At 37.9% G+C, this 139,907-nt stretch overlaps 3 protein-coding genes across 5 annotated transcripts; 1 reads left to right on the forward strand and 2 right to left on the reverse strand.

The window, feature by feature from the left end:
• Positions 1-825: 825 nt before the first annotated feature.
• On the forward strand, positions 826-25,269 carry setx (senataxin). 3 transcript variants are annotated; one of them, XM_055179822.2, is made up of 26 exons: positions 826-1,013; positions 3,590-3,802; positions 6,596-6,806; positions 6,934-7,043; positions 7,136-7,355; positions 7,694-7,813; positions 7,930-8,104; positions 8,893-8,986; positions 9,080-12,637; positions 12,805-12,901; positions 13,054-13,227; positions 13,304-13,521; positions 14,099-14,251; positions 14,333-14,489; positions 14,591-14,692; positions 14,784-14,896; positions 16,771-16,842; positions 16,977-17,126; positions 18,714-18,821; positions 18,920-19,092; positions 19,216-19,308; positions 19,577-19,669; positions 19,750-19,911; positions 23,546-23,641; positions 23,757-23,844; positions 23,935-25,269. In XM_055179822.2, exons 2-26 carry the CDS (start codon positions 3,605-3,607, stop codon positions 24,445-24,447), a joined length of 7,248 nt encoding a protein of 2,415 aa, XP_055035797.2. In that variant the 5' UTR covers positions 826-1,013; positions 3,590-3,604; the 3' UTR covers positions 24,448-25,269. The 3 variants fall into 3 exon arrangements, with proteins under 3 accessions (XP_055035797.2, XP_055035798.2, XP_055035799.2); XM_055179823.2 differs by having other exon boundaries at positions 826-1,009; XM_055179824.2 differs by lacking the exon at positions 19,216-19,308 and having other exon boundaries at positions 827-1,013.
• An 8,102-nt stretch (positions 25,270-33,371) lies between these two features.
• ntng2b (netrin g2b) lies at positions 33,372-121,509 on the reverse strand. The gene is made up of 8 exons (XM_055180433.2): positions 121,150-121,509; positions 119,338-119,987; positions 103,592-104,235; positions 73,761-73,933; positions 69,126-69,161; positions 44,246-44,413; positions 41,163-41,297; positions 33,372-34,449 (listed from the first exon to the last, which is right to left on the reverse strand). The coding sequence occupies exons 2-8, from the start codon at positions 119,557-119,559 to the stop codon at positions 34,232-34,234; spliced, it is 1,596 nt and encodes a 531-aa protein (XP_055036408.1). The 5' UTR covers positions 119,560-119,987; positions 121,150-121,509; the 3' UTR covers positions 33,372-34,231.
• On the reverse strand, positions 48,731-55,803 carry LOC141366161 (uncharacterized). Its single transcript, XM_073871543.1, has 6 exons — positions 55,154-55,803; positions 51,881-51,985; positions 51,518-51,649; positions 50,859-51,443; positions 50,447-50,614; positions 48,731-48,805 (listed from the first exon to the last, which is right to left on the reverse strand). Exons 1-5 carry the CDS (start codon positions 55,212-55,214, stop codon positions 50,553-50,555), a joined length of 945 nt encoding a protein of 314 aa, XP_073727644.1. The 5' UTR covers positions 55,215-55,803; the 3' UTR covers positions 48,731-48,805; positions 50,447-50,552.
• Positions 121,510-139,907: the final 18,398 nt, after the last annotated feature.

The raw sequence follows: 139,907 nt of genomic DNA on the forward strand, positions 1-139,907 counted from the left end.
TTTGCCTTTATTTAAACAGTGATTTTACAAAGCAGGATTTTAATCTTGGTTGTATTTATACTATAAAGGAAACATTTAAATTTCAGATGCCCAATTGTATTGTACTGCAAAACTAGCCATTTATGTAACTAGGTGAAACCAAATTGAACAAAAATTAGATCAAAAATATCAGTTTTAAAAGATTGGTAAAACCATGACTTGTTATTGAGTTTAATTTAATAAATTGAGTACATTGAATATCTTTGAATTTATTTAATTGGTGCTGTGCTTATAGTTAATGATGCACTTTACACATGTATTTGTAATAGACTACATTTTACTGAAAACATGTGAAATCAGTAAGTGAATAAAACTTTACAACCAAATTATAAAGGGCTTATTTTTATATCGTATTTATTGTATTGTATTTAAATGTCATATTTATTGTATGTCATATATTTATTATTAACTATTAAATTATATAAAATTATTTGGGATTCACTCTCATATTAAAATTCACTGACAATAGTGTATATTTGTGCGTGTTGTGTTATTCCGCAACTTTTAACCCTCCTAATGTTTGTGCAAGCACAATTGAGTTTAATGCCGCTGCAATAACCAGCAAGCAGATGACATCAAAGTACCGCGAGAGCGATTCGATCAATCACAAACGAGTCTGCTTTCGAATCGCTCTCGCGGTACTTTGATGTCATTCGCCTGTCATTTCTTTTGGCGCCGCATGAAGCCGAACACACTTTTCCTGAACACACCTAATATCACGTGCTTTCCACTAATTGTCCAAAATAAGCTGCAAGGCGTCAGCGCGCTATAAATCACACCTGTCTTGTTGTGCAGCGCAGGCGCAATGGATGGACCCGCCTTCTCTGTGACGTCACCCCAGCGCGACTCGGCTGGAGGCGTGCTTTCGGTGGAAGCGAGAGTGAATGCAAAATATACTGAGGAGACTTTGGTGTTCACAACAGAGATGAAACAAAGCTGAAAGTTACGAGCTTTCCTCTTTTGGCGCTTTGTAGGTAATATGTTATGCAATGTGTTTATTATTTTATTTGTTGAGTTTTAAACGCATTTGACATTTAAGTATATTTTTGTTTACGTTTACACTCGTGTGTTTTGAGGAGCTAAAGTTAGCGTGTCGTGCACTTCAGTTATTTATGGCTTTGACAGACTTAAAGTTAAAAACTGTATTCATATTCATGTTTATATTCTCCCTATTTCTGTCAAAGTCTTAATGCTGTAAGTTATGTTTTTGTGCATGAATTAGCGTTAGTTGCTGAACTTGTGTTTTGCAGGACTATTTGCTTGTTGTCTGATGGGTTCGGCCCTTTAATGTTTGCCTGTTGTGGTTTCTGTGCGTCACGTCAAAACAGGACACCTTTGCATGGAAACTTAAGCTGAGTTTTTAATATGCCTTTTGTTTGAACAAGTTTGTGGATGAAGAGTCAAAAGTAACGTTATACTCGTATCTACTGCTGAAATGGAGCTGGATGCATGACCTCACTCTACTAGAATGCGTTTTTTTCCCTCAGGAAAACACTTAACTTTAATATGCCAAGTCCTACATCAGAATATTGATTTCTATTGTTGTAGAACACTTTATTAATAATACAAAACTATTTAAAAACAAATAATTTGGTAAGCTTTTGTTTAAGCTTTTTTTTAAAGGTGGTCTACTGGGCATTCTGCTGATCCCCAATCTCTTTTTTTCACACTGTTTCCAATACTTATCACTCCAGGTGGCTGTTTAATGGCTTTGGTTCCTTATCTTTTGTTACCTCCTTGACCTACATTTCTTAATGGTGTTGCAGAAATGGTCAGCTTGTTTTTCACATTCACTTAAAGCATGTTTTTTTATCATGCACCTGTATATACAACTCTGGAAAAATAGACCACTCAAATTTTGCATCTAGTAGTAGTCATGACTCATAATATTTACATGTATGGCAGTCATTCCACTTCAGTATCTGTTGTTTTACAACAAAGATAAATCTTTGTTGAAACCCTTATGAAAGACAGAGAGCATGATCGAAAGCTGTGGTTTTATAAACTCTAAAAATCAGCCCTATTTCAACGAAACAAAACAAAAAAAGCATACAAATTGAACATTTTGTAGCAGCGTGCTTTAACCCTGTGGTTAAACAAAACCTAAATACCTTTTCTTTTTGGAAAAACTAGTCGTTCACATCCTTAACTTAAATGCATGTAAAGCATAAGTATTGTGGTGTTTAAAAATTAATATGAACTTTTTTTTTATTTAAGGTCGGAAAACATTGTGATTTCAAAGTCAAATTTATTTATTTTTGCAACGTTGCATTGTTCTCAAAGCAGCTTTACATAAAAGAAGAAACAGAACCACACAATAGGAAAATAATTAAATGTACAGTATATACTGTAAAATGTAATCAGTTTGTCTATCTAGTTATAATTTTCTGCAATTTAAATTAATTTTATTTAGAATTTGAGAGGGCTGCACAATATATCATTTCAATAGTTACATCGCAGAACATTTTATTTCAAAAGGAAAATGATTTTGGATGCCTTTGCCAGTGTTATGCTATGATAACGGTTTAAAATATCAGAGAGAAATCCGTCAATTTTCTGTAAAAGAAAAAAGTATATAAGAAATGCAAGGCAGATGTGAAATCAATGATTTCAAAGCTTTTAATGTCATCTGCTGAAATGTCTCGCAATGTCAGCCAGCCCCCCATATCGTGCAGGACCAGTTCACAGAATGAAACAAAAAGCATAATTTATTTTTAGGCTTTAACATTTAATGATATGTGACTTGGATCACAAAACCAGTCATGAGTAGCAGATATATTTGAAGCAATAGCCAAAAGTACATACAGGGACTGTTTCCCGAAAAGGGATTAGACTAGTCCTAGACAAATAAATGTAAGAGCTGGCCAAACTGAAAACATCTTGCACTGACATATCTTAAAATACATGCCCTTTGTTTTGCCTTAAATTGACACAAGTAATGTTTTTAGTAAGGCACGGTTGTTCAAAAACTAGTTATATTTTCCTAATTAAACTAAGGTCTAGTCCTGGTTTAGCTAATCCCTGTCTGGGAAACCATCCCTATATGGTTCAAAATGATCGTATTCCTTATTTTCTTCCAGAAAAACAAATTTTTTTTGTGATCGTTGCGGGCAAAAATCCTTGATCTCGCAGCATGTTGTCTTAAAAAATTTGATGGAATATGCGGGATATTTATGCAAGATTATGCTATGAAATTTGCGGGAATTTGCAAAAACTGTTTGCAGCTTTTCATTAATGTTCACGTCACAATCGCGTCACTTCATAATAGGGGTGTAACGGTACAAATACACGTACCGGACCGTTTCGGTACAGGGCTTTCGGCACGGTGAACATGTGCACCGACTTGCGTGTAGCTAATTTTCTAAAATCTTTTACCTCAATTGTTACAAATGGCACCTTTAACAATGTTTTGACTGTGTGGGCACATCCTTGTCTTATCTGTAACTGGTTACATCCAGGACTTGAAAATAAGGACAAAAGATAAGGGTTAAGAACATCGAAAGACTTCTAAAACTTGAAATACTAATTAGTCCATGTCTGTGTTTTCAAGCATGCACGGAGGATTATGATGGAGAAGTGTATGTGGTGTACCACGTCGTTGGATGTGGAGGGAGATGAGGCCATCAGAACCCTGTTACGTCGCTACAGTTCAGGAAAACTTTCTGAACGTGAGATGGATTCTCTGAATGAAGACCTCAGCTGTTGTATGGAGTGTGTGGTGGAGTATCACAGATCAAGAGAAAAAGTCCCTGAACTACACAAGGTACGCAAATACAACAGACAAGAGTTGCACAAACACACCACTAGTATGACCGCTCTTTACTGTGGCCGGCTTGCAGAGGTGGGCTTGGTTCAAATGGAGAGATGTCAATTTCGCCTTTGTCTGCGATGATGTGCAGACCGATCTAATTATGAAGTCAAGCTGGTCTGTTGAGCAATCTGGACTCGCTTCCTCTGTCAAAATCGAGGGAACAAGGGTCTGTCCATGTAAAGTTCACTTGTCCACTTCACGAAGAGGAATACACTTTTACATGGCGGTGGGAATTTCCCCAAGAGGAAGTTTGCTACTTCATGTCTAAAAGGTGGAGTGGTTTAGGAAATGTGTTCCTTTAGGTCCTGTGGTAAAGCATTTTGTTGTGGGTTTGACTACCAAGGAACATGCATATTGATAAGATTGTATTGATTAAATTAACTAAAACTATTTGGATGAAAACCTTTGCCAAATGTATAAATGGAAATATAGATTTCACTTGATTGGTGTCATTTGACTGTATTCTTTCTTCTATAATACTGAAGGATTAAACATGGTTAAACTGGTTCAAAAATGGTTTTCTTAAAGGAACAATGTGATTTTTGCTGCTAGAGTCGCATGTTAGATGCTAAAAGTACTACTTCCATCTACAGCACTTTACATTGATAGTGAGCTTAAATGGCATACACATGTGTCAAGCGTGTGTTCAAGAGCTCATCAGCGCTTACACTTTTTAAGACGATTACGACTGTTCGGAGTGAGTAGCAATATAATGCTATTTTTTTATAGAGCATCAATAGAGTCCATTTTAAGATATGGTATTATTGCATGGTTCGGTAATCTAACTGTACAAATGAAAGCTCAAATAAATAACTTGGTGAAAGTAGCGGGAAAATTATGGGGATTAAGACACTCAGTTCCTTACCAGATATTTTTTAGATTTGTATGGTCCATCACGCTAATAAGATTCTACAGGACCCTTCACATGTCTTGCACTCCGGATATGCGTTGATGAACTCTGGCCGGAGATATAGGGTTCCATTGTGCAGGCATAATCGGTACAAACATTCGTTTGTCCCACTGTCAGTTAAACTGATTAACAAGCAACTGCAACAGAATGGGCCTTTTGAAATTAATGAGTTTTTGCAATGAGTATAGCCATTTATGCTGGTTGATAACCTGTTTGTGAACTGGGAGTTCTTGTTATGACACTAAACTATGGAGTTGCTTGTACAACTGGTTGCTTTTTTTTAGGGATGCACGATATATCGGCCGACATATCGTTATCGGTTGATAACCGCTTATTTTTAATATTATCGGTTATCGGTCTGATAGCAAAATTAGGCCGATAAATGAAAGCTGATAAATTATGGATTATTTTGGTTTGTTGTACCACTTCACTTGCTCATTGCTGGCCATGTGAAGTTTTGATTTGTTTTTGTGCCTTCTGTGACATAGCACGAAGATGGCACGTGTTGCGGGCTTAATAAAGAGTATGCTAGTCTAGCGCAAAAACAAGATGTCCGCGGTCTGCAAGTTTTTCACTGTGAAAATATGAATGTTTATCGGCCTATAGATATCGGTTAAGGGACCCCGAAATTGAAAGAGTTATTGGTTATCGGTATCGGCCAAAATTTCCATATCGGTGCATCCCTACTTTTTTTATATTTTTCCCAATTTTCTTTTTTTTTTTTAGATAACTTATTGTTGTATTGTGATGTCTGTTTGTTACTGTGTTGTGAGTATGCTGCAGCGGTTTTCTTGTCTGAGACAAATTTTTCCCAAGGGAGACAATAAAAACCTACCTTAATGTGAAACAATAACTATCGCAAACTATCATCATGAAATCCCGCTATTAGCCATATGACTGACTATCGTCGATACATGATAGTATCGTCTATTGGCACAACCCTAGTCTGCGCAGTACCACATAAAGTCAAACACATCGGTGGTTTCTATGGAAAAAAAGCAGAAACCAAGGAGAATCCGGACGTGTCAACCTTGATGATGAAGCCATGGGTGCTCGGTTTGGTTCAAGTCAATTTTATTTATATAGCGCTTTTCACAATTGTTAATTGTTTCAAAGCAGCTTTACATGAGTGGATTTAGGTGAAAACACAGAAAATCAATAGATAATTTATAGAAGTAGAATATAGCGGCTTAGAATAACATGTACAAGCGAGCGTAGTAATAATGTAACGTACAGTAAAGTGCTAAGTTAAGCCAAAGTTGGTTGACGAAAAAACACCTAGGAGAAAAACCCAGTGGGAAAACTCCTAGAAGAACAAAAACCCTTAGGAGAGATTAATAAAGCAATAAACCCCAAGAAGCAGTGGGTTACCAGTGCATTTTATAACAGCTAAGGGGCGTTGTTAGGCACGACGCGAAGCGGAGTGAAGGATGCTATTCTTAAGGATCTTTCAGGATTTTTTTTGCAGCCACTACAGACATGTGGTCCAGTACTAATATGACCTTCGTAGGATTGGTCTCTATTTAAGGCCTCTATTTATTTTTTTAGACAATTTATAGTGTTTATTTCTTAATTTTTCAGTTTTTGAAAGACAATAATTGTCATAATTGTCACAATTTATTAGGCAAATAACCATCAGCCAAATCTCATAACAATGACAGCCATAGTTGCAATTACAACTTGTGAGTTTTTTGCATTGCAAAAGAAAAATATTACTGCACGCTCGTGATGCAGGCACAGGACAGATTATATGGAGGAATGAGTTGTCAACACATGCAAAAAAAAAGTTGTTGTCTCATGCACTCATCCATTTTATAAAATATAATTTATTCCAGGTTTTGTGGGAAATGGAGAAAACTCGACTACTGCGTGTGTTAGGATCCGTGTTGGACCAGGAGCTGGAGGAGGATGATGATCTCTTTATCATTGAAGATGATGGTGTCGAACTCGTGTCAAAGATGTCACCTATAGAATTCCAGAACAGTCTTCGATTCCCGCTGTTTGAAGTTCTGAAATATCCGTACCTGCTTTGTTACCGTGAGCTGTGTAAGTCCTATTAACACAAAATGCTGAAAACTGATTTGATCCAAGGTCCAAAATGATAGTTTGCCATCTATATGGAAAATAATTGCTTCTACCTATTAATTTTTTTTCTCTGTGTCTCGCTCTACAGGTGACATGGCGGTGAAGGCTTTATGTATGCTACAGGACATGAATCATTCTTTGCCCGTGTTTGAGAAGTATCAGGGAACATATATGCTGCTTGTTCATCCCAATGAAAAGGTTATTCAGCCATAATGGCCCTTCGACCAAAGCTCCATCATGGATGTGTCCTTTTTGTTCATATCTGTAATGTTTTTTTCTTTTAATTCCAGGTGCGACGATGGGCAATCGATGCAGCAAAGACAATGAAGAGTGTGGACCGGGACGCCTACTATGATCTTCAAGAAATTTTCACTTGCATGTTTTATGTCATTGAGCTGGGATTTTGTGTGGATTTACCGGCTTCAGATCCTGATTCTTATGCAGGCGGTTCAGTGCCGAGACTGCCCTCTCACCTCTATGATTCACACAATAAGAAGAACTACTGGTTAGGTTAGAAACATAAGATTGACCCTACAATAAGATTGACAGTGTGACCCAACCAGGTGCAAGACAATTAAAAACTTTAATCTTTTACATTGTAATCTGAGGCATATGCAGCTTAATTATAACTCTCAACAGCCAATCAGAAGATACCTGATGGTTATGACCTCATGCAGTATAAAAGTATGGGAAAGTTACTTCATGTTGACGCATGTGGCATATGGTTAGGCCATGGTGTTAGGTTAACCTTGAGAAAGATATAATGTGTAGCTTGTACCATGCAGTTGGATCTTCTTTTGTAAGCTTGTAATTTTTTTTTTTTAAGTTTTAATATTTGGTCCCTTTAGGAATCTGTATGTTACTAACACAGCTCAGCGCCGAAGCAATGGACTCTCTGTTTATGGGGCAGTTCAATCAGTTCAATATCCCTCTCTGCATACTCAACACAATGGATGAGTTAAAACATGGTATGTCATTATGTACCAAACTACACCGAGTTTAATTTCTTCTTTCTTAAAGATTATTGGATAAGGCGTGAATGTGACCAGTATTAAAATTTTTATCCTACTTGTTCTCATGTCAGAGGATGACCCGGCGTCTGACCCGTTCTGGCCAGCCCTTCAGTGTTTTATGGTAATTCTGGACCGTCTTGGTTCTAAGATCTGGGGTCAGGTCGACCCCATTTTGGCTTTTCAGACCATAACTGGAGCAGCCAGCTATACTGCAGAAATAAGAAATATCCAGAAGAAAACCACAAGGTAAGAAAGTTCAAATTTCAAATCGAGAGATTAATGTAAATTACCTGTGAAACGCAGTTTCGCAATATAATATATTGGTTCAGGATAGGGCTGTGACGATGGCAGTATTTTACCACCACGAGGGTAATCCACCAATTCACCGCAGTTATTTTATTGTTAAAGAGTGTGTGTGTGTGCCGCACTCGCCCATTAATGCATATAGGCTTATATATAATTATAATTTTGAAATATAAAAATGTAAACGAAAATTAGATTTAAAAAAAGGAGCATGTTCATAGGCGCAGATTTCTTTTTCTGCCAGTGTGTGCTCATCAAGCAATACTCAGGGTACTTGGCAATGGCAGATGCTCTGGAGTACTCAAATGCTTTAAAAAAGAGGAAAGGGGGACGGCCATGTTTTCTGCGAAATGTGAAGCAATTGCGCATATGTGCATGTCCATTTCGGTGGGTGGTCGAGTCGAGCCCCGGAGCACCCACGGGATCTGTGCCTATATGCGCAGGGCGAGATTGTACTTCATGTTTTTCGTAGTTTGTGATGTGCACACCATCAGTGCAGTGGATATGATAACCGTCACAGCCCTATTTCAGTAGAAGCAGTTTGGCAAAATATAATTGTTTCAGCCATAACTCATTACCATATCTGGTGAACTTTGGCTGGACATGTGGTGATTAGCAGCCACTTGTTATTGAGTTTCTTTAATGCTTTTATTGCGTTTCTTGGCACAACTAAGTCCGTCTAATAATGGGTTAAAGGGGAAAGCTGAATTTTTATTCCTTTTTATGAGCAGGAGTAAGGTTAAGGTGGAGCTGGATTCTGATGACAATATGGTGACTTGCAGTCAGATGGTATATGACTGTTATGCCTCAGGGAAAAAAAGCCAAGTAAGTATCTACACCTTATTTAACAAACAACGCACTCTTTGTTTTCTTTGCTTTAGTACTTGTGTCTGATTGTCTCATGCTTTCACCTTATAGGCGTCCAGCTCATCTTCCAGCAGTTGTATTAGCAACAACTATGTGATCTATGAAGATATGCAGTCCCTAGTCAACGTGCTCGATTCAGAGATGGGTCAGAGCATGCGCGTCTATGGCAGCACTTTTCTGTGGTTCATTCCATTTGTTCGCTCCTTAATGGAACTTGCGGAGCTCAATGCCTCCTACATTAGTGAGGTCATTCACTACCTTTGTGATAAGATACAAATGAATCGACACATGCTGACTGGACAGGCAAACATGTGCGACAGAGTGACTGAATTTTTCACCCGCATCCTTATTCAGATTGTTGAGCTACATTTTAATGAAGGAAAAATGGGCAAACTTTATCGCTGTGCCCCCAAGTGGGTGGAAGTGATTGTCATGTGTAGTGTCCTGTCTGATGAAGCATTCAGTGCTGGACTACCAGACAGGATGGGTGGGATTCACAGAGTGAGTTCAACCTCAAACACTCTTGGTGTAGTTGGCAGACTGCCTGCATCTGGAGATGGTGTTGGTGCCATACTTGTGGGCTGCATCACTCTGATTCGACTTTTGCTGAAGGAAGGCATACGAACCGGATCTGACCCACGTTCTACACATTATTTGAATTTGCTTAATAAGCAGCTGCGCAGAGTTCCAAATTCACGTTGGGAACTCACAAAATCTGAATCAGATGAGCTTGAACGATGTTTAAAAAATATTGTTCGGTCAATGCCAGCAAGACCTGCTTCTCCAGCTACTTTTGTGTCCTCCCCATCTACTTCTGCTGTATCCTCCCCATCCATAGAGGCACCTACAAATGCTCCTCTTGTCAAAAATACAAACTTCCATAAACTGCAGCATGAAGACTCGGAAGCAGGTCCAAGCAAAGCAGGAGATGCATCTGCTCCTATCAAACAGGAGACACTTTATGATTGCTTGTCAGATGAGGATTTCTTCAGTGGTTTTGAGAGCCTTATAGAGGCTAAGAAGGAACCCTGTGATCCTGTGGTTTCAGATCCAAGACCTGCTGTTGAGTTGGCATGCATTAAACCAGACCTGGGAGTACTGCAGGAAATTCGATCCAGATTAAATAATAATAAAAATTTATCAAAGATTAAGGCTATAGCCCAAGGGAAGCCTGGTCTACCAGAGGTTGGACGAGTCGGGAGTGGCCAAAAAGAGCCTACGAGCTCTCATCCTTTAACCTTGCAACCTGTGACGACTTCAAAACAGGCAGAAACTACCAAGAAATGTGGTTTAAGATCTGAGGTTGTTGATGATGATAATGAACCTCTTGATATCAGAAGAGATCGTCTGAGAAAATCTTGGAAGCTTGAATCAAGTGATTCTGAAGTAGACTGTATGGATGATGGACAAAAGCATACCATGAGCACCTCAAAGGAAAGTTTCAGTACCATTATTATCTCTGATGATGAAACTTCTGAGAATGACGAAGAGCCAACAAAAAAGGTCTTGAGGTCAAATGAGGTCCAATCTCCAGTCTTACCCGAAAGTCCAGGCCGTGACTATGATGATCTCAGTGAATCACAGGTTTTTGAATTTGAGACCCAGCAATATGTGGCATCTGCTTGGGAGGATTTGGATATTGGAGCATCAAAGAAGCCTAAATTGAACTCTGAACTCAAACCACAAGTGGCTCCTGTTCCTGATGAAGGTTCTCCCTCGTGGAGTTCAGAGACTGAAGCAATTCAAGATGAGGACATTGAGAGGGCCTGTCAGCAAGCCGAAGAGAAGATCAGACAACAGCAGCAACTGCAAAAGCCTAGTGTTTCATGTGCATCTTCCTCATCCAGCAAAATCAGCTCTGTAGAGAACAGGGATCAATTCATCAAACCACAAATTCTGCCAGTTAAAAACCGGAAGACTGTACAGTCTGAAAAGAAAGACATTGTGCAGTCTAAAAAACCATTATTAATTGAGGCACTTGCTCAAAAAGTCAGGCGCCATTCCTTGAAGCGCAGCTTTTCATCTCCTGATGTTGAGGAACCACCTTCAACTTCTACATCCTCATCGGGGTTGTCATCTCCCTCAAAATCTTCCTCTCATATTTCAGACTCTACCTCACGTGGCATCCCTGCTGTGGTCCCCCCAAAGAAGGTTCGTAAAGCTGTTGAGCCCGAATCATCAGCTGAACGGTTGGGATTGAAGAAAAAAGAAAGGAAGGCTTTTGATCTTTCACAGCGGTCCCTGGACAGTGTCGCTAAACTACGGGGCCATGGCCAGAAAGTGCAGGTGGAGCCACAGCAGAAAAAAAGGCGAATTAGCAGCACTAAGTCCTCTCCACAGAAACGTTTAGGAAAAAGCAACAAGAAACTTTTGGCATCACAAGATATGCAATTCATCAGGCAAAGTCGTGATAAGCGTCAGAGGCCAGCAGGGGTATCCAACACATCGTTGGCTCCCAAACCTACAATGAGCAACCAACCTGGGGAAATGCACCTGTCAAAACCTACGGTTGCAGAACAAGAGGATTTCGATTTTCTTCCCTGCCCTAAGGAAGATCCTGACCATCAACAGAATAATAAAAGGCCGGCCACAGAAATGAAAACGAACCATACCAGTGAAAGCTGTAACGCTAGAGTTGATATTGATGGATGTAACGAGACTGAGTCAAAGTACTTCAGAAGCAGTGAGTTTGCTGATGTTGCGGTCAACACAGAGAGGAACACAGCCACTAAGGATGCAAAAGAAGAAGAGGAGGAGGAGGATGATGAATGGATGTTCCTCACTCAAATGGAACCCACCGACATGGAACTATGCTCTCAGATGGAGCAATTTGAAGGGAATGATGATCCTGTGGACATGGACCTGGATGATGCTGTTGGTGAACCAGAAACCCCGGTGCAGCTGGCACTCCCGACAAACAAACCTTTGCCCTCTTTGCAAGATCCAAACATTTTCAAACGTATTGATTCAAATAATGATAATTTGTTCCTAAAGCCTGGCATGTCCCCCATGTCACAGAAAAAGGCCAAGCCTTCTACCACAAAAATATATGCCCCCAGCTCACGCAGTGCCTCACTTGTCCTGGAAATGGAAAAAGGGGACAAGCCGCCTCCTGTGGTTAATGTTGCTAAAGCTAAGAATGCCCAACTGGCACCAGCGATGCCACCCCCAAAGATGACCCCTCCTGTGGTTCCTCCACAATTCGCACAGCCGTTGCCTTCTGTACAATTTGCACGCCCGTTGCCACCTTTACATTTCACACGGCCTTCAAAACCGATTCATAGACCACTGAGCCATGCCCCAAAGTCAGTCACTAGCACTACAATAAGCTCTACATCTGAACCGCCATCTTACAAAACATACCAGAGACCTGAGGCTCCAGTTAACAAACCAGTGCCCAAGTTGGATCCGAGCCAGAAGTTTGACGTTTCTGTGTTGACACAAGCTATTCTTAAATGGGAATTCAGCATGTTTGACAATTTCAAAACATTTGGCAGTCCAGATGATCTGTGCCAGCTGCCACTGAAGGAGGTGCCAGTTAAATTCACTAGCTACCTAGAGTACTTCAACACCCTGTACCCTCTGCTGCTGATAAATGCATTTGAGGAGGTGAGACTACGTCTATAATTCTTAAATCTTTGCACAGTTTCTATGCTGTGCATGACATTTATCTTCATGGTTTGTAAACCTAAGGCAAAGGTTAATCAATGGAGCATGAATAAATTATCTGTGATCAAGTTGTGCTGTATGTCATTAATTTATTCATTTCCTAATAGATGGTTAATGAATGGCTCAAGCAGGGGAGGATTGAAGTTCGTGCTCAGGTCCAGGGTATGGAGTACAGTAATCGCACAGCTAGTGCCAGCTTCGTAGGTAAGTTCAGCCATTATTTTCTCAATTAAATACAATCTTTATACCAACAGTATCAATAAGTACCTACATTATACAGGACCAGTCAACTGCAACAACATTTCAGTAGTTATTTTGCACCATTTGGACTTTTGATGATGTTTTTCTGCTTATAGCCAAACTTTCTCGGGAGCAAGAAAGGAGACAACTGTATCCCAAAGAAGATGACCTCGTACTGCTACATCTGCCAGAGAACATTGGAGCGTATGCACACGATGAACCTGCTGAACACCATGTACTGCCTCATTTTGGTTATGTGTCTCGGTCCAGCGTTTCTAACAGGGGTCCAGGTGTGTGGCCTTCTGGGATTGATAAGGGTTGATTAAATTTATGTCCACTGTCTTACCCTTCTTTCTGCCTTGACAGAACCAACTGTAAACATGACTATCCAGACTCGTGGAAACGTATCTTCGGTGAACACTGAGCAAGTGCGGTGTGAAGTCATTGGGTCGTTGATCAGCACATTTCGGGAGTTCCGGGCGCTGTGTTTATTGCGTAATGGACCAATGCTGCGTCCTCTTCTTGCTCCACACGTGTCGTATTTCAAACACAGTCAGGATACCCAGCTAAAGATGGATGCACCAGTAAGTTTGCCATTATATGATGTTCTTGTAGTATTAAAATGCATTCATATACTTGAGTAGAGTGTGTTTCTGTAGAGAAGGGGTCTCCAACCCTGCTCTTGGTGAGGTACCGTCCTGAAGATTTTAGCTTCAATCCCAATCAACCACAGCTGAAGCAGCTAATCGAGGGGTTTCGGTTTGTGTGATAATTACAGAAAAATGGTTTGGAACTGGGTTGCAGTCTGCGGTAGCTCACCAGGAGCAGGGTTGGTGACACCTGCTGTAGAGTATACTCTAAACAAGGGCTCCTCAAATCTTACTCTGGAGGGCCGGAGCACTACAGAGTTTAGCTCCAACCCTAATCAAACTTAACCACCTGTGATTTTGTAGTGATCATGAAGACCTTGATTAGCTTGTTCAGATGTGTTTGATCAGGGTTGAAGCTAAACTCTGCAGTGCTCTGGCCCTCCAGGGTAAGATTGAGGAACCCTTCTCTAAACCCTATTTAACTTGAGTGTCTTTGTGCCATGCATATGTAAACTTGTAGTTCCTTGGGTTTTGGTCTGACATAATCATGCATGTTTTCTCTTTTTTTTAGGAGTACAACGCAGATCAGTCCAGAGCGATAGACTGTGGTCTTGCCATGATAAAGAGGACACAAAAGACTCCAAAATTTCTACTGATTCATGGTCCTCCAGGAACAGGGAAGAGTAAAACCATTGGCGGTCTGCTCTACAAACTTCTGTCTTCGGTTTGTGTGTGGATTAAACATGGATTAATTTTATGCAGCTGCCAAGGTGCATTTTGAGAACTTTGTGATGTGTATGTGTAGGATATTAACAGCGCCACCCTGGCGGGGAATTTTCCCTCCAAGACTCGGAGGACGCGTGTTCTTCTCTGTGCTCCCTCTAATGCTGCCATCGACAGTCTGATGAAGAAAGTCATTGTGGTCTTTAAAGAGAAATGTCGTAACATCAACTCTCCACAAGGTAGCGAACATCTTTGATGACCGACATAAGATATATTCTCTGGTGTAACAGGCCTCTGTTTGCCACATTCGTGACCACCTCTTTGGCTTTTTGGTGTTCAGGTAATTGTGGTGACATCAATTTGGTGAGGTTGGGCAGTGAGAAGACCATCTCCAAGATACTGAAACCATTCAGCCTCGACCATCAGATCAGAGCTAGAGCACGTGAGAGATGAATGCAAAACACCACAAGACTCTTCTCAGATAAACTCTTGAATTGTATATATATTTATATTGTGCATGTGTGTGTGTGTAGAGCGAACGCAGCAGACTGTAGAAGCTGACATACAGAAGCAAAAGGAGCTGCTGGACCAGGAAATTGAGGTTGTCTCGAAGCACTGTGCAAAGGCCCAAAAAGGGTCTTCTGAGGTAATACATCTGCCAAACCTTTGGGGGCGCTGGAGCAAAGCGGATGCTCCTGTTAAAATTTAAAACATGAGTTCCAGGATCAGCGGGCGGTCACTGAATATATTTAACTGGCAGTCTTTGGTCACATGCAAATATTATTTGTTTGTTACTCACATTAAAGGTGCAGTGTGTAGATTTTAGCAGGCATCTAGTGGTGAGGTTGCGAAATGCACCCCTTCCTTTCGAAGCACATAAAGAAGCTACGATAGCCATTACAGGACAGACATGTCATCATCTGAGACAACGTAGTGGCAAACGCGCTCTGTAGAGCAGTTTGCCGTTTAGGGCTACTGTAGAAACATGGCGGGGCAAAATGGCGGCTTACATGTAGGGGGACCCGCGGTGTATGTAGATAAAAAATGGCTTATTCTAAGGTAATTAAAACAATACAGTTCATTAAATAAGGTCTTTATACAACACTGATAATATAGTTAGTTATTTGTATTATGCTGCATTGCTGTCAAAATATCCTTCTAAAATTTACACACTGCACCTTTAAGTTTATTAATTGTTATTAGGTTAGCTAAGATATAAGATTTGTAACTTCAGTTTTACCGCTTACATTTGTTTGTAAACCATTTTAATTGGCGATGCACCAAATTGTTGTCCGCTGAAATTTCTAGACGAAAATGGGTTTATCGGTTTTCTGACGAAAGAACGTTTATTTTATTGGCTTGTAGTCCAACTCCGAATCATTGTATTAATATTAGTTTCATTAATTTAATTATACAAAAATGTCATTTTTGGTTTTTGGCCAAGGGCATCCAGAATTTTTGTTATCTGTTTCGGCCCAAAATTGTATTGCGATGCATCACTAAAATAAAGAACTAACTTTAAAAAAAATGTATTGGCAACGAACACAGAAATCTAAGGCATTTGCAATATTATTCTTTAACGCTTTCTCCGCCATTGACAAGTTATCTCGTCAATTTAGTGAAAACATTTTCCCTGCCAATGACGAGTTTTTACGGCAATCCATATTTTCACTATTATCCACTTGGTGGCGCCCCTATCCAATTTATAAAACACTAAAGCGTCCACTGATCCATAAACGGTTTAAAAAAAGTTCTTAAAGTCCTTTACAAAAATGGCCTTCCTTTAAAAATATTTTTTTAACTTTTTGCTCTCTATTTGGTATTTTTGAAGAAACCTAACCGTATTTAAGAGGTGATATAAAGAAGAAATGAAAACAGGATGAAACAGGATTTTTTTTCCTTGAAAGCAGAGGGTCTGTTTTTTTTCATTTGATTACATATACAAACATACAATATAAGAACATTTTTCTGTAAGGTATTAAACATCATAATCACAAAAAATGCTGCCGATGGCTAACTTTTTTTAAAAACACTGGCGAGAAAAGAGTTAATTTACATTTATTCACTCAAAAACGACAAAGAAATAATGTTAATATTAATGTGAATAATGGTATGTTTGTCATTTTATTAATGTTGAGCTGTAGCTTTTCTTTTTAAATGTGCCAAGATGATTTAAAAACATCTCTATTCTGATAAAGATGCGTTCTCAGTCCTCGTGTCATTTCGACCGGTCTCCTCAAGAATGCATGTCCGTTCTTGGCATTCCTGGAAATGAGAAACAGCCCAGTACAATTGGCTTAGGATGTTTTTTTATTTGAAAGAAAAATTAGCTGTCTCTTTATTTTTACTGTAGCCTACAACTCAAACCAACTTCAGTTGTACATGTTTCCAAAAAAAAAACTAGGTGAATGTGTTTTGTGTTGACGTCATACTACTATTTTTCAAAGTATAGCATAATGTTTGAAATTGTTGTCTAATTTCATTTGCTTTTTAAAATTTCTCGTATTGGTTTGTTAACAGTTCAAGAGATGTACTGAGAGGAAAATGGAGCTTTTAAGAGAGATGGAAGGATTGAGTCGAAAGATTAAAGAGGTGAGCAAACGCATTTCTTCATGGTCATGGACTACTTACTTAGTAACTACTTACAAGCAACATATCTCTGTTTTTTGTCACTTTATTTTGTTTCTTTCTGTCTCCGCCTCTCTGTCTTTCTGTATTTGTCTCAGTGTCGTGGGAAGCGTCAGGAATCTCAGGCTCTTGTGCTGCAGAACGCTCACGTCATCTGCTGTACGCTCAGCACCAGTGGAAGCACCGTGCTGGAAAATGCTTTCCGTCGACTCGGACACGAACCCTTCAGCTGCGTTATCATTGATGAGGTGCTCGCATGATACCTTTTCCCCAGTTAAAACATTTAATGACTTATGACTTCTAATGTCTTAATGCTCAATATGTACAGGGTGTCCAGCAGAAAATTTGTTAGTTAAGGAGGTTGGGTTGGGCAGGTAGGTGTGGCCGGGGTCAGGGGCGTGTCATGATGAAAATTAAAATATTTGTATTTAAAACACTCAAAATTTTGAAGAAACTAAGACAGAAAAAATGAACACACTAGATTATTAATGAATTAAATGTTTTTAGCTCTAACGGGAATAGCTGCGTGATGAAGTGAAACTAAAGGGTTAATAAACACAAACTGAAGCAGATGTTGTAGAACGTTTGGTGAACGATGATATATAGCGCGAAGATTGTAAAAACGGATATTTCCCACTATTAAATACATTATCTTAAAGGAGTGTATCTACTGTAGCATGTAAATAATGCACATAAATAACGTGAGCAAGAGCGCTCAATTATATTTAATCAACAGGCACGTGAAACCTAGCTAGCAGGTTGCTCAAACAACAAAATCCCCAGCTAACTTACTTTAAATTTGCAAGAACTAGACTAATACAATAAGTGGACTTATGTTTTGGGTTTAAGCCTGTTACAGTTCCTACGGACACGCGTTTTATCAACTGCTATCCACCAGACATGACGGACCACGTCTTTCTCTCATTTCAGCTGTGTGAAGCACGTCTTCGCTATTCTCCGAGATGTTTTATCAACTGGCTAGTTATCCTCCAGACAGTGACGTGCGGACCACTTTTTCTCATTTGGGCCATGTGGCGCGTGTGCCCGCTCGTGGTGTAAAGCACGTCCACGCTATTCTCCGAGATGCACTTGACGGCCTTTTCTGCAGCAAAAATGTTTTTTTGACGACGGCCTAGTTAAGGCGGTAGGGTATCCCAGCTTAGGCGGGCCACCCGAACTGCAAAGTGCTGTGGGAAACCTTGATATACGCTTTTTGTATGTATTTTTTTTCATGTGTGCATCATACAAAATGTTTAAATGGGTGTATTTGATGTCACACGCTGATCGGTCTGCGCAGTGTCACATGATGTCAAAGTAACACCCTGGGACCTTTTTTGTACTAGCCAGCTTACATCCCGAGACATGATGCAAATATCACAGACAGGGAAATGAAATATAACAGCTAAGGGAAACCGCTGAATTAATAGTTTAATTTCCTCTTATCTACAAAAATCAACTCCTCACAAATAAAAGCTGTGTCCCAATTCGAAGGATGCGTCCTCGAAAGCAAGTACTCGTTCTTTGGAGGTCACGGCCTCCGAAGTGCGCAAAGAGAACTGAAATGAGATGGTCTAGCCTTCGGAGGACTGCTAGACACAGTGGAGACGTTTCTGACTTATTAAAATTCTAAGATTAATTTTTTTTTTTTAAGAAAATGTCGCGTTGATGTCTCCCCACCCTTTTAGTGGTGAAATTACATTGTGCACAAGAACCTGAATATTACACAACACTTGCTAAATAAAACAAATTACAAATTATGTTATACAGTCCTAAAGGCACAATGTTCACAGATGATTCGGACTCAGAACTGCATGTTTGTCTTTTCACGTCTTTAGGCCAGTCAGGCTAAAGAAACCGAGACGTTGATTCCCATGCTGTATCGATGTCCGGCTGTAATCCTCGTAGGTGATCCCAACCAGCTTCCTCCAACTGTGGTCTCCCAGGTATCCCAAAATAAAAGGCGTGATGTGTTTGTAAATTACATTTGATGCGTTTTATTTGGCTGCTTTATAAATCTGTTTTTCTTTGTGTATTTGAACAGAAAGCCAAGGAGTTGGGCTATGACCAGTCCCTAATGGTGAGGTTATGCAAAAGCCTCCAGTCGAATTCACAGCCCTCTCCCGTCTTCCTCCTCAGCATGCAGTATCGCATGCATCCCGACATCTGCGAATTTCCATCCAAATACATCTACAACAATACGCTCAAGAACGACTGGTATGCATGAACATGCCTTAAAGTTTGATCTGTGTAAAGAAAGAAAGAAAGAGAGAGGGAGCGAGAGAGGGATGATATTTGAAATCAGACCACTCCCATTTTGTATGATGTCACAATGTGTAGGCAGGGCCAGTGCAGGCAGTATGAGGAGGAGGAGAGGACTTTGACCGTGTCAGAGTTAAGCTTCATCAGGTTATTGAGAGGACGATGCGAGTGGTGAGTGCTCAACACAATGAACTGCTATGCAAAACAAATCATAACAAAGTCTGTGTGGATGTCGTCCCGCCGAGGCTTTGACGCTTTTATTGTGTGATAATCTCATGTTGAAACTTTTTGCTAAAACTGCTAAGTTTTGTGGCAGTGCTCCGTAGTAAGCATTAGTAGCAACAGTCATTGTCTGAAAGTGTGCAGGTGCTCAAACTTTGCGTTTTCAACTTTCTTATTAAGTGGATAATATGTAAACTTTTTTTTTTTTGTCCCACAGTGAGACCGCTCAAAAGCGCTGTTCCTTCAGCTGGCCCTTTAAACCTTACCGAGTGTTCGACGTGACTGATGGCAGAGAGAACAAGGAGGGCGAGTGAGTGACTGGGTGGGACGGTCGGATACCGCTTGATGTCTTTGAACACTGAACTTACTGTGTGTTTCCCTGTTCATTAGTTCATTTAGTAACCAAAAAGAGGTCAAACTGGTCCTGATGTTGTTAAAGCTGCTGAGTGAGAAGCAATCTGTGCGTGTGGGGGTCATCACACCATATAACGCCCAGAAACGAAAAATAATGGATGCCATGAGGAAGCCGGACTTCGAATGCAAGCACCTCCAGTGAGTCGTCTTTAATCGAAACTCTTGTTTCATTCTTTAGAAAGTCAGACGGTAAAGGAAGAATTCACCCAAAAAGGAAAATTTGCTCAATTTACTTTGGTATCTGATTGTACTCCCCGACTTCTACAAATATTCAATTCGGCCATTTTCGCCAATATCAGTCTAATATCGATACAAAATATCGGATCGGGCCACCCCTAATTATTCATATTATTTTAATAAATTAGAGTAATGCAGGAATTGGGCATTTTTGTTGGCCAACCCGGAAGTTAGCGGTACACTGGTTCCCTCTAACTTTTGGATTATCGCAAAGGAAATTTGCTCAGTGTTTAAAGGGACACTCCAATTTAAAATAATATGCTCATTTTCCAGCTCCCTTAGAGTTAAATATTTGATTTTTACAGTTTTGTAATCCATTCAGCTGATCTCCGGGTCTGGCGCTAGCACTTTTAGCAGCTTAGCACAATCCATTGAATCTGATTAGACCATTAGCATCATGCTTAAAAATAACCAAAGAGTTTCGATATTTTTCCTATTTAAAACTTGACTCTTCTGTAGTTACATTTTGTACTAAGACCGACAGAAAATTAAAAGTTGTGATTTTCTAGGCAGATACGGTTAGGGAATATACTCTCATTCTGGCGTAATAATCAATGACTTTGCTGCCGTAACATGGCTGCAGGCAGCGCAATATTACGCAGCAGTCGAAAATAGTCCCCTTGGTAACTTTCAATAGCAGAGGACTATTTTTTTTTATAGTATTATAATGATGATAATAGGTTGTGTATATATTAGGGGAAAGCTGTTATATGTGAAATCAGATAATGTGCACCCAATATTGAATAATCCTCTTTTCATTGTGTCGATTCAACTGGCAGATTGGTAGTCGTATCAGGCTTCTCTTATCTAATCATTGAATTTCGACTATTTGAGGTGACCCTTAATTTCCGCCATTTAGTTATCTCGTCAATTAAGAGAAAATGCTTCCCTGCCGATTACGAGTTTTTATGGCAATTCATATTTCCGCTATTATCCATTAGATGGTGCTCTTGCACAACCTATTTAACATTGAATTATCCGTGGATTTAAAAAACTGTAAAAACTCTGCATGTTTTGATCATCTGATCTCTAACAAAAGTCCTTTACTAAAATGCAATTATCTCAGCTTTTTGCAAAAAAAATTGTATTTTTGAAGAAACCTACCCATATTTGAGAGGTGATAAAAAGAGAACAAATGAAGATTGGATGAAATGTTTTTTTTTATTTGAAGACAGAGGGTCTGTTCTTTTATTTGAGATTGTATATTTGTATATTAAAAAAAGAGAATTTCTGGAAGGCATAAACTCTTGTAAAAAAATCATAAAAATGCTGCCACTGGCTGGCAACTTAAAAAAAATAAAATGCTGGCAGGAAAAGAGGAAAGAAAAGAAAAAAAGTTGACTAAGGGATGATGTAACCGGAAGAGTTAAAATGCTAACTCGCGTCTGGGTTTTGCTTATAAAAACATCAACCCTGCGGCTTTCCGATATTCGATCACTTGGAATGACATCATCTGATACTGATCGATACAGGTAGATTTGCGTACACGCTTTCCACTTCTAGGATTTACAACATCACCATTTGAAAAGAGTCAACTCAGGGGTGCAAACTTGTCACCTTTCGGCGAAATTCGCCGTTTTTTGATACAAAATAGGTCATTCTTGTGATTCGTCTAGATCCGATGAGTTTTTGAAAATGAGAGGTGAGGGGGGTCTGCGACATGGTAGCAGTAAATGAAATTATGAAAATCATGTCCAGCTATTGTGGTAACGATGTCAAATTACTAGCCAGTTTGACGGGTTATGTTTTACAATTTATAGCCACCTCATTTGCTGCCGAAGTTTAAGCAGTCTGCAGATTGAGTGCACATACTTAACTCGTAGTATTTTCTCATTTGAGGTTACGCGCCCACGTCACGTTGCTGTGCGCGTGGTCATAAAGCTCAACATTTGTTCACGCACCGCAGTTTTAAGTTAAGTGATTTTAAGCCGTTGACAACAGTGCTATATGCGCTATATACCTGTTTCTGTTTAAGAGGAGCGTGCAAGCCGCGTATCCGCTTATATAAGAGCGCTTGTGTCTTGTCACCTTTTTCACCCCTGATGAGTTTGCACCCCTGCAACTACAATTCTGTCATTGATTTTTACATAATCACACTGTATGAGTCCGGGTGCAGAGGATTTAATCTCACCAATTTTTTTTAAAACAGTCGATTATCAGGGCAATGTCATTTATTGGGAAAAAGCAGATACAGATTATAGATGCTCATTGCTGCTAGCCTGACGTTGTCATACTCAATTCTAGTCAGAATTTGAGTCTGATATCGCTCCATTGAGCTATAATTATGAGGCGTGTCTCAACCGAAAAATGCCTCTGCACTCAATTGGATAGACCTATGACCAATCAGAGCAACGGAGTGTGTGACGTATGTTGAAATTACGTCTTTTGCAGCCTGACCGAACTGCTAGTTATTTCGCTACAATGACACTAACATTGTAATTATACTAAGTCTGAGTTAGCGAACGTACATCAACACCTACTATGTTTACAACATTTCGTTTATATCACAACATGAAGTATTTACTAAGTCATAGAGTAAGACAATCTCTTACCATTTGTACGTTAGGTGAACTTCATCCACGACGATAGCTACCCATTACGTTGGCTTGGAAATATTGGAGCCTAGCACGTCCCTCCACTTATTCAGCAACCACGATTCCGGGCTTCCGAAAAGAAGCTGGCAACGACCGCTAATTATATCCATCTCGTCATGCATGCTGAATTGCATCGCCGTGATACCAATTTCAGTTGTGACCAACTTTTGCCGAATCCCGTAGGAAGGACGGCAAAAACATCATCAAATGCCTTGCTCGCGTTTCTCTATTCCTCTTTTAAAATTAATGCTCTGTCGATATCTTTTTAGAACAGACTCAATGTCAGAATCCACACATCTGAATTCTACAGCGGCAGCCATTTTGTTGTAAACAGATTCAACACACGCGCTCTTTGGTGACGTGGTTCATTATGTTAATGTTGATCATCTGTCCATCATCGTATAAAGCCCGCCCTGACAATTTGATTGGTTCGACCAGCTTTGGGTCTAGCATAGTAGTTCCTCAACGGAGAAACACCAGACCGATCTTCCCGTTCTCAAAATGTTGTGGGCGGGGCTAAGATTGGCTGGCACCCAGGCTACATTGCTGCGGTTACGCACCTGGAAAATTCATTTCCGGACCATGCTTCTTTATCGGTCTGGCTAGTGACCAAACTGACAGCTGGAAAACACACCTTGTGGAAAATAAAAGTTTTGGTTTTCAATAAAAGAAGGGAGACGATGAGCATGGATCAGGACTGTGCGGAAAGGTTTGGCAGCCAGGCAAGAATTTAATGACCTGTAGCTAACATTGTATACATTCATTTTATATAATAATAACAGCTCAGTGTAGTAGAGTTAGTCGTATTTGTATATGCATTAGATGTGATATCTAAACAAAGGTAATTTTCTTGTCATTTATTTTGCTTGTTATCAAAAACTTGCAGTAAAAGGACAGATATATCAGTTCATCAATAATGAATAATAATGAATGTGTTTTAGGGTGGAAGTGGATACTGTGGATGGTTTTCAGGGTCGTGAAATGGACTGCATTATTGTGTCTTGTGTAAGAGCCAGTAGTGAAATGGGTTCCATTGGGTAAGTGTACGTGTGTCATTTATGATTGTGTATTAGTCCTTGACCGTCTGTGCAAAACCACTGAAATATTCCTGTTTCTTATTTACAATTTGCAATGTTTTCAATTTCTTTTAAGATTTCTTGGTAATCGGCAAAGGTTGAACGTAACAATTACAAGAGCCAAGTTCAGCCTCTTCATACTCGGACATCTACGCACACTCAGGGTAACATTAACACAAAAACAGCAACTTTTGTTAAAATATTCAATTAAGATTTATTTACAAAATCTCTTTTTATGAAATCTGTTTCTGCAGGAACAAAGTGATTGGGGAGCATTGATCGATGATGCTAAAAGACGTGGGACTATAATCAAAACGCAGGAGCGAGATTACCAGAGCGACGTCAGGAAGATCCTTAAAAGGGATTTGCTATCTCGCAGTCTCTCTCATCCTCCTGTTGGAAAACCGAGCACCGTGACCTCACCCGTCCCTCATGTTCCAGTGGAAACAGGGCGTGCATCTACTTCACGACCTCACCCGAGCGCCGGTCTTTTACGTCAGCAATCGATACCGAGGCCGATACCTCTGGACTGCCCTAGAGACCCACAAATAACTGACAGGCCCACAGATCCCCGCTTTGCAGAGCGGCGGCCAATCGGAGAACAGAGGCAGGATGTTGATGGGAGGGGCTTATCCATGTCACACCAAAGGCCCACAGATCCCCGCTTTACAGAGCGGCGGCCATTTAGAGAAGACTATCGAAATGCCGCCCATTCTTCCCGACACACTTCCAAACGTTTTGCGTCACCGAAACGACACAGGAGATAAATGAATGGTCCCTGTTTTTATTTATCATTAAAATTTCAAAGAAACTCAGGAAGTCTTTTTTTCGCCCACATGTTTTGAGTGCCAGTTATGCGCTATGAATGTGTTAAATGTCTCTTCTCAGGCTTATTACGTATTATTAATCTGGCCATATTTGTTGGATGCCACTGTAGTATTAAAAGCGTCTTCTTTAAACTTGCTGCTAAAAACATGAAATCATTCTTCATTACAACCAAAGTTTTCTCTGTAAGGTTCTGGGCGACAGGTTTTTGCCTGTTTGGACCGTGTGCTTCTCTTCCAAAAAAGTAAATGTATGCAGTACCTGCACTTAATTAAGCTGTCGAACTCGCTCAGAAATACCCTTAATTTTGGTGTTTGTTTTTGTACGACTTGTTTGTAAATTATTTAAATGTAACACTTAAGGTTTTTGCAGTGTTGGTGTGTAAATACATTGTGTTTGAATGCGAGTTGTTTTATACTAACTTCTTTTAAAGAAAGTGGGTCTTGGATTATTTTCGAGGGAGGCGACTGTAATTTTGTTTTCAGAACATTGTAGATTTGAAGGAGCAACAGACCAATAACAGAACCAGAAGAATATGTACGTAAATATTTTAAATCCAAATGTTTAAAAGGTCATGTTTAAGTTTTGAGGGAGATGCGTTTAAAGTTTGTTTAATTGAAGATACCAGACATTTGTTTTGGGTTTTTCTTTTAATAACAGTTTTACAAAAGTGTATGAAGAGCCTTTTGTTTTCTACCAATGCACTTTTTCACTTGTAAAATGATGATTCCTTGAAGATCTCTCTGACTGGGAAATAAAAGCTTTTTTTTAAAAAAAAAAGATACATAATCAATACAATGCATATATATGACATTGACTGCATTCGTTTGTTTGGCAGCTATAAAACTAGTTTTTATCAATTTGGCTGTTTATTTTCTGCCCAATTTTTACCGTATTTGACCAAGACGGCTCTGAATCTGGGGGTTGGGTTGTCTACATATAATCAACCTACGTAATGTATATGGGAGAGCAATATTGAATTGACCATGTAAATTTGTGTGCAATTTGGAAATGCATTTCTGTATTACATTTACATATACAGTCTTGTTCAAAACAAGGCTGTGCAATTGGGGTATTAGTTGAAAGGGGTGTGTTCAAAAAAATAGCAGTGTTTACCTTTGACTGTACAAACTCAAAACTATTTTGTACAAACATTTTTTTTTTCTGGGATTTAGCAATCCTGTGAATCACTAAACTAATATTTAGTTGTATGACCACAGTTTTTTAAAACTGCTTGACATCTGTGTGGCATGGAGTCAACCAACTTGTGGCACCTCTCAGCTGTTATTCCACTCCATGATCCTTTAACAACATTCCACAATTCATTCACATTTCTTGGTTTTGCTTCAGAAACAGCATTTTTGATATCACCCCACAAGTTCTCAATTGGATTAAGGTCTGGAGATTGGGCTGGCCACTCAGTAACATTAATTTTGTTGGTTTGGAACCAAGACTTTGCCCGTTTACTAGTGTGTTTTGGGTCATTGTCTTGTTGAAACAACCATTTCAAGGGCATGTCCTCTTCAGCATAGGGCAACATGACCTCTTAAAGTATTTTAACATATGCAAACTGATCCATGATCCCTGGTATGCGATAAATAGGCCCAACACCATAGTAGGAGAAACATGCCCATATCATGATGCTTGCACCTCCATGCTTCACTGTCTTCACTGTGTACTGTGGCTTGAATTCAGAGTTTGGGGTCATCTCACATACTGCCTGTGGCCCTTGGACTCAAAAAGAACAATTTTACTCTCATCAGTCCACAAAATGTTCCTCCATTTCTCTTTAGGCCAGTTGATGTGTTCTTTGGCAAATTGTAACCTCTTCTGCACATGCCTTTTTTTTAACAGAGGGACTTTGCGGGGGGTTCTTGAAAATAGATTAGCGTCACACAGACGTCTTCTAACTGTCACAGTACTTACAGGTAACTCCAGACTGTCTTTGATCATCCTGGAGGTGATCATTGGCTGAGCCTTTGCCATTCTGGTTATTCTTCTATCCATTTTGATGGTTGTCTTCCGTTTTCTTCCACGTCTCTCTGGTTTTGCTCTCCATTTTAAGGCATTGGAGATCATTTTAGCTGAACAGCCTATCATTTTTTGCACCTCTTTATAGGTTTTCCCCTCTCCAATCAACTTTTTAATCAAAGTACGCTGTTCTTCTGAACAATGTCTTGAACGACCCATTTTCCTCAGCTTTCAAATGCATGTTCAACAAGTGTTGGCTTCATCCTTAAATAGGGGCCACCTGATTCACACCTGTTTCTTCACAAAATTGATGACCTCAGTAATTTAAATGCCACACTGCTATTTTTTTGAACACACCCCTTTCAACTAATTCAACTAATTGCCCAATTGCACAGCCTTAAGAGCGTGCATATCATGAATGCTGGGTCTCATTTGTTTTCGAGAATCTATTGAACCTACTGGTAACTTGTTTGCCACGTAGCAATAAAAAATATACTAAAAACCTTGATTATTCTGGTTAGTCACATTGTACTGCTATTATTTTGAACAAGACTGTACATGCCCATATGTGCAATGTGTGGTGCAAATGAAAATTCAATAATTTAATTCACATTTCCCATTCCTGACAGTTTTGTTATTTAATTACAGTTTTTAAAATGGAAATGTTGATGAAAGCAAAAACTCTTAGCAATTACATGTAATTTTCTTTAAATGCATTTACTTTCATATTGTACCTCACGATGGACGTAGCAAAATTCAATGTGATTGACCACGCCCCCGCCCTGTCAATCATTGCGTCAATTTGATTTTACTCCGGTTAGTATGACACAAATTGGATGTATGTTTGGACTTCCTTTTGAAAAACAATAAATAAGTTTTTTTGATGAGAGTATTTTTTGCGATAAATATGAAATTTAGCTATTAACAGTAAAAGATTAACACTAAAATATTTGTATTCTCCCTTTTTTTGGCGGTAGTCAAACCTGTGCTCAGTCTTAAAAGTCTTTATACCTTTTACATTTTCTTTCTTTTCATTTTATACTTTTTATTATATAATAATACCCTGGCAAAAATATAATAAGTCAGTGATTTTTTTATTTTACTCCATAAAGCCCCGACTCTCCTTCCTAACTAATGTTGTATAACTCTTAACTGGTGCTGTCTCGTGAGTGGGACACCTATTTAAATGTGTCACGACAAACCACACACACCTAAAGGATAATTAGGAACACCTGTTCAATTTCTCATTTATTCAATTATCTAATCAACCAATCACATGGCAGTTGCTTCAATGCATTTAGGGGTGTGGTCCTGTTCAAAACAATCTCCTGAACTCCAAACTGAATGTCAGAATGGGAAAGAAAGATGATTTAAGCAATTTTGAGCGTGGCATGGTTGTTGGTGCCAGACAGGCCGGTCTGAGTATTTCACAATCTACTCAGTTAATGGGTTTTTCACACACACCTATTTCTAGGGTTTACAAAAAATGGTGCGAAAACGCCTTGTTGATGCTAGAGGTCAGAGGAGAATGGGCCGATTTATTCAAGCTGATAGAAGAGGACTTTGACTGAAATAACCACTCGTTACAACCGAGGTATGAAGCAAAGCATTTGTGATGCCACAACACGCACAACCTTGAGGCGGATGGGCTACAACAGCTGAAGACCACACCGGGTACCACTCATCTCCACTACAAATAGGAAAAAGAGGCTACAATTTGCACAAGCTAATTGAAAAATGTTGCCTGGTCTGATGAGTCTCGATTTCTGTTGAGACATTTAGATGGTAGAGTCAGAATTTGGCGTAAACAGAATGAGAACATGGATCCATCATGCCTTGTTACCAGGCTGTGGTGGTGGTGTAATGGTGTGAGGGATGTTTTCTTGGCACACTTTAGGCCCCTCAGTGCCATCTGGGCATCGTTTAAATGCCACGGCCTTCCTGAGCATTGTTTCTGACCAAGTCCATCCCTTTATGACCACCATGTACACATCCTCTAGTGGCAGGATAATGCACCATGTCACAAAGCTTGAATCATTTCAAATTGGTTTCTTGAACATGACCATGAGTTCACTGTACTAAAATGGCCCCCACAGTCACCAGATCTCAACCCAAAAGAGCATCTTTGGGATGTGGTGGAACGGGAGCTTCGTGCCATGGATGTGCATCCCACAAATCTCCATCAACTGCAAGATGCTTTCCTATCAAAATGGTCCTAAATTAGTATGGTGTTCCTAATAATCCTTTAGATGAGTGTATATATCGTTGGAAAGGTCTAAGAATGTAGTTTTTATATTTCAAAACCTTTTTAGCAGTGATAATAATGCAGCGACCGTAATTTATTAATTTGTGACAAGAGTATGCAGCAAACCTCACAACAAACCAACACAAACCTCTTTTTTTTGGGGGGGGGGTAATTTTATGTATAAATATAAGCTATATATTGCATTGATTTTATTTATTACAATAAACTTAAACTGCTAGAACATTTTTTATTTTATTTAATATTTTCACCTCCAGATACTTCAGTAAAAAAAGTTATATTAATTTGAAGGTGTACATCGCCTTTTCACCCCCACTCAAAAAGGGCTGCACCAGTTAAAGGGTTAAACGTGCAGTGTTTGTATGACCACTAGGGGTCGCTATGAATCTACATTTAGCCATATTGTATCATTTCAATACAATGGGATATTTCTGCGTACCTAATAACAGTGAATGTAAAAGAAGGTACATTTTTTTGTAACAGCAAAGCATTGTTATGTCAAACTTTCAGCTTCTTTGTATCACTCATTGTTTGTATATATAATTTTCATATAATAACATATTGGGGCAGTTTCCCGGACTAAAATGCATGTTTGAGCCGCCTTAATTTGAAAACACCTTGTACATTGCCATTGTTTTGTCTCGAGATGCATACTAGTATTGTTTTTTTGTAGGGTTTGTTTGTAAAAACTACTTAAATTACCTAATATAGCTATGCCTATATGCGTCCTGACCTGTTTGAACCCTGTCTGGGAATCTGCCCATAATCATTAAACCACTTACAGTAATGATCACATTAACCACCAAGTGTTTTTAAATGTTTATTTTTAGCAGAGAAGATGAAATAGTTGTACCACTAAATAATTGGTTATCCACATCGTTTATGATTGCTAAAGGAAAAAAAAACTATTACAAATTCTAATGGTTTACAAATTCCAGGTTACCAATACCATAACCTGTGTTGGGTAAGTTACACAAAAAAGTAATTAATTACTTGTTACTAATTACACCTTCAATCATGTAGATTAGATTACTGTACACATTTTTTCCCAAAAAGTATTTAATTACTTATTACTAATTCTAAATCCTATTTAGTAAATCATATAAGATTACATAAATTTTTATGGTCACACTTTTTAAAATTCTCATTATTAACTAAGTAACTATTAATTTTGCCTCAATATAGTCCTAATTACTGCTTATTAATACTTAGTAAAGTAGTTGTAAAGTGTAAGCATTCGTAGGAATTGGGTAGGTTAATTAAGGATGCAAAATAAGGTTTTGCATAATCAGACATTACACTGATAAAAATGATTTATTGAATTTAATAAAAATGTTTAAGGTAAGTGGTTGCAATCAATTTATTTAAGCTACATTTAAACAAAAGTTTTATATTTTATTTTACTTAACTAATCTTTTTTGTTTAAATGTAGCTTAAATAAATTGATTGCAACCACTTACCTTAAAAAATTTATTAAATTCAATGAATCATTTTTTCAGTGTAATATGTACTTTTTAAGTATTAATAACAGCCAAATATATCAGTAATATTAATGCTAATAAACAACTACACTGAAAAAAATGATTCATTGAATTTAATCAATTTTTTTAAGGTAAGTGGTAGCAATCAATTTATTTAAGCTACATTTAAACAAAAAAATTGTAAAGTAAAATAAAATATAAAACTTTTGTTTAAATGTAGCTTAAATAAATTGATTGCAACCATTTACCTTAAAAAATTGATTAAATTCAATGAATCATTTTTTCAGTGTAGTAAATAGTGAGAATTGTAAACTGCACTAAAGTGTTACCATTATTCTTATTAACTCATCAAAGTATTTAAAGTGAGAAGGATGCTTAAAAAAACATGCATTTTAATGTTAGACTTTAAATTTAGATGTTAAATCCAATATTGTATATCATTGATCTACATCATTTTTTATTTAGTTCAATTATGTCAGAAGTAACTGTAATCAAATTACTGGAAAATAAGATTAATCTCTTACTTTACTTTTTTAAGGAAAAGTCATTACATTACTCAACACTGACCATATCCTGTTTGCCATTTACTTCATTACAAAATTTCTTTGTGTAGTCCCTCCTGAAAAGACCAGCTTAACCCAGGCTTGTGTAGCAAGCTTAACCGGGTAGAACCAGGTTTGGAGACCAGCCTCCCAGCTTAGGCTTTAGCTAGTCTTTCAGTAGGGGTGTTTTGAAGCTCTTATTCCAGTTAGATTCAATGGTGTTTTATTGGTTCCCATTGCTGCAGATACAGTACCTTACCATCCTAGCAATAAAACCAAACACAATGCATCACAGAGACCATTATAGTTTCCATTAAAACCAATACAAATCCCATTATAACCATTAAATCCATTAGATTTTCTGTGTTAGTTTCAGCAGTGATAACTTTTAATTTGTTTTTAACCTGTTGACCAGTTGTACTTGTGTAAGCTCAGTCATGTTAATATGTTTTTCTGAAGGTGCTGAGATCGAGGCTGTGGACCCATAAAGCAGCATCTTGGCATTTTCTCCTTGTGTGCTGTATTGATATTGTGAAGAAGAGAATCAATGTTTGCTGACTCGGGTAAAAGGTTTGATCCCGTCAGGTGCAGGAGCTCACGGTGGCTCTGACTCCTCTGATGTGACACAGCGTTTTTCTCTCATCATAAAGTTGCCTGCTCAGCAAGGGCTGGGGTCTTGCTTTTGTTGTAATTTTATGTTATTCGGTTATGTCGTCTCACTGACTCAGATGTTGTTTTCAGAGATTTCATAAATTCAGTGACCACACTGGCCAGAAAAATTGATGCAGGACTCTCTGCGGGTTCCTCTACAACTGATGTCATTTATCTGAAGTGTACACATTTCTTAAAATCCTCTCTGGGCCATTTGTTTCTGTCCCCAGGACATTATACGTATAAAAATTAACTCTAAAATACATTTTATTATTAAGCAAAGTCTCCTGCATGCTTATCTAACACTAAATTTAAACAATATAATTTAAAACATTTATAAAAACTACATAGAACACTAAAAAATGCATTTTTATCTGTCCCTGCTCTCTATCTCTATACTTTACATTTAAATATATAAAGGATTATATTTAAGATAAAATGTACAAATTTATTCATGTCCCCAGGATCCTGTTTCCCAACACTTTCCCACCTCTGAAAATCTAGGAATAAGTCACATTTTCAAGAGGAAGTGACATCATCTGGATCTTCTGAAGGCCATTTTAAGATCAAAAGGTAATTTTCTCATTTTATTTTCTGTATATATTTATGATATTGATGCTATGACTGTGAATGTCAATCTTAATGTTCAGTCATGTTACCTATATTATTTCTTTAATGTTATCTGTTTATTTTAAAATAAAAAATTGGTAAATTACTAGAATTTTGCTCAGTGTCTTCATGCTATTAGCAGATATTTAATGCAGCTATATTTCATGTATTTGCTAAATCTATGCTAAAAGCTAAAAAATAAACTAGTAACCTGAGATTGACCAATACTCATTTTGAAAAGTAAAATACCTGTGCTATTAGATTTAGTGTTAAAAAAGTAAAAAAAAAAAACTTCAATTCTGACGAGTATACAACATGAACATGGCAAAGATTTGGTGAAATGGCTCTTCTGCTGTGAAAAGCGCTATATAAATAAAATTGAATTGAAATTATTAACTAGTTAATAAACTAGTTATAAAGAACAAAAATATGTGACCCTGGACTGCAAAGTCATGGTCCATTTTTTAAAAAATAGAGATTTATACATCATCTGAAAGCGGATCAAATAAGCTTATATGATGTATGTTTTTGATAGAAAATGTGAAATCTGAAGGTGCAAAAAATAAAAAATCACCTTTAAAGTTGTCCAAATGAAGACAAAAAGTTGATTTATTTCACTAATTCCATTCAAAAAGTGAAACTTGTATATTATATTCATTTATTACACACAGACTGATATATTTCAAATTTCTTTTAATTATGATAACTATAACTGACAACTAAGGAAAATCCCAAATTCAGTGTCTCAGAAAATTTAAATATTGTGAAAAGGTTCAATATTTAAGACACCTGGTGCCACAATCTAATCAGCTAATTAACTCAAAACACCTTCAAAGGCCTTTAAATGGTCTCTCAGTAGTTCTGTAGGCTACACAATCATGGGGAAGACTGCTGACTTGACAGTTGTCCAAAAGACGAACATTAACACCTTGCACAAGGGCAAGACACAAAAGGTCATTTCAAAAGAGGCTGGCTGTTCACAGAGCTCTGTGTCCAAGCACATTAATAGAGAGGCGAAGGGAAGGAAAAGATGTGGTAGAAAAAAGTGTACAAGCAAAAGGAAAAGCTTAAGTTTTACTTTTTGAATGGAATTAGTGAATTAAATCAACTTTTTGATGATATTCTAATTAGATGACCAGCCCCTGTATGTATATATTGCTACAAATATATTTGTGCGACTTATGACGGGTTTTTTGTTTCAGGGTCATGTGTTTATTTCTTAAACCTATTAAGTGCATAACAAAACAATTTGAGTAGGTTTTAGTTTACGTAAAAATCACATTTAAATCACATTTGTCAATGTGGTGCAAAAGAAAGGACACAGAAACAAGAAGTGAAACGTGGCCAAGTAACAGTCACATTTACTGTAAAGTTTACAGTGTCAAAATTTATTTTGTTCCAATTCTGCAAATTCGTTAACCATCAAATTTACAGCATAATAAACCCCGCCCCCATACATTTCTCATACCATCTCGTAAATTCAGTATTCTGATTGTAATATTAATACATTTAGCGTGTAGATTCGTCCTTTTGTAATACCCGACTGTACAGTGCAAACTTTACACGATAATTTGTGTGCTTGTGTAATAAATCTTTCTGCTTCTCGAGTAGATCCAAACAAAAATATTCTCTACCAAAAATATTGAAATAATGTGGGTTTATAATAATTTGATTTGATTAGATATCATCTTTCACGAGTTAGATACCGTGTGCGTGTCCTGAATACTTTGTAAATATTAATGCTTTCTATACGGTGGCAACAAACATTCCTATAACAACCAGCAGTACAGTGCCTAAAATTTTAATATTCATGATATAACAAATATCACAATAATATTCAAACTCTTTGCTTTTTGCGAATAACAGTGAGCGCTCATTACATACTGAATGTTAAAAACTGCCGTGAAGAAGTGTAAAAATGTAATGCGTAAAATCGAACCCTGATGGACACGCTTCTACTTCAAGCCAACCCGAAGTGAAGGAAGTGTGCTGAGCTATTGCAGAAGAAAACTCATTTCGAGTTTAGTTGAATATTTGTGTGTTGTGTGTTTTGTCTTTGTACGTTGTAGGCGCATGTATATATTTTTCCAGCTCTGGTAGAGTCTCTGATTCTCGTTCACGATCTCCCGCGGGGTGTTCGGCACCCGGTAGAGGGCGCTGGTGAGCGTTGTGCCCTCTCTGCGCCCGCTGCTGGTGATGCAGGGGTATCTCAGGAAGCGTCCGGGCCCAGCAGGATGGCGAGGAGCGGGCAGAGAAGCAGGGTCAGGCTCAGACTGAGCCCGCTGGCACCGTTGCACTTTTTACCTGCGTCACAGCGTGACTGTTGGCACAAAACGCCCTTAAAGTCTGGCGTGCAGACACAACGCTGGTTCTGAAAGCACGTCCCACCGTTCTGGCACAAGAGAAGCTCCTCGTCGCACATGTTCGCTGTTAGAGGAAAAAAGTATGCCAGTTTAAAAGAAATGTTTTAGGTTCGATGCAAAATAAAAACTATAATACACATCTGTGGTGCAAAACCCTATATTGTTTATGTTACTCATTTCCTAGCTACAACTCTATTCATGTAAAGACAGCTTTGTAGACTATGCTTATCCTTGGAAAAATGCTTTGAATAAAAGCATCTGCTACAATACTCAGCAAGCAATTTTGCATTTGAAAGACATCTAATTGCTGTCCAAACACACACAAATTAAAGGGGACATATCATGATAATCTGACTTTTCCATGTTTAAGTGCTATAATTGGGTTGCTATCAACTTAGAAAATGTGAAAAAGATCAACCCAGTAACTTAGTTTTGGTAAACCATTCTCTGCAAGCATGTGAAAAAATAGCTCATTTAAATTTGGCTCCCCTTGTGATGTCAGAAGGGGAAAATAGCGCCCCTTAATCTGTACTATCCAACCACGGCACTGCAGTTTAGTGCAGATATCAGCTCATTTGCATTTAAAGAAAACACCCAAAATGGCACATTTTTGCTTACACCTCCAAAGTGTCAATTTTAACATGTTATAATAAATTATCTATAGAGTATATTGAGCTAAAACGTCACATATGTCGCTCTGGGGACACCAAACATTTATTTGACATTTTAAAAAAGTCTTGTGAATGTCCCCTTTAAAGCAATGCAAAATTTGGTCTGTCAGTGAAATTTTAATAGATGTCTAACTGTAGTCTAAAAATAAATTAAATAACTTAATAAATAAATGTAACCAAACACCGTCCTATGGAAACACGTACGTTTCGGGGGGGAAAAACCTTTATACAATATATCGCCCCAAATTTTGATTTTCAGGCAATATGAAAAAGAAATATAGCAAAACTGCAACGGAAATTCTTTTTGCATTTACCTGACATGATCACATGATCAATCTTGAAATAAGGCACGGTATGTTTGGTTGGAGGACAAGACAGAAGAGGTGTGGTCATCTTCATATGGCACCAAGCAGGCCGAGAGACAAATAACATTAAAGTACCACAAGAGAGAGTCGAGGGTCGACTCCTCTGCATGATTTCGAATCGCTCTTGCTATATTTTGATGTTATCTGCCTTTCAGTCTGCACATCACCATATGAAGTCCAAAACACCATAGTCATGGTTTTTGGAATGACATATTGCGCAAGGAAAAAATTACGTTTTAGTTGCATAACATCGATTAATGGACGGTCAGTTAAAGATGCCATGGCATGAAAATCTGACTTTTTCCATGTTTAAGTGCTATAATTGGGTCCCCAGTGCTTCTATCAACCTAGAAAATGTGAAAAAGATCAACCCAGTAACTTAGTTTTGGTAAACCATTCTCTGCAAACACGTGAAAAATGAGGTTGTTGAAATTTGGCTCTCCTTATGATGTCATAAGGAGCTCTTATTATAATAATACCTCCCCTTAATCTGCACTATCCAACCAAAGCACTGCCATTTAGTGCAGAGAGAAGCACAATTGAGTTTTAATTGCAACAAACCACCATCATTGTGATCAGTGTTTGAATTTCATCAGCTCATTTGCATTTTAAAGGACACACCCAAACGGCACATTTTTGCACACACCTACAAAGTGGCAATTTTAACATGTTATAATAAATTATTTATATGGTATTTTGAGCTAAAACTTCACATATGTGCTCTGGGGACACCAAAGATCTATTTTACATCTTAAAAAAGTCTTGTGCCATGGCCCCTTTAAATTGACGGCCATTTTGTATGTATGCTTAGAAAAAAATACTGGTTAAAGTTTTGCGCAAATGGTTAATGGAAACCAGGCTTATGTTAAGTTTGCTTACGTGACTGAATATTATAAATCACGCAAGTTATTTTGGCAAAAATTACACGAACAAAATTCAAGTTTATTTTGGCTAAAAGTGGCTTACTCATAGCCAGACTATATTGGGTCTATAGTTAACCTAGACGATGAAATGATGCTTGCTGGGTAAATGTAAAAAGTAAATACGTCATATTTTAAACAAACATGTTGACTATAATGTTTGTACAGAATTCATCTTTAATTATTCTGTTTTGATGTATTGGCCCTTTAATTAATTTATTTTAAGATGCAACTCTACAAAAAATCATGCAATCGTGTGAATGCACACCAGTATTGTTTTTCTGCTCTCTGTCTCTTACTGCGTTCACACAGCATTGATCATTGTTTGGTGGCTTGAATCTGTGTCACATTTAGCATGGGCGTCTGGTGTCATTAAGGGGTCGTGAGAGTTTGGGTACTAATGAGACCAGGTGCTGCACACCTGACCCCAAAATGTCTCCCTGGCTCAACTGTGAACAATGAGTGTGTGTGAGAGAGAGAGAGACAGAAGATGATAAAGAGGGCGAGACTATGGCTATGTTCAAAATAGCATGCTACTTTAGCTTTGTCTGCAGTATAAAGTATGTACGCTGTGAATAATATGCAAATTATCTGAATGCATGAAAAACCCAGATGACCTGCTACAACCAGAGCACACGGTGTGAAATCTGATTTCCCACAAACAGAATCGTGTATTTAAAATAATGGTAACCGGTTAATACCGCTATTTTTCGTCCGTTGACAAGATTTCTGTGCAATATGACTCGGTGAAGTTTACTTCCGATCATCATTGACTTATCTGAGAAATGATAAGCGGTGTTAACACTTTACCAATTTAACCGCAAAAGGCGCTAACGTGAGCAATTTTTTGTACGCACAGATGCACATGCGGTTGAATGTGTCTGGTCCAACTCCAATCACACATGATTATCCATATGCCCTTCAAAGATCAGAACTCTTGATGTATAAACTTGAGAGAGAGTTGTGCAACTGTGTCTCATAAAGTAGTCCATTAAAATACATTTGGTGAATAAAGCATTGAAAAACAACGTTATTTTCACTGTATGTGGAGCGACTGTTTATTCCCGAAGCACCGTTTGGCATTCGTCCTCCATCTGTTTGTGTGCACGTGTTTAAGTGCACTCAAAAGTGCATACACGGAGAGACGCGTTTCAAAAAGCAAGCAAACAATGTTTCTGTTCTTGACAGGACACATACAAACAAAATGATCTCGAAATAACACAGAATTCTTTTTCTAATAAAAACATTTAAGTTGTTTGCCTATAAATAAAATGACAGAAATTGTCCTTGTCTTAATTCATGTATGATGCGGAAACAAATGTAGGCATGTCAGAATTACAGTTTTGCCGCTTACATAATGTAGCATTTTTTTAATGTTTGATGACAAGATAGAGACTTAACGAAAATTATAATAATTTAAGTTTAATGTCCTAATGATCAGCCTACTTATTTGTATGTCCCACAGCTGACATGGAACGTTATTAACCGGTTTGGGAACTTAATTTTGTTGTTCTAACCGGTTCAGAAACGTCAATTTTAGGGTTGAACCGAAAACCGGAAACGTTAAAATACTGTTTCTGTTCGAAACGAACCAATTGGGAAAAAAATCTGGTTAAAAGCCCGGACTTTCCATCAATGCAATGCTCTACTAACTGGAACACAATCCTAAATGTTTATACTGTATCCCATATACTATGTGCACTATGCAATATTTAGTAATCTAGTATTATAATGATTAGCAGCCATATCAATAATTTAGCAGCACTTATGGGGCAAGAAATGAGGCTTGTATGTTTTACCTTCTAAGAGTATAAACCGTAAGTTAGTCACGTAGAAACATTTTAAACCATTATCTGAACACTTTCATTTACTGTGTGTACTAGAACCAGTGAATCGTGCCAACGTGTAGATTCACTAAAACAAAACAGATCTTCAGAAGTGTTTTCCCTTATGGATTCACTGTGTTCTCTCTCCTCACAGGATTAGTGCTTTTGGCTGTGGGCCTGTTTCATCTTAAAGATGGATCACGGGGAAAATGCACAGCGCAGGGGTTCTAAAATCATCTGGGGAATCCAGGTACAAATGTGATCATTACCCCACAAACTAGTTTCCAATGAACAAGAGCTACTTGGAATTTGCAGATGAACACAGAAGTACCACAGATAGTAGTGGATGTTAAGATGAACAAATTGAGACATTATTAAAATAGCTCTGGTAAAGTAAGGTGCCATGAATATCTGATCTGGTTATTGTGCAACAGATCAAATATATTGGCGTCACCTCTTTCACCAAGTGTCACTGATAAGGGGTAAAGTTTTGATAATTTTGAAGTAAAGGAGCGGGGGGTTTAAAAGTTGTAGTACTCATGCTAAACAAATGCAAAGTTTTTAAAAAAAGCAGTTAAGCGTGAGACGGAGTATTTCTGGACCAAACTCGCGCCTCTTTGCTACAAGTTTCTGAAAGTTTATGTACTGTTACATATCAGTGACCCCTTATTCCTTTTATGGGCACTACCCCCAGAAAACCACGCCCACACGTCAATCAGAGTGAGAGAAAGGACGCTCATTAGCTTTGTTTCTTCCAGTATACAAGTCACAGGCTTCACTGCACACAACAACTTTGTTTTAAATCAAGACTCAACAACGGCACGAAAGAAGAAGTGTGTTTTTCGGAACCTGATCTCACAAATTTCCATACATTTCTGTTACATAAAATGACATCCTTACCCAACTCTAACCCTAAGGCCAGCCGGCAATGATTTAAAAATAGGAAAAACAATCGAGTAACCAATATGTGAACTGACACGGAAAAGAAAGTATGTGGTATGGACACGGAAAAATGCGTGACAATGATATATGAGCAAAATATTCCGTGACTATACCACGGAAATTTGTGAGATTAGGTTGGTTTTTGGATGTAAGGAGAAAAAGCCTTATGGAAACTGAATATAGTTTGTTTTTCCGGGTGTGTGTTCGTTTAATGCTGGTTTTCGTTGAAATGGGGCGGTCCCAACCGGGTCACGAATCGCAGGCGGTAAGTAAAACTGCATCAAATGTCTGTGTTTGTTAATTCTATCAGAACAGTAGCCAGGACATCCTACAAAATTCATATTTATATTATAGATAGATTCAATTTAAAAAGTCCTGTGGAAATTGCTTATTTTTCTGAAAGGGCACAAAGTGTATAGTGTGTTTTAAGGTAGGTGAACTCATTTAAAGGTGCATTGTGTAGTGTATTAAAGGCTCATTTTCCAGCTCCCCTAGAGTTAAACATTTGATTCTTACCGTTTTGGAATCCATTCAGCTGATCTCCGGGTTTGGCGCTAGCACTTTTAGCATAGCTTAGCACCATTCATTGAATCTGATTAGACCATTAGCATCGCGCTAAAAATAACCAAAGAGTTTTGATATTTTTCCTATTTAAAACTTGACTCTTCTGTATTTACATTGTGTACTAAAACCGACAGAAAATTAAAAGTTGTGATTTTCTAGGCAGATATGTCTATCACTATACTCTCATTCTGGCGTAATAATCAAGGACTTTGCTGCTGTAACATGCCTGCAGCAGGCGTAGTGATATTACGCAGTACCTGAAAATAGTCCCCTGTTATTGAAAGTTATCAATGAGACTATTTTCGGGCGCTGCGTAATATCATTGCGCCTCCTGCAGACATGTTACAGCCGCAAAGTCCTTGATTATTACGCCAGAATGAGTATATTCCTAGACATACTGGCCTAGAAAATCACAACTTTTAATTTTCCGTCGATCTTAGTACATGATGTAACTACAGAAGAGTCAAGTTTTAAATAGGAAAAATATCAAAACTCTTTGGTTATTTTTAGCGCGATGCTAATAGTCTAATCAGATTCAATGGATTATGCTAAGCTATGCTAAAAGTGGGAGTGCCAGACCCAGAGATCGGCTGAATGGATTCCCAAAAGGTAAGAATCAAATGTTCCCCTCTAGGGGAGCTAGAAAATTTGCATATTTTTTTTAAAAGTGGAGTGTCCCTTTAAGAAGGATCTCTTGACATAAATGCAATATAATAAGCATAACTCTATTATCAGTGGTGTATAAAGACCTTACATAAGGAACTGTATTGTTTTTATTATCTTACATTTTATTCAATTTTATCTACATACATCACGGGTCCCTGTACATGAAAGTCGCCGCCATGTTTCTACAGTAGCCCTTAACGGATAAACTGCTCTACAGAACGCGTTTTGTCCCTACTTTGTCTCAGACGACAACATGTTTGTGCTGTGGAAGCTACTACCGGTATATGTGTTTTAAAATTAAGGGGTGTGCTGTTGGTTGCAATTCGCAATGTCACGACTAGATGCCACAAAATACACCTTTAAGTAGAATTGTCCCCTAAATGATCACAGATAATCCTACTATTTTGTTTAGAGCAGGAGTCTTCAATGTTTTGCGGGAGCGGGACCCCTTTAGATGAGAGAGGCATGGCACAGGGTGCCCATTTGACAGACCCTTGTGGGCCACGGACCCCCATGGTTTAGAGAACTTATTATTGTTTTCAATACTTATATCTACCAATTAATGTCATAAATGGTTTTGTAAAGTCTGATACCGCACTGGAATGGCTGACTTCAGCGCGGATCCAGCCCGTCTGCGGTCTGGGTAGTGAAGTAAAGCTTTCGTGAGTCTAGAGGCCATTAAAAGCTCATTTAAACTTAAAGTTGACTGGAGAGAATGGAGACTATAGCCCGTATACTTTGACATTGATTTGTTAATTAGACAGCAGAAGTGAATGAAGGTTAATTGTTAAGTACTTGATGAATTTGGGGAGGATGTACTTACGGAAGCAGCCTTGTTTCCAGTAGTAACCGGGGAGACATTCATCACATTTCACTCCAGCAGCGCCTTCTTTACATTGACAGAAGCCGGTTCCATTACAGCGGTCGTGCGCTGAGCCCATTGGGTTACAGTTACATTCTAACAAGACAAAGAAGAGACATAGATCACTTTTAGTTTATCCTGAACATTCCTGTTCATTATAAACCGACAAAAAGGGCCGATCGATTAATTTACGCTTCTCTCAAAAAGTACTTTCATCTTTGTATCTTTTCATCTTTTAAATTTAATTCACTCCCAAGTTTTGTTTTAATGGTTCACATGAGAAACCGTATACGACATAGGCGTTTATTCTATCAGCCAGATTTCTTAGAGGACAATTCTCTGGACTGCAGCCGTCGTGTGAAAACTCCTGAAAATAAAGTCTGTGTCTCAGGATGAGGTAAATGTTCTCCTGGCGGAGATCTCCGTGTTGTGTCTGTGCCATGTTGGCACGTGTTACACACCCGATGGAGGCGGTCAGATTTGTGCTGACATCACAGCATGCTTTCATTTACTCTGCACCCAACCTCCTCGTGTGGCAGATGGATTCCCTTCTCCGTCCTGATCCTCTCAGCGCCGGGCTGGAATCAGACCCACTGATTTTAAAGGTGTCACATCCTGGTTTATTTCTGGAATTTTATTTAAGGACCGTTGGGAATCTCTAATGTGACTCTTCCAGAATAATGATACAGTTTAACTTTGACTGTTGCCTCCAGTGCAGCTTTCTTTCTTTCTTTCTTTGGTTCTTTCTTTCTTTTGTTCTTCTCTTCTTCCTTTCTTTCTTTGGTTTTGCTTTTCCGTCCATCTGTCTTTCTGCCTTCGTTTCTTTCTTTCTTTGGTTCTTTCTTTCTTTTGTTCTTCTCTTCTTCCTTTCTTTCTTTGGTTTTGCTTTTCCTTCCATCCGTCTTTCTGCCTTCGTTTCTTTCTTTCTTTGGTTCTACCTTTCCTTCTTTCTTTCTGTCTTTGGTTTGTTCCTTTCTTTTTTTTCTTTCTTTCCTTCTTTTTTATTTCTTTCTTTCCTTCTTTCTTTCTGTCTTTGGTTTTTCCCTTCCTTCTTTCCTTCTTTTTCTTTCTTTCTTTCTGTTTTTGATTCTTCATTCCTTCTGTCTTTTCTTTGGTTCTTCCTTTCCTTCTTTCTTTCTTCACTTTCATTCTTTCTTTCTTTTTTGGATCTTCCTTTCTTTCTTTCTTTCTTTGGTTCTTCCTTTCCTTCTTTCTTTCTTCACTTTCATTCTTTCTTTCTTTTTTGGATCTTCCTTCCTTTCTTTCTTCCTTTCTTTGGTTCTTCCTTCTTTTATTCATTCTTTCTTTCTTTGGTTCTTCCTTTCTTCCCTTTCTTTTTTCTTTGGTTCTTCCCTTCTTCCTTTCCTTTTTTCTTCCTTTGGTTCTTCCTTTCCTTATTTTGTTCTTTCTTTCTTTGGTACTTCAGTTTCTTCTTCCTTTCTTTGGTTATTCCTTTCCTTCTTTCATTCTTTTTATCTTTGGTTCTTTCTTTTCTTCCTTCTCTCTTTCTTTGGTTCTTCCCTTCTTTCTTTGGTTTTGCCTTTCCTTCTTTCTGTCTTTCTGCCTTTCTTTCTTTCTTTGGTTCTACCTTTCCTTCTTTCTTTCTGTATTTCTTTCTTTCTTTGTTTCTTTCTTTCTTTCCTTCTTTTTTCTTTCTTTCCTTCTTTTTTCTATCTTTCTATCTTTGGTTCTGCCTTTCTATGTTTCTTTCTGTCCTTCCTTCTTTATTTTTCTTTCTTTCTGTCTGTCTGTCTGTTTTTGATTCTTTCTTTCTTTCTTTCTTTCTTTCTTTTCTTTTCTTTTCTTTTCTTTCTGTCTCTCTTTCTGTCTTTGGTTATTGTTTTCTTTAGTTATTCCTTTCTTTTTCTTTATTTCTTTCTTTCTTTCTTTCTTTCTTTCTTTCTTTCTTTCTTTCTTTCTTTCTTTCTTTCTTTCTTTTTTCATTCTTTATTCTATCTGTCTATCTTTGGTTCTGCCTTTCCTTCCTTCCTTCTTTCTTTTTTTTCTTCTTTTCTTCCTTCCTTCTTTCTTTCTTTCTTTCTTTCTTTCTTTCTTTCTTTCTTTCTTTCTTTCTTTCTTTCTTTCTTTCTTTCTTTCTATCTATCTTTGGTTCTACCTTTCATTCTTTCTTTGGTCTTTGGTTCTTCCTTTCTTTGGTTCTTCCTTTCTGTCTGTCTGTTTTTGATTCTTCCTTTCCTTTTTTCTTTCTTTCTTTCTTTCTTTCTTTCTTTCTTTCTTTGGTTCTACCTTTTCTTCTTTCTGTCTGTCTTTGGTTTTTGCTTTCTTTCTTTCTTTCTTTCTTTGTTTTTTCCTTCCTTCCTCCTTTCTTTTTCTTTCTTTCTGCTCTGTGTTTATCTTTCAGCTGTTATCATTCTTGTCCGATAGGCATCATTTCACCGTCTAGGTTAACTATAGACCCGACATAGTCTGGCTGTGCTTAACACACTCCTAGCCAAAATAAACTTGACTTGGTTACATGTCGTTTTTGCCATTATAACTTGTGAGATGTCTGATATTCCATCATGTAAGCAAAGTCAGTTGGACATACAGTAGCTGGCACTGAAGTATAAACTGACAGGACGGGTCCTCTTTAAAGATGAACACTTGCACTTTCAGAGTCATTTTACGCTGAATCACTTTTAATGTCAAGAACTATACAGCTCTACCGTCCTCAGTTTAGAGATATTGTCAATTTAAATAATGTGTACATGACCAGTACAGTCTTATTGATCAGTGATAAACTTTGCAATTTGAGGCCTAGATAAAGATGTTTCTGTAGGATATATGACCAAGTCTGTGAAAACCCAACTAAAGTATTTTTTGTGATTTAATGTTTTCACGAAATCATCCTACATAATGTAAAGAACATTCTGTGAAAATATAACCTTGATCAAACAGTGATTGAAATCACTGAACTTCTCCTCATTAGATTATGAGACTTTAGTCTGCATTTTACAGACAGGGTCACAAATATTTAAGATTCTTGTAACTGCGTAACTTTTCAGCTTAAAAAACCTCTTCTGTTCAAAAACACAGATACTCACCGATACATACGTTCTCGTCATCGGGCTCAGCGGATGTGTTTTTGTAGAAGCCCATGCGACAGTGTTCACAGTTCTGACCTCGCGTGTTGTGTTTGCAGCTCACACACGTGACGATGTTCAGAAAGTCAATGTAACTGCAGCGGTTGGAGTGTCCATTACATTCACAGTCTAAGATTGAAAGATAAACACTTCATTAAAATACATCTTTTGAAACAGATGATGGATGAGTTCAGTTTACAGGCCTTGTTTCTAAGCAGATTAGGGCCTTTTCTTTTCATAGAAACTTGTGTGTTTTTATTATAGCCATCTTTATGCATGGTTTGATGTGTGTTCCCCACCAGCATTTTTTTGTGATTTTCACAAAAGTTTCACAAAATGCCTTTCAGGAAAATGTTCTTCTATAAATATATAAACATACAAATATATCTGAAAGAACAAACTCTTTGCTTTCGAAACAAACAAAACGGGAAAAAAAGTTTCATCCTATCTTCATCTGTTCTCTTTTATCAGCTCTCAGATCAACCCAATATCACGCAAATACGTGACTATTTCACGTATGGACCAACGTGAAAATGTCACGTTTTGCCGCGTTTGAACGTGAGCATGTCACGTTTCCTGTTTGTGTCACTTTCACGTTTTGGTTACTCAACTTTTTTGGCCTAATTTCTTACCATTGTCGCTTCGGTTTAGGGTTAGATTTACATAAAATGACATCCTTACCTAAACAAACTCTAACCCCAGCGTCAGGCGACAATTGGTTAAAGTTTAGAAAATATAAAAGAATAAGTCTTGTATCTTTTTTTTATAAACCAATACTTAAAGTGACAAATACTTAAAGTGACATATAACACAAGCACCAAATCTAACCCTAAACCAAAGCGAAAATGGTTTGAAAATAGGACAAAAAAGTTGAGTAACCAAAACATGAAAGTGACACAAACATACGTGAAATAGTCACGTATTTGCGTGATATAGGGTTCCTCAGATATAGGTAGGTTTCTTCAAAAATACCAATTTTTGACCAAAAAGCTGAAATTGCATTTTTGTAAAGGAATTTTGTTAGAGATCAGATTCAGAAAGATTATCAAAACATACACAGAGTTTAAAATGTTGTTAAATTCGTTTTTGCATCAGCGTTTTATAAATTGGATAATAGCGGAAGTACAGAATTACAGATTGCCGTAAAAACACGTCAGGAAAGCGTCATTGGCAGGGAATTTTTTTCTTAATCTACAAAATAACTCGTCAATGGCGGGGAAAGAGTTAAAGGGCACAAATTATGCAAAATCCACTTTTACAAGGTGTTTGAACATAAATGTGTGTTGGCAGTGTGTGAACACAACAACCCTACACTGAAAAAAGAAAAATCCACCATCTCATTTTTTAACCCTCATTAAACGCAATCAGTCTCGTTAGACATGCTGTTTCAATTCTCTTGTTAATGTGATGTCACACAAGCAAAGCCCCGCCCACGGCCACTGACTGACTGGTTAATTTTACCCAGATGCTTTTCTAAATTTGTTTGTTACAAATCAGCTGAATATATTATTGTCTCCGACTGTATTAACAGGAATCAGATCTATTTTTAACCAACAGCGCTCTCTGTCTGTTGGTAAGGGAGTGAGGAGCTGTAGCTCATTTACATTTAAAGGTACAGACATAAAAAGCTTTTTTGTTCCCGCCCAATAGTGGGAGCTGGGCATGTAAATGGGCATAATATGTCCCCTTAAGGTTAATACAGTGAATGTGAGGTTAGGGAAGACTGTGGTTGACCCGTCTTTAAATTAGTAATATATTTGTAGCCTGATTTGTGTTATCTTGACATTCACTTATCAGGGTTTCTTGCACCACGTCTTGCATGTCATCTGTTTTGTTTTTGTCCACTGGGTAGCTTTAGTTTTAGGTTGTGAACAGAATATGTCTTCATACAGTACAACATGAAACTGGACGCCTCGGTTTTGCATCTGTTTGTATCTTTCCTTTCGCAGCACTGACAGATGAAATGGAGATTGGTGTGTGATGTACTGCTGACAGGGCGATATCTCACAACTCTTACAGGAGTCCTCCTCACTCCTCATCTATATTTATGTGTGTGTGTGTGTCGGTGTGGTGATTGTGTATACAGTAGACAACAAGGATGATGGAAAATCAGATGACAGAAGTGTTTAAAATCGTTGTATCTGTCAACGTTTTCGGATCTTTTGTCACTCAGTTGGGCTTCCCCTGTTTCACTTCACACCTGTCCTGTACGCTTCTCTGTTCCTCAATGTTCAGCGTTTCTTTCTTTCTGTCACTCATTCACTAACAGAGAATCAATGAACCACGATTGAAAGAGCATTGAATCTGAACCAGTGGCTTTGAATTGACTTTGAGTCAGGGATTCATTCGCACCTCTTAACATCAAACGCTGCTTTGACCACCATGTGAAAATGATGCAGTTTAGCCTCATGTTAGGGTGAATTGATGAGGTAACACAAAAGCAAGAAATTTACAAAGTAAACCGTGAAAAAAGGAAAGGAGGAATTTGTATTCGAGTTTGCAACATAGATAAGTCCTTTGCAAGATCACAGTAAGATAAAGCACACTTTTATCCCTCTGAATTTTAAGATGTTTATTATTGTCTTCAAGGCCGGTTGGGAATACCAAGATGGCCGCTCGAACTCTGCGATGGTATTACCTCTCGCTGATACGTTAAGCGTTTTATGCGCAATCCAGTCCTTTATTTAGATCAGAAATGTATAGTTGCTTTGGAATAAAAATCTCTGCCAAACAGTGTTGGGTGTAACTAGTTACTAAGTAATTAGTTACTGTAATTACATTACTTTTCCTTTGAAAAAGTAAAGTAAGGGATTACTCTTATTTTTCTTGTAATCTAATTACAGTTACTTCTGATGTAACTAAATACTGTGTATGGACTCTAAAACAATTATGTATACTATAATACAATAGTGGATTTAACATGGTTTAAGTTTACAATTCTCACTATTAACTGGTTGATTATTAGCATTAATATTAATGAGATGCTGGCTGTTTATTAATACTTAATACTTAGCACATATTAATGCCTGATTCTGCAAAACCTTATTCTACATCCTTAACCCTCCCCATTTCTACCAATACTTTAAATTAACAACTTCTTTAGTATTAATAAGCAGTATTTGGAGTATATTGAGGCAAAAGTAGTTAATAGTTAGTTAATAGAAAGAATTGGACCCTAAAGTGGGACCAGAATAATTGATGTAATTTTATATATTATTTCTTCGAGCCATTTCAAGCCTATCCTTGTACTAAATAGGATTTAGAAAGTAATTAGTAATAAGTAATTAAATACTTTTTGAAGAGAGTAATTTGTGAAGTAATCTAATTACATGATTGAAGATGTAATTAGTAACTAGTAATTAATTACTTTTTTTGAGTAACTTACCCAACACTGCTGCCAATTACATAAATATATATAAAACGTACATTTCAAAGCAGTGGTTCTTAAACTGGGGGGCCGTAAAATTGTGCCAGGGGCCCCCAGTTTTATGACATTGGATAAAATACATTTATCATAAATTCTGTGTAATTAAACCTCAGAAAAAAGGCTACTAACCAACATCACACTGTATAATTTAATATGTTTTGTTTCATTCAAATTTTAGTTGAGAATGTTTATGTCATACTTTTTCTTTGGGGGGCCACGAAAGCATGCACCGTACAAAACCGAAAAAGTTTGCGAACCACTGTTTTAGAGGACCTTATCAAGACTTTTGCGAGCAAAGGCGGAAATCTCTAAGGGTTGTCCCCCATAGAATTATCATTAAACACCACATATATAAATATAAATATATACTTTAAATAACAGCATAAAAAGTAATACAATACAAATGAAAACAGGGCTGAAAATTCATTGGTGGCTTAATTATAAACAAAACATTGCAATAAATAAATGGTTTTGAAGAAGAATATTAAGCATTTTTGGCTGTATTATTTGTGTCCCCTTCAAAAATCGCTCTGGAGAAATTGCATGTTTATTGCCACCCCATTAGAAATAACTTGCACCCATGTTTTCAGGTAATAAAAATCACATTAAATCGCTGCACTCTTAAGAAAAATGGTTCTTCAAAGGTTCTGAAATGATGGTAAAGGTTCTATATAGAACCATAGCTTACTGAAGAACCCTTTTTTGCTACTATATAGAACCATTTTTCTTAAGAGTGTGTGTGGTTGCCAGTACACATCACTTGACCTGTATAATGATTCGTACATTGGTCCATGTGTAGGTTTTAGATTTCTCTGTGCAGTTGTTGCCCATGTGAGGCTCTAAAATTTGCGGTTCGCCCCCAAACATGCAGACGAACGTAAGTAGCAAACCTTACAACTGTCATGTGTCCTGAAGCTCTTTACACTCCTTTATCTTGTAAAAACTGTGATGTTCTTAAAGATGCAAAGCAGATCTCCCTTATATTCTTACATACGATCAGTTTATAATTTCGTTCTCACCTTTAAAGTCGTCATATATGATGCCTTTTAGCTGCACGGTCTGCTGCCCTCCAGATAGTATGAACTTCAGAAGAGCTTTGAGGAATTAAAAGTCGTATTGTATACTTAAAGACTATTGGAGTGTCTAGAAACACACTGGGATCAAGTCTACAAAGAGCAGTTCTCATCCAAATCATCTAAATGGCTACACGCACACAAGAGTTTTAAGGGAGAATATACTAACATGCTCACTACTAGGCGTTTCTATGTTGTTCTAGGTTGCGTCCGAAACCTTAGGCAGCTGACATGTTGCCTCATGAGGCAATGACTTCTGGGTAATGCATTCAGACAGCCTTCATAGGCAGCGTAATGAAATTCTGTTTAAAATATATACAGAGAGCATCTTTGTGATGAATAATCCCATATTTGAAAACTACAATACTAATTTCTTTCTAGAAATGCAATCAAAAGTATATACAACTTTATTTAAACTTGTGATCCAGAAGCTTTCTTGGGCGCCTTTTTATTTTGACCAGGCTCGACCAATCATAGACATTATATACACCTCAGAGACTGACGCTGCCTATTGGAGCTGATGTATCAGCGTGGCCGCCATCTTGGATGGGTCCTTAATGCGACCCCCTGCATTTATTTCTGCTGCGGAAGGTGTATCCCCAACTACAATATTCATAACTCCCCAAATTTTTACAGGATTTCACATGGTTTGATTACACGTAAGTAATGTTAGTTCAACCTGATCTCACGAATTTCCGTGGCATAGTCATGGAATTTTTTGCTCATTTTTCCGTGGCATTCTCACGGATCTCCGCATATTTCCGGACTTTCTTTTCCGTGGCATTCTCACGGATTGGTTACTCAACTGTTTTGTCCTATTTTCTTACCATTGTCACTTCGGTTTAGGGTTAGATTTACATAAAATGACATCCCTACCCAAACCCAACTCTAACCTCAACGCCAGGCGATAATTGATTAAAGTTTTGAAAATATAAAAGAATACATCAGAAAAAATAGTATAAACCAATACTTAAAGTGACATACTAACGCAAACACCAAATCTAACCCTAAACGGAAGCGACAATGGTTTGAAAATAGGAAAAAGCAGCCGAGCAACCAATCCATGAGAATGCCACGGAAAAAAAAGTCTGTGGCAGGGCCACGGAAATATGCGGAGATCCGTGAGAATGCCACGGAAAATCGAGCAAAAAACTCCGTGACTACCCCACGGAACTTCGTGAGATCACGTTGCGAAAGTTACAACGACATAAATGGTAAATAACCAAAATTATTGTTCAATCTTACTTGTGAAAGGTAATCCCATGCGATCTGGTATACTGTGCTAGTTATTGCAACCGTAAGTTGCACAAATACGGGCATAGTTGCTCGCTCTCCGTTGACTCCGGTGCTAGCATAGGGTGCGGAGACCCAACCAATATGGCAGCGATGCTGGATTACCTTCCAGCACGTCATGAGGCGTCTACCTATATAATGTCTATGTGACCAATCACATCCCCCTTGCATGCTCACGCATAGAATCGTGAGACAAGATGATGAAGGTATCTCAGGAGTCAGAAAGTAAAATAAACATTGGATTCGGACGTGCCTTGATGCTTTCGAAAGGCAGCAATTTTAGAGATTTCGGACGCAGCCCTAGTGAGTGTGCTATGAATACAGCGATAGACTTTACTACCCATAATGCACCTCTACCTTAGTGCATACCTTTTTTATTCTCCTCATCTTTGTCCTCTGTTTTCTCTTCCCTTTCCCACTTCTTTTCAATGTGCTTTGCTTCACACTTTATCTTAGATGTTTTCTGTCATCCGCTTTATTTTCTCAAATGTTTCTCATCTCGTCCTTCACCCTCTCCCTTTGAGGTTTTGTGATGCACTGGATGAGCAAAGAGAAAGGCTGAGCAACCCACAGATCAATTAATAATGTCTGAGTTAGTTACCCACAGGACCATTATTAACAATAGTCGATTCTGTATAAATCAGACAATGGGATGAAGGTGCTAACAAATGTATTGGACTTTTATGAACTTTACAAAGGTCTTTTATTCAGGCCACATTTTCTACATGGTACCACTCAAGAAGCTAAAAACTACTACCTAAATATTTCTAGCTGAGATCACCTTTATCAGCCTCTTCCTTGTTTCCTTCTTCCTCTGAGGACTTTTCTTCTATTGCCTTCTCCAGTTCTGGCATTAGAGCCATGTGTTTTGGTCTTAAGGCGTCGAGTTCTTGTACAGATTCGTCCGGCGTTAGTATTGGTAAAACTGGCTTTACTTTTGATCCAACAGACTCGGATATTGGCCAAAAGGAATCTAGTAATAATGGGACCGATTCCATATTCAGAGGGACAGACTCTTTTATTGGCTCGGTTGAGTCCATTGTTGGCAGGACAGATTCTGATATCGGTTCAAAAGTCTCCTTCATTGGGTTTATAGACTGTGGTGTTGGCTCCCATTTTGGTGGGAGAGATTCTTGCATTGTGTCAACAGATTCTGGTGTTTCCTTAACAGGGTCCAATATTGGATCAACAAACTCTGGGATGGGTTCAAGAGATTCTGGTATTTCCTCATCAGGTTCCAATATGAGATCAACAGACTCATGAGATTCCAACATCGGCTCTGAATACGACTCTACGTATTCTGGTATCGGCTCAACGCTCACCGATTCAGCTGGTTCAGGTATTGGTGAGACTGATGGACTGGTGACTAATAAAATGATTCAATAATCGATCAAACACAGCAGCTAATCTGTTGGAATTAAAAAAATATTAAATTCGTACCCGTTTCTTTCCCCTCTCTGTCATTTTCTGAAACACTTCCTACTCTTTTTATTTCTTCATCAGTTACTTCATCCTTCCCAGAAATCTCCTGACCATTTCCTGAATCCTCCACAGGAGCCGCTGTAGGGAACGCTTGTGTCCAATGATCATGATAATTAAGGTATGTACATGCAAACAGATAAGAAGCCACTGAACAGCCATCATCACACTAGTTAGTATGATCTCTATGATCAAGCTACTATTCTCTACTACACTATCTACTATGAACACAGACCAAAACTTCATCACATTAACATGACATCTAGTATATTAAAGGGTATACACAGGGTATCTACTCAGCTCCCTATGGACGTTTAGCAGTACCTTCCTTATTGCTCATCTCCATTTCTTCTTTGTTATTCCTCTCTTGTCCAAAAGGAAGCATGTTTTTCCTGTGTTCCTCATGTTCAGGTTTATGTCTCTGAAAGACTACAGTTTAGCAATAAGACAATATTGGTATCAGAACTGTACGAAACTGTGTGCATAATGCACATGAACACCACATCACATCTCAATGCCGCTCAGACAGCACTGTGATTAATCCATCCAACAATCTAATAAGTTTTGCCGCATTTCAAGTCATACGTCAGCTTTGAGTTTCTGTGGCTCAATTGGTTGAATTGTATTAGCAACGTAAAGGTCATTGGTTCGAACCCCAGGGAACAAACTTACTGATAAAAATGTATGGCTTGAACGCAAGTCGCTTTGCATAAAAGGGTCTGTCACATGCATAAATGTAAATGTAGTTACCCCTGTGTTTTCCCTCATGCACACAAGCGTATTTGTCATTCATGGCCTGAAACCCTTTGGCATCAGCATCATTCATCAACCGTCCCGCAATCAAATTTAGCACGTACTGTAAAGTTGAAATATTTCTACAATTGTAATCTCCCCTGTACACGCACAAAAAGACTCAAATCAACTCTGCATTATTTTCTAGCGACAATGGCGGCGTACATTTTCAGTTGTTTCCAATGGAAGTGTCGCGCTTTTCTAAAATGCCAGCAGCTGGCGCTTTCCCCCCGTTTTTTCCACGCTGACCGCCCAGAGTTGAAAATGTTCAACTTTAGGTGAAACGCTCAGTTCGTCAATGTTACTTCTCACTCAGCTGTCCAATCACAGTGGAGGAGGGGCGGGACAAATATCAGAACAACCAACCGGCGCATCGTTCAATGACAGATAAACAAAGCAGAAGCACTTAGCAAAAAAAATAACGCTGGCAAGCGCCCACAGTCGCCGTCCCCCTGACGTTTGTTTAAATGCTTTGGTGTACACGCCCCCTGATACTATACTGTAGATACAGCTACACTGAAAATACACCTCTACAAAAATTTAACACAGTAGCCTCTTTCACACAGTAATTCTGGTAAATTACCATGAATTTACCAGAATGAATTTACCAGTAAATACAAAAATGTGCTGTTCACACATGCAGTGACGTTCCGTCTTTTTACCAGTAAGACATCATTCACACATCAGTATCAAAATACCGGTAAACTCGGAGAGAAAGCGGAAGTTACCTGTGTCGTATTTGTAAACGGCGGGTTATGACTTAATATCCACGGTCCGTATTTTGTTGTTTTCACATCTGTGGCAAACGGTCGCGAAGTTGCTCGTGACCAAACAACATTGCGTTAGGCGGCGTCAAACGGAACCTGCGCGTTTGCACATTAGGCTTCACAGATGGTGTGCTAAGGACGTCGGCAATTTGGCAATTAGATGGTAAGCTGTTTTAAACAACTTTGGTGAAGAAATGTGGATGTTAACTTCAGGTGTGCTCGACTTTTAAGCAACATGTGTGTGGAAACGTCCGTAAACAGTCTGGGGGAAACCGCGTCACCTGTATAAAAAACTTTCTGATTGGCCCGCCCAATCTGTCAGCGCGGTCTGACGTCATCTTAATGCCGGTAATGCTATATTTTTCGTTCACACACAGCGCTTACCGGCAAATTACCGTTAATCTTACAACCTGTCTTACTGGTAAATTGGGAGCACTGATTTACCGGAAAGGTTCTGTTCACACATGACATGTTAACTGCAATTTACCAGTAAATTACCAGTAAAGACTGTATGTGTGAAAGGGACTAGTGTCAATTCTACGCGGACCAGAACTGTTGCGATTGGTCTGCTGAAACCCGTTCCTTAGATAAAAAAATCAGTGTCGCAATTCCTTGTACACATTTCCACTTGCAACAATGGACCAAGGTGAGGAGCGATTCTTTTACACCAGTAACATGCCCACAGCGGGCTGCAAGTTTAAGTGCATGTAAACGCTGAGAACGACGCAGAAGTATAAATGAAAACTTATGTGTAACGTCAGATGCGGAAATATAAATCAGCCTTACTGTGCATTCAAACCAGACGCGAAGAGGCGGCAAGTGCAAGTGATTTACATGTTAAAGGGATACTTCACCGATTTAGCATTCAGCTTTGTATCTGTAGAAACCCGGCAGTATTACTGAATGACCATGTTTCCCTCCCTCATTTCCCCCTGAGAGGAGAGATATCTGCATTTTGGTTCTGCAAAAAAGTCCTCCGATGATGTAATATGATGATTTTTGCATCATCGGAGGACTTTTTTGCAGAACCAAAATGCAGATATCTCTCCTCTCAGGGGGAAATGATGGAGGGAAACATGGTCATTCAGTAATACTGCCGGGTTTCTACAGATACAAAGCTGAATGCTAAATCGGTGAAGTATCCCTTTAAGTCAATGCAAAGACGCGAATAGGCATCCTGCTTCGTGGTAAGCGCGAATGGTGTGGCGCGATTGGTGAATTGAGCGTTTCCGCAAGAAATACGCGCGAATATCGCGTTTTTGCCTGTTCTACCGCATCTGGTGTGAACGCACAGTTAGGAGAAAATGTGAAGCATTGTGTAATTAAATCAGCTACACAAGCTCATTACCTTTAGCTTCAGTTTGATTCTCTGGGTTCACATGTTTATCTGAGTCCTCCTTTATATCAGGATATGAAGCATTTAGACTTGGGACAAGTGAGAGGTTAACCAGTCAAGAAAAGCGCTATTGCAGATGCAGCTATGTTTTAAATTTTCTAAGGAACGTTGAAAAACTGGGTGTTTCCGGGTTATTGTAAAAAATACTTTTGTACAAACATTGCATCCACCTTTCAAAGTTCTCCACCTTTATTGAATCCATCTGCTCTCTGTCTCACGTCTCAGCTGAACAGTTTACACTCCTCTCCATTTCTCATTCCAGCTTGACATTTTCTGATCTCAGCTTGACTATCTCTTGCTAGCTTGTGCGTTCACTTGTTAAACGTCATGCAGTATTCATTTCTCCGGTGTGTATGCGCACTTCGATCGATAAGCGTGTGTGCGGTGTACGTGTGGTGTATGCGCAGTCCCCCCAAATCCACTTTACTCTGAAAGATGCAAAGTCACTCTATTTTGACAGAAGAAAACGATGTCTAATTGGGCATTGATTTCCCACAGTGCACACGCTTTGCAGTCGTTACCCACAATCCTCTAAGGGTAAGTTTGTGTAGATGACTTACTGGCTGAGCTCTTGGCTGCCAAAACAAGCGATTCTTACCACACTAGCGCAAACACAGAGATGCTGGGGTGTCTGTAGCTCACCTTTGCTCTCTGTAGGTGTGGAAACAGGCCCCTCCTTCAGAGGCGTGGCTTTGGGGGGCATGGCCTCAGTGGGTGTGGTTAGGGGTGGGGCCTCGGTAGTGGTAGGAGGGATTTTACTGTCCTGTTTAGCTATGGTGGTTAAGAGGTTTACAGGAGGAGGTAGGGGGGGTTTTGGGGTATCTGTGATTAGTAAAGGGGCATCTAATGGGATTTGAGGAGTGAGTAGAAGAAATGTGATAGAGAAATGAAGTTAACACATGCACAAACTGCTGAGCTTCACAGAAACCTCTTGCATTTTAAATGGTGCGATTTGATTTGCAGTTCCTCTTGAGACACACAGGGGGTGCTAGTGTTGTCTCTCACTGCACTGCAGAGATGAATTTATTTTACACAATGTGTACATAAATGAAAACATACTAGCCAGCTGCTACTATAGTATTTAAATAGTATTTGCAACAATATTCAGTATGTGATAAATGTTTCAAGCAGTACGCTACATTATGTAAATCAGCAAGTGAAAATAATGTGTTAGATGTTATCTCTAGTTTTAATATCTCTACAGTCTATGCAGGTGACATCTATAATTTTGCACACATTGTTTACACATTACTGCTCTATGTCTACAGCTACAGAAGCCTACGAGGGTCACGCTGGCTCACCTGTGCTCATATCTGTAGATTCTGCTATTACTGTAATAAAATCTTCATCTGATGCGTCAGTCACTGTCAGCATTAAAGATAATAGTAAATGAATAAGTAGTGATTAAAAAGGACTTTCAAATAAAATTGTTGCTTGGTGAAATTTCAGTTAATGGGTTAATAAAAGTGACCCACAAATAAAATAACACTTATCCAAAGTCCAAAGGCAGACATGTACACTGATATGGCCCAGCATATTTAAAGGATTAGTCCATTTTCTTAGGGGAAAAATCCAGATGGTTTGCTCACCACCATGTCGTCCAGGATGTTGATGTCTTTCTTTGTTCAGTCGGGAAGAAATTATGTTTTTTGAGGAAAACATTGCAGGATTTTTCTAATTTTAATGGACTTTAATAGAGCCCAACATTTAATACTTAACTCAACACATGACAGTTTTTTTCAACGGAGTTTCAGGGGACTGTAAACGGTCCCGGGCGATGCGTGGGGGTCTTATCTAGCGAAACGATTGTCATTTTTGACAAGAAAAATAAAAAATATGTACTTTTAAACCACAACTTTTCGTCCAGGTCCGGTCCGGCGCGACCTAACGTAAATGTGTAGTGACGTAGAGAGGTCACGTGTTACATATATAAAACGCACATTTGCGGACAATTTTAAACAATAAACTGACACAAAGACATTAATTAGTATCATTTGACATACAACAACGTAGGAACGGTCCTCTTTCAAGACGCTTGTAAACACTGGGGCGGAGTTTCACGTTCGTCCTCTGTGACCTCTTGACGTCATGACGTATTGCGTGGGGTCAGCTGGCGCATCACGACCGGATCTACACGACGAGAAATTGTGCTTTAAAAGTGTATATTTGTTATTTTTATTGTAAAAAATGACAATCGTTTCGCTAGATAAGACCCTTATGCCTCGTTTGGGATTGTTTAGTCCTTTGAAACTCCGTTGAAAAAAACAGTTAAGTGTTGAGTTAAGTATTAAATGTTGGGCTCTGTTATTAATGTTGGGCTCTATTTCTTCTCGACTGAACAAAGAAAGACATCAACATTTTGGATGACATGGTGGCAGGGGCGGAGTGGGACCAAAAAATCTACCGGGAAATTTCGTATACCACCGGCCCTCTGTGGTAAAAAAAAATGTCTCGTAGCCTATTTGTAGTAAAACTAGAGTAATACAAATCGTAATCAATCCCCCCCCCCAAAAAAAAACATTTTCATAATAATAATAAAATCATTAAATCATGGCTAATTTTCATAAATGAGTAACTATACAAAATGATACCTGGTTGAAAGACGGGGATGCGCACCTCAATCAGCTATTACATAACAGAGCGAGACCAGAGATGAATGTGCTCATAAATGGGAGTAATATGGAATAATTTGTGCATCTTTGAATAACTGTAAGAATATTTCCTTTAAATATAATTTTTGTCATATAAAGTTTTGAGAGATAATAATGTTTTTTCCACGGTTATTGCTTATTTATTTTAACATGTTTGGCGCATTTGCTCAGAGTTTATTTCAGTAATATTGCTTTTTTTCCCGCTAATAATAATACAATTTACATGCCAATCCTGCTTCCTTGTCTTTTTATTCATTTCATTATGCTGTAATGTTAACTTATATGTGGATATTATATAATCTCGTCTAATATTCAAATCATATCTGGAATAATGTGTGCATCTTTGAATAACTGTAAGAATACAGTTCATTTGAAAAAAATATTTGTCAAAGTTTTGAGAATAAATAATGTAAGGATATTTATATATTCAAGTTGAATACTCTCGTCTATTAATATGGAAATCTAATAGTAGGAAATGTAAAATGTGATACTGCAAAGTTACCCTTCTAAATTTTATTTATGATATATAGCCATATGGAGATAAACCATAGCAAATGTGCTGATTTTATCAATTCAAGTACTGACCACCAGGCTAGAGATTTTAAACATCCTTAATCCACACTTTTTATCAAATAGTCTCAGCTTGATGGATCAAACAGACCGCATATGTACTGAAATAAACAGGCATTCGGCGACGAGGCTTTTCACATCAAAGGCCGACAGGCTATGCAATTTGGAGAGGGGCCGTTCAATAATCCCCCTATATTAACTTGGACCTGCCGAACAGGTTGATCACTTTTATATAGCCTACTGTGTTGAGCAAAGAGGCTGCACAGTTTGACCAGAGGGAAGCGGCCCCACATCAGGCCGCCAGACGGGGCTGCTATATAACTTGCAATGTATAACTATTATCAGACAAGCCCTCGCAGCCTCAAAACACTACCGGCCCACCGGGAAATGTCCCGACTCTCCCGATGGCCACTCCGCTACTGCATGGTGGTGAGTAAATTATCTGGATTTTTTCTTTTAAGAAAATGGACTAATCCTTTAAAGACAGATGTGGGATTTTCCTTGACCTCTTACTACAGTACCAGATGGTGCATAAAGAAACACAATAACAATGCTTGAGTTTGATTTGCAGGTGTTTATTTTTTTGGATATGGAGGATCATGTTATTGTGTATTTCATGATTGCAAATATGATTTGCAAAGACAAGAAATACAGGTGTTTAAGTTGTGATGTGTGTTTTTTTAATTATCGTATTTGGGCCATTCCACAGAATCAGTGCATTTGCATGTTGTAACTCTTCAAAATGTAAGTAATTAAAATTTTTTTTTTTAACACTAAATCTAATAACACACATTTTGTACCTTTCAAAATGAGTAGGCCTATTTGTCATTCTGAGTTTCAAAGTTTTAAATCAAAGTTAATTTTTTTAACATGGTTTCTTAATGGAGAATGGAAGCATTTTTGTTTGAGTTTCTAGCATAGATTAAGCAAATACATGAAATATAACTTCATTAAATATGTGGTAGTAACATGAAGGGCCCTATTTTAACGATCTAAGCGCATGGTCCAAAGCGCACGGTGCACACAATGCAGTGCAGACTGTGCGCTTTAGACAATGTGCTTATACAGAAAAAATAAAGGCTGAATTTACTTAAAAATATAGTGCATAATTTTTGCATGCATTTTTTAAAGTAAGTATTACATGGAATTATTATGCAATTGGACTATATTTTTAAGTAAATCCAGCGTATCATTTTTTACAGTGTAGATCATTAAAATATGGTTATAAAAATTGCATTATTTTTACTTGTATTGAAATTGTAATTTTTTTGTATTAAAACCTTTTAAAAGTCGTTTTCTTTCAGTCATGGTAGTTAAATTAGCAGGCTTTTAATTGCTGTAAATGGAAAGATAGCCTACATGATCTGTGTAATCTCAAAAAATGATTTACAAATATGCAAGAAAAGGTTTGTACTCTAAAAATACTTTATTTGTAACAAACAGGAGATAAAGAGTTTACAAACGTGTGGAGAGCTGAAACGTTTCAGCACTCAGACAGCGCCGTGAGTGTTTTTAAAAGCATTACATAAAAAGGTTCTGATCTCATCATATACACAGATACAAAGTCATCATATACAATAAATCCGTGGGATAGCATTAAAAAAAAAACATTTTAAAATAGATGCAATATTTGCATTTGTTTAAAGCAAAACATTTAAGTACTTACCAGGCTACAGATGAAGCATCTCTTTACGCCTTTACATTTTATAATCGATCCTCATTTATGTCCAAGAGACTCAATAATAATTTTTACATTTCAATCCTTTAATTTTGTATTTAAAAACGTTTTTGTGCTGCTGCGCATTCATGTATGTGATAAGCAAACGCGCGTTGTCGTCCCGTTTATAGGTGCATATTACTAAAGCGCCAATTAAATAACAAAACAATATTGCGCCATTGACTTTAGACTAGGTTTTAGTTAGTCAATGCGCCAATGGTCAGCACCGTGCCAACAACACACCTCGTTTTCAATCCAGCGCACTCATGGATGCACAAATGGGTGCAAATGCATTTGCTATTTAAACAACGTGACGCTGGACGTGAAAATGATAACTGTGCCAGGCTGAAACACTTGCAAAAAACACTTGCGCTGTGCACTGCACTGCATTGAGCCGGGTGTATGATAGAGCCCAAAGACACTGAGCAAATTCTAAAATGTATAACCAAAATGTATTTTAAAATATACCGATCCCATCAATTTCTAGATTTTCAGAGGGGGGAATGTGTTGAGTAACATGACTGAGTAAAATCCTGGGGACATGACTAAACATATGACTTTTTCAATGTTATAATTAAAGCAAAGATGGGATATGAACCCACACAAAGATATCTGAAGAACGTTATGCTTTATATTTAAAGGTAAAGTATAGAGAGCAGGGACGGATAAATAATGCTGTTTTTCAGTGTTCTGTGTAGTTTTTATAAATGTTTTAAATTATAAATGTGGTGTTAGATTAACATGCAGGCCAGTTTGCTTAAAGCTCACGTAACACACGCTGTTTCTGCATTTCTGATGTTAATCTGGAGTACCTATAGAGTAGTATGACATCCTTTATATCTCTGAAGAGTCTTTAGTTTAATCAGATTTATAAAAGAAAGATTAGCTTTACCGAATCTTTCCGATAACGTACGAAAAAATGAAGAAGGAGGAGTTACTACCGCAGGAGGAGCGAGTACGAGTCATGCAACACTATACAACACTGTTTTAACTTATGATTCACTACATGTTCGTGTCATTTACATAATATACACGCGACTATTTCCGACATAAGACAGAAGTCTTACTTACCACGTGTAACTCGTCATGACCCGGTTCTGAAAATCCACCGCATCAAACACACACGCAAAACTCCGCTGCTAATCCGGATAATAAACTATATCCATTGTTTCCATAAAGCTGGATGTCTTCTCCTTACATCCAAAAACACACTTCTTGTGTGCCATTGTTGACTTTTGAAATTAAACAAAGCTGAGTGGCGTGATAAGCTGTTAGCAAGCTCTAGCGTCTCCCGCTGACTGACGGCTGGGCGGGGTTTTCCAGGGGAAGTTTTCCGGCGGAAGCCCATATAAAGAAGTGATACGTATCGAAAACCCCTGAAACGTCAGTTAGAACCGTAATCGAAAAAAACTAGACGAAACTTATACGAACCCTGGCGAAGTGCATTCGGCACAGAAATACTCTGAAACACGCCCAACTGCGGTTTTGACACTTTGCCTACGTTTAGCATGAGGAAACAACTCTATAACTGTGTTGATAAGTCAGAATGCTTGAAATACCATTAAACCCCCCCTTTAATAACAAAATGTTAAGTTCGTTTTTTTGTGCATTTTTATACATATAATGTCCTGGGAAAAGAAAGGTACTGATCCGGTGGAATGGCTCTTTTAAATATATAAGCCCTACTTTAAAATGTAAAGTTCTTGGTGTTCTTGAGGACAACAGGTTCAAAAACACATGCATTTTGGCAAAACATTTCTATCTAAATCTTACTTCATAGGCATTTTGCAAGCAGATTTGATTTTTCCCATTGGATTTATGCAATAGATTAATACCCAGAGATTAACTTTGATACGTGATGTCATGTCCTGTGGCGTCTGTGTTAGTTAATTCACGCTCTTGTGGCCGTTTGCCCAGCTGACCAACCAGAAGCCATGAGATCAGGATCGCCAGCGCGACCTTGTAATCCTGGTCTGAACGAACAGACGCGTACACACTGATCGAATAATCTCTACCCATGTTTGAGGAAGGACATGTATCCCACAGACACAAACTGGCCTAGATATCAGCTCATCTTCTTATACATCATGTTTGTATGTTTGTATTAGTGTGGTGTGTGTTTGCTATTTGCTGTGTTTAATTTGTGTATAGCCCCCTGTGTGGGAGACCTTTGGACCACGGGGAAGACAAAAACATGGACATGATCTATGAGTTTGATTTCTCTGGGTCATATGCTGCACAGAGAAACACCTGCACAACCCAAATGAAGCCAAGCGAAGTGAATACTCTGTATCTGAATAGCACATGTATGCTTTGAGAAAACTAATGTGGATGTCATGCAGTGGCTGAACCAGAGGGGGGTCCGGGGTGGCACTGGACCCCCCGGCATCTTCTGACTCGCCATTCCAAATTTAATGGACTAGTTTCACACCCTCATGTTTACTTTGATGTGATATTAAAAGAATATCAACATACGTTGCAAATACTACATGATGATTTAATCGTAGGCTGAAAGAGTGTGTAGTATTTGTCTTTCTGTGGACTGAAGAAAGTCTGCTTATATAATATTTTTACAACAAAGCTCAATGTTTTTTATTCTTGAAGTGAACTTTTTACTGTAAGATCATTAGATTTACTGTGTTGGACTGGACTGCCACCTTGAACTTGGAATTGTGACATGCATCGTGTTCTTGATAGCGAGCGTGCACTGACCTTAAAGGGACAGTAAGTAGGGTTTTAAGTGTTTTATTAATGAAAATCAATGTCTTTATTCATATATATATATCCTCATTGGTGTCAAATGACCTCTGCCAATGATCTAACTTTTCTTTGTAAGCTTAGAATTTCTCCTCTTTACTTACATTGAACGGGTCCAAGGAGGCTTCCATGTCGTTCTGCCATATTGAAAAACTATAGTAGCAGAGAAGGACAAAAAGCACTAGCCTACCATCGCGTTTCCACAGCGCGTTTTTATTCAGAAGACGTGAACGAGGAGATCAGTGAGTTCATAACGGCTACCGTAGTTGCAACACGCATTTGGAAAGGGGAGGCGCTAGAGAGCACTGTTCGTTTGAATGCAAAATACAATTTCACCACTAGATGGGGGTAAATCCTACTTATTGTCCCTTTAAATAAGTTCATGTTTGCGTCTTTTTGGCTGAAATGGACAAATGCACAAAACATTTGTCAGAGTATCATAGTAAACAATTGTTTAAGTTCTCATCGAATAAAATTTTAATGCATTCGGGCTTATATAATACTAAAATAAGAAGAGAAATTCACTCACTGCTCCTGTTTGACTAACGTCTGTAACTTTGTTAAAAAAAAGATGAATCCATATTGACTTTTGTATGTATAACTTTTTTGGCCCAAAATCCTTAGTGTTGAGTTTTTGCTATTTGGAGTTTCCTCACTGTAAAAAATTCGCAGCATTTTTGTCAAACCAACACATATTTTATTTTGCTTCATTAACAAACAGTAAATCAGATGGTATAGCCTTACATTATCTTTACATCTGTGCAAGTAATGCATGCAGTGCAGTAGGATTATATCTAATGTGTAGTGAGAAGTATTTAGCAATCATGGGATTCATTCATGCTTTTTGATACAGGGTTACACATTATTTTCTTTCATAGACTAAATGGACCCCCTAAAGTAGCCTTGGACCCCCTGTCCACCACATTTATTAAATTCTAGTTCTTCCACTGATATCATGTGACATCTTTTTCCTGTTTATCCTGCAAAAAACACCTTGAATCGTATTTTCATCTCTCTTTGAATCATGACACATCACTTTGAAGGAGTGTGCGTGACAATGACAGACAGTTTAAAGCTTTGCAATGTTGCACAAATGCTTTAAAATTCCTGACGTTCTGGCCTCTACTTTCCCTAAGTGCTTTTCTGCTAGTTTAAAATTAGACTCCTAACCATCACTACAGCAAAAGGACCAGGGATTTACTCAACGTTCTTTTAAACGCCATTCGTCACATTGTATGTGAATCTGTGTATGATAAAGAAAACTTGAAGTGAATATACTGTATATCCGTCGTTCAAAATGTACACATAGAAAAATAGGTAACACTTTACTTGAATGGGTGTTCATAAAATTGACATGACACCTTCATAATCTTGACATGACACGTACCATTAACATGAAAGAGATTTTATGCACGTTTATGACAACTGTCATTAAATGTCATTCGTTCATTAATGTTATTTTTATTGCAAAGATGACATTGTTTGAGATGTCTTTGTAATGACAACTTGACAATACATCCTAACTTGTCATGACAACTTGACATTACCAGTAATACAAATTTACATTGTCATTAAAATGTCATTAAGTGTTAATAGTCTGTCTTATAACAGCGTCATGAATATTTTTCTTGACCTCAACTACACTGGTACAAATATAATTTGTCATTAAAATGTCATTAAGTGTTAATACTCTGTCAAATAGTTTTATAACAACATCATAAATATTCTTCAGTTCATAATGTTTTTTTAGTTTCCTCTAGGTGTTTAAGGAATAAAATAAATAATTCAATAATAATATAATAATAATAATAATAGTAATCAAAATTAATAAAATTATATTTTATTGCATTTGGAGACCGATTTGCCTAAAATTAAATGAAAACAGTACAATAATGGATTAAGCCATGCAGCGTTGGGTCCTATGCTGGAAAAAAACAGTTAATTACATTGAATTAATTAATTAATTAATTAAATTAATTAAATGTTTAGTTTTTTCTTCTATGTCAGAAAATGTCAGTTTTTTATATATATTTAGCACATACATAAAGCTAAATATAATATTTTGACGTGTCTGTTGCATTTTGTAAAGGTATTTAAAATTATTTGACATAGTATTAAATGACAGTTGTCATAAATGTGCATAAAATCTCCTTCATGTTCACGACACGAGTTTGAATAAACTTTAAAAAAAAACATTTTCAATCATAAGCCGCCATTTTGTTTGCATCACAATATATGTTGTCAAAAGGTTGCAATTAAAAAACATGTTCTTTTAACACTACAGTGAGGTAAACAAGTCTTGAAACAGTCGAGTGTAAAATGATGTGAAACAGAAGATGAGTGTTATAAATGCATACAAACAGTAGGTGGCGCTATGAGGTTTTGACACCTGTCACAATCAGATGTAATTCTCTCAATATGAATCAGAGAGTAACATAAATGATGATTAATACAAAAACATACAAATGAAAAATGAATAAAAACTACCTGATAGCTAAAAAGGTGGGAGTGTGGAGTAAAACATTCCCACATGAAAAACTATGATAGATAATATGGTCATGCTTGGCGTAGGTGGAAGTACAGATCCAGTGTTTGTTTTAACATGCAAAGATGAACTTTAAAAATAAATAAATAACAGGGCTGGGACGAATTATGATGAATGTCACTACATCCAAAACAGGGTTTATACAGAAATCCTTAAGTTAAATTTACTACTTTTTACTATCTTTTTTACTACCTTCAGAATATTTTTTAAAACCATCACGACACTGAATTGCAAGTGTTAATCAGCGACCTTTCTATTATTTACACAGATGTTGACATATATAACATACAAAAAAGAATTAAAGTGAAAAAATTCTTTTGACTGAAATATTTTTCAGGCCAAGTCATATTCCTTTACCTAACACTTTATGCAGGTGAGACCAATAGCATTTTAAGGGGAGATTTTTTTGCCATAAATTCCATATTGAAGTCTCATGTGGCATATAGGTAGCTGTAGTTTGCAGGGCATTTCAGATTAAGGCGAAACAGCTAAATAACTCACTATACTGTATAAAAAGAAAACATGAATATCACCACCTTTAATGAATCTTTTATTAATTATTTATTAATTGTAAATGTATTTATTTTAGCATTTACTAATAATTTTTTAATCAAAGTTGAAACTGTTAACATTAGTGAATGCACCATGAACCACCGTCAATTACTGTAATGACATAAACAAGAATTAATTAATGCTTATATACTCTATATTTTTCATTCTTTGTTTATGTTATATAATGCATTTACTAATGTGAACAAATACAACTTTTTCATATCATATTATTTAGTACACAAACGAATAATCCAGGGTCTGTTCTGTTCACACAACAGTTTACAGTCACAGCTCTAATACAGTAACGTTATGTATGAATATAAACCCTGAACGAGTAACTCGAGTCAAACTCGTGTAGAATTCGCACAGGATGTCTGTAACCATAGTGACAGTTGTTAATTGAATGACTGTAAGTTACATTCATCAACAAAATATTATGTTACAATAGAGGCAGCGCTGATGTGCTAGTTTATGCGCAATGTTTCTGCTGTTTACTTTCTCCTAAGACCTAAATGGTCGTGTTTATATGAGGATATTTGCAAAGACGGGATTTTTGAGGCATATGTGTTATTTAAGGCCAATAAAGCGGCAAAAATACGTACAACACATGCTCAATGAGAATCGAATGCGCGGCTAGCGTGCTCCTCTGACACAGAAACAGCGGACGCACTGTTGTTTGTGTTTGAATGGCTTAAAATCACTCGTTTTTAAACTGCTGTGCTTAAATATATGTACAAATGTTACGTTTTTGTGACCACAGCAAATGCAACTGCAAGAACCGAAAGGTGGATGACATCAAAGTCCCGCGAGAGCATTTCGGAAGCAGTCTCCTCTTATGATTCCTCAATCGCTCTCACAGGATTTGGATGTCATCTGCCTCTTGGTTCTTGTGGATCCACATGAAGTTTACCCACGAGTTAAACAAACCCGTTGTACCAGCCACTGGCTATATCAGCATAGCATTAAAAAGCGTGCCGCGGATGATCAGTAACGTGAGAAATCATTTCCCCACAAAATACAGGACCTCTTACGTTAGTCATACTGTGCAAAGACACGCAATTACCTGTTTGGTTTTCTTATCCCATGAAGTGAAAGGCTTGCCAATCTTCATTATTTCGCTAAGCCAAGTCAATCGTCTTTTACACCTTTATCGATCTTCAAAACATCGGAGCCTTCCATATAAGTTTGACCATGCTAGCTGAAAAAGTTTTACCTCAGCTTAACGTGATACAGTCAGAAAACCCGGAGTGGATCCGGTCCGTAGTGATTACAGAACGCTTACAGCGGAGAGAGGAACGTGATTTGGCTCCACTCCAGGCTTTGATCACTTCCCAGAGACGAAAGATCTTTGATTATTTGCCCAGATATGCAGGTGATTTTAACTAATTTCCAGGCATCATAACATTACAAAAGGCAATTGAAAATTTACTACCTCGTCAGATGACGCTTACTACTTTTTACTACTTTTTACTGGCCTTAATTTGGCATAATTTAATTAACTACCTTTTACTACCTTTTACAACCCCGCGGAAACCCTGCAAAAGCCAGAGGGCGCTCTTGTGCAGAAACTCAATGTGGGCCGCAGAAGAAGAACCATTACACATGCAGCTCCAGGAAATGGCTATAATAAGGTGACCAGATTTTTTAAATGAAAACCGGGGACATTTACTAGTCCAATGGTCAAAATATCATTATAATCTCATTTGTTGTTATCTATAAATAAAAAATGGGGACAAAACATTTTTTTTGCAAAAATGACGTTCTTTCTTGTTTTCAGTACAAATATCAAAAAAAAAATCTTAAATCAAGATGCATTTTCTTCATAAGCAAAATCCTCTAAGAAAAAAAATCTAGTTTTAAGACAAAAAATATTAAACTGAAGTGAATTCGTGATTAAAACAAGCAAAAAATCTGCCAGTGGGGTAAGATTTTTTTGCTTATTTTTGCGAATTAAATATTTTGGTCTAAAGACTTATTTTCTTAGGGCATTTTGCTTATTAAGGAAATGAATCCTGTTTTAAGAATTTTTGAATAAAACAAGAGAAAAAAACTTAGTAAGAAAGTAATTTTTTTTGTGTTTCTAATTTAATGAATTGAACAATTTCTGTAGCCTAAATCTATTTTTTACCTTTTTTATTCAGTGCACATATATGACATGACATGAAATTACTTCACTTCAGCTGATTACATAGCACTGTAAATGTTAAAAACAGAAGAAATAATACAAAATGTAAACATATTTAATTAAAGATGAGTAGTTAGTACCTTAACCCCCGATAACTTTGACTGTTTTCATATCTTGATTGATGATAACTTGATGACGCTTTCTCGTGTGTCTCGTAGTAAATTCTCCTTCGCTAAATCAGTGGCGTGCAACAAAAAAAATCAGTGTAGCTCGCAGTTCCCTCTACTGGTGAAAATAATCATTACATGACTGCTCCGGTCTGGTACTACAAAGACTACATGTTGATCGGGTTTTTTAGTATATTTGCTGGTTGTTTTGGACGTGCTGTAAAACGGGGACATTGCTCCAGTTGGGGACAGAACACCAAAAAACGTGACTGTCCCCGGAAAACGGGGACGTCTGGTCACCTTAGGCTATAAGGCCCTGTCCCAAATGGCATACTCCGGACTTGTGGACTTCTTCAGACTCCAGACTTTGATGACATCATGTAGTGCAGACCTTAGGGACCCTTGACGTGAGTCCACAAGGGCTCACCGGAGTCGTATTTTGGGACTCGAGCGTCAAGCCGGAAATAAGTAGAGAAGTTGCTCATCAGTGTGAACTCGTCTGATTGCTCTTTCGAAAGACCTTTGGGGTTGGTAAAGTGTGTGAAGTTTGCAGCAATGCGGGCACCCTACTGACTTGTGTGTGCACTCGCAATTTAAGGCCATGAGCCTGAAAGTCCACATGAAGTGCACCATTTGGGACAGGGCTTAAGCATATTTATCAAACCTTTTTAGGTATTTTCATGATAATAAGAACTATTTATAATGATTATGTTTGCCGAGTGTTGCTTTTTCAAATTGCATGTTATAAATGACTCAAACTCAAACAGTGTTTTTAGATTGGTAAGGACTTTCTACTGATCAAAGAGCCATAATACATGAAAGAGCTGTGCATAATATTGCCTTTGCCATTCAGAATTGATGTCAGACAGGCATTATTAGTATAAATCCCAATTAATCCTGCCAGCCCTAAAAAATAAATAAAAAATAAAACAATGATTTCAGACGATTTTGAAGGAAAAAAATAGATTGTACTCCCACCCTACGCTAAGCGTGACCTTTCCAATGTCAATACATAATGCATGAAACTGTGTACATGCATCGCAGAGCCAGTGAAAGACGAGTATTTGTTAGTTACGAAAAGTATATAAATATTTCTTTGTTTTAGAAAATGACTTATCGTAAATCAGATTCTGGGAAAGCCCTTTTGAGATGTTAGAGATTTTCAGATTTGTGTGTTTGTGTGATGCTGTGTCCGTGTCCATCTATAGTACTTCTTTGGGTGCTCGTACCCTTAAGGAATAACTCTGCTTTCCTGCTTTTCACTGCCATCCTCTCTTTCTGTGTATCTGTCCCTCATGCCTTTCTATCTTTCCCTCTCTCTGATGTTGGGCATATTCTGCGCTTTGACGATGATGAAAGCCACATGACGAGCGGCCCATGAAAAATGAAAAAAACATAACGAGGGATGGAGCACAGACACAATGAAAGGGAGTGAAAGAGAGAGATGATTGACATGCCAGAAAGAGAGAGAGAGAGAGAGAGAGAGATGAAAAGCCACATCCTCTCATACATTTAAAGTTTTGTACTTACTGGAACCAGAGGAAGATCCAGCCAATGCCTGAGAACCTGAGAGAAAAACAGAGAAAGTCAATTAGCCCTGTTACAAAACCTTGTGTGCTGTCCTATAAAGGTGCACTGTGTAGCTTTTAGGAGGATCTCTTGCCAGAAATTCAATATAATATACATAACTATATTATCAGTGGTGTATAAAAACCTTACATGATAAACTGTTATGTTTTTATTTTCTTAGAATGAGCTGTTTTTATCTACATACATCGGTGGTCCCCTTACATGAAAGTCGCCATTTTGCACTGCCATGTTTCTACAGTAGCCCTAAATGGACAGACTGCTCTTTATAGCACAATTTGTCACTATGTATGTTGTTTCAGATGACAACATCCTTGTCCTGTTGCGGCACTTCTCGAAAGGGAGGGGTTAAAAGTGGACTGAGCCATTGGTTGCAATTCACAATCTCACCACTAGATGCCGATTCTACCCACAGCATTTTAACAGAACAAAACCTCATTTATAACTAATTTGAATAGATCTACAGGGCCGGCGTCAAGGGGGGGCATTCGCAAGACGTGCCCCCCCCAAACAGGTTGTTGTGCCCCCCTACACAGTTTTTGATTAATTTAATATATATGAAGAATAATTAAAATAAATTAAACATTGAATGTTTCATGACTTTTAATGTTATAAAATGAGGAAAATATAGTTGATATAGGTTTTCTTTAATAAAAATAGACCAGTTTCTCTGATTGGTTGTATTGCCGGGTCTCATGCGTCATTAGGCTTTAGCATTTGTGACTTGATACTAGCAACATGTTTTTTCGCGGCATTTTATGGATCGTGTAAAATATGGATATTAGAACATTTAGACTGAACCAGCACCGCCTGCTTCATCTGACTTCATTAGAGGTCAAGGTGGAATTTTCAAATCTACAGGACACTGTTTTAAGGAAGTTTAATGTTCGTACACGCCGGCTTCAGCTTTTTTAAAGGGAAGTTAGCGTTGTTTTAATTAATGTAAGCTTAAATGTGAAGTGTGGCTATAGACCGTTAACAGCATTGCGACTTGATTATGGTAAAGCGGCTTTCATAACGGCTTTTACTTAGAACGCGATGTGCGCTGGGCTGCGCTATGAAACCCATTCATTTCAATGGCTTGCGCCGCGCAAGGGCGGTTTGTTGTTGCGTCGAGCAAAGCGCGAGCGCACCGACAGTCTGTAATGAGTCTGTAATGAGCTGAAAGTCTGTAACAGTTGTATAAGTGTGTGCTTGCACTATAAGTTATTGTTGCTAATTGCGTGCCCCCCGTTGGAAGCCGTGTGCCCCCCTGTCAGTTATGGTCTGGGGCCGTCTCTGTAGATCTATATGGTCATAAGGTAACAGCGTGATACTCTAATACTGCATACACACCAAATGTGAAGCATCACGTTCCTCGCTCTAGATTACTCGCGGGATTTAACACATTTTTCACTTGAGTTGAATACTTTCAACTTGTGCAAAGATGCATTTGAGGCGAATAGTGCGTGTTTCTGTGCCAACCGCCGCCCAATTCGCGTCATTCGCATCGCCCCGCGTGAGTAACGTCTATTCAGGTCTTTGCATTGGCATGTGATCTACTTGCGTAAGTCATTGTATTCGTGTTTGGTGTGTACGCCCCAATCCTGTCCTTTGAGAAATGCAGTGACTGACAAAACATTTAGTCTTATTAATGACCCGCAATGGCTTTGATATCGTAACATAAGGTATTTTGTTAGTGCAGTTCAACTTGTTTTATGCATACGATGGCAAGTAAAATTAAGTCAATCTTTTTTAAAGCGCACCAATGGTCCAATTTACTATTTTACATTTCCTTTGGTGTGTAAGTGTGTATTAGTGCATGTTAACGATATGCAAAAGGTACAAATCCCAAAGTAAATGATGACGCGAGTTATCATCTCCAACATAAATCTCTTTTCTTGGACTATAACAAACACACGGACTGTAGGCAACAGTTTACTTCATGGGATTGGTGATGAAGACAAGACCGACATTATCATAATTCATACCGCTTTTCACTCAGCCTGTAAGTTAACTCCTGTTAGCATTGCATTGTGTCAAGAATCAGGACGAGAGGCGAGGAGGATGCAGATGCAGGTTATGAACAAAAATGACATTTATTCAAATAAATAACATCAAACAAAACATGAGCTAAGTAAATGAGGCAGGTAAAACTGGAACAAAACAGAACACGGAGTACAACTGACATGTAACAGGCGACGATGAACCGGTGAGTGAATGACAGAAAACAAGGGTATAAATACACAGACAATCAAACAAGGAACAGGTGTAATGAGTTAATGTAATCAGTCAATGAAAGTCCAGGTGACAAGGATCAGAGACAAACACAAAACATGACACGGATAGAACCGTGACAGCATTGTGTGCGAATCTTTCAAACATGGTAAGGAGCATCACATTTCCAGCTGATGTCAGAGGTATTTAGGCCAATCACAACGTACAGATTAGCTGGACAATCAGGTACACAGAGCTTTTCAGGAACAGAGTGTACTCTAGAGCAACAAAATTGTACAGTATGTAGAAAATAATGTGTTTTTTAACCATAAACCACGTGAACACATTGTATTATATCAAATACACAAAATAACGTTGTTTTTAGCAATGAAATAGGTGCTCTTTAAACAGAATAAATGTGTATTTCTCCCTCATTATTTACACATTTGGCATATGTTTTTATCCAAAGTGACCTACAGTGCATTACAAGTTATACGGTACATTTTATGTGTTCCCTGGGATCAAATCTATCGCAATGCTCTACACTGAAAAAAAAAGATTTTCAGTAAAAAGATCTAAAAATTCTTAAATTAAGATGCTTTTTCTTGATGAGCAAAACGACCCAAGAAAATAAGTCTAGTTTTTAGACCAAAAATATCAAATTTAAGTGATTTTGTTTCAAAAATCTGCCAGTGGGGTAAGCACATTTTTCTTTAATTTAGTTTTTAAGAAAAATGTTCACAATTTTTTTGCTACCCCATTGGCAGATTTTTTTTGCTTGTTTTATGCACAAAATCACTTAAATTTGATATTTTTGTTCTAAAAACTAGACTTATTTTCTTGGGTTGTTTTGCTCATCAAGAAAAAGCATCTTAATTTAAGAATTTTTAGATATTTTTACTGAAAACAAGACAAAAATAGTAAGAATTTTTTTCTTGAAAATCATTTTTTGCACTGTACCACTGAGCTAAAGGAAGTTGGTCCTTAAATTACAAATATATTGGGTCAAGTATGTCTCTTGGAGTGAAAGGTTTGGGAACCCCTGCTCTAATAAACACATCACATTTTGTTTGAATAAATGTCTGATTTTCAAAATTTACAATTAATATTTTTCAACATTTAATGAAAGAAATCTGAGAGTTTGGCTAAGAGGAGTCATCTTATGGGGCGTACACACCAAACGCGAATTAAACGATTTTGCGCGAGTAGATTACATGCAAAGTCAATGCAAAGACGCGGATAGATGCAAACTGGCATAAGGTGATGTGAATGCGCGATTGCCATAAAAACATGACACAAAGTTAAATCCCGCGAGTAATCTAGAGCTAGGAACATGATACCTCGCATTTGGTGTGTACGCAGCTTTAGAAGGCAGTATGATTATATGATCCTATGATGCCGTCTAGTTAGGCAGCTCACTAGGTTTTGAGGCGTTTGATCATGTATGTTTGCTGTTTATTGAGTGATTAGTGCAGATTGGGGATGTTTTCTACACAGAGGTCTGCATTACTGAAACTGTGTGCGTGTATGTATGTGTGCGTGTGTGTGTGTGTGTGCGTGTGTGTTGGCAGTATAGTAGTGTAAGTCTGTGCTTCTCTCTGCTCTGTTCTTTGGGAATAGGGCCGCCACACTAGCAGTCTTGATCTTACTGTGAACTGACAGATCTGTGAAGTCTAAAAGGCTCTGCAGTGCTCAAGCGCACTTGTGTGTGTTTGTGTGTATGTGTGTGTGTGTGTGTGTGTGTGTGTGTGTGTGTGTAAGTGAAGCGAGTTAGAGTTGAGGTTTGCAGTCTGCTGAATTCATCTCTATGTGTGTGTGTGCTGCCCTAGATTATTATTTTATCATCAGTATACCGCTGGTAAAATGGAGGGATGTTGTGTTCCAGAGGATCTCTCTTTAGACACTGTACTTAACAAGAGGAAAAACCAAATGAAAATGAAATCCCTAGAGTTTATTTTTTGCTTTATCTTGATTTTGTCTCTCTGTCTTCTCTTTGTTTTTGGTTTTATCTCTCATTTAAGCTCACAAGCTTGTTTAGCACTGTTGCTTTTCCCTCCTGATCATTTCATCCGAGTTTTTAACCGTCTGTCTAATGTTTCTGTGTAATGCTGCTCCTTGGAATTCTCAATAAGGAATTCCCTCAAAATAAGAAGGTTTTTGTTCAAACTGAAATATGCATGTATCTCATCTGTAGCTGCTGAAGTAGTTGAACATTGCATTAGCAATGCAAATGAGAATGTATATCTTGAAAGCTGTTGCCGAATGCACAAAAATGCATGTATGTGTCACAGGTGTTTTGGCATCTATAAAGTATGTCTGGTGTGTATGTGTGTGTCTTCATCTGTTATGTGTGCATGTGTATCTGCGGTGTGTGTTACTCACAAGTGTTGGGGGATCCGTTTGGTGTGGGTAAATAAGATCCTGGTTTCCAGGTCTTGGCTTTAAATCCTTTCTTGCATCGCTGACAGTCCTGTCCAGTTGTGTTGTGTTCACATTGACACTGCAAGTTTCCGTCCACATACAAACACTGAGACGCGTGCAGGTTACACTTACACCTGCGTGCAGAAACAGAAAGATGCAGAGATTATTTCTACAGGTTATTGTAAGGACTTTGTCTTGGTTAAGCAGCAATTTATATACAGACTGACTTTGCTGGTACTAATTACACGTGGAAATTAATGCATTGGTCTCTTCAGACAACAGTAAGTGAATTATGAAGATGTGCATTTGTAAATGTGAATGTGGACTTGTTTTACTCCTTATAAGGCAGGACAGTTCTGACAATTTTTTAACCAGTTAAGTCTTTAAGATGTTACTGAACGCGTGATTTCTATCTTGGGTGTGAGTGTGTGATGACAAGTGAAAATGCATCAAGAGAGAGAGATGAACGCAGGTGTGCTGTTATAAATTGGGTTTAGTAAAGCAGAGATGAGCATTTGTGTAAGACCAAATGGCCCTGATCCTAAATGAGACTTTTCCACTTGAGCTGTGTGTGTGTTTGTGTGTGTATATATGTGTGTGTTACTGTCGAGCTCCAATCCAGTTTGTTCCGCTGGAGTGAACATGTATCCATCAGCATCAAATATTCACAACATCGTCCTGTACCTTGAGCCAACCCTCATCTATCTTTCTCATACTCTTTTTTTTTTGCTTACTCTTTTCTATTGCCAGTGAAGTTTTTTCTTTCCTTCAGTGCGTTCCCTTCTTTTTCTCATTCTCTGACACCATGGTATCTTAAAGGAATAGTCTACTCATTTTCAATATTAAAATATGTTATTACCTTAACTAAGAATTGTTGATACATCCCTCTATCATCTGTGTGCGTGCACGTAAGCGCTGGAGCGCGCTGCGACGCTTCGATAGCATTTAGCTTAGCCCCATTCATTCAATGGTACCAATCAGAGATAAAGTTAGAAGTGACCAAACACATCAACGTTTTTCCTATTTAAGACGAGTAGTTATACGAGCAAGTTTGGTGGTACAAAATAAAACGTAGCGCTTTTCTAAGCGGATTTAAAAGAGGAACTATATTTTATAGTGGTCAGGGGTGTTCACTGATATGCTCACACAATAATCGCTGCAATAGATGCTTTCCAACAGGTGTTTTAGCATTCGTTGTTAACTTGTGGACCTATTTTTTCAAACGCCTCACACCCGTACATTCTTTCGTTGAGAGCTTGAATAATAGACACTCCAGCCCAGGTGGTGGCGATAATCCGCCTTTGCCAATTGCAAGAATAGTAACAACGTTCCCGGCGTGGAGTAATATTGTACCTCATAGCATATCTAATACAAGTCAATGGAGTTGGCAAAAACTACGATAAAACGTGTTGGAAAGCATCTTTTGTAGCGATTTTTGTGTGAGCATATCAGTGAACATCCCTGACCACTCGGTGAGTTTCACGTCTTTATAAACGAAAGTTTTAATGCATTTTAGAAAGGATTGTTCCAGTGCACCTATAAACCCATTATAGAGGTGGGAGGTGAAACACAAACACCCGAAAATTCTCTGGGCAGCCGCATATGTCGAAATTTCAGTCAAAACCGTTCTATTTCATCATAAACAATCTGAAAACAGGGCTTTAAGTGTAAAATACCGAACTTGTCCTTTAAATTAATCTTTGGTGGCCTCTGAGTACGTATGTGAAGTTTTAGCTCAAAACACCCCATTGACAATTTATTATAACACGATAAAATTGCAACTTCGTAGGTGTGAGCAAAAATGTGCTGTTTTTGGGTGTATCCTTTAAAATGCAAATGAGCGGATCTCTGCACTTAATGCCAGTGCCTGGTTGGATAGTGCAGATTAAGGGGCGGTATTATCCCCTTTTGACATCACAAGGGGAGCCAAATTTCAATTAACTATTTTTCCACAAGCTTGCAGAGAATGGTTTACCAAAACTAAGTTACTGGGTTGATCTTCTTCACATTTTCTATGTTGATACAAGCACTGGGGACCCAATCATAGCACTTAAACATGGAAAAGTCAGATTTGTCCTCTTTAAACCCTACTGAAAAATCCAGCTAAAACCAGCATAAGCTGGTAGCTGGTTTTAGCTGGTTTAAGGTGGTTTATGCTGGTCCTCCCAGCCTGACAAAGCTGGTCGTGCTGGTGGGCCAGCTGGTATTCCAGCATGACCAGCTAAGTCCAGCTAGACCAGCTGAAAATGTGACCAAAACACACCTAGACCAGCTTGCTACACCAGCAAAACCAGCTTCCTACACCAGCAAAACCAGCTAAAACCAAGCTGGGGACTAGCTGAAACCAGCTCACCAGCTTGTGCTGGTCTTAGCTGGATTTTTCAGTAGGGAAGTAATGGCTCACCCAAAAATGAAAATGTTGTATTTAGTTATCCTCATGTAACATGTATGCTTTTCTTTTTTCTGCATTACACAAAATCTTTCTGGATCTCATTACCAAAAGTTTAACCTTTGATTTTGGTTGTCAAGCTCCAAAAATGGTTGTTCAAAAATAGTAACCAAATATGCAAGATAAAAAAATGTGATTTTCAGAACATCTGTAAATTGTGGCCTCCTATAACTATAAACTTTGCTGTCTGAAAAAGAGATGGATAAATGATTCTTAAAAAATTCCATGTTAAGCCTTTATACACATTTATGGCGTGACAAAAGAGCGAGCAAATCCTTTAAAGAAAAGGAAAACAGGAAGAAAGACATTTATCCAAAGAATGAAACATTAAGAACTTTCCGAATCTCCAAAGAGCCATAAACACCCAAAAATGGCTTTTGATAAGAAGAGGGAATTGAGGAACCTTTATTGAGTCTTACAGGGTCTCAGCAGTGTTTTTAAAGTGTTTGGTGACGCTCTTAAACTGTGTTCTGTCATCATGTCCTGAAGAGATTGACAGTCTGATTCTGTCTGCTGTCCTATAAAATGATTGGTGTTGTCTCCAGTTGATAGCCGTTTTATGGTTTAATGAAGGTACTAAAATTTTTGGGGTGGGTCATGTTCTTCTTTATAGCATTTTATTTTTCCACATATAATGTTAGTTGAGGTTACTTGCAACAGAACAGTCATAATTTACCTTTACACAACCAGTTTTCACACTTTCTTTCTAATCATTCGAATTAAGGTGCTGTATCTTTAAGACTTCTAACGTAAATAAACTAATGAGGGTAAACGCAAATTCAATAATTTGTGCAAGTAGATTACATTCAAATTCAATACAAGACGCAAATAGACACAAACTGGCATGAGGTGATGCAAATGCCACAAAAACATGCACTATAAACGCGTCTTCACACAAGTTGAAAATATTTAACTCAAGCTAAAAATTTGCAATGCACAAAGTTAAATCCTGCAAGTAATCTAGAGCGAGGAACTTGATGCAAGGAACGCAAAGCGAGGAACATGATGCTTCGTGTTTGGTGTGTACGGAGCATAATAATTGGCTATCCTGGATCTATATGTAAATGTGGGCTGTCAAAAATGTTAATATATTTGCGGTAATGATTCAAATTAGTTCACGTTGCTTACTGTTGATTTAATAAAAGGTTTGCTTGGACTAAATGTTTGAGGTTTATGTCTGTATAATTAAAACATTTTTAAGAAACATTTTGTTTCTCATGATGTGAACTCCTGAAGTGTCCAGACTGTTAATCTAAACCGAACTCTTCATTCCTGTATGTTTCATTTCAGTTGGCTTTGTAGGACAGATCTGGAGGTTATACTGTAAGCTCATTGTATTTAGACCTGGTGTGAATGCTAATGTGTGCTTTGTTTTACCCTTTGCGGGGCAATAGAGATTCAAATGGGATAAGGCTGCATTTGTATAACCCTACAGCAGTGGCGGGCCATGCATTACACACCTAGGCCTTCAGTGGTGTCCTACCTGAATTAATCCATATCCTAATACCATCATGACGTAACGGCAATAAAAACACAATCTAATCAAATTATATGAAAATGCTAAGGTCATTGTAAGCCTGCTAGAAGGCCAGGCGATGCCAACTCGAAATCTGCTGGTAGAGACGATTCTCTCAGACCAATCAGTGGTCTACAGTGTTTTTACATCACGTTTCAAGTATCAGCTCAGCTCGCTTGGAACCCCAATCGAGGTGGTACTTAAAAAGTTTTGGGTACTACGTACTGTACACAGTGGAAAATCCTCGAAAAGGAAGCTGACCCGACCAGTGGAGTACTATGCAATGGAAAACATCATTAGTAACTACTTACACCCAACTCTGTACCAGGTGTCATAAATAAAACTCTTCATCAATAGCTGGAAAACAATCGCTAAGCTATAAAGTAGTGACATACGTACAGCCTTAAAAATAGTCTTTTTAATTTTGCAATAAAGTTTCAGGATTGTTTGCCATATTCCCAACACACTGAGAAGAATCATTAAAATCCTGTTGTCACTCTTGAAACTTAACGGTGCCTATGTGGTTTTTCAGCAGGGCCGGGTCTACAGGGGGGCTGGGAGGGGCATTGCCCCCCCCAGATTTTCCTTCTGCCCCCCCAAAAATGTCCAGTCAACCTTAAAATAACGAAGTCTCTTTAAACAGAAAAACATCTTCTTTAGGCAAGCGCTAGCATTTACAGCTCCCGCAAACTATCATCTGATTAGCTTATTCAAACCCTTGAGGTTTTTCAGCAGTATTTAACTCACATGAAAAGTACTACTGTTCTCTATGACGGTAACTAAAAAAAACACGCGTCTTTAAAATATATATCAAAAACAATCCAATTTAGTATTACATAAACGTAATAACACAACACATATTAAAGTGAAACTTTTTTTATAGTAAAACATGCCCAAAATAGCCCCTTATCCTTTCTTAGACTCACCTCATTATTTATTCATGCAAATACAACAGCCAATGGCAAGTCTCCAGCAGCATTTAATGTGTTTGTTTTAGACGTAGTTCTGTTTATTAAAATTAGAATATGCAGTTTGGTTGTGGCATACTATATAGTAGATATAAATGATATAAGATGGTTATACAGTAAATATACAGTATTGTAACAGCTGAGCATCGCGTGCAGTTTTAAAATCAAATTTTAGCGTTTTTTTCATCATCAGCTCATTCAGCTCGCGTTTGAGAAAAAACTTCACACACAAAAATCTACAGACTTTTAAGTTCAGGAGGAGCTTTCACTCCGCAAGGTCATCATAAGGTAAAACGTTGTATTTTATAATGTTGCGTTGTATTATAATATCTAATTTGCTGTGTTATGAACAAGCAGTGTGATTTATCTTTGGTCTCGTCGCAAATCACACTTACAGTATTTTAGGGCTTGTGCTTTTGTCTGGGCTGTTATAGGCAAACAGGATAAACTTTGACGAATTTGTCATGCATCTCAAATTGCTTACATGATGCAACAATATATTATTTAAAGCATTGTGCTTTGTGATATTTGAGGTTGCTGCAGCAGCATGATAGGGTCAAGAATTAATGAACATATTTCTTATCACATATCCCATTGAAAATACATTATTTTAAATGAAGAAAATGTTTGAGAAGTGGAAATAAAGTTCCTAACAAGTGTTTATTTAGAATAAAGGCATATGTTAGGTAGGGTAGGTATAAGAATGGCTTTAATTTATCTATAAGTGAAATAATAGATTAAATGCAGTGTAAACATTAATAAAATATAGCTATATGTAGCTTTGCATTCATATCACCTGCTTGCCTGATTTCATTAACTGTGACTAAATGTGTCAAACTAGTGTAATCATTATAACATTATAAATCATTAATCTAATTGCATCTACTTTTAAAATTTGAACGTGCAAAATGACATATAAATGGCCTTTTATTATAAGACATGCAAAGTAATATTGGATTGAAACATCCATAATTTTAGTGTATGAATCATTTTAGTCGAGAAATGGCTGCCCACCCAAAAATCCTGACTGCCCCCCCAGTCCAGCAAGCCTAGTACCGGGCCTGTTTCTCAGTCCTTTCGTTCCTCTTTTTCTTTCTCATATTGTACATTTACAATGAGTTAATCAGTCAGACTAAATAAATATGACTTCACACTCGATTTAATTTGACTTTATCATATTCTATCTCTTTTTTCTCTGTCTAGCTTTGTTTTGAACATTTGCACGCTGTTGCACACAGCTTTTCTATCCATGACCCATTTACAGAGGTATCTCAGGACCCTATCTAGCTCAGTACCCACCAAAATACGTTTAAACTAAAAAATGAGAGGGGAAAAAACATCTGTTCTCATTTGATTTTAAATGCAACTTTTTTTTAAACGGCCGGTGATTTTGAGGGCGCTCGATGTGAAGTTTATCACAACATGTATGAAGCCTGTCATGTGTGTGGTTCCTTTTTTCAAAATATGTGTTCTGCGCATCGAGAGATCCTATGTGCATCACTTGTCTTGTCAAAATAAGTGCATGCTGCAGACGCGTCTAAAGGGTTTATGTTACTGTTAAAGGAACTGTAAGTAGGATTTTAAGTGTTTTATTTTAAGTTTTATATCAAAATCAATGTCTTTATTCATAAATATGTCCTTGTTGGTGTCAAATGACCTCTGCCAGTGATCTGACTTTTCTTTGTAAGCTTAGAATTTCTTCTCTTTACTTTCATTGAACGGGTAAGTCCAATGAGGCTTCCATGTTGTTCCGCCGTATTGATAAACTATAATAGGAGAGAGGGACAAAAAGCACTAGCCTACCAACGCGTTTCCACAACGCGTTTTCATTCAGAACACGTGAACCAGCTGAAACGGACAAGGAGATCAATGATTACACAACGGCTACCGTAGTTGCAACCTATATGGGGAGGCTGCAGACCTGGAGCCGGTAGATCTACGCCTCTGGCAGTTTTGTGCCCCTGTTGCTCCTCATGCGCCCAGCAGTGGGAGAGGGAAATACAACAGGATACTAGCCTATTTAAACATTTACAACCGTTTATGAGCACTATTTATTAATATTACACATTTAAACGAAAATTGTATGAACTTACAGTGTACACTGCAGTCTGCACACTACGGAACCACAGACAGTAAAAAAATCCATATAGTCCAGGTCTGGTCATCTTTGTTTTTATTATTGAAGATAAAAATAAGGATCATGGGTTTAAATGGTTTTGCATTATGATACGAGTGTATATTAGCGTGTTTTCCTGTAGCATTTGAAATCGATTGGACCCGGAAGCGGCGCGTGATGACGTCACACGTAACTATTTATAAACTGTTTTTATATTCAAGAGACTGACTGATATATGATGTTGTGAATTTATATTAAGTTACATTTAGATATTAACCATATTTAGGCCATTAGCATAAAAAAGTACTGTGTAATCATGGATCATAAATGAAATATCTGCTGTACAATTCACAATAGGTCGTCATACAGCTACAAAACATGTCCTACATAGCATTTTATGAAGACAAACACAATGTAACATTTCTAAAATTCCAGGGGTCAATTCGTATCGCTTCAAGAAGTTCTGCTGCTATCATACGGTTGAACCGTAACGGTTCATATGACTAGGCTCATATACTAATATACAGCCTCCCCCTACTGGACGCATGAGGAACAACAGGGGCGTAAAACTGTCAGGGGAGTAAAACTGTCAGGGGCGTAGATCTACCGGCTCCAGGTCTGCAGCCTCCCCCTACTCGTTGCAACACACATTTGGAAAGGGGAGGCACTAGAGAGCACTGTTCGTTTGAATGCAAAATACAATTTCACCACTAGATGGGGGTAAATCCTACTTATTGCCCCTTTAAGGGAGTGTCTTGCGTGTATTTTGTGAACGTGAGCATCTCTTTTATCTGAAATGGTTTTGACGCGTGTGCAGCGGTCACTTGTTTTGGCAGGGCACGTGATGCACATGGTTAACGTGACGCTCAAACACATATTTTGAAAACGCTAGCAACACACATGACACTCCGTACACTTTTTTTGAATTAGCGCCTCTCTGTTGAGCAGTCATGAGTCGCCACTGCCCGCCAGCATTTTTTGTGATTTTCTTAAAAGTTTCACAATATGCCTTACAGGAAAATGTGCTTCTATAATTATATAAACGTACAAATATATCAAATGAAAGAACAGACCCTCTGCTTTCAAACAAACAAACAAACAAACAAACAAACAAAATGAAAAAGGTTAATCCTACCTATATTTTCTGCTTATAAACTCTTAACTCTTTCCCCGCCATTGACGAGATATCTCGTCAATCAAGAGAAAATGTTCCCCGCCAATGACGAGTATTTCCGTTTTTCCACAATACCGCTATTATCCACTAGGTGCTTTTTATCCACTAGGTGCCTTCCGCAACTTTTTAAACCTGGAAGTATTGCCCTATGGCAAGCTGCTGCATGTCCGTGTCTGTTTTAAAGATCGCTCTGAATGGGATCTCTATGAAAAGTCAGTCACAAAAATGGAATTATCTCTGCTTTTTGCTCAAAATGTGGTGTTTTTGCAGAAACCTACCCATATTAAAGAGCTGATTGTTTGAAAGCAGAGGGTCTGTTCTTTCATTTGGTATATTGTATGTTTATATATTTGAAGAAGAACATTTTCTGGAAGGCATTAAACTTTTGTGAAAATCATGAAAAATGCTGGCGCTGGCTGGCAACTTTTTTTTAAAACGCTGGCGGTGAAAGAGTTAAATATGGCTATTTTTCTTAAAAAATATTTTTTTAGCAAAAAGCTGAAATAATTGCATTTTTTATGAAGGAATTTTGTTAGAGATAAATTCAGAACGATTATCAACACATACACGGAGTGTAAAATTAATATTTAATGTTTTACTTCAGTTTTTATAAATTGGGTATGTGCGCCATCTAGTTGATAATTGCGGTATTACAGATAACCATAAAAACTTGTTTTTTTTGTGTAAATGTTTTCTCTTAATTGACAAGATAACTTGTCAATGGCGGGGAAAGAGTTAAAACCACTTTCATTGCTGGTCATACACTTAAAAAAATGCAGCATGAAGTTAAAACAACTTGCTGTTGCAAGTCAATTTAATCTACTATCTTAAGTTGTGGTTTAAGTTGACATAACTTTAAAAAAAATTCACTGTGACGGCCAGCAACCTTCCAGATTTCCTCATATACTGTATTTAGGAGATTCTTTTCCTTTGAGACACCTTGGAAAAATCAGAGAAATCATTCCAGAATCCTGGAAATCTATTGAATTTTTTAAAATGTACATTAAAGTACATTTGTATGCTAGTAGATACAAGTTACTCGTAATTTGTTGTCTCTTTTTAAAAAGTAATTATGCAGTGCAGCAGGGAAATGTCTTTACTGTAACGTACAGGTATTATCATTTGTTTCTAAGTTTTTATAAATTATTTATTTTTTCCTCTACTATTTTATGCTAAAAGTAAAAGTAAAAATAGGCCTTAATAGCATGACGTGTTTTAGGTTGCACTTATATGTTAAGCACAGGGGATTGGCTGGAATATGGCCGTTACCAAATCGGGAACAGCCAGGCAAGCTCTATTTTTTGATGACTGGTAATTCTAACCAATATTATACAGTACAACTTTCTCCAGGTATTAAAAAGCTCCTATTCAGATACCACAGACGCCATGGGCAATTCCTGATTCTGAAAAGAAAAATATGAGGATAAACGGCTGGAAAGATTGGAATGAGTGGCTGGAGGAGGAGAGAGCTTGAATGAGTGGGAGTTGGACGGGATCGCGATGGGAATTCCGCTTTCACTGAAGCGTGACTGAAGAACAAAGCAGACATGCCGAGAGAGAGAGAGAGAGAGAGAGAGAGAGAGAGAGAGAGAGAGAGAGAGAGAGAGAGAGAGAGAGAGAGAGAGAGAGAGAGAGAGAGAGAGAGATGGAGTGTGTGAAAAGCAGGGAGAAGACTGTGAATGTAGTATTGATTTTTTTAAGTGGAGTGTAACAATCAAGATAACAATTATATCAAAACAATTTGATTATCATAATTGAGAAGAAACACAGTAATAATGAAAAGATCGCTCACTTTGGAGGATAAAAAACCTGAAAGTCTGACCACATGCATGTGTATATAGATAGTATGGAGTTTAAGCAGCAAGCAGGTCAATCTTGACCTTTCAGCAAACCAAAGAGATTTGTGACACCGAGATTTCGGATAAGTTGCACGGCTGGCACCGGATATCTGCCATATCTGCGGGTGGATGCTCAGTCCTGCAGCAGGTGTTTTGAGTCAAATACTCGAGTTGTAAATGTCATGTGACTCATAACTTACTGTAAAAGTCACGTGAGGATGTTCAACGCTGTGCTCAATGGCTGGCGATATCACAAAAACGTACACAATCTCAGGCCTTTAGTAGCAAGTATCTTAAGCTGTGATGTCAGAAAAAACATTTATACTTAAAGCCCTACTAGATACATTTTAGTCAAGTTATAAAACATCTACTATACCATAATGAAATGTGTGATGTTTATATGCTTTACAGCTTTACAGCCAAAAATGTATAGTCCCAAGTATCCAGATCTTTGACTGCAGCAGAAGGTCTGGGGGTTTTGCTGCTTAAACCCGCCAGGAACAAGTGTGCAATATGCATCAGACAGTTCATAAAGGGACTGTGGGTTTGCCATCTGAGGCTAATAATACACAAAATCTGTCAGGTCCAATTAGAAAGAGCACATTTACAATCAGACTCATGCTGCACACACATATGCTGCCATACAAACACACACATTTGCCAGATGCTTTTATCTTTACTCTAAAAATGCTGGGTTATTTTCAAATTGCACTGGATCAAAAAGGGACAAACCCAACCTGCTGGGTTGTAAGTTAACACATGCTGGGTTGTTTCAACCCAAAATGCTACAGTAGGTGGCTTTAACCCATTGTTGACCCAGCTCTGGGTTGAACTTAATGCAACTTACAGTGAATTCAATCTACACATTTATTTCAAATCCATGACCTTTGTAAGGAACAATTGACGACGGGCTGTTGAATTATTCGAAAATAATGCACACCTGAGGTAGCAATGTGAAAAACCTTTACACCGCGGGTGTGCATTATTTTCAAATAATTTAAAGGCCCGGAGTCAATTATTCCTCTTATGCTGCATTCACACCAAACGTGAATAGAGCATCTGGCGCGAATGATTTCAATGTTAACTGTTTTAACAGCGATTTGCGCGAGTAGATTACATACAAAGTCAATGCAAAGACACGATCAGACGCGTCCTCGCATGGGGCGATGCGAATGACGCAATATTTGCCGCGAAAACACGCGCTGTTTGCCTCAAAAGCGTCTTCTCCCAAGTTGCAAATATTCAAATCGAGCGAAAAATTTGCATGATACGAAGTTAAATCCCGCAAGTAATCTAGAGCGAGTAACGCGATGCCCCATGGTGTGTACGTAGCATAAGTCGTTGTAAAGACGCATTTACGCCACTGATCTATATAAATGACTGGATTGCACATAGAACGCTTAACGTAACAGCGTGAGGTGAAGCCAGCGCAGAGTTCGAGCTGCCATCTTGGTATACCCAACTGGCAGATGGCGTCATTGACTTCCATTCAAAATCGTGTTTTAAATTTACCCGCTTTACAGCGTATCAGTCACGCAAGATTATTTTTAGGATATGTGTACGTAAATTAACTGTTAATTCTGGTGTTATTTGCAATGTTTATGCTTTAATCGGGCAGGAAAATGGATTTATAAAAAAACGTTAAGGTGAGTGTGTCTGCTGTATTCTGTTAATGACACGGGTATAAATAAAGTTTTTTTTGACATTCAGCTACACGGTCAGCGTTATTTCTCTAAATAAGGCTATGTCCACACCAAGCCGGTGCATTCCCTATCCGATCATTTTTTTTTCCTTTAAAAAAAATAAAGGAAAAAATAATCCGTAAACACGAAACCACTGAAACCGACTGAAAGCGGTGTAGTATATTTGCCGGACCAGTATGGGGCGCTGTAATTCTGCCACAGATATACACTATACACGGAGAAGAAGACTTTGAGCATGCGCATAACCAACGTATGGTGTTGTCCATTATCGCTTGATGGTCACCACAATTGCATAGAAGCAATAGATTTTGCTGTAATAAAGCTAGTAGGCACAATCACGTAATCCGCCATTATTGTTGTTGCTGTTACGTGTGACGCTTCCGACACGTGATGTGATGACGTTTTTGCTTCATAAAATATACGAATTGGCTGTACAGACGAAACCGCAAGGGTGTCGGTTTCAGATTTATCCACTTTAGGACCCGGTTTCAAAAAATAGCGGATTCAGTCTCCCAAAACGCCGGATCCGTGTGGATGAAACGGCAATACGATAACTAATTTATACGTATACGGTGATACGCGTCTCCGTGTGGACAGCACCTAAGTTGAGGTAACTTGTAAGTTTAGATAACATAAAACCAGCAAATTATTGCATGCACATACAGTACAAAGTATAATTATTTATTTAGATTTCAGAATGAGCACTTTTGTCATTAATACTAAATATGCTGCGGTCTGTCTGCTGATCTGATACTGTAATGAAGATGAGTGTATAATAACTGATTAAAAACTAAAATGTACAACTTTCAGTAAATAACTATGTAGAGCCCGACCGATATGCGTTTTTTGGGGCAGATGCCGATACAGATATTAGGGAGTAAAAAAAGACCAATAACGATATATCGGCCGATATTCTATATGTGTATATTATAGTTCAGTATATACTACAGTATATTATACTAAAGTACTGTACATAGAATACACTATATACTTTAACATAATATACTGTATATGAATAAATACAATGCAATGCAATGATCACTCACATATGTGGTGATCACTTACAAATGTGGTGATCCAACACTTATATTGATGTGACAAAGATATGTACTATAGGCAAGAAGTTAACAATAAACTTTATTATCCAAAATTAGTTGGATATCAGTGCACTAAACAGTAAACTTGACTTATTATAAATAACTTTAAAACACAAAGAGAACAAAATACATAAAACTTGCATCATTTGCAGTTTTGACGAGAACGTTATAAAGAGAAACTTATGAAGTCATTGATTAATATTAGCTTTACAGTAAGTTGTGTTCTTCACAAATTAGTTAGCCACTCACAGTTACGACAATGCTTGACGGAGCACATACTAATGTACACTATGTTTAATGTTGTGCACAACGATTTTATAACACAAACCCAGGGTTCCGTGCAAACTTTAGACTTTTATAAAAATAAAGCGTCTTCGCTCCGCCTCTTTTATTTAGCAAGGGTGTAGAGTTGCGCGAGCTTATTGAATCAATTGCTCTGAAATGAGCATGTTACCTAACAACACAAGCAGCAGTAATCTCATATAGTGATATAAAAGTGCACGGCTGCGCGTAGTTTAAACGTGTCATTTCTCCGTCTCGCGTCATTTCTCCGTCTCGCGTCATTTCTCCCGCTTGCGTTTTAACTCGCAAGTCGACAAAGAGACGGATTAAAAACACCAAATGTAAGCGGGAATGCGTCTCTCTTGTCCATTTATAATCCAATCGACCAAAGCGCGTCTTAATACCAGGTGTAACAATGTTGTGAAGAAAACACTGCGTGACTGCTTCCATGCCACCTGAACTGAGAGACTGACTGAAGTGAAGGGGGTGGGGGATTGGCTGGTGTCACTACAGTGAGTGATCTGGGTCGCCATTAGCAACCAGTATGGCGCACTCTGCTGGACAAACAAGTACTTACATCTTTCAAATGCATTTAATGTGTTCTGTAACAAACGTTCATATTGGCGCATATCTGCGGCTTATACGCCGATACAGATATATCTGCGACATGCTCATATCGGCCGATAAAATCGGCAAAACGATAAATCGGTCGGGCTCTATAACTATGTACATGCTTAGGAAGTTTGTGTTGTAATAATGTACAGGGTAACTTCAGATATGAAAACGAAGGCTAGTAAAGTGATGTTTTATCATTAAAATCTGATCGCGTCCAATGATTTAATAGAAAGTTTGGGTATACCAACATGGCGGCGCGGTGGCTTCACAGTTGTGACGTCATGCGCAATCCAGTCATTTATATAGATCAGTGGTTTACATCTAGAGATCTCGCAGCCAGACCGTGGCGCGGTAGACGCAAATCCACTTCGACGCGCGAATGAGGCGAACTCACGCGTGAGTTTGGCGGAAAATCATGCCACGTTAACCAATCAGGAGCTTGCTCTAGTAGTGACGTGATTACAGGAAGCAGGCGGAGTCATAGAAGCCCCTCCCATGACGTGAATTTCCTCGTGAATGTCTCGAATGACTAGAATTTATATACCACGGTTACCACAAACATTGATCTGGTGCCTATTTTCAAAACATTTTAAAGGTTAGGTGTGCGGTTTACAGAAAATAATCAAATCCATGAAACATTTCTCAACCAATCAGAAGCATTCAACAGGCCCGTGGTATAAGCGTTGTTAATGCATTGCTTAACCTGATGTCTTCCTATTTTTGACCCAAAGCTTGGTTGAAAATAACCCAGAATTTTTTGGGGGGAATGAAAGTTCTTCATACTAAGGTGTGCTCGTTGGTTAGCACATGTCTGTCTTTGAACATACTGCATACTAACCCCCATTTAAGACCCAGTCATTACCCATAATGCTGTACGGTAAAAGCTTTTTAAGGTTACAAGGTCAGTGAGCATGCTCAGAACCCAAAGGAATTGAGACTTGAGCTTTTAGAGATGACCTTCAACCGAACCGAGTGTGTATGCGAGAGAGTCAGTGTGTAATAAAAGGTTAAAAGTTGTAACCTTTTACCTGTAACAGGTAATGTTATTTAGTGAATGTTCATATATGTGTGTGAATACTGCAGTGTGTGTTCAGTGTGTCACAGCGTGTGGTTTCTGTGGGGAGTCCCACTGCATAGCAGAAAGTGAATAATTTACATAGACTGCAGAATCTGCGAGTGTACGTCACGACGAAGATCCAAGATATAAATTCAGCACAGAAACTAGGGTTTTATGTGCGTGTAGGGCAAAATAGATTAAAAACAGAGACGCAACCCGTATGTACGAGCTCGGTTGAATGCACAGCCTTGCAAAGTATAGTTTATTTGACTTGGAGGTTCGACGCATGCGCATTGCGACAAAATGCATCTCCTGGGCTACACAAGCACAGTACGCACACACGCATGCACTCTTCTGATGATAAAAAATTGCGTCACATGCACTGTAAGCGGACCCTCAGGTACACATAAAAAATGGACTATACTTTGGCCTTAAAGGAAAACACCACCGTTTTTCAATATTTTACTGTCTTACCTTAACTTAGACTAATTAATACATACTGTACCTATCTTTATTCAATGCATACACTTAATCTCTGTATAGCGGGTCGTGAATGTGTTAGCATTTAGCCTAGCCCCATTCATTCCTTAGGATCCAAACAGGGATGAATTTAGAAGCCACCAAACACTTCCATGTTTTCCTTATTTAAAGACTGTTACATGAGTAGTTACACGAGTAAGTATGGTGGCACAAAATAACGTGGCGTTTTTTAAAGAGGATAAAAAATAAGAACTATATTGTATGGGGAAAGAGCACTTAGTTTACAGCACTTTGACCTCGGGCGCAGTAATATTGACGGTAGTTTGAACGAGAGGGGGGGGGGGTCTGCACGTCGAGGTCGAAGTGCTGCAAAATAAGTGCTGGTATAGCATTACATTTAATAAATAAACATGTTTAATAGAAGGGGGTGTCCCAGTACTTTTGTCCATATATCGTACCATTATATTGTACACATAATTCTGGCAAATTGAGTCGGAATGAGCAAATAGAGTTATTTATATTTTGACATTTTCCATTAAGGAAACTTTACAACGATGCATGATTTGTTGAAATCGAACAAAAAAAGACAAAGCTACACTTGTTTGAAGTTGATAAACCTGGCCAATGACGCTCTCCTGACGAGTTTTTTTACGGTAATCTGTAATTCCGCTATTATCCACTAGATGGCCATAAATTACCCAATTTATAAAAACTGAAGCAAAAACTAATTTAATTAATGTTAAACTCCGTGTACGTTTTGATTATAGTTCTGAATCTTATCTCTAACAAATTCTATTGTTTCAGATTTTTGCTCAAAATTTTGTATTTTTGATAAAACCTATGCATATTTAGGAGGTTATAACAAGAGAACAAATGAAGATAGGATGAAACGTTTTTTTTTTCGCGTTTTGTTTAAAATCAGAGTGTCTGTTCATATATTTGTATGTTTATATATTTATAGAAGAAAAATTTTCCTGGAAGGCATTATGTGAACCTTTTGTGAAAATTAAAAAAAGTACTGGCGTGCAACTTTAAAAAAAAAAAAAGGCTGGCGGGGAATGAGCTAATATCAATCAGGTACCAAATTTTATCTCTCTTAATAGCTTTTTAACATAAAGCAACTTTATTCTCTAATTCCGGCATGTGTTAAAACCAAAACCGAAATGTCAGATGTGCATGTGCATGCATGCATCTTTGTATTAGATTAAAGAGCACCTATTGAATCTGTGCGTTTCAGGAAGAGAGGAAAATCTGGAGCTACAAAAATTTACACTGTGTGAAAATAAGATGTTTTTTTAACCATAAACCACGCAAACACATTGTATTATACCAAATACACAAAAAACTTTGTTTTTCGCCATGAAATAGGTGCACCTCAAGCATTTAGGACGGTACACATCTCAGAAAGAGAACAACTAAAGATCATTTTAAATATCATTTTAATTTAATTTAATTTAATTTAATTTAATTTAATTTAATTTAATTTAATTTAATTTAATTTAATTTAATTTAATTTAATTTAATTTAATTTAATTTAATTTAATTTAATTTAATTTAATTTAATTTAGAGCATTGAGATCGCTAGACGCTGGCTTAATCTACTTATATTTATGTAAACACCAATTTGACCAAAATTGATATTTATACTTTCTTTCACCTGTAAACATCACAGAAGTTAGATGGTGTGCATTCCGAAAAATCTTGCCAGCAGGTGTCACATATGTGTATTAGTACAGATGTAACTATTTGGCCGTGAATTTTAAGTTTAACAACTCTGTCTTATTTTCAACCTATCACTCATCCCTCTATTACAGTGCTTCTCAAACTTTTTCACCGTGTGGCCCCCCTTATGTATGGTGCATTCCTTCGCGGCCCCCCCACAAAAAATGTATAAACAAATTTGTTTCAAAACGTTACATTTTAATTAAACAAAACATATTAAATTATACAAAGTAGTGCTGTTGGTAAGTAGCCTTATTTTTTTAGGTTTAATTACACAGAATTCATGATAAATTAATGTATTTTATAAAATGAATAAAACCCCCCAGTTTAAGAACTACTGCTCTATTACATACAAGTGCAACTAAAAAATAATCATTCACATACATACACCCCTTTCACACATTTCTTATATATTTAGTGGTAGGTTAAGTATTGAGTATGGTGAATGATAACTCTGCTGTGCATGTGTCAGCTGTATGGTAACTAAATATGAGGGCACTAAATGAATATTGTGCTGAAGAGTGTGAAATCTCGGAGTATGTTATGCTAATGTTTTTAGCATCTGTGTAAACAGACTCTTTTCAAGGACATCCTCACACCTCACCTCCCTCTCTCTCCATCTCTTTCTATCCTACTCTCGCTCTTAGTGGCTCTCTTGAGAAATAAACAGAGTAAATGTGGGCATTACTGAAGTGAAAGAGGAATAGAGAGAGAGTGGGCCTTAAAGTTAGTTTGTTTATTTTACTTTGTATACTTAAAAATGGACTTTGACTTGAGAACTTGCATTAAGTAAAATAACAGAAATAAAAGGAGGGATGATTTGAGTAAAATGCTGACACGGAGTAAAGAAGCAGCTCACTTTGATTATCAAATCAGCCGTCTGTATGAGGGCATAAATCACTCCTCCTTCATCGGCTCATCTTTCTCTGTCTCTTATTATCCTTTCAAAATCTCCATTGTCATTTGTGAGGAAGTGCGGTCTAAACACTGATTTAAATACAGCGTGCCACTGATTAAATTTTTTCTTCATTTATTCAGTGTACTATTATATTTTGTTTCACATGCTATATAAAGCAGACTGTTTTGCATACAGTAAAAATAACAAAATAAAGACTATATGACTTGCTTTCTTAAAGGGACATACTCATGAAAATATGCTAATTTTCCAGCTCCTCTAGAGTTAAATATTTGATTTGTATCGTTTTGGAATCCATTCAGCTGATCTCCGGGTCTGGCGCTAGCACTTTTAGCATAGCTTAGCACAATCCATTGAATCTGATTAGACCATTAGCATGGCGCTAAAAATAACCAAAGACTTTGGATATTTTTCCTATTTAAAACTTGACTCTTCTGTAGTTACATTGTGTACTAAGACCAACAGAAAATTAAAAGTTGTAATTTTCTAGGCAGATATGTCTAGGAACTATACTCTCATTCTGGAGTAATAATCAAGGACTTTTCTGCTGTAACATGGCTGTAGCAGGAGTAGTGATATATTACGCACTCGCACTGCCCGAAAATAGTGCCCTGCCATTGAAAGACACTAAGGTAAGGTGACCAGATTTTAAAATGAAAACCGGGGACATTTCCCAGTTCAATGGTCAAAATATCATTAAAATCTTATTAGTTGTTATCTTTGAAATAAAAAATGGGGACAAAACGTTTTTAAAGTTTTCTTCTTTTTATTGGTTTGGGTTTACTGCAAAAAATGATTTACTTCTTTGAAAAAATTATGAAATCAAGATGCATTTTCTTGATGAGCAAAATCCCCTAACAAAAAATAAGACAAAAAATAATAAATTGAAGTCAATTTGTGCTTAAAACATGCAAAAAATGGTGTAAGACATTTTTTCTTGAATTGAGTGTTGGCCAAGTTTTTTTGCTTGTTTTCAGCACAAATTTAATATTTTTGTTCTAAAAACTAGACTTGTTTTCTTATCTTGCCCATCAAGAAAATGCACCCTGATTTAAGAATTTTTTTAAATAATTTTTTGCGGTGTTTTTAATTCAATTAATTTAACAATTTCTGTAGCCAAAATAAAAAAAATCTATTTTTTATACAATGCACAGAGACATACCTCATCAAACATTACTTCTAAGGTACTACTTCAGCTGATTTCATAGTGTTGTAAACGTGAAACACAGAAGGAATAATGCAAAATGTAAACATATTAACGTTAGCCTACACAAAACAAATGCTCAGCACCATGCTGTGATCAGTTCATTTCATTAGTTTATTACTTTTATTTAACATGAGTAGTTAGTACCTTAACCCGACTGTTTTCATATCTTATGATAACTTGATTGACGATAACTTGATGACGCGTTCTCATGTGTCTTGTAGTAAATTCTTCATCGCTAAAAGCAGTGGTGCGCAACCAAGTTTAGCTCGCAGCTCCCTCTGCTGGTGAAAATAATCATAACATGATTGCTCCGGTCTGGTACTACAAAGGCTACATGTTGATTGGGTTTTTGCTGGTTGTTTTGGACATGCTGTAAAACGGGGACATTTCCGGGGACAGCTCCAGTCGGGGACAGAACACCAAAAAACGGGACTGTCCTCGGAAAACGGGGACGTCTGGTCACCTTACACTAAGGGGACTATTTTCGCAGTGCGTAATATCATTGCGCCTCCTGCAGCCATGTTGCGGCAGCAAAGTCCATATCCATATCTGCCTAGAAAATCACAACTTTTAATTTTAAGTTTTAGATAGGAAAAATATCGAAACTCTTTGGTTATTTTTTGGCGCAATGCTATAATGGTCTAATCAGATTCAATGGATTATGCTAAGCTATGCTAAAAGTGATACTGCCAGACCTGAAGATCAGCTGAATAGATTCCAAAATGGTAAAAAATGAAATGTTGGAAAATTTGTATATTTTCAAAAAATTGGAGTGTGCCTTTAAGCACAATAAAGTGATGTGATAAGTGATGAAGTTTTACATTATGATATTGTTGTGATTTGCTAAGTTTGAATTGTTGATTTCTGGAGCTTGAAAGCCAAAGGTCACGTCCACTTTTGGCTTATGGAAAAGAGCGACGCAGACATTTTTTCTTTTATTGAAGAAAGAAAATCATTCAGATTTCAAATGAATGAAGATGGAGTTTGCATATCTGTACTGTTCCCTTAAACTCTTTACGATCTCTCTTGTAATTCAGTCCGGTCTTGCTCTTTACTTTCCTGCGAGGATTCTTTAATATAATCTCTCCAGGGGTCGACCACACACAGTTAACACAATCTCAACTCTCTCTCTCTCTTTTTTCTTGTGTCCTTTGAGGAAGGGGAGGACATAAAGCTATTATAACTCAGAGAGAGAGACAGACATCCTGGTTTTTCACAAAGTCACACAGTATTATGCCTATAGCAGCGGCAGTGTGTGTGATCCCTCATGTACTGACACTAGACAGCCCTCCAGAGCTTTGAGACCACAGATTATTTATTGGTGACCCGTAGCTGTCACACCACCCTCACATATACGTTGTAGTTCACATACAGTGCAGTACAATCGGGTTGTTTTAAGTTCTGGAGATGAAATATTTAGACACTCGTGACTAAAGCTCAACAGTGACATCTGGTAATGGAAGAAGCGGGTATAAAAACTTTCTGAATTGTTAACAACATGGCAAACTTTTTATTTATTGAAACTTAATTTGACTTGAAGACAGAATAGAAATCACTTTGTCTTGTCTGGTAAGCTCTTGTTTGCTGGATACAATTACTGAGAGCTTTTGGAAGCAAGATAAACTTGCTATAGTAATATATAATATATTTACACTCACCTAAAGGATTATTAGGAACACCATACTAATACTGTGTTTGACCCCTTTCACCTTCAGAACTGTCTTAATTCTATGTGGCATTGATTCAACAAGGTGCTGAATACATTTTTTTAGAAATGTTGGCACATATTGATAGGATAGCATCTTGCAGTTGATGGAGATTTGTGGGATGCACATCCAGGGCACGAAGCTCCCGTTCCACCACATCCAAAAGATGCTCTATTGGGTTGAGATCTGGTGACTGTGGGGGCCATTTTAGTACAGTGAACTCATTGTCATGTACAAGAAACCAATTTGAAATGATCTTCAGTCTTCAGTCTTCAACTGTCCAATTTTGGTGAGCCTGGCAAATTGTAGCCCCTTTTTCCTATTTGTATTGGAGATGAGTGGTACCCGGTGGGGTCTTCTGCTGTTGTAGTCCATCCGCCTCAAGGTTGTGCGTGTTGTGGCTTCACAAATGCTTTGCTGCATACCTCGGTTGTAACGAGTGGTTATTTCAGCCAAAGTTGCTCTTCTTTCAGCTTGAATCAGTCGGCACATTTTCCTCTGACCTCTAGCATCAACAAGGCATTTTCGCCCACATGACTGCCGCATACTGGATGTTTTTCCCTTTTCACACCATTCTTTGTAAACCCTAGAAATGGTTGTGCATGAAAATCCCAGTCTGGCACCAACAACCATGCCACGCTCAAAATTGCTTAAATCCCTTTTCTTTCCCATTCTGACATTCAGTTTGACCTTCAGGAGATTGTGTTGACCAGGACCACACCCCTAAATGCATTGAAGCAACTGCCATGTAATTGGTTGATTAGATAATTGCATTAATGAGAAATTGTACAGGTGTTCCTAATAATCCTTTATGTGAGTGTATATAGTAATAGCTGCACATCTCATGGTACATCTCATGAAAATCTGACTTTTTCCATGTTTAAGTGCTATGATTGGGTCCCCAGTTTTGGTAAACCATTCTCCACAAGCATGTGAGTTTGGCTCCCCTTGTGATGTCAGAAGGGGGTAATTCCGCCCCTTAATCTGCACTATACCACGTCACTGCCATTTTGTGCAGATATCAACTCATTTGCATTTTAAAGGACACATCCAAAAACAGCACATTTTTGCTCACAACTACAAATTGTCAATTTTATCATAAATTATATATGGTATTTTAAGCTAAAACTTCACATACATACTCTGGAGACACCAATGGTTTATTTGACATCTTAAAAAATTTTGTGAAATGTCTTCTTTAAGTTACCATACAGAACTATATATTACAATTCACTTTGACTTTAGGAAGAAAACATTAAAGTATAGCATATGGCCCCTTTAAGATGATGTCTACTCAATCCTAAAGCACTGAACAACTCTTGAAGGTTACTGCAGACTTTATATAAATCCAGTGGTCTCCTTTTCATTATCTGAGTTTACACAGATTCAAGATCTGGAGCAGCAAACTGTGCAAACTGTGTTCATCTGCATGGATATCAACCTGAATCCCAACGTATTCACCCAAGTGATGATGAAATAACTCATGGTATGAACTCATGCAGGAGAGTCAACTTACAAAGATGAGTGCTGGCGTAATGTGTCGATGGGGAATATTAATCTAGCTGCATTTTTTATTTTTGAAGTTAACATGAAATTTGTGAATGCTACTGTATTTCTATTTCTGTAATTTTTACGGTAACAGGATATTCAAAGAGATAAAATGTTGGACGAGATTTAATCCATCTGGAATCGATTGCTGGAGGAATGTGATCTCTTTACTGTATATGGCGGGTGCTTGAGGGTAGGGGATGAAAATAAGAAGGCATGGGAATCAAGTTATTACTTTGACAAAAATAAACATATATTTTTCTTTTAAAAAAGACCATAAGATGTATTTAATAGGGTAAGTTTTGATTTTGTGTTGTCTGCATACAGACTTGTGTCAGCAGCTCTTTTTCTCCTTAACACTTTCCTGTGTTGTCTCACATTGTGTGCGTGTGTGACTGATATCACATTGAGTCTGTTACTCCAGAGCATTAATTACTCTGTCAACCACACAAATTTAATCTGCATGACGCCTCACTCCAAACATGGAAAACCTAGAAAATCACCAGCAAAAAGTATTCCAGTATGACTCCAATGACAAAATACACACAAACTGTGCCTGTACAGAGGACTACACACACACACACATGCACTTGTTGTGATCGATCGAGAGCTGTCAGCCCGATCTTACCCAGTCTCAGGCTAAGAATAATTTATTGATCATCGGATTGTATTACCAAGAGTGTGCGTGTGTGCGTCGCTGTGTTTAAATGGCTCTATTATGACTAAATACTACAGGAAATGGCTCACCAGGGTGGTTATAGATACACCCCAAAATATATAAATATCCTGAGATATATAAAGTATACAGTACTGTGTAAAGTCTTACAGGCCACAATGCCACCACTAGATGTTGATTTTGCAATGTTAATGATCACATATAATCATTTCTCAGTCTCATACAACCAAAAAACAGGAAACTTTTATGCAGTATTAATATTATAAGTGTCAAGCATTTAGTGTGAGCCTCTTTTTCACTTGATCAATAGCAGGAACCTGCAGGATCTCTTAAACCTTTCCGTGAACAGGACACCTGAGTTTACTTTAATATTTAGCATGTAAATGTTAATATATCACAACAAAGTATATATCGTTGGAAAGGTCTAAGAATGTAGTTTTCATATTTCAAAACCTTTTAGCAGTAATAATAATGCAGTGACTATAATTAATTAATTTGTGACAAGAGTATGCACACTGTAAAAATTCTTTTCTGCCTTAATTTTCTTTTTTGAATGAACTCAGATAAGATATGAGTTGCTTATAAAATGAAGCTGACTTTTATTTTATAAGTTATAACAAATCATCTCTAGTCAAGAAGATAACTAATAGTAAGTTGAAATCTTGTAAATCTGAGTTGATTCAACAAAAAATTAAGTCAGCAAATAATTTTTTACAGTGCAGCAAACCTCACAGTTAATCAACACAAACCTATTTTTTGGTGATAATTTTATGTATAAAATATATTTTATATTGCATTCTTTTTATTTATTAACATAAATTTATATTGCTATAACAATGTTTTTATTTAATATTTTTTAAAATTATTTAATAATTTCCAGACACTTCTGTGAAAAACTTTAAAATGTCTTCTTTAAAACAAAACCAAAATTAGGCTTCTAGACCAAAAAATGCCAGATTATATTAATTTGAAGGTGTACATCACCTTTTCACCCCCCCTCCACTCAAAAAGGGCTTCACCAGTTAAAGGGTTAAACCTAAATGAAATGAAATTCTAATTTCTCATTTTAACAGTGTTCCCACGGGTCATGGAATTTCTGAAAAATCATGGAATTTTAAAAGGTCTTTTCCAGACATTGAAAGTTAGGGAATTTTATATTTTTTGTCCAAGTCATGAAATATCAGGATTTTTGTTTGTTGCTTTAAATTCTAGTTTCAATTAATCAAAATTAAACCTGCTTGTTAACTTTTGATGTAAGGAATATCATTTCCAGGTCCAAGACTCCGCTGACGACAATTTTAACAGCTGTTTATTTATTATCCAGGCTCACGGCAATACCAGACATAGGTCGTGGAAATTCAGCTTTTTAGGCAGTGAAAGTCAGGGAAAATTCAGGGAATTCGACATTTGACTTAGAGTGGGAACCCTGTGTTTTAATCTAATGACTCCATTCTAGTTCACAAGATGTGTTAAGTGCCAAGAGAGGTCAACACTAAATACTGACTTTTACCAGAAGATGACATTTTTTGTATATTCCAGTATTTTTATTTGTATCATTAATGGGACATTTCACAAGCCTTTTTAAAATGTCAAATAAATCTTTGGTGTCTCCAGAGTACATGCAGTATATGAAGTTTAAGCTCAAAATAGTGCACAGGTAATTTATTATAACATGATAAAATTGTCACTTTGTAGGTGTGAGCAAAAATGTGCCGTTTTTGGGTGTCCTTTAAAATGCAAATGAGCTGATCTCTGCACTAAATGACAGTGCTCTGCTTGAATAATGCAGATTAAGGGGTGGTATTATCCCCTTCTGACATCACAAGGGGAGCCACATTTCAATGAGCTATTTTTTCACATGCTTGCAGATAGTGGTTTACCAAAACTAAGTTAATGGGTCAATCTTTTTCTATTTTCTAGGTTGATAGAAGCACCCAATTATAGCACTTATACATGGAAAAAGTCAGATTTTCATGATATGTGACCTTTAATTTAGAGAAGCGAAAAATAAATATGGATTTAATTAAAACTTTGCTAAAATAGCAAAGCTGTTGGTGGTCTAAGACTTTTGGACACTGTACAGTATACAACCACAACACACATAGAAAAATTTTTTTTAGTACTTGACACATTGGGCCAATGATATTTTGTTCTTCACTTATTGGACAAAGATATAAGAGCAACTGGATGCTGCAAATAAATACACACACACACTATGTTATCACTCACTGTCAAGCAGAACTGCTCCTGTCAGGGTTTTACTGTATCATTGTCTCTGTGTGTGTGTGTGTGTGTGTGTGTGTGTGTGTGTGTGTGTGTGTACGTGTGTGTGTGTGTGTGTGTGTGTGTGTGTGCGTGCGTGTGTGTGTGTGTGCGTGTGTGTGTGCATCTGCGTGCGTTGTCTTTAAATGCAACTAAACGTTTGTCACATTTATCAAAGTGTGGTGCAACCTCAGCAGCCGATTGTATAGAAATAGGTACGTCATAGCAGTGTGTGACAGTATGAGTAAATGTGTGTGGTCACGTTTTATAAAATTTAGTGAAACTCAGACGCAATGAAGTGTATCTTAATACAGATGTCTAAGGCCTCACTGAGTAAAGAAATGACAATCCATTAATCTTACCATAAAGATGTACTTGCAGTATTCATATATTCATTATACACACTGAAGCGAACACACAAACACACACACACTCTTAACAGCCACATAAACTCTGTTGTGATGATTTTTTTGCTATTAAAAGTAACTTCCTAACTAGTGTTTTTATAGGATAGGTTTCACTTTAACTGAAGTTATTCTGTCTTTTACACAGGGTTGGTATAGGAACTACTGTACACACTGCAAAAAAAATGACTTTCTTTCTTAGTATTTTTGTCTTTTTTTAAAGTACAAATATCAAAACATTCTTAAATTAAGATATATTTTCTTGATGAGCATAATGCCCTAAGAAAATAAGTCTAGTTTTTAGACATTAGCTGACATTGGAGTAAACAAATCTAAAGTTTAGTTTCATGTGCTCACGTGAAACCTTCACATGCAGAATTTTAAAAAACAGTTTTGTTTCGCGTGCTCACGTGAAATCTACATATGCAGAATTTTTTTTTAAGTTTTGTTTCCGCGTGGGCACCTGAAACTTTCTCGTGCGCGAATGAAAACTTTATTTAATTTTTGCTCCATGTCACCTTAGGGGCTCCATAAATATCTGCCAATGGGGTGAGAAAAATATCTTGAAATAAGTTAAACACTTAATTCAAGAAAAAAGGTCTCACCCCATTCTTATCAAGAAATACTTTGTGATTATTATTTTTTTTTAGATATTTCTACTGAAAACAATACAAAAATACTAAGTATGAAACACATTTTTTGTAGTGTGATCTTCAATCAACAACTCATCTCTAGTCAAGATAAATAATAGTAAGTTCAAATGACTAGTTTATTAACTCATTCCCTGACAGCCCCCCAGCTTTTTTTAACTTTTACAAAAGTTTCACAAAATGCCCTCCAGGAAAATTCTCTTCTAAAAATATATAAACATACAAATATGTTTTCAAACAAACATTTTATCCTATCTATTTTTTTTCTCTGCTTATGAACTCAAATATATATATTTTTTGCAAAAAGCTGAAATAATTCAATTTTTGTGAAGGAGATCAAAACGATTATAAAAACAAATAATTTGCTTCAGTTTTTTTTAATAAATTGGGTAAAGGCGCCATTTAGTGGATAAACGCAGTATTACAGATAACCATAAAAAACTCTTCAGGAACACGTTTTTTTTTTTGTGCAAATGTTTTCTCTTAATTGATGAGATAACTCATCAATGGTGGGAAAAGAGTCAAACAAAAAATGTAAGACAGCATAGAATTTTTTTACAGTGCAAGGTTGTGTCTATTGAGAGAAGACGCAGGGAACAGATGCCAAATAATACCAAGGGAGAGTTTGTAGTGATTATGGTGGGGGTTGCAGTGACGGCTAGATTCATTCTGAAACACTAGAAAACTCCAAAGTTAAAAGAATGGGTCAACATAATGACTAAGACAGCTTCGTACGAATGTTTGCTTTACAAACTTTATAATAAGATCAAAGCAGGGGTCCCTGTGGGTATTCCGGTCAGTGAAGACTTTTGGGGCCAGATTTACTAAACGGGGCAAATTAGTGTGAGCGCAATTCCAAAAAAGCGCCAATGGAAATGGTAATATCTGTGGGTTATTTACTAAAAAGCGCAGATCAAATAACACGGTCAAATTAGTTCAGGGTCGCAAATGAGCAGAGCTGATCTTCAGATCAGCACCACAGACATTGCAGTAGAAACGTCGGGGTGACTAATCCCAGCTAATGAAGCCATAGTACACTGAAAAGAACTGGAGGACAAAAAATGAAGGTTTACAGGAAGTTTTAAAACGTCTGGTATTGTGTGACTTCTCCTATTTTTTTTTTAAATAACATGACTTGGCAAACAATATTTTTGAATAATATGTTTCTCTAGCATAAACTGTTACATGTTAAAATCCTCTGCATTGCACCAGGCGTTCTCTGCTCTTTATTTTTTAGCAATAACTGCAGCCATTAATTTAAGACGTGCTTCTTGGTGCAAATACCAGTAATATCACATGCTCAAACATTCGTAAATCTCAAATAATTTAAATAAACTTCTCCCCAAAATTTTGCATCTGAGAAGGAAATGCCTAAAAATGCATATGCAATAAGATCAGTCGCAAAAATAACTAGACCACATTTAATGACAAATGACAAATTGATGGTTTGCGCTGGCGCATGCTGTAAGTAAATCTGGCCCTTGATCTTTTGTTATGCTGTCTTTCCATGTTAGACAATAATTTGGGCCTTTTATTATTATTATTATTAATAATAATAATAACTTTGGTAACACTTTATTTTACAGTATCTTTGGTAAGTCACAGGTACCTACTATAGTAATAACATTTAATTCTGCATAATTACATGCAACTAACCCTAAATCAAACCCTGATCCTAACCCTAACCCTATAGTAAGTACATGTTGTTACTTTAATTACTTAGTATTTAATTTAGTGATGCACCGATGTATCGGCCACCGATATTTATCGGCCGATTTTTGATGAATTTGAAACCATCGGCATATCGGCAATAGCACGAGAAAGGCCGATACCGATTGTCATTTTTGACAATAAAAATAACAAATATACACTTTTAAACCACAATTTCTCGTCTAGATCCGGTCCAGCGCGACCTAACGTAAATGCGTAGTGACGTAGGGAGGTCACGTTGTTACATTTATAAATACGCACATTTGCGGACCATTTTAAACAATAAACTGCCACAAAGACATTAATTAGTATCAGCTGACATACAACAACGTAGGAACGGTCCTCTATTCAACACATTTGTAAACACTGGGGCGGAGTTTCGCGTTCGTCCTCTGTGACCTCTTGACGTCATGACGTATTGCGTTGGGGTCACGCTAGCGCATGACGACCGGATCTAATTACGAGAAGTCCATGTGCTTTAAAAGTGTATAATTTGTTATTTTTATTGTCAAAAATGACAATCGTTTTGCTAGATAAGACCAACTGTATAGCCTCGTTTGGGATACAAGTGTTTTAATAGTCGGCATCGGTATCAGCCAGAATGTTGAAGTTGTCTAAGTATTAAATCGGTATCTGTATCGGCCATTAAAATGAGAAAAATCCTGCAATGTTTTCCTCAAAAAACATAATTTCTTCTCGACTGAACAAAGAAAGACATCAACATTTTGGATGACATGGTGGTGAGTAAAATATCTGGATTTTTCTTTTAAGAAAATGGAATATTCCTTTAATGGATTATTCTGTTAATTTCAGCTACTTTAAATATTCTGTCCTAACTCGATGTCGATGATGTACCAGAGGAAAAACAATAAAAACTTGAATTACAAAAAAAATGTAATGTAAGTGTCTTTGGACAAGTTTTAGGTTCACATTGATTTTTAATTTGAAACTTTTAAATGATTCTTGAATCCCACGTTCCTAAAACTGATTAGTGCCAGAAAACCAAAGTATATCTGATTTTCTTTGTGTTGTTTTGTGTTCACGACTTTAATCTGAGTGATGTAACGTAAATACTTTTGTCTCTTTCCATGTCACTCACTTTAAGAAAATTGGAACAAACACAATTTCAAGCGTTTGTTTTCTTTCACTGTAGACAACATTAGTTTCGATCCTGCCAAACCCAGGCAGAGGATGACTGTGGCTGTATGACGCTGCATTGATGGTATCAGATAATGATATTAAAGCACACCTCACGTGTTCCTGTTAACAGCCTATCAGTTCATTATAAACCGGACCTGTTATAGGCTCTACTGTCACATTAACACCCTAATGGTAGTCATATCTGTTCAAATAATGAGTCAACCATTATTGAAAATCATTTGTGCATCTCCTGGTACATTTAAAGGTTATTGGGCACGTTCTCCAGCTAGACACTAGAGATCTTATAAGCGTAACAAGCATCTGTTTACCTCAATTACCAAACACAATCTGATTAAATGAGTTTATGAATAATAACTGTCTTGACTCAGTAGAGTAGCTAAACTCATAACGATAGCATGGAGTACATTACTCATCATCTAATAACAATTCACACATTAATGTAATCCTGAAGTAGACATAAAGGTAAACAGACTGGTGGTGGGGTTACTCTGTGCATATTCCTTTGAGATATCATCACAACTTTGTCTTTTCTCACCTGGCAAGGACTTCCACATTAGAGATGGCGTAGAAGTATTTCATCAGGTTGTCTCTCTGGACGTACGTTCCACCCAGAGCAGGCCTGAGGAGACGGAGCCTCAGATTCGTGAACGTGAAGAAATCCCGCAGGCCCTTCATGCTCTCCATCCGCGTGTACAACCCCTCCATGTTCAGCAACCTCGGACCGGCGAAGATTGCGAATCTGGGGCGCACCTCAAACCGTACCACCTTCTCGTTCTTAGACCCGACCCAGCGGGAGTACAGCTCAGTACAGATGACCCGTGTGGCGTTGGCCGCGTTCAGGTCACGAACGCGTCTCGGTGCCATGTTGAAGGCGTCGACGCAGTCGTCTGCGTAGTATTGGAAGGGCTGCCACGTGTGCCCGAAATTGAGGGATTTTTCGAGGACCATGATGGTGGGCCTGCCGTACTCGAAGGTGATCTGGATGTCGTCCGTGAGCTCGAGGGTTTTGTTCCAGGTCAGGGTGATGTTGGCTTGAAGAGGCTGAGGATAGCGACGCCACGTGACTGTCTGCCAGTATGTAATGAGACCACTGCGCTCTCGATCCTGCATCAGCTGCGGCGGGTGAGCCAGGTCGGGGTTAGACGCATCACATTCATCACTGCAGAGGTATGGATTCTCCTGCAGACAGACAGACATAGAGAGAGAAGAGCATTGAGAGAGAGAGAGACAGACTGTGTGATACAGAGAAAGATCATACGAAAGAAACAAGCATTGAGAAAAAGACAGGGATTGTGATACAGAGAAACAGACCGTAAGAGAGACAGACTGTAACAGTACATTCACACAGGGCATCAGCATTAGCTCTTGATGCAGGGTGTGTCTAAATCGTGGCCCTGACGCAATTATCATAATGACAACAGCCAATCACAGTGGCCGCAACACATGCTCCTCTGTTCTCTGGTCTTGCACTAGGTTGTTTGCATAAGGTGATCTGATTGACTGATGCCTTCGTTGGCACTAAAAAGTTAAGAAATGTTCAACCGCTGCCGCTAGCAACGGCAGTGATGTGACGCTGAGGGATCCACAATTACGTTATTTTAAAATAAATGAGAAGCGTTAACGCTGATGCCCAATGTGAATGTACTGTAAGAGAGAGATAGAGAGACAGACTGTAAGAGAAAGACGGGCATTAAGAATGAGACAGTTCTTGTGATACCAAGAAACAGATTGTAAGAAAAAGAAGGCCACTGAGAGAGACAGACTGTAAGAGGGTGATGGGCACTGAGAGAGAGACAATCCATGTAACACATAAAAACAGACCATAAGAGAGTGATGGGCGCTGAGAGAGAGACAGTCCGTGTAACACACAGAAACCGATCGTAAGAGAGCGATGGGCACTGAGAGAGAGACAGTCCATGTAACACATAGAAATAGATTGTAAGAGAGCGATGGGCACTGAGAGAGAGACGGGCACTGAGAGAGAGACGGGCACTGAGAGAGAGATGGGCACTGAGAAAGAGACGGGCACTGAGAGAGAGAGATGGGCACTGAGAGAGAGAGACGGGCACTGAGAAAGAGACGAGCACTGAGAGAGAGATGGGCACTGAGAGAGAGATGGGCACTGAGAGAGAGATGGGCACTGAGAGAGAGACGGGCACTGAGAAAGAGACGAGCACTGAGAGAGAGACAGTCCATGTAACACAGAGAAACAGATCGTAAGAGAGAGATGGGCACTGAGAGAGAGACAGTCCGTGTAACACATAGAAACAGATCGTAAGAGAGCGAAGGGCACTGAGAGAGAGACGGGCACTGAGAGAGAGACAGTCCATGTAACACATAAAAACAGACCGTAATAGAGAAATGGGCACTGAGAGAGAGATGGGCACTGAGAGGGAGATGGTCCATGTAACACATAGTAACAGATTGTAAGAGAGCGATGGGCACTGAGAGAGAGACAGTCCGTGTAACACATAGAAACAGACCGTAATAGAGAAATGGGCACTGAGAGAGAGACAGTCCATGTAACACATAGAAACAGATCGTAAGAGAGCGATGGGCACTGAGAGAGAGACAGTCCGTTTAACACACAGTAACAGATTGTAAGAGAGCGATGGGCACTGAGATAGAGACGGGCACTGAGATAGAGACGGGCACTGAGAAAGAGACGGGCACTGAGAGAGACAGTCCGTGTAACACATAGTAACAGATTGTAAGAGAGCGATGGGCACTGAGATAGAGACAGGCACTGAGAAAGAGACGGGCACTGAGAGAGAGAAAGTCCGTGTAACACATAGTAACAGATCGTAAGAGAGCGATGGGCACTGAGATAGAGACAGGCACTGAAATAGAGACGGGCACTGAGAAAGAGACGGGGCACTGAGATAGAGACGGGCACTGAAAAAGAGACGGGCACTGAGAGAGATACAGTCCATGTAACACATAGTAACAGATCGTAAGAGAGCGATGGGCACTGAGATAGAGACAGGCACTGAAATAGAGACGGGCACTGAGAAAGAGACGGGCACTGAGAGAGAGACAGTCCATGTAACACATAGTAACAGATTGTAAGAGAGCGATGGGCACTGAGATAGAGACGGGCAATGAGAAAAAGACGGGCACTGAGAGAGAGACAGTCCGTGTAACACATAGTAACAGATCGTAAGAGAGCGATGGGCACTGAGATAGAGACGGGCACTGAGATAGAGACGGGCACTGAGAAAGAGACGGGCACTGAGAGAGAGACAGTCCGTGTTACACATAGTAACAGATCGTAAGAGAGTGATGGGCACTGAGATAGAGACGGGCACTGAGAAAGAGACGGGCACTGAGAGAGAGACAGTCCATGTAACACATAGAAACAGACCATAAGAGAGAAATGGGCACTGAGAGAGAGACAGTCCGTGTAACACATAGAAACAGATCGTAAGAGAGTGATGGGCACTGAGAGAGAGACAGTCCGTGTAACACATTGAACCAGATCGTAAGAGAGCGATGGGCACTGAGAGAGAGACGGGCACTGAGAGAGAGATAGTCCATGTAACACAAAGAAACAGATCGTAAGAGAGCGATGGGCACTGAGATAGAGACAGGCACTGAGAAAGAGACGGGCACTGAGAGAGAGACAGTCCGTGTAACACATAGTAACAGATCGTAAGAGAGTGATGGGCACTGAGATAGAGACAGGCACTGAGAAAGAGACGGGCACTGAGAGAGAGACAGTCCGTGTAACACATAGAAACAGATCGTAAGAGAGCGATGGGCACTGAGAGAGAGAGACAGTCCGTGTAACACATAGTAACAGATCGTAAGAGAGTGATGGGCACTGAGATAGAGACAGGCACTGAGAAAGAGACGGGCACTGAGAGAGAGACAGTCCGTGTAACACATAGAAACAGATCGTAAGAGAGCGATGGGCACTGAGAGAGAGAGACAGTCCATGTAACACATAGTAACAGATCGTAAGAGAATGATGGGCACTGAGATAGAGACAGGCACTAAGAAAGAGACGGGCACTGAGAGAGAGACAGTCCGTGTAACACATAGAAACAGACCATAAGAGAGAAATGGGCACTGAGAGACAGACAGTCCGTGTAACACATAGAAACAGATCGTAAGAGAGCGATGGGCACTGAGGGAGAGACAGTCTGTGTAACAAATTGAACCAGATCGTAAGACAGCGATGGGCACTGAGGGAGAGACAGTCCGTGTAACACATTGAACCAGATCGTAAGAGAGCGATGGGCACTGAGAGAGAGACAGTCCGTGTAACACATAGTAACAGATCGTAAGAGATTGATGGGCTCTGAGATAGAGACAGGCACTGAGAAAGAGACGGGCACTGAGAGAGAGACAGTCCGTGTAACACATAGAAACAGATCGTAAGAGAGCGATGGGCACTGAGAGAGAGACGGTCCGTGTAACACATTGAACCAGATCGTAAGAGAGCAATGGGCACTGAGAGAGAGACGGGCACTGAGAGAGAGACAGTCCATGTAACACATAAAAACAGACCGTAATAGAGAAACTGAGGGACGGGCACTGAGAGGGAGATTGTCTATGTAACACATAGAAACAGATCGTAAGAGAAAGATAGGCACTAAGAGAGGGACAGACTGTGTGATAGAGAGAAACAGACCATAAGAGAGAGACGGGCATTGAGAGAGAGAGAGACAGTCTGTGTGATAGAGACATATGGAAGTTAAGAGACAGACCGGGAGGAAAGTGAATGTGTGATGACAGAGAGAGACAGATGGCTGAGAGGTATACTGCTGTTTGTTTGTTAAATAAATGATAATATAGAAAGTGTTACAGAAATAAAGAAAGTGAAAAAAATATTTCACAAAGTGTGTTTGATGCAGAAAGAGAGACAGACAAAAAGACAGTACGAATGAACGACTGACAAGTTAAAGAAAGAGAAGAGAGTGTTTGCTCAAGAGACAGAATGTTAACACACAAACTTGTCATAGTAAAACTACAGTGAAGATATTGTGCGGGTTTTATTAAACGCAAAGACTGCAGGGATGTGTGAGCACAGTGAACTGCACAAGCGCATCATTAAAAATCTGGGTCAATCCTATCAGCACCCTTTATAAAATCATGCACGAAAATGATAACATCTAACTATAGTACACATGCAGTGTGTAGGCAGTTGTGTGCAGGTACGACTGGTTTGCATTTGTTTATTAAGCAGGCATTCAGGACTGTGATCACATCGGATATGATCGCATCAAACACACTGTTATCTTTCACACATACACACACACAGTTTAGATGTTCACCACCCACAGCGAGATAACAAAGATACAAACATACGACTTCTCTTTTGTTCTTCGTCTAAAAAAAAAAAAAATAAGACCCACAACATACACAAATGCAGCTTAATGAAAAGACGCACACATACAAACAAACAAACCTCATAAGAAAAGCTTGTTACAGCACAGTGTCTTGGGAAATACATCATATGATTTATGAAAGCACACAGAGAATAAAAAATAAATTAAAGGAGAGATAAAACAAAGTGTGTGCACGTAAGAGAAAGACAGGGAGAGAAAAAGATTGAAATAAAGTCTGTAACTCTTTTCTCACTCAAAGAGCTAAAAACCTTGAAACGGCTCAGCATCTCTACGCTGTTTGTGAATGTTTGGATGACACTGTGCTTGGTCACTTTACATGTCAGTCAGTTAGTATTTGTCTATTTAACTGAGCAGTTATTATTTTGAAGAGTTGGCTCCAAATAAAGGGCTTTGTTCAAATGAAAGGTGTAGTAATACCATCTTCTACAAGATCATAATGCCTGTGTCTCAGTGATCACAGGGCTGCCAGTGCCAGTCGGTTGTGCTAAACACATAATGTTGTTTCCTCCTCAATCTCTCAGTGCGTTAATGTTATTAGAGGAATACTCATTAGTATTACAGTCTGTTTCTTGGACACTGTAGACAGCAGACAGACCGGATCAGACACACGAGTACTGACACTAAAACTTTAACTGGATAAAGGAAGAGAATGTTAGACAGAAACATTCAACCCTCAAATCCAATGAAACCCAACCCTTTGACACACTTACTGAACTTTACTGTTAGCATGTGTGTTTCTGTGTCTGCATGTGCATCTGCTAGCGTGTATTTGCATCAATATGCGAGCGTATCTGTGCACTCATGAACCCCACTCTTCCATTTAACGCAACGTCTGCGTTCGTCCTTTTTTGACCCAACAATGGGATGAAAATAACCCAGCATTTTTCAGAGTGTGTGCATATGTTTGTACGTACGTGTGTATATACTGTACATCTGCTTGCATGCATGCATGTCTGTGCATGTAGCCCTGTTATGGTTTAGGGTTTCCCACCTTCGTCCTACGAGAGCTGGGATTGAATCTAGCATTCCCAGTGACCCCAATAGGGATAAGTGGTATAAAGAGTGTGTGCATATGTTCGTACATACGTGTGTATATACTGTACGTCTGCTTGCATGCATGCGCATGTGTGTGCATCTAGCTCTGTAATGGTTTAGGGTTTCCCACCTTCATCCTGAAAGAGCCTGGATTGAATCTAGCATTTCCAGTGACCCCAATAGGGATAAGCGGTATAAAGAGTGTGTGCCTATGTTCGTACATACATGTGCATTTAGGTCTGTTTGCATGCATGCATGTGTGTGCCTGTAGGCTGGTTATGGACTAGGGTTTCCCTCTTTCATCCTGGGAGAGCTGGGAGAGATTCTAGCATTCCCAGTGACCCCAATAGGGATAAGCAGTATAAAGAGTGTGTGCATATGTTTGTACATATGTGTGTGTGTGCGCGCATATATGTCTGCTTGCATGCATGCATGCATGCATGTGTGTGCAGGTAGCCCTGTTATTGACTAAGGTTTCACACCTTCATCCTCGGAGAGCTGGGAGAGGCTCTAGCATTCCCAGTGACCCCAATAGGGATAAGCAGTATAAAGAGTGTGTGCATATTTTTGTACATATGTGTGTGTGCATATGTGTCTGCTTGCATGCATGCATGCATGCATGCATGCATGTGTGTGGAGGTAGCCCTGTTATGAACTATGATTTCCCTCCATCATCCTGGGAGAGCTGGGATTGAATCTAGCATTCCCAGTGACCCCAATAGGGATAAGCAGTATAAAGAGTGTGTGCATATGTTTGTACATATGTTTGTGTATATATGTCTGTCTGCTGGCATGCTTGCTTGCATGCATGCATGCATGCATGTGTGTGCAGGTAGCCCTGTTATTGACTAAGGTTTCCCACCTTCATCCTGGGAGAGCTGGGAGAGATTCTAGCATTCCCAGTGACCCCAATAGAGATAAGCAGTATAAACAGTGTGTGCATATGTTTGTACATATGTTTGTGTATATATGTCTGCTTGCATGCATGCATGTGTGTGTGTGTGTGTGTGTGTGTGTGTGCAGGTAGCCCTGTTATTGACTAGGGTTTCCCACCTTCATCCTGTGAGAGCTGGGAGAGGCTCTAGCATTCCCAGTGACCCCAATAGGGATAAGCAGTATAAAGAGTGTGTGCATATGTTTGTACATATGTGTGTGTGTGTGCTCGCATATGTGTCTGCTTGCATGCATGCATGCATGAATGTGTGTGCAGGTAGCCCTGTTATGAACTATGGTTTCCCTCCTTCATCCTGGAAGAGCTGGGATTGAATCTAGCATTCCCAGTGACCCCAATAGGGATAAGCAGTATAAAGAGTGTGTGCATATGTTTGTACATATGTGTGTGTGCGCATATACGTCTTCTTGCATGCATGCAGGTGTGTGCATGCAGCACTGTTATGGACTAGAGTTCCCTCCTTCATTCTGGAAGAGCTGGGATTAGCTCTAGCATTCCCAGTGACCACAATAGGGATAAGGGATATGAAGAGTGTGTGCACAGGTTTGTACCTGTGTGTGTGTATACACATCTGCTTGCATGCATGCAGGTGTGTGCATGCAGCACTGTTATGGACTAGAGTTTCCCTCCTTCATCCTGGGAGAGCTGGGAGAGGTTCTAGCATTCCCGGTGACCACAATAGGGATAAGTGGTATAAAAAGTGTGTTCATATGTTTGTACATACATGTTTATATAGGTCTGCTGGCATGCATGCATGTATGTGTGTGCATGTAGCCCTGTAATGGACTAGGGTTTCCCTCCTTCATCCTGGGACAGTTGGGATTGGCTCTAGCATTCCCATTGACCCTAATAGGGATAAGTGGTATAAAGAATATGTGTGCATACTGTATGTTTGTACATATGTTTGTTTATATACGTCTGCTTGCATGCATGCATGTGTGTGCATGTAGCCCTGTTATGGACTAGGGTTTCCCTCCTTCATCCTGGGAGAGCTGGGATTGGCTTTAGCGTTCCCAGTGACCTCAATAGGGAGAAGCAGTATAAAGAATGGATGGATCTGTACATGCTTTGATTTCATGCATGTCTGCTCATATTTGCATTATTTGCATTTACAGTATGTGCTGTGTCTGCGGTCTACAGTGCACCACCTGAGACACAGTTTTCTCACTAATGAATTACTTATGCTTGCATCTTTGCCACCTTGTCATAATAATGCATGTGGCAAAAAGGCAAATCTAGATTGTATATGTATATGCTTATCCATTCAGCCCTATTCTCATGCCCCATATACACACACACACACACACACATACACACGGCCAACTGTTCCGGCAGGTGGCCCACATCACTAAGCTCCTACAGCAATTATCCACGTTGAAATCCTGGGGCTGCGACAACAGTCAGCATGTAAGCAAGATCCCTGTCACCGCGTCCACATAACAGCCTGATAAACCAACCAACTGGAGCATTACATCACTCTTAAACTGGAACTTTAACTACGGTACAACTACTCGCAATCAGTTAGATGACATCATTAGTGTTCGCTTAATCTCACCCATCTGTTTGTTTTCTGTTGTCAGATGTATATGCCTTCTTACTGTACGTGTGTGAGTTTGAGTTATAGCGGTCTTTAAGAAACGGTGAGGAACACAATGTGAGCTTCATTCAGTTTTACGAGAACATCTAAGAATACAACACTCAAAGGAATACACTGGAAAGTTTAAGTTCTGTTCCAAATTCTAGTGTGCAGACTCCACGTCTCCTGTTTACATCAGTAGCTTCCTTTTAAGACAGCATCCAAGCACAAATGCTATATCATAGCATGCATAGATCGAAGCTGCAGACTTTTATCATATTTTAGGGGCTGATTTTGATCCAACACAATCTCAAGGCAAATCGTTTGTATTTTATGGATGCGTCTAATTCACATTAATTCGTACAACCACATTCACACATTTGTGCTTTCACCTCGTGACATTGGGGTTAAGGATGGGTTTCAGGCTTAAATTAGCTAATCTGGAGCACCAGGAGAATTTTTTTTGCCTTGAGGGCTAGTGCTGTCATGCCACTGGATTAAAAGTTGTGTCCATAGGCTGCTTGCGGGTGGGAGATGTCCCTATTGCTTATGCTCAAGTTGGTTGTAAAAAAATGTTGCCGTAGTTGTGTATAAGGGTCCACTTACATCTAAAACGCATGGAAAACGCAGGAAGCGCCGCTTTCTTCTGCTTTTCAAAGGGCCTTCTGCCTTTGCTACTAATCCCACATACTGTGAAGGGTTTTGTTTTAGATGCGTCTAGTGTGCTTGCCGCGCGCCTACATTTAAAATATACTTGATCGCCACATGATGCGAGCGGCCTCTTAAAGAAGAGGATCTACAAATCATAATTATTTAAAATCTAAGTCATACATGTAACAATGAAACCTCTATATATCGTCATTATTGTTTATTGCAAGAGTATTGGTTTTATATGAATATGATGATAAAACAACATTTTAAAAGTCCATTATATATATTTTTTTTTTTGGCATTTTACAGCATTTATGTACATGATTTAAAGGGGACATTTTACAAGGCTTTTAAGATTTTGGGGTGTGTCCTTTAAAAAGCAAATGAGCTGATCTCTGCACTAAATGGCAGTTTTGTGGTTGGATAGTGCAGATTAAGGGGTGGTATTATTATAATAAGATCCTCTTCTGACATCACAAGCGGAGCCTTATTTTAATGACCTATTTTTTTACATGCGTGCAGAGAATGGTTTACCAAAACTAAGTTACTGGGTTGATCTTTATCACATTTTCTAGCTTGATAGAAGCACTGGGGACCCAATTATAGCACTTAAACATGGAAAAAGTCAGATTTTCATGATTCATGATTTAAGTAATAAAATTAAGATACATATTTTTTTCTGTTTTCCCTGCATACTTGATAAATCTTGCGAGTGTATTATAATCTCAAGACCCACCAGTTTATTAAAAATAGAAATAGGGGAAAACAAAAACACATTTGTTCCCTTTCAATAGCTTTTGAATAAGTTTAATCGAATAATATCAAAATACTTTATAGTAGGGCTGCACAATTATTGCAAAAATCATTGTTTTATAGTTTCAATTGTTTACTGTATTTGCACTAAATTGAAAATGATATATTTAAAAATACAATGATGGATTGCAAGGCTGCAGAGAACAGTGCACTATTGTAGACTTATGTACCAAGGATTTAATGATATTATTTTAATATAATCAGTCGTGAGATAAAGTGGGCTGGTCTAAGTCATGAAACTCCAAAGCTGAAAATGAGTCCCACTCTGGCCCTGGCGAGATTCATTATTGTTTTAGTTGTATGTATCTATACGATTCTCTTCATACAAATTAACCAACTTGCAAAAAAACCAAACCAATTCCCGTGAGATCAGGCTGGAAAATCTGTGTTTCATTTTTCACTGAGCTCATTCTGGGATAGATTTTTACATGAGATGTTACCAAATAATTTAGTTGAAAGATGATATAATAGAAGGCAGAATAATTCCTCTTCCTTCCTATTTGACCAGCCACGACTATATTGGCGGATCATTAGTGTCTGTGAATGCATGGTGCATGCTGGGAGACTTAAAAAAGACATCTTCACAATCTATTAATGACAGAAATGCGAACAGTAAATAAATTAACTGTAAGTAATCTAAAGAGCAGTGAAGACTAAAGTAAAACAATAAACAAGCAGACAGAAAAGTGGACTGGAGCTCACCTGGTGGTTCAGCACAGGTGCGCGTCATGATCAAGTGTAAATATAGCCAATGGAAAATGTATTTCACGACTTCTCTGCACAAGACTGCAAAAAGTCATTCTTTAATAAAACTTCCAAAAATGCACACAGACACATTTGTCTTTTCGAAAATAAAGAACTGTGAGGAGAAACTTTCTTGATAAATTCCCCACATTAGCATTCTGGGTTTATAGATAAACAATATCAGTAATCTCACATCACCTAACATCTGTTATCAGTCACTTTTTTAGTTTTAGATATTACACAATTCAGGGCAGACGGGTTGAATATGAAACTCTACTGTTATGCAGAGAAAGCAATTTTGAGGCAAATCATATAAAACACAATTATTACAAATGTCTTTACAGTTCCAGCTTAAAATCCTGCACAGTTTTGGAATTATAGTAGCCGGTTTTCTCTTCATACGTCAAATGTGGCTACTGTGAAGTATGCACAGTATATAATGCACTATGTGTAATATTTTAAACACAGCAGACGTCTCCTATTTCGAGTCTACTATCATTTCTCTTCCTGTTTTCTCTCTCTCTCTCTCTCTCTCTCTCTCTCTCTCTCTCTCTCTCTGTTCTATTTATAGTGGTGGCTCATTTGTGCGTGTAAATCAGAGAGTGATGTGTAGCGTAAGGGTTTCCACTTTCATACACACCGCAACATATGTTCACACACTCACACGTCTTTTCATTTCATATGAAATTTGTGTTTTCAAAGACATGCACGTCACAAACACATACTTGTCTGGTGTGTGTCTGTGTGTGTGTGTGTATCTGTGGTTGTGTTTGTACGAGCTCCTTTTTCCGCTGAACTAAGCTGTGATTCCCTTATATCATTAGGGAACACTCTCTCGCTCTTCTCTCGCTCCTTTGACTCTCTTGTTCGCTTGCTCGCTCCATAACTTTCTTTCTCAATAATAACCAACTCAGAATAAAATTGAGAGTAAGGAAACACACAAGCATGCACAAACTGGGACAGACACAGAGCTAAAACATGCAAGCACTTTCATAGCCAAAACCACACAAAGTGCAACAAAAGCGACAAAAACTATGTCTTGGTATATGCATTTAGGAGGGTGAGGAAATGTCATTTTTGCCTAACTCTCTCATTTTGATGTTCTTCAGTAATGCTGGGTACACACCAAAAGATTTTTTACATTTTATAAGATTTTAAAAATGTGACAAACATGAGGATACAAAATCCTAGATTTAACCATTTTGCTCCTATAGTGTGTGGTGTGCCATGATGTGTCAAATACAGCACAACAAACACAAACAGATTTTCATCCAGAGTCTCGACTTTGAACACAAGAAATCTTGCGTAATCTCGCAAGACTTCAGAATAAGCATGGTGGACGATATGCAGGAAGAAATCTCATGTAATGTAATGTAATGGATAAAAAAGAATAGAGTTTGGGTGATGTCATGGAGACGGCGGGAACATGGTCGGTACGCCACGACTGCTTTCGTCATCCGTCATCTTGCTTTCTGATTGGATATTGTTTCGTTTCACGTGATAATCTCAAGAGCATGCGCGCGTTTGTCCTCTGGGTTTCCCCCACACATCAGGATTTCTGATCGTAAATATTAAACATGTTTAATATTTACAATTCACGATCAGGGCGGCTCCGATGTTCTTCCAATCAGCTTCAGACACTCTTAAAGAAACAATAAGTAGGATTTTCCCCCATCTAGTGGTGAAATTGTATTTTGCATTCAAACGAACAGTGCTCTCTAGCGCCTCGCTTTTCCAAATGCGTGTTGCAACTACAGTAGCCGTTATGTACTCCGTGATCTCCTTGTCCATTTCGGATGGTTCACACGTTCTGAATGAAAACGTGTTGTGGAAACGCAAGTGCTTTTTGTCCCTCTCTGCTATTATAGCTTATCAATACGGCGGAATGACATGGAAGCCTCCTTGGACTTACCCGTCCAATGTAAGTAAAGAGAAGAAATTCTAAGCTTACAAAGAAAAGTCAGATTGCAGAGGTCATTTGACACCAACGAGGACTTATTTATGAATAAAGACATTGATTTTGATTAATAAAACACTTAAAACCCTACTTACTGTCCCTTTAACACACCTCACACCAAGAGAAAATTTGATAAGATAATCTGTAGAACCATCAAGATAATCGGGACATAGATTGACGGAAGGGGGAAATCGACCCAAAATCAGCCCTATTATCTTTTGGTGTGTACCCGGCATAACTCTGTCACGTTGATGTTCTTCAGTAAGTTAACATTACTTCTCTCTCTTTGTTCTGCTTTTATGTAAGTTTGTCATTTTCTTGGAAGGGTAAATGCCAGGGAGGATCCGTCTGTTGTAAAGTGCTGACTGTGCCGGCCTGCCTCCCCTCGTCATGTCTAGAATGTAAAAGGAAAACGTTCGGGCGCTCTGTGGACGGGCCATTAAAGGCCCCATCAATATTAAAGAGCTCGACGTGAAGAACATTCCAGAAGGCGGTCCATTAGCAGAACTTCAGAACGACGTTGTGTACGTGCGAGTGTGTGTTAGCTTTTTCAGTCATAAGTTTTAGCCATAATTATTTGAGTAACGTTACACGTCACAACATCTTGCAAATTGCCAAAAAATGTTTTACAAAAATGCATCATAAAATAAAGTGCAAATGACTTAATTCACCTAGGGGACAAAATATACATTTTTGGTTAAACTTTGTGTCTAGGTGAGTGAGTAAAAGAGAGAGAGAGAGAGCTTAACATTAAACAGATGATGAACTGTTAAGTGTTTGATAGCTTGTCCATTTCCTGCTCTCCATCCGAGACCAATAACTGTATTTTCCGGTGATTCCCATCATCCTAACTCCATTATTGAAAGACTGAGATCGGTCAGAATCATCTTTAATGAACAATGCTCTCTGTGCGTTTGTGAATCTGCAGTATGTGTGTTTATGCACGACATTGCAGTGTCTGTATAATCTGATTTAAACTAATCAGTGTTGTATTACCTCTTTTCCCCTGACACTAATATTTGTTTAAGCACTTGTTCTCTTTCCAGCCTACAACACCAGCCTTGTTTTCACTATTAGGAGATGTGTGCTGTTACTTTTCTGGGAAAGCAGATTAACGTTTTTTTTCCATGTTAGATAATAAGAAGAATTAAATAAAACCCTAAACTTACAATATGAAACACTATAAAGAGAGACCTGAGCCTATTTTGGAGTGGGATTTTTTGGGTGATAACCATTGTGCATTGTAGCATTGTGGCAATAACCTCTGCATAGATAAGCAGTCACATTTTACAGCATTTATACTGTATCACTTGACTCAGTTTGAAGTCGAAACTCAAGGCGTCTCGTACTGTAAACGTGTGACCTCCATGCCCTTGAGAATGACTCGTTGATGCCGCTGTTAATGAGGTGAAATTCGACATCCTCCTGGTTTTCAGTTCCTATGAGCTTTGCTCTGCCAACAAACCCACGTGGGTAAACAACGTCTCTCTCCATGTCTGCTGACCTCGGCATTTCTTTTTCCGCTGTTGTCGGTGACCTGCGCAGCAGATCCGCCTCAAATTAACGCTGCTTCAAGATCTCCAACCCCATGATGGGCACCGATTGGCATCATTCTGTGAACCCTGAATGTTTTGCATTGGCATCGTGGCTGGTGGTTAAAATTGCTTGAAAAACAAGCCAAAGGCCTGCGCAGAAGCACGAGAAACTGACACTCTGTGTATTTGTCTTTGTCTGTTGAAATATGCATGTGGGAAAAAAACACACATCTATGCTTATAGAAGGAAGAGAAAATTAGCATGTCATTTATATCACTCCTGCATCCTGATTCGCAAAAAGTACGCAGAAAGTCTTGGATCATTGTGCATGGAACATATTTTGGTGTACTTCAGAGTTGTTTGATATCAGATTTATTCAGTTAAAATGTGAAAGAAAGTTTCAAGGAATGAGATGCTGCGCTGAAACTAATAATGAATTATAAGATCATGAATTTAGCTATGCTAATGCTCATATGCACGTGGTAGTATATACCTTGTCAGCATTCTCCAGTGCATACTTTTAGTACGAGGTGTGTTTGAATTGCACACAGCTTCTTAATGTATGTAGACATGATGAATTAAAGCACAAGTTTGTAAATACACCCTCATAATAAAAATGACTTTATTTAAAACCAGTGTTGGGTGTAACTAGTTACAAAGTAACTAGTTACTGTAATAATATTACTTTTTTCAGTAACTAGTAGTGTAAGGCATTACCCGTCTGAAAATGGTAATATTATTACAGTTTTCCCGAGCTAGTTACTTGAGTTACATTCGCCAGTAGCACCTTCATCACACAAGGCACAAAACGCAGAGAACAAAAGGGAAGGGGAGGAGGGCGTGAATAGAACAGTGATTGGTCTAAGTTTGGCACGAGGTATCATTTACCATCACCGATTGGTCGACACCCGGCAGCCAGCAGCACAGAGCGGCAGCGGCACACTCAAAGACAGATCGGGAAAATGGAAGCGTCAACAACGGCAAGCTCTTTTTCAGAGGAAGGTTCCAAGCAACAGAAAGCTAGTTTCGATGGGTGGAGATTCAGTCATATTTTATTATGTTCAACGGAAGGAAAATAACTTGACGGTGAAGTGCACACTCTTTAATGTTTCTCCGAACGCTGTGCCCAGCGTCCGGTAGCGGGTAAGGAAGCCAGCATTTTCTTGGCCGTGGCTTGCCCAAATAAACAATCTTGTCCAGAAAAAAAAATGTAACTAGTAATATAACTAGTAATATAACTAGTTACTTTCTCCAGGGAGTAATAAAGTAAAGTAAGGCATTACTATTTTTGAGAGTAATATGTAATACGTAATATATTACTTTTTTGAGTAACTAGCCCCAACACTGTTTAAAACAAATTAGCCACAGAGCTAGAACCTTTTCTATCAACCATAAAGCCACGCCTTTTATCCAAAACCACGCCCTCTAAATGACATGCAGAAAGCTTTTCTTTTTTAAAATATTGTTCTATTGACATTGTTTTGTTATTGTTGTTTTTACAGAGCACATGCTGTCACAGAGGCGGGTTTGATTTCTCAGGACACCTATGTGAGTGAGTTTTATAATTGGCATTTCAGAATACCTCTCACAGTTACAGACACGCATTATTAATAGCTACCAATGAAGTCAGTTTATATACACTTTAATAAATTTAGAGAACTCACCAGTGTGCAGAATCTTTCCGGCGGGTTCCCGCAAGTGACGCCCGACGGCTCGACCTGGATGCGCATATACTCCTTCACGGACTGGGCTTTGGGTTGGCACGCGTAATGCTCCCACAAGGCGCCGTCGTCCGTGCTCACCAGAGACTTGCACAGGTCGTACTGGCCTCGGGCTCGCGCCAGCACGTGCACCATCAAGAAGAGGAACCCCGCGTCCGCACGCATGGTAGGCGCGCGACCGTGAGAGGATTTCCGAGGGTCCGGAGAAACGGGAGGCAGGTGGGTTCAGTAGGGGGACTTGTTTAAACATCCCATAACTTTACCACAGTCATGCTTTGATTTATATTCCAGAGGTATGTCAGGTATCTAGATACAAAAGGGCAAGAAAGTGTTTTTGTTATGAGAAAATCGTAAACCTTTGTGTTGCGCGTCAAGGCAAAGTTCACTTCTGTTCGTTTGGACACCGTCCTGAGGTGATTGGTCGATGATGCAGATGCTTCTTTTCGGACTTACATCCATAGCAGCTCCTGACAGAGCATATTTGTATACTGGAAGTCTGTGTGGCACACAAAAGTGTGTATTTAGTGTTTTGAAACTTATCAAAAATATTCGCCAAGTTCCTCCTTTCACTCACGCGGTCGCTGTCCGTGGTGCTGAAAGACAACCAGAAATATTTTAGTGCTGAACTTCACTCATCCTTCCTACCCCCCACCTCTCTCTCTCTCTCTCTCTCTCTCTCTCTCTCTCTTTCTCTCTCTCTCTCACACACACACACACACACACACACACACACAGCGCGCATACACACAGTTGATGTAAGTCTGTTTTTTCATGCGATGCTTTTTAGTTGACGGTCTAATTTGCCACCACCCCTAAACAGACGTTGGTTGTCATCTTGCGAACAGTTTGGACAGATGGCCGGTCGCGTACAACACGAATCTGGCATGCGGAACATGCGCTGTACACGCGCACACTTCACAGTTAAGAACTGTTAAAGCGAGACTTCTAGAGCATGTGCAGATATTGCACAATTTTCTTTTTGCAAATAGTACTGTGAGAATGTAAAAATGACATTTTATACAGTTTTAATTCTTTACACTTTAAAAATGTTTGTTTTTTCATCACGTCTAAATCACGTCTTAATTCATCATAATAATGGTAAAATGTGTAAGTCAAGGTAACAACTCAAGAGAAAGATACAAGACGTATATAACACGTAAATATCATAATTGTAGTTTCTAATTTCTCGTCAAGCTTAAATGTCAGAGGTGACTGTGGCGCAGAAATGACGTTAAAGTAATAGATCATAATTTATTGGTCGTGGTTTACGTAAAGACGTACGAGAAACTTCAAATCACTCTTCTATATAACAATCGTTAAAATAGGCTACACACTCTGGATGTTATGCAATATGAGCGATAAGAGAGTAAGTGTGCGTAAAGTTGATAAACTGTAGCAATTTAGGGCGAGAAACAGTTTGAAATCGCGTTTCCATCTGCAGAGCGCGTGGGGTGTGTCGCGCATCCCACCAGCGCGTCCGGATATACAGTATGCTAAAGATGAGAAACTGCGAGATGATAAAACACAATCCCGATCCAGCTCGCGATTATCACTCGACAACGACTATACAAAAGCTGCTTGTACGATTTAACTCAACCAGAAACAACTTTTTAGTCTTTGGAACATAAATCAAAAGTAAAGAAGCCCTGACAGACTCGACATAGGGTTTGGCCCGGTTTGGTAACAGGAGCTGTTCTTCACGGCTCCTCTCATCCGGGTCGTTGTAGTAGCCTACAGTAGTTGTGATGTACTTACCGTGCGTTTGACGCGCGCTGCTACTGTCCGGTGCTGGTGACACTCATTCGGGTCCGGTAACGTGGCGTAAAGGCATCGCCTCCCGCAGCGAGGATGCGGTTCTTCCGCCTTTCCCTTTGATGCTTTTTTCCTCCCCGCCGGAGAGTTTTTGTAAAGATGCGCACAGGCGAGAAGACAGTGCCCTACTTCCGCGGGAGATGCTTTTATTACCGGAGAGGGGTGCATGTGAAGTATCCAAAAGTGAGAAGATCGACTTGTGTGCGTCCTCTGTACTTTACCGGATCGGATTTGCCCTGTGTGTTCAAGGGCAGCGAGCTTCATGGCATATATCCCTCCCCTCTCTTCCTCACCTCTCCCTCCCTCCCTCTCTCTTTCTCTCTCTCTCTCTACTCCATTTAACCATCACTCTCAATCACTATCTAAGCCTTTATCTATGAGCTTGAGGCAGGCTGGCCCGGCTCTTCTGCTGTCCGGGTATGAAACGGAGCTGTCCCAGCGGTGCTGAGCGCATAGATACGCCAGGGAATCCGCGTTTTTACGCACGTCTCAACTCGTTGCTTGAGGAAGCCTCCGATGGTGCACTTTTGTCCTCTTTTTGTTGATATTTTCACATTTTTGGACTTTCATTCAGAAATACTGACTAGTACAAGTTGTGTAACTCCGAATGGGAGGTTAGGTCATAGTTTTAACGCAACATGAGAAAGTGACATTTTTAATGTATACAGTGTAAAAAAATAAAACAAAACTGATTTAATAAATAGATGTTTTATGTAAAATATCTTAAATGAGATTCTCTAATGCATCCGGCTGTAGACAGGAATAGAGTATAGAGGTTATTTCTGTTCTGGGATCAGGTTGGGAAGATTAGATCACTGTTGCACTTTGGTTGAGAGCTTCATGTTACATTTCCAATACACAGTGGCTCAAAAAAGCAATTTGGCCACTGTATGAATGAATTTCATTAGATAACAAACATTGTCATTGTAGATACAGCACAACTAGGCCTACACTTTGAAATCAAAATGTTTTGCAAAATACTTCTGAGAGGTTTTAAACTATAAATAGAAACGATATATTAAAAAATAAGAAAAGATATTAGTGGAACATACAGGTAATGTGAACACCTGTGGGGAGCTGACTTTACACATGTCATTGTAAAAATGACTCAGAAAAGATGTTCAACATCCTTAGTTTTTAGATACTGTACTACTTGTTTTGATATTTTGTCATTTGTCCAATGAATATGTGCCAAAAGGTAGCTTAAGTGTCCAAACAGTTTTTCAGGGGCACTACATGTGTGCTAATATGCAAATACTGTATGGCAGAATTCCCATTAGGGCCAACAGGTGAAGTGATTTATATCAGCTCTCTCATATACGGTAATGCAAAGACCTCACATTTCAATCACAGAGAATACCAGAAAACTCGAAAATACCCCCCTCACTTTATTGGCATGCTTAATAAGGGTCTTTACATTGCCAACGCATAAACACTCGGCTTTCAGCTGACTGCTTTTGTTTTTATCCTCTACCTAAATCTAACCCATACAGAAAACTTTATTAACTTTTTGCATTTGCATTTTAGATACTAATGAAAACATTCACTATGTTTATTAAGGTATTTTTCTCATTGGGGCCGTTAGCTGCTTCTCACATTGCAGCTGATTTCAGGTTTTACTATCATTGTGGGGCATCTGGTTCACATAGCATAGATGAAACCAGACCCACGCACGCACACATACACACGCACGCACACGCACACAGTTTAGTAGAGACATGCAGAAGCGGTCTTACCATAGAGACATAGGTAGGCGGCTGCTTGGGGCCCCCTACCAGCAGTCATTTTAGAGGGGCCCCCAACCAACCTAATAAATAAATAAATAAAACTCTTATCATCATAAACACTTCAAAAGCATTGTAAATTCTTAAGAAATACGTTGAAATTTACGTAGTAGTTAAAATATCCAGTTTATGTTTATCTGTCACTACACACATACACCCCCTTCTTTCACAATGAAATGGACTAGTCCGGAACGGTGCGCGCTGCATGGCGCGAAAGATAAACACAGAGTGACAGCAGGACTGGGAAAGTACACGAACAGAGACGAATCAAGACAAATATAAATGCGAAAATGAAACGATCTTACCCAAGCAGCTCAAATAAATGCTAAATGTTTAATAAAAAATCCAGGATTTTTACTCTTTAATTGCCAATGATTCTTTCAAAAACTTAAAACTGATTTGGGGAAACATACATACATAATTATTTTCAATATAAAAAGTGATTGTGGACTGAATTATTTTACCTTTTATCACAGTCTTGGGCATGTGAAAGATTAGTAACAACACTGGCTTTGATGCATTGCTTGTTTTTGTGCCAGATTTTCTCCCTTATTTACTGTTCGTGGCTGTTTTTGCCCCATTGACTTATTCTCGAATGGTTCGTGTAGTGCTACACTTTGTGTGTTCTCTGCTTTCCATCTTCATTTCGGAGTAAAACAAAAATGTTCGTTCTCTTTTATAGATCGGATAGGGGGGCCCCATACATACCTTCGCCTTGGGCCCCCAATTTGCTAAATCCGCCACTGGAGACATATTATAGACTGAAGACATTATCAATCCTGTAGTGCTAAACGCAATCCTCATAAACATGAGCACTAGATTTAAAGTAAAATCTGATCACAAGTCAGTTTTTGACATTTCACTATATTGGTGAGGATGTTGTTAAAGATTTGCATAGCATAGGCAACCTTTTTATTTATAGAATAATATTTTAAAAACAAGTCCAGGTCGCATTTCAGCCCAAAAGGAAAAATATATTTTGTGTTTTATTATTTTTAGTTTTCTTTTAATGAAGTTTGAACTCATGTATGACAGGTATTGTGAGATTCACTCATCATATATATTTGATCTTACATTGATGAGTTTGTTATGGAGTTGTTGTATTAATTCATAAAGTATGTGCGATGTTTAAAGGAGAAAGAAAGCAGCCTGGCGTGATTTTGTGCTTCGGACTTTCTACATTGACAGGAGTACAGATCAGATCGATAGTTTGTCCTTGCTGTGTCTCACCGGCAAGATTTCTGCATCTGTCTCTCTCTCTTTCTGTCTTTCTTTCCTATCTCAGCGCTGACTTGACTTTTATCCACCATCTCTATTAGGTCTCCAAAATGGAATGATAAAAATGTTGCTATGGATTCGAAAACTTCCATCATTAATACAATCGTTCCAAGTGGAAAACGATGTAATTTACAAATGATTTTGCAAAGTCCCTCATCACCGCTCCATTATCAGCAGCCGTCTGCCAAACTTTACATGGATTTACTGTGTGTTTGATACGTCTGCTCTGTGATTCAGAGGTGCTTGTAATCCATTGGCACCTGTCATCATGTTGACATATCTTCTTGCGATGAGCTAAAGATTATAGCAGATAATGGAAAAGTTAAACAAGAGCCACACATTTTTTTCCCAGGTAAAACTTCTAATCTCATAACCTATAAGAATGAGTAATAAACAATGCAAAACACAAGTGAAGATTTGCACTTGTTGTGTAGAAATATACTTTATGTAAAATGAAATAAAGTATAATTTTGTTAGTAAAAAACAGATTATGCAATGATGTGGTAGTGCCACCTGTTGTCATCTCTCTCTCTCTCTTTTTCACGATGAAGCAAGTGAAGAGAAAATTTGGCACATTTTTGATTTTGGAGCTCTTGAAATAAGAGAGAATAAATTCCTCCCCTGCATTGGCGTCTCTGTATGTTTGTCTGTGGTGTGGGAGGCGGCTGAGGTCATTTACAGACGTACTGTTCAGCCAGACGCTGCCTGTATCGGATCTTATGGTTGGCGTCATTCACACGCCTACATCACAGACACTCATGCACCCAACCAAAAAAACAAACCAGACTATGGGTTTAGGAGGAAATGACGCTTAAGTCATGATTTTGTCTATAACTGCCCCGTTGTTTGGCATGAATGCACGTCCTGACAGACATGTTGTACATTGGGATCCTAGAGTAACATCAATGCATTTAAAAAGGTAAAAAAGAAAAAAATTTAAAAGAAAAAGTAAAGATGTTGTTGTCTGATGGGCTGAAAGCCCCTTAGGAGGATTTAAAGTTAGAATTCAGTTTCATTAAATGAATTGAGTTTAGATGATATGAAGTTTGAAGACTCGGGCTGTTCAATAAGATATTTGTAGTTTTTCATAAGGTTACGCAAGCCTTGTGTGAGATCTATAAAGCTTGGGTGCAGTACGTTTGATGCAGCGATATTAATAACTCTCAGTCAAAACTCCCAGAGTGTTCAGCGGGGTTGCTATAGGTGCTTATTATGGGGTTCAGGGTGGTTGCAAGGGTTTTTGTACGGTTGAGATGGATAGATCTGTCTGTCTTATCTTATGGATTTTTTATGTTGTCCTAACAAACATAACCGTCCCTATGATCGACTACAATTCAATTTCTCGCAAAGAGTGAAAGATTGATCTGGAAGTTTGGCTGTGTGTGGTCTCTTTGGCAGACCTTCATGATGGTATACCCTTCACAAACACACCCTACTGTGGCCTAACTCTATTCATATTTCTCTCTCACACACACAAACACCAAATAAATTAGGAGACAAAGAGAGAAAGGAGGGAAGTACAGTATAATGCAGTATGCATCAGTATTTTGTGCAGGTTTGAGTCTTGGGATTTAGTGCGTGACCTGCAACGTGTTTCCTGAACTTCCAGGACTCCCAGCTCAACCTTGGAGTGATACACACACATATGCACACGCGCACACACACGCACACACATCTGTGGTCTGGACTGCAGTTGTAGATTCCTTTAAGTGTTGAGTCAGGATGTGAGGCAGCTTTTAACAAACATCTTGACATTGACGTGCTGCATCTGTACTGCAGCGTAGTGCATTTTTACACAAGCCAACAAGAATGAGACAAATATGCAAATCGTTTGATTTTGTATATATTTACTGAAGACAATGTGAGTGCATTTCCTTTGCATCCAAACAAATGTTTTTATTGCCATCTCTGTATATAATCATTTTGTATATCCCAGCTTCTGTGATTACTTTGTCATGTAAAGTCGCTTTGAAATAATGTAACATGATTTGATTTGGTGTTGTAGGTTGTTTCCTGCACATATATGCTGTTTCTGTGATGTCCTGAATGATTCTGTTGTTACTCTCTGCTATTGAGATTATGACTCGGGTCCCTCCTTCAAAGTCTGTAGGATTTTTCCCCCAAGATCCATACTTCTGTTTAAATTTTAAAGAGCTCAAGGCGTTGTAAACGAATGACCACGTCGGCACATTTTAGCATCTATTAGTCCGTAAGGATGATATCATCAGACACAAGAGCTGATCCGCTCCTTTTTGGTCCATAATAAATGTTTTCTTTTAAATTCCGATGTCAATATTTATGGGTCGTAAAGGCGTTTTACTAATATCCTTACTGAGCGTTTTATCTTTTTTTAATGGCTTTAGGTCTGACCCAAGAAAACTCATAAGATTTTAAGGTTCAATACAGATACATTAGATGATGTATTATTTAAAGTCTTTGGTGAAGTTGTTATCGTGCAGACTAAAGAATGGATTTTTTAGGCAAGAGAAGGTAATTATACTGTGATTGGCTGTTGTCAAAATGTTGTAATAGAAAGTCTTGTACCTTCACTTAGATTACCTTGATTACCATATTAAACAGACTTATGTGATATTGATCTGTGGACAAAGTCTCAAAGTCTCTGGCAAGCATCAAAAGTCCAAGCATTATTTGATAAAAAAGGATTCAGTGTTGGGTGTAACTAGTTACCAGTGTTGAGGAAAGTTACTTTGCAATATTAAGTTACTCCCCCAAAAATTAATTTGCGTTACTTTTGCGTTACTTTTTCTTACTTGGCTGTGGCTTGATCTCTTTCAGGCCTTGCAGGTGTTTTTTTTTAACTGAGAAGTTCTGCATTCAGAAATTGCATATTTCCATCACAGAATTGTCGAGCTCTGGCCTGTCATCTCCATTTCTGACTCAAACGGTTTCCGCTCAAGCATGCACGCATAGAGTGCGTAATTCGATGTTTAGTTTACGTTTAGTTTAAAGGTGCAGTGTGTAACATTTAGAAGGATCTCTTGACAGAAATGCAAAATAATACACAAAACTATATTATCAGGGGTATATAAAGACCTTTTTATAATGAACCGTTATGTTTTATTACCTAAGAATGAGATGTTTTATCTACATACACCGAGGTTCCCCTACATGGAAGTTGCCATTTTGTGCCGGCATGTTTCTACAAAAGCCTTTAACGGACAAACTTTTTTTTATTAAGTTGTCTCCAACAGTGACATGTTTTTCCGGTGGTGGCTACCATAGCTTCTCTATGCGTTTCAAAAGCTAGACTGAGCCGTTGGTTGCAATTTGCAACCTCACTACTAGATGCCGCTAAAATTTACACACTGCACCTTTAATTCAGTACATAATTTTTCTATGTCAAATTAATTAAACTATAAAGTAACTTGCATTACTTTTTTTATAAAAGTAACTCAAATATTTATTTGTACATTTATAAAGTAATGCATTACTTTACTCGTTATTTCAGAAAAGTATTTTTATTACGTAATGCGTGTTACTTCTAATACGTTACCCCCCAACACTGCTAATTACTGTAATTTAATTACTTTTTCCTTAAAAAAAGTAAAGGATTACTCTTATTTTTCCAGTTATTTAATTACAGTTACCTCAGATGTAATTGAACAAAATACTGTGTATGGACTGTAAAACATTGATATATAATACAAAAGTGGATTTAACATCATCATTTAAAGTGTAACATAAACAATTTTTTATGTATCCTTCTCACTTTAAATACTTTGGTGAAATAATAAGATTAATGGTAACACTTTAGTGTAGTTTCCAATTCTTACTATTAACTGGTTGGTTATTAGCATTAATATTACTGAGATATTGTCTGTTTATTAATACTTAAATAGCACATATTAATGCCTGATTAAGCAAAACCTTATTCTACATCTATAATCCTACCCAGTTCATTACAATACTCAAACTTAACAACTACTTTACTAAGTATTATTAAGCAGTAATTAGGACTATATTGAGGCAAAAGTAGTTAATTGTGTTAATTAATAGTGAGAATTGAACCTTAAAAAGTGTGACCAGAATAATGTATGTACTTATATATGATTTATTTAAGCCGTTTCAAGCCTCAATCTTTTTATCATTTACTAAATCAGATTTAGACAGTAATGAGTAATACTCAGTAATTAATTAGTAATTAAATACTTTTTGCAGAAAATAATTTGTAATCTAATTACTTGATTGAAGATGTAATTAGTAATTTGTACTTAATAACAATTTTTGAATTTGAATTTTGTATTACACAGTTAGAATTACAGTTTAAATGCACAAATCCATATAAATGACGAATTATATTTACTTTAAATTGACAAATAAAAATGTTTAATTGTTAGTACGGACAAACATGTTTAATATTACAGATTATTTTTATTGTACATTTACATAAAAGGAGAAAGTAAACGAGAGAGAGGAAAGAGTTTGGGGATGAGCCCAGAAAATGATTAGAACACAAAACATTTAGTAAACACTTTAATGAAACAAATTACATCTTACTATTCTTCATATTTTCATAGAATTATCCAACTTAAAACAATACAAACTCTGAAATACAAATGCAGTTTTTAATTATTTATTACAAACCATTAAAAGAAGATGACCTGATACAGATGTGTGTTGTTTGTTACAGTTAACTTGGTCAATGAATAGTCCATGACCCCCCCCCCCATCTTTCTTCACATCCAAATCTTCCACTTGGATGAATTCGGTGGAGGTAATCGCCATGACGACCTTGTGTCTCACCAATCGATTTGGACGTTTAGAGGTGCCTTTCAAACAACTCCTGTGTTGGTGTGTGTATGAGTGTGCATAAATATGTGTTTTGTTTAATTATGTGCATGTGTTTGCATTGTTTATGGGCTCTTTGTGTTTGTTTAGTTTATGTGTCTCTAGGGTTGTGCTCGCAAGCTTGTGTTAGTTTTTGCTTACTCAGAGAGACATAAAACGATCAGGGCCTGTGTTCTTATGATTGATTGTTTGTGTTCCCCAGACCCCGGACCACAGACCCACTCCACTGTACATTCAGTTTTGATTAATTTATTATTTAATTATTGGCCTGCATCAGTAAAGCATTCAGAAAACCTCCAATATGATTCACAGATTATCTGTGGTATTTAAAGGTGGAGTGCACAATGTTTGAAAGGCAATGTTGATATTTGAAATATCCTAAACAAACACGCCCCTACTCCAATAGAATCTGGACCTTCTTTTACACTTACGCAACCCGGCAAGGATGTCGGTTAGTAGACACGCTCCTTATTGCTGATTGGCTATAAGTGTGTTTTGGGAGTCGGCCCGTCTCCTTTTCCAAAGCGTTTTTCAAACATTGTGCACTCCGCCTTTAATAATAGTACTTTTTTACATTTGTAACCCATGACACTATAATCGCCCACATTATTTACATTCAATATTATTAACAATTTTTTATTACGTAAAATGACATTCAAACCCGAATTCTAACCCCAACTTCAAGCGGCCATGGTTTAAAAATGAAATACATGGAGAAACCTTAAATGACACCCTAAACCAAATCCCAAATCCAACCCCAACCCCAACCGACAATGGTTTAAAAAACAGAAAAAAACTATACAGAAAACAAGATGAAAAGATGCGCCATATAAGTGAAAAGGAAGGAGTGACGTCATATGCAAGCAAAATTGGGATTTGACAAATGTATTGCACAACTTTTCACACTGCATGCTATTTATATGCACTTCATGAGTATGGATTGAGAAATACGGGTAAAGGTTGTACACTGAAAAAAATGATTCATTGAATTTATTCAATTTTTTTAAGACAAGTGGTTGCAATCAATTTATTTAAGCTACATTTAAACAAAAGTTTTATATTTTATTTTACTTTACTATTTTTTTGTTGTTTCATTGTAGCTTTAATAAATTGATTCCAACCACTTACCTTAAAAAAAATGATTAAATTCAATGAATCATTTTTTTCAGTGTAAGGTAAACTCACTATACTATGAGCTATGTGACTCTAAGGGCTCTATCATACACCCGGCGCGATGCAGCGTCTTTTGTTAGTTTCAACTCGGCGCAATTATCATTTTCACGTTTAGCGCCACGTTGTTTAAATAGCAAATGCATTTGCGACCAATTTTGCGCCCATGGGTGTTCTGATCTGAAAACGAGGTGTGTTCAGGCGCATTATTGGCGCATTGCTATTTTGAGGCAACTAAAATAGACTACGCAATATTTTTTTTGTTATTAAAAGAGCGCGGTTGTAATATGCGCCTATAAACGGACGACAATGCGGGTTTGCTTATCACGAATGCGCAGCAGCACAAAAACGCTTTTAAATATGAAAGATTAAAGGATTGAAATGTACAGTAAAAGATTATTATTCAATGTCTTGGACATAAATGAGCACCGTTAAAAGACGTTAAAAGGCATAAAGAGCTGCTTCACCTGTCGTCTCGCGTAGCCAGACCTTCAATACTGAAGGTCTGGTGTTTTTCGCGGCTGTTTTTCGCTTAGACATAGTGCCAGCGCAACTGGCTTTTAAAGGCGAAGTCCATGATATTTGAAAGCCAATGTTGATATTTGAAATCACCTAAACAAACACGCCCCTACCCCAATAGAATCTGGACCTTCTGTTGATAGACCCGCCCCACACATACGCAACCCGGCATTTGATTTGATTTGATTGGCTATAAGTGTGTTTTGGTAGTCGGCCCGTCTCCTTTTCCAACGCGTTTTTCAAACATCGTGGACTCCACCTTTAAAGGGGATGAGAGCTGACAGTCTCATTGGTTTATTGCACGTTACACCCAAAACACAGCCATTACTCATTAGGAGAATATGAACAACCCTTTTCGACCGTGCGTTCGGCGCCCAAACCATTTTTCCCGTCGTTAAATTAGTAAAAGTGGCATCGGACACACCCATTTAGACAATACGCTTAGATTGTTAAAATGGGGCCCTAAATGTTTGTCATACATTTTCTTTTCTTTTTATTGTTATATATTATAATAGTATTGTTGCCGCTAATGGAGCATAAATGACTGTTGGGTCATTTGATCACTGAAGTGCTGGCTGGAGTTTTCCACAAGATTCCTGGCAGGAATTTGATCAGGACATCAGAGCAGCTGTTGATGTGAGAGTCCTCTCTCATTCTCTCTTTCTTTATTTCTCTCTCTCTCTCTCTCTCTCTCTCTCTCTCTCTCTCTCTCTCTCTTTCTCTCTCTCTCTGTGATTGTTAAGGGACCTGGGCATCAACACACTGCTGTCTTGGGACTGTTAACACTGTTAAGTCAGCTGCTTAAGCACAGTCAGTGTGTGTGTGTGTGTGTGTGTGTGTGTGTGTGTGTGTGTGTGTGTGTGTGTGTGTGTGTGTGTGTGTGTGTGTGTGTGTGTGCGTGCGTGCGTGTGCGTGTGTGCGTGTGTGTGTGTGTGTGTTTAATCACTGAATCAAGACATGAAACACAACCCTTCGGCTTTTTCTGTACACACAGGAAATCCCAGCACAACAAAACTGAATGTTAATAATTTGTAATGTTTATATTATCATTTTAACATTTCTCTATTGTTGTTCAAAGAAAGTGTTTGTTCTTTTATTATGCATTAATAAAAAATTTATTTACATATGGCACCATGTTGCATTTTTTATATGAATCCACTCATACTTGTATTGATAAAGACAGTTTGGACTAGGGCTGTCATAATGATTAAATAATCGTCTCATCGCGATGATTTCAGATCACCGCAATGATTGCAGATCACCACAAGTATTGCACATCTCTCTAAAAAACATAAGGGGGAGCTGCAGGGCCTGTATAAACGAGACTCTATCAGATGGCACTCCTTAACCTGATAAGGAACACTGTGCTATACACGGTACACCCCTCCCTTGCACGTGAGGCTGCATAAACATCATTGTAACTTTGAAGCATTAAATCTTCAAAATATACGGTCATGCGGCACATCATTTGAAAGCTTAGACTTTCGGGATTCCATTAAGCGCACACGCAAAGCATCATATGATTTATAGCAGTTATAAAACTGTAATCTAGTTGTTAGTTACCTGAACTGGGCGGCGACGATTTAGGATATTTACTTACCTTCAAAATCTTCCCTTTATCCGCTTCGGTGAAATTGTCCAAAACAAATTGTTCATAAATCCCCAAAAGTCCAAGGAAATTGAATATCCAAACCTTTTAATCCAAAACGATTAGTTCATCTCACAATCTTGACGTTTCTGTCCGAATTACGATAAAATATATACATTTAGTTCACTAACGGACATTCGTTCGAATCTCTCTTTTCATTCACGATTTATAATGAATATATTCGGATGTCACGTTTATTGTGCAACGTCTGAGGAACAAATACGCCCCCTTGTGGAATTTCAGCCGTTCCATAAGAGGCTACTGATACATTTCAAAGCCATTCAATACATTGGAAAAAACAGCATTTAAGGAAATGCTGCAAAACTAAAATGAGCAGTATAAACTGTTAGGTAAAAAACACATTTCCAAGACAGCAATTTTAAATTTAGGGATGTGAAAGGATGTTAATCTTATGCTGCGTTAAGACCAGCCGTGGTGGAGTGATTTCAATGTTAAGTCAATGTGAAGACGCGTTGACGCGCATCTGGAGGTCTCGCGGCCTCATTGACGCGTCTAGATTACGCAAATTGAGCGTTGCTGCGGCAAACGCGCGAGTTGAAAAAATTTAACTTTGGCGGAAAAACGCACCGCGTTAAACAATCACGAGCTTGCTCTAGTAGTGACGTAATTACAGGATGTGAGCGGAGTCGCAGAAGCCCCTCCCATGACGCGAATTTCCGCGTTAATGTCTCGATGACTAAGTAGGATTGGCTACTATTTAAAGACTGTTCTTGTATAGTCAGTTTATTTTGATTGCACTTTTATTATCAGTTATTTTACAAACACTTTGTTGTGTTTATTTCTTATGAAGAATTTTTAGTCTTTGAAAGATATATTTATTAAATAATTACTTTTAAATACATGTTATGTGTATTAATATTTACTTTCAGGTAAACCTTGCAAAATATTAAATTTAAGTAATCACAACATGTGAAAATGTGTGAATTAAATGTCAAAGCAATAAGACAATTAATCTTCATAATCGCCAAAGCCCTAAATGGGTGATTCTCACGAAACTATTGAAACACCACGGCACTAATGATTTTAGCTTTAAAATGTGTAATATAGTAACATTAAAAAGCATCAGAATTAACACAATACTGTGTTCTACCTTGCACAATGTGTGATTTCAACATAAGAATTTATAATTGTAAATTTTATCTCATTTTCTGCTGAAATTCTCATTATCGGAATGTGTCCGGGTTTGTTTGAACATGCGTTATGTTGTAATTTAATCAAAATAACACAAAAATATTAAGAAAAAAAATAAATGGATGTTTTGCTAGACTACTTTAGACGACAGAAAAAAATATTTACTGAATATTCATGTATAATAATAATGAAGAAAAATTAGGAAAATGATTTGTCCATGCCTGATGTTCTCATCCTCCGCAACACTTTTTGAGAACAGTTTAAGCACACATACAGAATTTTAATAAAGTTTGATTTTGAGTGACCAAGCACATGGACCAGTTACTTCAAGATGGCTACCAGGTAAGATCATTTTTTTACAGTTAATTTGAAATATTGTCTTGTCAGAATGCTTACACGACATTTTGATTATCATTACCGCAACAGATGCTTATTAAATGTTAATTTAATTAATAGAAGCATAATACTTTGATTTTAAATGCATGTGCAGAATCTCCAAATTATCTTCTCTCAGGTTTGTCATGTCATTTTGAAAATATGTCAGTGTTGATGTTTTCTGACTGTTGAGGTAATGAGATTTTTTAGGACTAATTTTTTTAATTATGTTACAAAAAGTGTTAAATGATAAGTAAAAGTTTTTAAATTAATGTTCCCATTTACTCCAGACTTTGTTTTTCAATGTCTGGTGGGAAAAAAAGTCAATTTAAGCAATTTTTAAATTTTCATGCTTGACATTTTTAAAACCAAGTTTTCGTGAGAATCACCCAAATAGGCAATTAATCATCACAATTTATTAGACAATTAACCATCAGACAAATTTCATAATCGTGACAACCCTAGTTTGGAACATGTGAGGAGTTATGGGATTGTTGTCTGGAGCTGGGAATGGCTTTATTAGAATATCCACAAAATATTTCAGAATAATTGAAATATTACAAATTGACTCTGTATGACTTTAATACTTTCAAAAGTTAAGTATCGTGAAAGTTTTTTGGTGAATGTATGTTGGTTATATAATATTTGAGTTTAAATACTTTTATATAATTTAAATAGATTTTACATTGTCACATCTCATATCGTAATGGCATAAAGTTATCACATTATTCTTCTGTATCATGCAGCACTCCAGAAACACTTTGCTTTCTCTCACCACTGTGTGTGTGAAGTCATTTTTGAAATCTAAGTTATTACAGTTTTTTTCGATTGCTAAATGACAGTGAGCACAACTGGAGCTACATGTGCAAAACTCTAACTACAGTCTGCACTACCAAAAGTCACGTGAGCAAAACTCTTAACACATGACTGAAAACAGCTCAGTGCAGCCAAACACTAAACACAACCCTCACTGAGATAACACACACTGTCACTCACAACACACTGAGAGAAAAAACACTAACATCAAACACCAATACACAAAATACTAACTTTTTATCTTTACAGTTTCAACAATTTCAGTGACGTCACACAAAGAAATGTTTTCTTCAAAGAATGATTGATTTATCACATGATTTATTCATTTTTTTAGAACATCATAATTCTTTAAGGTAAATGAAAATTTGCAGTTTGCTTCAGTAGTCTGGAGTAATTTACAGAATTACAGGAATGAGGAAAAAAGGTAGAAATTAAAAGTACATGAAAGGTAATATTTTATATATATGAAATATATATATGAAATTGGAATTTATATTAATATGAAATTGCAATCAGCAGTGTTTGAAAGGCACAAGTCTGAAATCAATTGTGTTTTGAATGTGTGGTTGACAGTTTTGACAGCAGTGTGTTAGCATTTGAACAAAGTGCTGTAAATCCACAGTGTTGTGCAGGTTGTGTTTAAAGTCATGGGATAAGTGTGTAAAGTTTTGAAAACTGTGTTCAAGCAATGAAAAATTAACTAGAGTTTGGTCCACATGAACTGCTGCTGTGCAGACTGTAGTTAGAGTTTTGCACATGTGACTCCAGTTGTGCCCACTGTCGTTTAGCAATCGAAAAAAAATGTAATATGAACTTGTTGTTGTAGATTTGTTGTTATTTTCCTATTAAAAATATCTTCAAACATTTCACACACAGTGCGCTCTTGAGAGATTTTTTGACTTGTGACAGGTGTTGATAAGTGACATCATGTCACAGTTTGTGAAATGACAGGGGATTTAAAAGTACAAAAGATCTTCTGTTTTTATTCTCTAACACTTCATCATTTCCTGCTTTGGGTTTATTTCCTGTTTATTGTGGGTGTGAAGAAAGACAATCGGTGACAGTGTGTGTTTGACTTTAATCATTTATTTCCAATGAGATATCAGTAACGTGTGTGTGTGCGTGCGTGCGTGCGTGTGTGTGTGCGTGTGTGTGTGTGTGCGTGCGTCCGTGCATGCTTGCGTGTGTGCGTGCGTGCGTGCATGCGTTTATGAAAAATGCGTCGGGGATTGGTCTGGGATCATTTGATTTTTGGTTCATTCATGATTTTCTAAAATCTGAGCTTGCATTTACACACATGCCATAAAGTATGGAGGACCACAAGAGTCATGCAAAATGTAACAAAGAACTTCAATATTTAATAACTACTTGGACAATTAAAATAGCAATTAATAGATTTGTTTAAAAATTCATTAATTAATCTATAAATAAATAGACAAAGTTACAAAAAAAAGTGAAATTATAAAAATAATGTGTAAATGAAATATTAATCCATCAACAAACAGCTCAAATTAATATAACAACCCACAAAAACAACATAAAACACTCAACAAGTTAATCATGTCAAATTGCATCCACAAATTCTTAATTAAATAATGGAATTTTAAAATGTATTTTAAAAGCGATTTATAAAGAGAAATAAATAACTGGATTTATAAATTGAACTACAAATACAAGTTTAAATTAGTCATTTAAAAGGGCAATTCCGTTTAACATTTCTGTTTTTATTTTCCCGATGGTTCTCCTTATTCTTTTCGCTATTCGATTTGATTTTCATTTTAGCCTCTCTATTTAGCTTTTCCGTGACTCTTTGGACTCTTTCTGCACATATCAGAGCCAATCAGCGAGCTTGTTACAACCACCTTGCCATAGCTAATTTGCATTTCTCATTTGACGATTTGCAAGGACCCAAAGAGTCACGGAAAAGCTAAATAGAGAGGCTAAAACGAAAAGCTAATCGAATTGCGAAAAGAATAAGGAGAACCATCGGGAAAATGAAAACAGAAATGTTTAACGGAATTGCCCTTTTAAATGCCTAATTTAAACCGGTATTTGTAGTTCAATTTATAAATCCAGTTATTTATTTCTCTTTTTAAATCGCTTTTTGAAATACATTTTGAAATTCCATTATTTAATGAAGAATGTGTAAATGCAATTTAAAATTATGAACTTATTGACTGTTTTATGTTGTTTTTGTAAATTGTTATATTAATTTGAACTATTTATTAATGGATTAATATTTAATTTCTACATTATTTTATAATCTCACTTTTTATTGCCTAATAAAATGTTACTTAATGATTTTTTTTTGTGACTTTGTCTATTTGTTTGTGGATTGATTGATGAATTTTTAAATAAATCTGTTGGTTGCTATTTTTATTGTCCAAGTAGTTTTTAAATATTGAAGTTCTTTATTACATTTTGCATGACTCTTGTGGTCCTCCCATAGTAAAGATCCCGTAAAGACACATAATGTATTCAAAGTCCTTCACTTGTTAAGTTTTTTCCACAATGTCCAAAGTTTGCTAATTATCTTTTTTAAGTAACCAGTCGTGTGCATTTTTGTTTATGATAAGATCATAAAGAGCTCGTGATGTGCTGTTCTGTCATGCTGGTGAATGATTTCAGCTTCAGCGCTGATAGTGAGGACCTCCATCATCTCTGCTTCAGTCCAGTTTGTCGACATTTCTCATCGTGAATGTTAATCTGCATGTAAATCCCCCATTTTAAAGAGCTTAACCATAACTTCTTGTTGCGATGAAACGTGCATCCTCACTAGGGCACACCCCTTACAGCATTGTCTTACACATGATGTGTTCTGTAAATATTACAGCAATGTTACTAGGTCCTCCTCTTTACGAAAGTGATCCCAGAGCATTTACTGCACATGTTTGTGTTCACATAGAAGCCAATTTTATGTAAATTTTCTGGGACCAAAGTGCTGTGTGAATGGGGTTTAACATATTCACTTACCTGAGTTTGTTTTCCAGACCATAAATGATCATTAGTGTCGAAAGTGATCCATAGAGATCTTCAATCAGTTTGCCAGATGCTTGCTTCTCTCTTTACATGGAGAATCTCCGCCCATAAAACATCACAGGTACAAAACCACAGACCAGATTACAGCTCAAACACAACTGCACTGTGACATCGAGAATTCCACTGAATCTTACTCCAATAGTAGTAGATCCCAAATTTATGCCAAATTTTATCTACATGCCAGTATTTACATTTACATTTTTGCATTTGCCAGACGCTTTCATCCAAAGTGACTCATGGGCTGTACACACCAAAAGCGAATTCACTGATTAGGCAAGTATTACATATAAAGTCAATGCAAAGACGTTAATTGGGCACCACGCTCATACCTCAAACACGTCTTCGTGCAAAATTTGCCAATTACAAAGGAGACAAGGGGAAGAACCATTATTTGAAACAGAATATTTGGGGAATAATGCAAGTACACAACTGCATAAAATATATCACACACAAGTGTTTTTTGGATATTTTATTACAAAGTTCTTACATATTGTGGCTTTAATGCATTGTAAGAAAAGTTACATGTAGAGATTATGATTGACAGCTGCTGTTTATGGTGCTGTTGTTACTACCACTGTGCTGAATCTTTTTCAGTGTGATATTTGTGGTAACAAGAAATCTGAATTGTCTCTCCGTGGTTTTGTGTGTTCATCTCTGGAAGCGCTGCAGTTAAATTTAAGTGCGGCTAAAGTAACTGAGAAAAAACGCGCTTCTTCATAAACCATTGATGTGTGAGCTTTGATCCAGCACACTTGGATCATTTTTGTTTTGCAGCACATTCAGCGCAAGCTGATCCAGGATCTAAGACGACGTCTCACAGGTTACACTTTCAATGCTCTGGAGTTATGTTTGAAAAATCTCGAATGTTACTTTTAAAGCTTTGTAGGGAACAAAAATAGATATATTTGATACAATCGTTAGGGGATATGCGAGGTCTTTGTTTAAGAGTTTTAAATATTTTAAAAATAATTTTCAGTTAGATAAGCACAGATCTCAGAACTGTCATATCCATAAAAAAGTCTTTCTCATAGATGTGCACACAAAAATGAAAATAAACATTTTCTGTTCTTTAAAAAGTCCATTCTCTATTTGTTGGGTATTATTGATTCTGGGTTTTGCAAGTATGTCGGCTCCTGAAATCCTAAAAACTTTCCATAACACATATTTTCCTAATTTAACTCTTTCCCCACCATTGACAAGTTATCTCATCAATTAAGAGAAAACATTTGCATAAAAAAGTGTTCCTGATGAATTTTTACGTTAATCTGCAATACGTGATTATTATCCACTAGATGGCAGATTTATATAAAAACTGAAGCAAAAATTTTTTTATTAATTTTACACACGTGTATGTTTTGATAATCTGGCCTATAATACAATTCCTTCACAAAAAATGCAACTATTTTAGCTCTTTGCTAAAAAATGTAATTAAAAAAAATACCCATATTTAAGAGTTTATAAGCAGAGAAAAAATATCGATAGGATGATTTCCCCGTTTTGTTTGTTTGTTTGAAAGCAAAGGGTCTGTTCTTTCATTTCATATATTTGTATGTTTATATATTTTAAAAGAAACATTTCCCGGAAGGCATTTTGTAAAACTTTTGTGAAAATCACAAAAAAATGCTGGCGGGCAACTTTAAAAAAAGGCTGGCGGGCATTAGTTAAAAAAAAACACATGCATAGACTGATATTTTTCTGATGTCTGGACTCATTAAAGATTTATAAAAATAAAATAAAAAGATGGTTCAAAATAGGTAACAAAAACATTCTCTTTATTTTTGACTGAAAATGTCGCATTTATATTGCTAGAATTGTTTTAATAGAGTACATGCACACTGCAAAACACAATTTAGCCATAAATGACATCTGGCCTACATTGCTTAAAGCGCTTGCATGGCGTTCATATTTGTGTACCGTTATATACAGTGCTATTTTTCTTTATTACTATTATCACTAATACCGCTATCATGATCTCTCTTTCGAAATCTGGGAACAGTTTCAAACAGTTGCCTCATGTCTGAATAACTGCGCCAGAAACCCTGTCCTTAAATAATCTCTCTTTCTCTGAAACGTCTCGGTTACGGATGTAACCCTCGTTCCCTGAAGGAGGG

Source organism: Misgurnus anguillicaudatus, chromosome 9 (assembly GCF_027580225.2).
Source record: "Misgurnus anguillicaudatus chromosome 9, ASM2758022v2, whole genome shotgun sequence".
Taxonomy (NCBI): domain Eukaryota; kingdom Metazoa; phylum Chordata; class Actinopteri; order Cypriniformes; family Cobitidae; genus Misgurnus; species Misgurnus anguillicaudatus.

Bases quoted from the DNA above. Each gene is read 5' to 3' on its own strand.
- setx (XM_055179822.2), top strand. From the start codon at position 3,605: ATGATGGAGAAGTGTATGTGGTGTACCACGTCGTTGGATGTGGAGGGA. The intron at 7,356-7,693 runs GTTAGAAACATA...TGGTCCCTTTAG, and splicing joins TAAGAAGAACTACTGGTTAG to GAATCTGTATGTTACTAACA. The intron at 18,822-18,919 runs GTATCCCAAAAT...GTATTTGAACAG, and splicing joins CTCCAACTGTGGTCTCCCAG to AAAGCCAAGGAGTTGGGCTA.
- LOC141366161 (XM_073871543.1), bottom strand. From the start codon at position 55,214: ATGCCCCCCAAAGCCACGCCTCTGAAGGAGGGGCCTGTTTCCACACCT. The intron at 51,986-55,153 runs GTGAGCTACAGA...GCTAAACTGTAG, and splicing joins CACACCTACAGAGAGCAAAG to TCTTTCAGAGACATAAACCT. The intron at 50,615-50,858 runs GTGATCTCAGCT...TTGCTCATCCAG, and splicing joins CAAGGAAGAGGCTGATAAAG to TGCATCACAAAACCTCAAAG.
- ntng2b (XM_055180433.2), bottom strand. From the start codon at position 119,559: ATGCGTGCGGACGCGGGGTTCCTCTTCTTGATGGTGCACGTGCTGGCG. The intron at 69,162-73,760 runs GTGAGTAACACA...TTTTTCTCTCAG, and splicing joins AAACGGATCCCCCAACACTT to GTTCTCAGGCATTGGCTGGA. The intron at 44,414-69,125 runs GTAAGTACAAAA...TTTCAATCTTAG, and splicing joins TGGATCTTCCTCTGGTTCCA to ACTGTGAATGTAATGGACAC.